The sequence below is a fragment of the Tinamus guttatus genome, unplaced genomic scaffold (genome assembly GCF_059628265.1).
Source record: "Tinamus guttatus ecotype Peru unplaced genomic scaffold, ASM5962826v1 Tinamus_guttatus_pri_ptg000364l, whole genome shotgun sequence".
NCBI classification, from domain to species: Eukaryota; Metazoa; Chordata; class Aves; order Tinamiformes; family Tinamidae; genus Tinamus; species Tinamus guttatus.
The window spans coordinates 3,806,794-3,928,858 of record NW_028288898.1 but is presented as its reverse complement, the minus strand read 5'-3'; the positions used below and the strand labels follow the sequence as shown (position 1 = coordinate 3,928,858).

Genomic DNA, 122,065 nt, shown 5'->3' with positions numbered 1-122,065 from the left:
CCATGTGGTGATGCTGCTGGTACTCTGCTGCCTTCTCATGGGTAACTACACAGCGAATGCATCGTCTCCAGTTTGTGCCTGCAAACAGCAGAGCAAGATGGAGTTGCAGGGAGGATACACTTTGAGGAGGGGGGAATGTGCTTCTCTGCTGACAGAGATGCATTCCTATAAGGAATGGGCCTTGCCTATTGTGGCCTCTGGCTACATCTTGCCTTTGAGCCGTGTTTTATGCCCTGGGGTGGAAAGGGCAATAGCATTAGTTCTCCCTCCTCTTCCCAAGGCACCAGCTGCTTTCCGAGCTGCAGAAGCAGGACAGTGTGGCTCAGTGCCTCTAGGCCTAAGCTCCCACTGTGCTGTGCTCTACTGTAACTCTGCAGATAACACATCCATTTTCAGCGTTGCATGAAAGGGACTGACATGTCAGCTTTAGGAAGAGTTTGGAGGAAAAAAATAATCCACTGAGAAACCAAGAAACATGCAGAGTTTAACAGAATACATACCTGGCTGTATTTTGCATTCAGCTGTCTGCTCTGAGCATTCCTAGGGCAGGAGAGGCTGGATGTATCAAATAACCCAGTCTCCTCCCCTCCTGTTCTCCTACTCCTCCTGTCTCTTCTTCAACCCGGGTATCTCCTCTGTGCTCAGCTTCCACTTTGCTTCCACTTTGCTCAAACAAGCTGCAATTCCATTTTGTTTTTAGCTCTTCAGCTTGCTGTGGATCTCCTCTCCAGGCCTGTTCAGTTGCCTCCTGTGCCATTATCCCCTGAGCTCATGGCTTGCCAAAGGTGAGAAACTGCAGGCTCCAAGAATTCTTCCTGTGTTTTCTGTTCACGTGGAGCCAAAAGACTTTGCATGCACTTAGAAATGCTGGTGTTGCCTGCAAGTGACCTCCATATCCTGAAACTCAAACTTCTTGCTGAGATAAGAATAGTCTTGCTGAAACCGTAATTTGTAAGAGGTGCCCCTGTGTGGTGCAGTTCATTTCATCCTACAAGGGGTCAGAAAAGGTGTATCTATTTCTTCCTCTTGGCCATAAAAAGTAGTTTAGATGTGCAGGTCTGTGGTTAGGTCATGCCTAATTAGTTTTAGGCTGTTCCCCCACTTGTAAAATGGAGATCAGGCAGCTGCCTTCATTATCAGGTTTTTGAGATCTGCTGATGTAAAGCACTAGATGAGGCTGGATGTGTGTATGCGTGAACAACTGCTCACACTCTTAGGGTGTTTCCATGGGTGCTAATCAGGTCCCTCTAGTAGCCATCCTGTGGACTGCCTACACTGAGAATCCCCCAAAGTGATTTCCTTGATGAAATTCCCATTGGAAGCTCTGTACTATTTGGCACACCAGATCCTGAGAAATCATACCTTTTGGCTGTTGAGAAGATGCAAGAAGGTCTCCATCCTCAGATACCATCTTCATCTTTTGCTCCCTGCTGTGAAGGCCCCTTTGCACTTCTCTGGCCCCTTGGGATACCACAAGCTCAGTTTGGTGGATCAGAAACACTGAAAGATGCAGCTTGCATGAGAGGCCTGAAGCTGAGTCCTATAGCTCACAGATCATCTCATGTAGCTGATCAAGAGCTTCCAAAAATTACTCAAGTTACTCAAATGCTTTTTTAAGCAAGTTCTATGCAGGTCCTGGACTTGCTCAGCAAACACTGATAGTTCTCCAAGGTCGAGGTATAGGGGTTAAGCACAGTGACTGAAGTATTGTTGTGATGCTTCATCCTCTCGAGTAGGCTCAGAAAAGGTTATAGAAGCCAAAGATCCAGATATTGACTATGCTCTTGTGAGCCTTGGTGAAAGCAAGCAGGAATCTCTCTTGAACTACTTGGGAGGAATTTCTATTTGTTATACCCCTAGAGTAGGCTTGTAACATGGGAACTCATTAGCTCAGCTCTGAGAGTCATGTCATAGCGTGTATGAGCTTAAAGTATAGCTGTTCCAAAAACACATGCATTACTGTTAATTAAAAGCTGTATAGAGCCCAGTGTTAATGAGCTGACGGAGGTGAGCAACCAGTTGGCTGGAGGATCTGGCTGAGAGAGCCTAGATATGGTCTGAAACGGAGAAGCACAAGGGCAGGCACTTTCTCCAGCAAGAAAAGGCTCAGCTTGAGGGGACCAACAGAAGAGAGTGGCAGCACGTGGTTGTGAAGGGAAGCCCAAGCATGTCAGTTGGGCATAGAAGTAAATGAAGGCAAGAAGCTTCTCTTGTAGCTAAAGCCAAAGCAAGCAGGAGCTGCCGGGGAGGTGAGTGACCCACGTGCAGCAGTCCTACAGCTTGGTCTGTAGAGAAGCAGACTGTCCTACACAGATGGCCACCTGCTAAATCAAAACACAGCTGAGCTGGTGACATCTGAAATGAAACTGTCTTCCAGGTTCTCTTTCTCAGCTAAGGGCTGGGACAAACCAACAGTAGGGGATATTCTGGATGATTCATCCTCCAGGAGGAAAAAAAAAAGTCTTTGTCCTCAACACGAAAGATAAGACAGAAGCTGGCAAGGCTTCCCTAGGGAATGCTGGAGAGCAGTCTGAATAAATAGTGTTTGATTTTTTTCAACATTGCTTGAAAGATCAAGGAAATGAACTGACTAAACATGTTTTTACATGGGCATTCGGAGTCTCAGGAGTAGGCTTGGAATAGGGGAGATAGCAAGTCTGGCTTTAAATGAAAATATTGATTTTAATTGCCCATAACAGGAACTGGCGGGAGACTTCAATTCCTCCTTTCTTTGTTGGATGAATGTCATGTCAGAGCAGTTTTGAGCCTCCAGTTTTTGTGTTAGGGTGCTTTAAGGGTGCCAGAGTCCTGGGTCCATTGACTCTTTGTGGAGGCAGGACTGCTTTTCCCAGGAGGAGAATGCAACACAGCCCTGGTGAACAGCCTTTTTTCCCCACTTTTGTAAAGCTTATTCTAGTTGTGCGGCTCATTGTGCTCGCAGTGCTGCGGTTTGCTTTCAGCCAGGTTAAGTTGTGTCCTTTTTGCTTGTGTTAAAACTCCACTTCACTTTGAAGAGGAGGATTTTGGTTAGGAGCTGACAGCTGTGCGATTCCCCATGTTGCAATATCCAAAGAAAGCCCCAGTTGGGAAGACAAAGGTTGGGGTATAAAATAAGTGTGTAGACCAGATAGTTCACCTTTTTCTGAATGCTGTTTTGCCTAGGAAAAAAAGGAACATGGCTGTGAGGCTACAAATATGAAGGATTTATAGGAGCAGGAAGAAGTGGGATAGCAAGGCCTTCTGTAGTGGAAGGCCAAAGTAAGTTATAACGCAGAAGAGCACTACCTTAACAAGAGTATCAGCAATGAAACGTAACCCCCTCTTGCCCTACTCGGCGAGGGGAAGAGCTGAAACCCCTAGGCCTGCTATGTGCAAAGGGCAGGAGGAGAAAGGAGCTGACCTATGTGATTCAGAGACCTTGCTGCAATTCCTGCTGTGCTCCCCCCGTTCTGGTGATGGTTGCAGGGTGCCATCTCAGATTAACCGTGAAGATTTTGATCTGAGCGTGTCCTCCGTTTAGAGGGTGATGCTGGCAGCTGACTTGAATAACAGACTCGATCAGAAAATGCTGTGTGTGGTGTGTGTGATTGTGGCAATGTTTGCGTCAAGGTAGGTTCCCCATCACAAAGGCAACTTTGGCGGCAATACGTCAGGCGGAAATCTTAACTGCTTGTAGTTGTTAATCTTGAGCAACAAGATAAACAAAAACTTGAGGCTACTTCAGGTCAGTCACCTTTTCTTCCTTCTCAGATGTTATTTAAAAAATAGGATATATCATTAATATCTGTGGAGGCTGTTACTGGCTTTGTTTTGGCAGAGTGGATGTTGGGAGCCCAACAAAGCTTGTGGACTCTTGGAAAAAGGCATAAATTCCAATTCTGCTTAAGAGTTGGAGAAAACAGTGTTACTTCAGAGCCAGTTTGGGGTTTCTGTAGAGAATTCTTGTGCCTCAGGGAATCTTTAGTGATGTGTGCTGGACTTCTCAAGATTTCTGTACTGATTCAGCCTGGGATAATTTTGGCTATTGTCCCATCTCTTTATATGGTGCCAACTTTGTAGAGCATCTGACCATGCTCACAATTAGGAGTTTGGCTCTTCAGACTTAGCCAGAAATGACTTTTGGGAGTACTAGGAAGCCCCTTGAAAACTGCTTCCTACAACCAGGAGGACTTCCTTGGGTCAGAATAAACTGCCATTGCATTTATTGTCATAGATATCTAGAAGATTGATATTTGCTTAGGCTGGGATCGTCTATGTAGCTAACTCTTCCATCTAGTTACATTACTCGCCTCCTAGTGCATTTTATGTATTTTCAGAAAAAAAAAAAGATGATGCTTGGTGAGTGCCTTCTAAAAGGATTTCAAGTGCAACGGCATTGGTGGGGCTGCATGTTTTCTATTCTTGCTGTGGTATCCCCCCTTCTCGGATACTTGGACTTTCTGTAGAATGTCATCTTTTCATGGTTTGGCTTCTACACTGCAGCTCAGGCTGGGGGTCAGTGAGCTAAAGAGCAGCTTTGCAGAGGAGGACCTAGGTGTTCTGGTGGACGTGGGCTACCATGTCCACAGCTTGGTTGAATGTGACCCAGAAAGGCACCTTCATGGCAAAGGCCAGCAGTGTCCTTGGATGTAGTAGGAAGACTGTTGTCAGTAGGTCAAGGAGATGATTCTTCCCCTCTACTTGTCACTGCTGAGGCTGCTCCTGGAGTACTCTATGCAGTTCTAGGCTCCACTGTACAAGACAGCCATGGGTTTACTGGAGCAAGTCCAGCAAAGGTCCAGAAAGCTAATTGGAGCACTCCTCATCAGAGGAAAGGCTGACAAACCTGGAACTGTTGAGCCTGGAGAAGAAAAACTCGAGGTGGAGAGAGATCTTATCAACATTCATAAATAATCTAATGAGAGGATGTAAAGAGGATGGGGTCAGATACTTTTCACTGGTGCCCAGTGACAGGATGAGAGACAATGGGCACAAAATGAAACACAGGAAATTCCACTTGAACACAAGAAAAAACCTCTTTCCTGTGAGGGTAGTGGAACAGGTTGACCTGAGAGGCTGTGGAACCTCTAGCCTTGAAGAAATTCAAAACCCAACTGGATGTAGTTCTGGGCAGTCTGGTCTAGGAGACCTTGCCTGAAAAGGGGAATTGGCCCAGATGATATCCAGAGGTCCCTTCCAATCCTGGCTATCCTACTGCCCTGTCATTCTGTCAGATTAGTAAACAAGTTGTACAATCCTACCAAAAATAGGTGATGAATCTTACAGAAAATTGAGCTAATTTTTCTGGGAAAATGCCATGGTGAAAATGATCTTTCTGCTGTCATCTGTTACCCTCTTGTTGTCTTAGTCAGACTAATTTTGAAGTTAAAGCTTTTTTTCTGCTGTTTTTATTAAGCTTAATTTACTTAATGCAACCCCACTCCCTTGTTCATTAATACATACCAACCAAACTGAAGATTCCAGAGTGGACATACTGGGTCAGGTGAAGAGTCCTATCTCTATCTTATAGAAGGTATATAGAGAGGAAGAATAGGGCAGACCTGTGCAATGCATCATCTCAAGTACTATCTCAGCTGTTTCCAGCTTGGATGACTTTGCCAAGCCTCGTCATACTTCTAAGACATGGATTTGTCTTCCACACGCTTGTCCAGCCTTCCCTTGAAAATATGTTGGTATTTGGCATCTCCCACAGCCTGCCGCGAGGAGCTTTGCCACCTAACTGTTGAGTGAAGACCCATCCTCCTTTATGTTTTCTTCTAAATCTGGGTTTTCCTCGTGTTGCTTGATGCCCTTGGCCCTTTGATTCAGAGGCAGCTGCGGATGCTCAATCCCCTCTTGATGTTGTAGATTCTGTATATCCTTCTGCAAATTGATCTTTTTCAGGGGCCTTGGAGTACAGAAGTGAATATACAGTTCCAGAGGTAGGTAAATCATAAGTTTATCTTGGATATAACCGTATATAAATATAATGATCTTTTTAAATTTGTTTTTCTGATCCTTTCCACATTTCACAGAACATGTCTGGCTAAGCAGTGATATGAAGTTTTCGTGGAGCATTTTAAGTACATGAAATCCATACCACTTCAGTGGTGAATTAAAATGCTGTCTCTTAATAGCTTGATGCATACTTGCATTAGTATTTCTCTTTCTTTTTCATGTGTAACATCCTTGTAATGAGGAGTAAATCATTGCAGGTTTCATCAGAAACATTTACCTATACTGGAAGCTTAAGTATGACTCCCAAACTCTAGTAAAAAGCTTCTTAATAAGAGAAAAGCATAATGACTTTAGCTGAGCATACAACGTTGTTTCCCTACAAGAAAGGACATGTGGATTTTGAGTCTTTATAGAAATCCATAGCTCTTTCAAAGCGTCTTTGTTTCTTTGGATAGTAAGAGGCATTCTGGGTGTGTTTCTCTAATCATAAAATCTGGGAGCTTCATTAAAAAAAAAAAGTTAATGGAAACTTCTTTTTGCATGCATGAAAGTACCAATGAAGTACTTTCTAATATAATACTAGATTACTTTGCTGGCTACAAAATAGGGAAATTTTAATCAAACACTGCTGTCACCAATACTTCAGCAGAAATCTTTTCGTATTTTCCCAGCTTTAAATCTCTTTTTGAATTGGACTGCAGCAGCCTGAACCCTGGCATTAAGCTTTGAGTAGATAATATCCTATTTCTCAGCTTCTTTGCTCAATGGTGTAGATGTGCAAAATCCCAGGGGAGAAATTTGGAGCCATAGGAAGGAGAGATGGGTGGGGAGAAGCCATTAAACTGTCTTCCCTCCCACAAATATATTTCCTCTTTGCAAGTCGTTGATGAGATTGTGCTGTTGCAGGAAGGTTGTCAGCTGCCACTTCTTTTCTTCCTGCTCCCGTGCCTTGGCAAAGCTCATCCAGCGGTAACTGGTCGGAGGCTTGTTTGCCTCCAGCTCCTTGAAGCACAAACCATTTCCCCGCTTACTTTCCCCAAGTCTATGAATGCTTGTGGCCGTGTGCCTGGTGCCCCCGCTGACCTCCCGGGTAGGACAGGAGCTTCTGTGGTGAGTTTCTCCCACGCTTAGTGGAGATGTGGAGAGCCTCCCTTGGTTGACCTGAGCCCACTGTAGGCCCTAGTCTCCCCTGCTGTGGTGGCATTGGTGTCTGGCAGGCCTCCCTGGCCCAGAAACGTGTTTCCTGGCTATCCTGTCCTGTTCCTGGGTTTTTGTGTGGTCAGGTAACTCCAGGAGTGAGGCTGTGAGACTAACCCAAATCTGTCAAATAAGCATTGCTGCCAGACTGGGGCAAGGGTTGCAAAAGAGGGTCAAGGTGAGAAGGTGAGTGTCAACTCAATGCTTTTTAGCTGTGTGTGTGTATATATGTGTGTGTGTGTATATATATATATATATATATAAAATATATATATATTATATAAAAATTATTCCTCAACCCTGCTTTCTTAAAAAGCCTGAGGTCTGGGTTCTTGTGTTTACATCAAAACCTCATCAAGAAGAAATTAAAGTGAGTTTCTAGCCCTGGAGAACCGAAAAGTAGGAAGCACCGAAGGAGGTGAAAGGTGTGTGGTGAGGGGGACACCTCCCCTCTCCAGGTGGAGCCGAGCGCGCCTTGAGGTCCCGCCAAGGCGATGGGATCCCTTCCACCAGCAGGAACCACACGTGAACCTGGGGAAGGGGCATCCTGCAGGGCCTCCCTGGAGAAAACCAGGCCTTGGCAGCCCCTGTCATAGAGCATGGCCCAGGCTTGCTTGGTATCGGGGCACCCACGAGCTTCTGCCTCTTCCAGCACCTGGCAAATTCCCGAGCAGACGCCATGGGGAATGCGAGCACTGGGAAGGAAGACTTCTCTAATTTTCATGCTGGCATAGAAAGCCTTGAATTCATTTTCTCTGTGTGGGAAAAGAAAAGGGATTTTCAGGCAGAGAGCAAATACCGGTAATGCGCAAATCCCTCAGCAGTGCCCAAATCGCTTAGACAACATCAGCACAGGAAATCAGGAAATGGCTACTGCTTGGTGTTCAACTGAAAAAATACTGCAATCTTTGCAAACCATTTGGTGGAGGAAGCGGGTTGAAGTGTTGATTAATTGCTTGGACTTCATTTTTGTCTTGGACAATTTAATTTCCCAACCTCAGTTTTTTTTTTTTTCTTTCTCTATCTGCCTGCTGCCCCAAACAAGAAACTTGCTTGGGCCACTTGCTTCAGTCAGCTGGTCCGTGCTGGCCCTTCACTCGTTGCGGTGACCTTCAGCTTCTTGAGGCCTGGTAGCCCCAGTCCTTGAGCCCCAGAAGGAGCATCTATGTAAATGTGTCTGTGTCTTCTTGTGCAGGTGTTGTTCTGGGCATTGCTTCTCCTGGGACTCGCTGCTCGTAGGGTTTGTAAGCCCTGCCCCCTCCAAATGAGGGGTTAATAGGTTGGAGGGGGCTCTCCTCTCTGTGAGAGCACATCACCTAGCGAGGAGCACAGAAGAAGTTGACATGAAGCAAACATGATTCCAGGTGGTGCAAAATGATGTCTTTATTCCCTGGCCCTGTAAATCCCATCCAGGAGCCTTTTGGGCTGCGTCCAGCCCTGGGCACCACAACCTGGGCTTTGCTTCATCAGGGATCTTCATGGGGAGTTGCCTTGCAGCAGAGCCAGGCAAAGCTGACAACTGAGATGTAAATGCTTTTTGCTGATGTGTGGGGACTTGTGCTTTGTTTTGTTTTGCTTTTGGAGAGTGCAACAGTTTTCAAGTTGTAAATCAACCCCTTGGCTGCGCTTCGGGAAAGGAGGCCGGGGAGGGTCACAGGCTGAGCAGAGTTTGCTGATACCTACTGTCCTTGGCCGCCTTGTAGCATCTGGGGACGCAGACTGTTTCTTGGCCCAGGAGTCTGTGCTTCCCCCTGGCCCCTTTCCTTCCCCTCTCAGGAAAGCAGGAGCCTCCCTGCAGAACCTCAGATGATGGGTTGACTGGCTGCTGGTTTTGTCTTTGCGCAAGTTCCCACCCACCTTGTGCAACACCGGGCTGCGCAGGGCACTTCTGAGGCTCCCAACGCAACGCAGCTTCTACTGGGATGTGCTCTGGTCCCGCTGCCGAGAGGTTAGTGCCCACAAAAGGAATGCGATCTAGCCTGAGGTCTTTGAAACGTGGAGTTTTCCCTCGCCGGGTTTATTTGGCGCCGGGGGAAATGCCAAGCGGCTGTTCCTTTGGGTGGCACACGCTGGCCTGCTGCAGCCCAGCGGGCTACAGCCTCGGGGAGATGCGTGGTGCCTTGTTACACTGCTTGTTTAAACAATAGCAGATGGCTCGTGGTTGCTAAAGGAAGCATTAGCAAAACGCAGAAGTCAGCCTAAAGAAAATAAATGAACAAGAGCCATAACGTTTACGGTAAGGCATCCAGAAAGAAAACAACTTGCTTGCGAATCTAAAACATGGGCAGGTCCTGGAGAGAGGCTGAAGCAGCTGGCATGTGTCCAGTGACCCACAGGCACAATTTCCCTGCATCCTGAGCTGTTTCTGTGAAAACGATGCTACATGTCCTGACCAAGTACGGCAAAAACTACTTGGCAGCATCTGAAATAATAACCAGCCAGAGCAAAATGTTGGGATAAGAAGAGTTAGAGGTTGAAGGCACCTAGTTCCTATGTTCAGAGTGGTGTTGCAGCCGAGTAGAGCAGTTTGTTTCAGACTGGGCCCTCTCTGCTTTTTTCCAGCATAAATATTAGCTAGAGACTCCAGCCTTCCCCAGGGATGAGCAGCGTGGCCTGGGATGCCCAGATTTGCTCCCTTCGTATCCCACAGGTTTCTAGCCTAGCATCAGGTAGATCATCATATCTGCAATCACCACAGCAGAGCTGGCATCAGGCTTAGAGTGGCAAAGACATGGCAGCCTCTGCATTTGATCCTCTGGATGGAGGTTCTTGGACAATCTTGTAAGTCTCAGGCTCCGATGGACAGTAGAGCACTGGGCGCTGGCCACTACCCTACAAACGAAGCTGGAAAAACCCTGTCATCCTTTGCAAGAGAAAAAGGGAGCTTGCAGGTGGGAAGTACTCACAGGGACAACGCGGCAATTCCACTGGGTGTCTTCGGAGTTGACAAGATCTCTGCTCTGTGATGAGTGGGGAAAACACTCTTCAGAGGCCTGTAAGCATCCGTTCTGTCTATAAGGCTTCCTTGCAGTAGAGGGATCCCTCCATCCCTCATAGGAGGGAAAAGGAAGGTCAGATATGGGCTTGCAATCACTAGCAGATGTCAGCCACATTGCAAACATAGGATGAGGTGACCTCTCCAGCACGTCAGAGCAGCACAATCCTTTAGAGCTATGTAGCAATGTGAGACAGAAAGTCTACATCCAGTACCTGAACGTCATGTTCTTGTGGTTTCCTTGCGTGAATGCTGCTGGAGATGGAGCTCACGTCAACAGGATGGTTTCAATCTGTGTTCAAAGATAAGGCTGAGTGACAGAAAATCCTCACAATTAGATTGTTTGGTGAGTATTTATTTATTTGCTGACTGAGATAAGACTCGTGTGAGCTCACCAGCATTGACCCTTTACTGTGTATGTGAGGTTTTTACAGTGGTGCAGAGGACACTGGTCTGTTTCACAACTGCTGCTTGAATTAAAACAAACTGCATTCCTTCCTTTTCCTCTCTGTTTCCCTTAGTCAGGTATGTCTTACTTGCCTGCACCATAGAGTTGAAATGCTGATTTTTCTTTTAGCCAAAGATCTGTAGTAACAGTGAGCTTGCCCAAGCCTTTTCTTTGGAAGCTGTGCCCTTGCTTGTAGAGGAAGGGTTAAGAAGGGTTAAGCTTGCTGATGCCTCAGATGCAGTGGCTGACACTGTTCAAATAGCTCCATTTCCTGGACCCTGCAGGAAAACTTCCGCCTAAAAGATGGAGAAAAATTAAAGTGAGCGCAAAACATCTGTAGATCAACTTATAAGAGGCATGAGGGTAACAAACCCTGGGGAGAACAGACAAGAGAAGCCCAGAGTCAGAACTGGAAGAAATGAGGTACATCCAAGTGGCACAGAGCGTTGCATGTGGTGACGGTCTCTTGAGCTAACGGGCCCTCTACAGCCCACTGCTGCCTGTTGGTCTCTTTTTTGTTTTTCTTTTCTGTTGCTTAGGGCTTGTTGTGGCCTTACGGACTTACAGGACGTGGAGGTGTAGGACTGTGGCTTCAGTTCTAACCCCACCTATGAAAGGGCATCAGTCAGCTATGAACCTTCTTCACACTGTTGTTGAGGGAGCTTGTGCTGGACAATTATGAGCATCTTTCTCTCCGGGCCTGCTGCTGAGACCCAGCTCGAAGGGCTGCAAAGGAGTGTCCTGAGTTTATCAGGTAACAGGGCAAAGTTAGCTTTTCACATGACAAATAGCCTGATGGCGCTGGGCTTTTGGTGACAGTCTGCCATCTGTGCACACCCCGCCCCTGGAGCCAGTGGCACGGATACGGAGCCGTATGTTTACCAAAGCGTGGGACAAGGTTTCAGTATCAAGACAGGTTATCTAATCCCTCCCTGTAACCCCACTGTGCAGGGAGGAATCTCTGCTCAGGAACTGCATGGGATAAGACCTCTCAGGCTGCACTGTCAGTCTTGGCATCAACTATAGAACATGGCCTCCCAAGTGCTGGAGGATGTTGTGAGGACCTGAAGCCCAGACAGAAAGGCAGACCTTGGCACTGGATGGGGAGCCTGTGAGGTGCTGCTTGCAGCTGTGCCCTGATGATACATTTGCATGTGCCCTATCTCCTTCTCCTGCACCATGAGTCTCTACAACCTGCTCCTCGTTCCTGTGCTCATGGATGGCAGGAGGCCTGCAGCTCCTAAGCGCTTGTTCGAGATGCCTGCTGAGCTTTGCTCCTTCAAAAATCTAGCCCTGGGATTGTAACGGCAGCTGTGTTTCTTCCCTGCACCAGATATGCCATGACCTTCGGACCTGGATGCTCCATATCTCTGGTGCCAGTGCATATCTGTCACCAGAATCCTAACTGTGGTCCCTTTGAGCTTTTGCCATATCTGATAGCAAATTCCAGCAGCTGCTCGTCTTGCCATGCCACAGTCAGTGGTGTTCTTGTTGTGTTTCTCACTGGCTCACAGATGCCCCACATGATTTCTGGAACCAGGCAGGAAAGAGACAGGACTCAGCACTGCTTCATTTCATGGTTGTAAGGGCTATGCCATGGTTGTGCCCCGACATGCTGTGCTTATATGAGCTGAGGATCTTGTCCCCAGCCCATGATGATTTTCTCTTCTGGTTGAGTTAGATGATGTTCTCATGTGTCTGGTGACACGCAACTTGTCAGTAGGTCCACTGGAGCAGAAATGGGCACATCTCCTATGCCGCAGAGATACTAAACAAAGATCTTTCTAGTATGTAGGGCACAAATCCAGCAGGATTTGCATTTATCTTGGAACTGTCAAATCCATGTATATCTTTGTGTTGTAGATTGTATCTCTTCTCTAGCCTCAGGTGCCCTCCTGGGTTTGCTTTACTTGTTTAGGGTTTAAGAGCTGTGAGAAAACATTAGTGTTCTGCTCTCTAGTTTGGGTTCAGCTTCCTTTATTGGGTTATTCCTGCCCCTAGGAAGAGCAAAAAGACCAAATGGCATCCCCTCTGTCCCAGCAATGGAGGATTTCCAGATGTTTGCCACCTCCTCTCATGGATAGCAATGGTTTGTCACAGCTCAGGCCAAGCACAGCCAGGGAGCTGGTTGCTCAAAGCTGCCTCTGCTCCATGTTATGGTGAGAAGTCTGTGTGGCTTGTGCTCTTACCTCTGTTTGTGGTCTCTCTTCCTTTGCTTTGAGAAAAGATGGGTGTGCAGGAGCTCTGACAGCCTGTAGAGCACTGAGTGGCAAGGAGCACAGAGGTAGGACAGTACCTGCAAGGGACAGAAGATGACATGAGGTAGGACCATGAGATGGTCAAGGACTGGGACCAAGTTCCTGCTTTGTCCCATCCCACCTCTAAGGCTCCATGTGCTCCACGAGCTAATGCCATGCCAGCCTGGCCCTTGCCCATGCTTTCCCTGCTCCTCAAGCTCTTGCTGCTGCTGACTGGGACTCCGTGTCCTGTAGACTTCTCCTGCCATGTTTAAACTCTGCTGCAAAAGCCCTGGTTCAGATTCTAGGGGATGAACCTATTGAAAGCTGGGTGGAGCGAGGCCTTTGCTTGGGCCGAGCCATACCTCTGCAAGAGGTAGCATGTCATTGTGTTGTGTCCCTGTGCTGGGCAGAACAGGGAGGGATCGTGCCCCAGGCCTGTTCCTGGCATTGTACATCTTTTGGCATGTGGACCCAGCTTTACACGAGCCCAAGGCATGAACAACTAGATCCAGAGATCTGCCTCTCCTCCTTCCATGCTTCTGGGCAAGAAGAGATATTCCTGCCCAGCATGGCTCTGCTTGTCCCACCTGGAGGGGGAGTGCATGGAAGGGGACCTTGAATCCCTTTTGGCTGCCTGGGCATGACTTGGCCTCTGCAGAGGATCAGGTTAGGTCTTGTGTCCAGGTGCACGCAGCCGGGTTGATGCAATGTGTCTGTTCCTGCTTGGTGGGGAATGTTGCTCACCTGCCTGGGGAGGCACGCGCGCTCGCATGGCTTTGTGCCGCCTGCCAAGCCTTAATCTCCATTGTTTGACAGCTGGTGCTCTGCTGACGTCAATCCCATGGCTCAGGGGGCTTTTCGGGGAGGAATGGGCAAGTCTGCGCGTACACGTGCTTGCAGGCTTACCAGAAAAACACAGCACTGAAACCACAGAGGGAGCGGGGCGGGGAGCAGAAGAAAGGAGGAGTGGAGCGCCGCACGGAACGCGAGCTCGCCCGGAGCCCAGGAGCTGTTCCAGGGGCTGGTGCTCCCTCGCAGCGAGGCCTGGCCTCGGGAGCTGCTGGCTGATTCACGGCCCAGCCTACCTTGTCAGGCAGCATCTGTGACATGAAGGAAAACACCATGTGACACCACCAGCTTGACGGTGAGGTCTGCTCTGTGCCCCTCTCTTGCCCTAACAGAAGTGGACCACCACTCTCACTATAGCGCGCTAGCTGGGAGGGTCCATAAGCATCTTAACTGCCTTTCTGGTCTCCTCAGAGCTGGTCAGATCACCAACATGTTGAGGAGGAACATTGTCCCCTCATGCTCATCGCAAGTCTTGCCTAGGTGTTGCCTCAAGACAAGGTGTTATTGTCCCTTTATTATATTTCATTAAAGAAGCTGTTCAGTCCTGTCTGGATTGTGACAGCTTTGAATATCATTGTCCTCTTTCAAGATTGCTTATAGTGTTAGCCAACATATGCCCAGCTACAATTTTTTTTTCTAAATTACATTCTAACCTGTTAGACTCATAGGCTCCTCCACCCATTAAAGGATGTGAACAGTGATCCACATTGTGTTTGCTGCTCCGTTCAAAGCTCAGTATTCCTGGCTGCTGCGTACACTTCTATAGGTGTGGTCCAGCTCCTATGGACCCATCTTGCAAACTATCCCTCTTTGGACTTGGAGTCTGGGAAGGGCTCTCCTAAAGAGACCTGGCATGGAGATCACTGCTTCCCAGTTTGACCTTCTGCTTGCATATGTGACCTTTGAAGCACATCCTGGTGGCAATTGTTCTCTGGGGCTGGAAATACTGCCTGCCTTTTTCCCGTAGGGCTTACCCTCCCAAGTGACTTGAAATCGTTGGACAATCCAGTTAACCTTTCCCGCAAGAGAAATGACTCTCACCTTTCTGTCTGCTGCAGCCAGGTAGGATTTGTTCCTACCACTGTCTGAAAGAACCACCTCTCTGACATGATCCGCTTCACTCTCTGGGCTTTTCTTCTAAGCATAAGTAGCATTAAGGCCTCACAATATTTTTAGTTTAAAAATAAAAAAAAAAAAGAGTGAGGAAACAAAGGAGGAGGAAGCCAAGAATGTGCTTGTGATGTGCCCTTTATTATAAGTAGCTCTGAAAAGCTAGAAACTCCCCTTAAACCTAGAAACTTTGCAACTGTCCTGAAGCTCGGTCTGGATCATAACTGTGGAGTGAATGACCTGTGAAGACCCTTTCAGGTCTATGCATAGACAAAGTCCAAGGACAGAAGCCTCAAAGGGCTCTGAGATCAAAGTAGCAGACTTGAGCCTCATTTTTTTTCTTCTTTTCTTTTACCCTTTCTGCTTCTAGAGAGTAAACTCAGATCAGTGTGGAAGAACATAAGTAGCTGTTGGAGCAAATTACTTAATATCCTGATTTAGGTTGCTTTTTCATTATGTTTGAACCTCTGGCATTTGTCTATGTTCCTTCCTGACTGCATATTTTTTGAGACCTTTGAAACTGAAAGTTGGATGGTAGCCACTAGGCAAGACTTTCAGCAAAGTATTTGGATTGTCAGATCTCTGGGGAAATACATTGATTAATTTTTGCTTTAGAGGAGGGAAATATCAGAGGTTGTGCCTGAGTGAGCCTTGCTGGAGAAAGCTGGATTCCTCAGTGTGATTAATCAAATGCGATGATTCAACCCTCCCACAACAAATGATGTTTTCAGGAGTGTGCCTTGAACTTTTGTTGCTTGAAGTTCTAATCTGCAGGGTACATTTGGGCCATGTAACTCATTTCCTTCGTGGACATGAAGGCTGCACTGGATCACCACAAAAAAAAAAAAAGTCATTTATACACTTAAGGAATAAGGAAGATGACATAAGGCCACAGTGTCTTGTGTGTTGCCTTGTCCTCTGCTTTCCTGCAGCACTTCTCACCTGCGTGGGTTCTCCCCTTTCATGTTCTCTGTCCACAAACAAGCAGCAGGGTGGATGCATGAGGTGGTTTGGCCTAGTGAAGGGCCAAGTGTTGGAAGTCCTGGGCATGTGGTAAATTTAGTAGTTCTGCTTAGAAGACAGGGCCAGCCTCAAGACAGAGGAGTGAAGTGTGAGAATGTGATCAGAGATGGAGGTTCAAAAACACACAAGCAAGGGACAATTCAGTGATCGGTTGGTCATTTTTAAGCAGTTCTTTCTGGATTTTGGGATCATCCTCGTGGTATTTGCATGCTTGCCCATAGCAAGGCACCTGCTTTCTCTTTTTCTGTCTGTAGCCTTGTGGGAGAATCCAGTTACTCATGGGAAAATTGTCAGATCAGCACAGGCCCGCCTGCCTGTCGCACCTTGTCTCACCCTCCTTTCTGAGGGGTTCCTCTTCACAGCCAGGGGCTGCAGTGCTCTATCTCAGTGCCTCCCTAGCTCTAACTCTGCTCACCTTCTCTGGGTTTAAGTGATTGCATTCAGATTTGTTCCCTCTACTGTGAACTGTCCCCCTCAAACCCCTGTAATGCCCACGAGGTTTTTAGCCCAGGTACTTGCATGTTCAGGAGCCTGGGATGATGAGCAAGGTGCTTTTGGGAGAGAAACTGAAGGTTGTCTTACAGCAGTGCTCGTCGGTGATGCTTTGGGGGAGTCTGTTTCTAAAACTAGAGCAGTTTGTTTGTCCTCCTGTCCTGAGGATAAATGAGAGATGAGATTTGGATGTTCTTCTTGACTTGCTATTTTTGTTCTTGAACATTAACAGGGGCTGAATTCTATCTGTTTGAGCCAGGTTTGCAGTAGCTGAGGGGATTCTTCTCCAAAACGCCCCCCAGCCTGGGCTGACTCTGCATCTCTGCCAGGAGGGCTGCCAATCTCGGTTTGAAGAGAATCCACCCTCTCTTTGGTAGTTTTGATGGTTAATTGCCTTCATCATTAAATGCTGGGTCTTAGTGGAGTTTGGCTTTCTCTTCCATTAGTGATGGCAGATGCTGTCTGTCTGGCGGGCCATGGACCGGTGATGCTGAGCTCTTCAAAGCCCTCTTTGAAATGATGACTATCAAAATCTCTTCTAGATGCCAGCAGCTTCGCTCATGAAGGAACTTCCATTGCTTTGCTTGCCCCAGGAGCTAGGGAGAGTCTGATGGAGAGTGGGTGGGTGGCTGGGATTCAGGGAGCTGCTGTGGGGGGTGCTTGCTAGTGTAGACAGGCAGCTCAGTTCTTCAGTGCCTAGTGACTGGCCAAGCCCTTCCTGACTTGGAAGAGGCTTCCTTGGTTAGAATTCAGGTCACTGATTTGCAACGCAGTTGGTGAGGGAAGATGATGGAGGAGGATCTGCAAGTGAGGTTCCAATTTTGGAGAAATTTGCTGTGCTGGGCATGCAGGGGGCAGTTCTGTGGTGTTGATAGAGTCAGTCCCTTTTAAAAAACTTGTTTCTCTGTGTCATAAGAGCCGAGGTTTGCTAGGGTATGGGATGCAGGATGTTCTGCTTCCCCGCCAGCTGCCGGCTTTTGGGTGCTGAGCACGAGTAAAGGGTACAGAGCAGTGTCCCAGGCACGCTGGACTGCAGCCTCCCTTTCCTGCCTTGAAGCCACATGTTCCCTGGCCTGCTGACCACCTTGAACCATTTGTGGTCTCCCTTTCCTTCAGATAAAAGCCACGTTTGGATGAAAAACGTGCTTGCCCAGTCTCAGCAGTGAGGCAGCTGGCCTCTATCACCAGCAAGGACGGTCCTGGCACCTCAGCGTAGCCTGAGGCTGGCTGTTTCCTCCATGATTTCTGCACTCTGGCAGTGATGTGATTTAGGTTCTAGGGCATGAGATGTCTCTGAGGGCACCCAACTCCCCTGCATTCCTGCCTGGTTCCTGGCCTTCTATTGCAGGAGGAGGCCATGCCATCCATCAGATGTACAGGTTATTTCTGACACAGGGAAACTGGAGGCAGAATTGAAGCTTTGTAATAATTCAAACCTGAGTGTGTGGTCATAAGCCAACACTGAGATCTTGCTGAAGCTCACCTAGCAGTTGATAACCACAAATACCAACAAGTCAGGCAGCTGAAATACCTGGGAGCTGTAATTAAGGAGAGCAATCCAAGAAAGAAGGGAACGTGCAGAGCTGGAATGTCTCCTCCTTTCCTCTGCAGACAAGTTTTTCTTTCTTGCTCCAAGCAACAGTTGAGAAAGACAAGGCTCTAAATGTGCATGGCTCTCATAAAGCCTCAGGCTTTTGTGTGAGAGCTGGGAACTGAGAGGGGGAGCAACAAAGCAGCTGAAGCTTTTGGCTGGTCTTTATAGCCAAGTAAGGATGAATTGTGTCTGGGATGTGATGGGACAGGGATGAGGAGGGATTGGCTATGAGGACAGTGAGACAGGGGCCATCTGGAGAATTCATGTAGTCGGATGCTTCTGGAGAAGCTCTTGGAGGAGAGCTATCTGGTAACTGCTCCGCAGGTGAGTGCTGGTGCTGGTCATCCTGCTGGAGCACGGGAAGAGGGACTGAACCATCCCATGGGCTCTCTTCCAGGCCTTTTTCCTGTGACACCATGACCCTACCTTGCCACCTTTAGTTTGTACCTAGGAAACCTGCCCTGATTCAGCAGCACCCACTCAGGAGAAATTGTTCTGTAAATAACTTGCTGTTGGCACCTTCTGATGAAAACTAGCCCAGGACTTATCATTCCAAAGACTTGTCACTCCTCGACATTGCATGGAAACAGGGTAGACATGAGCTGGAGACTTGCATGTGATTTGATGTGATTTGCTCCATATTTATACACAACATGTCAAGCAGTTTCTCATTCCCAAGGCCATCCTGTTGTTGACCAAGGAGGGCCAAGTCAACACCGCACAATGGTGCACCCTGGTGAATCCACCCCTCTCCTGCCCTTGTCATGCTTGCCAGGAACACCGTGCAGGCACAAAGTACTTCTGATGGGCTCTGGTGTGTCCCCATGCTGACACACCAACGTAGTGCCAAGACTCCGTTGTCTCTTGCCATCTTCCAGGGTCTCAGTTAGCCATATGTGTGCTGCTGGCATCTTGTAGGCTGCACTAGCCTTCCTTGCTAGGGAAAGCTGTATACTGCCAGATGGGGTAACATCTGTACACGTGTGTCCGGGTAGTTTTTTTTTTTTCTCCAGTACATGAATCCAGTGAACACTTGTGAGCACAGTGCTCTTTGGTAATGATTCAACACTTTAGGATGAAAGTAATTGCAGAGGAGAGACTTGAAACCAAGCATAGACGCTAGGTAAAAGCAGGTCTGAAGACTCATAGCTCTTCCACTCAACTTAATTTCCCACTTAAATGGGAATGTGCTAGGTTCCAATATGGAAAATTACAGAAAAGACAGATTTTAAGGAAACTAACAGGATCCCTGGTAATTTAGAAACAAATGGCATAGAGGCAAAAGAGAGGGCAGGAGATAGAAACCCAAGACCAGAGCAAGCGAGGACCCAGGATCTACAAACTGCTGTGTGTGTACTGCATAATGCAGATACCAGAGGCTAAATCTGCTTTACCTCGCAGTGGGGACTCGAGCTGAGGGATGTCCTGGTGTTTTTGATTCAACTTCCCATGCAGGGCAACAATACCCTGCTGCTAAACAGTCATTTTATTCCATTTATGGTTCAAACTCCACTGAATCTCAGCTGCTCGGAACAGCTTTGCCTGCTGGAACCAAAAACATGTTAATTTGCAGCTGTTCTCTTTGCGCTGACACTTGCATTCCTCAGATCACCTCCAATTTTTCTTAATGAGCAGGTAGGGCCCGGAAGATGTACAGAGAGGTGATAAGAAAGGCTCTGTGCCTCTAGTGAGGGAGGAGCACAGAGAGACTGGAAGCAATCCCAGCATTTTTGGAAGCTCAAGCTAGTGAAAACAAAAAATTGAGAGTATTTTAAGCTTATTCCGGCCTGTCTTGCCAAGGTTAGAAAGTCACGGCAGATCCCAGGGAGTCTGGTGGTCCTTTTCTTTTCCGTACAGGATGGAAACGAGCATGATGTGACTAGGATATTTGCCCTGCTTTATTGTTTCCAAGCCCTCTCAGAAGCTAAATGAGTTTCCATGTAGCTCATAAAGCGGTAGGTTGGCAAACCTTTAACAAAATCTAATTAAATATAATTTGCCATGCTCAAAATATTTGTGCTCCACGAGGAACACCCTGTGACAGATACTGAAAGACTGGAAAGAAAGTGCTTTTAACTGAAACAGCTTTTATGTTTGTTACTTTGGTGCTAGAGGTTGTCATCCAGGATTTCTTATGGACTGTCCGTTTGCAAAGATCAGGTTGGCAAATGACGCTCCATTTTACCAAGCCAATTTTGGATGCAGCCTCTCATGGAGCAACAGCTCGCCCCAGGACGTCACCGTGGGCTTGCTGAGGTGTTACAGTTCCTGACATACGAGCATGAGGGGACAGGGGGGAGGTCAGCGCAAAGCAAAGGAAGTTATTTGGTTCTGGTAGGAAACGCTTCCATGGGAATGGATCCTTCTTAAACAAATACAAGAAAATGTGCTAGATCAAGGTGCAGTGTCTTCTCACCGTTCTTGCTCCTCCACTGACTGTTTTTCCTGAAAGCTGCTGCATTTGGGGACAAGGGGATGTTCAGAAAAATAAGTTCTTTCTTCCCAAAAGACTTCTTTCTTATTATTTTTCTTTTTTTCTTTTCTTTTTCTTATGTAACAGTTCCAAAGCCATACATGATGCACAAACAACAAACTGGGCTGCAGTCACTTTAGACCAAATTAGTAAATTTTATCAGACGATCTCAGTTTACAGGGAAGACCATTTCTCAGAAATAAACTTGCTGGAGAGCTACGGGAATCAAGGACTTCCCTTTCTCCATAATTGCAAGGAGTGTAACGAATGAGAGCCAGGCGCCTGCATGCTGGAAAGAAGGACCATTATGGGCAGTTACTTTGCCACAATCCTCCATGGGTGTAGAGATAAATATTTAAGGCAAATCTAATCCAAAATTTAAAACAAACCTTAATGAGAACCGAATGGGTAAAAAGTTGAATCTTGAACATAAAGATCTATGAGAAGGGTATGCAATTTGCTATGATAGAGAGTACATTGGTCATTATATATATATATATATATATTTTTTTTTCTCTTTCTCTCTCAAAGCGTTAACACATGGCAGCCAGGACATGGGATTGCCCTGTGACCATAGGAGAACTCAGCTCTGGACCCCAGGTTCTTTGGTATTGCAGAAGGCATTATGTCCTATGTTAAGAACATATCATTTATGCCCATTGCAGTTACTCTGTGGTCTGTGTTTGCAGCCATTCTATCTATCTATCAAATTCTATGTATCAAAGGCTATCAAATTCCCCTTATTTCTTCCAAGTGTAAGGGACAGGAGTTAAGGCCCCTTCTGGTCTCTACCTAGGCTCAGTTTTGGTCTGAGCCCTCTGTGACTTGTTAACAAGGCAAGTGAATAACTAGCCTGATCAGTGTGGCAGTCCTTGGGTCTTCCCTCCCCCTGCCTTCAGTCTTCAAGGGGTAGCAGATGTGCTGGATTAGAGTGTTGAAACCATGCCAGAGAAGACCTCCCAGCATGGTTGAGGGCTTGAATGATTCTCCTTTAATGTCCTGAGGCTCTTCATAGAGCGGTAGCTCCACCTCCCTCTCCTTTGGGTCTGCCCCAGGCCTGAAGGCTGTTACTCTTCTGATAGACAGGATGCTGGTCTCATGCTGGCACTGGAAGCCAAGGAGGAGGCAGGGATGGGCTTGAACATGGCTTTGGAATGTTCACAGAACGAGGAAAGTGCCTTGCGTATCAGCTGGGGCTGTGTGTGGCCACGCTCAGCGGCGCACACGGAGCGTCGCAGCGCTGGAGGCCGCCACGGAAGGCCAGATGTGAGTTTGTGTGAAAGGCGTGGGGTTTCACAGCAGGCCAGGAGTGAGTCAGGGTGAGTGCTGATAGTTTGGCTCCTTTGCTAGTCTGAAATACCATAGGCAGTGTCTGAGAAGAACAGTTCTGCTCTTTTCTCTTCCTGAGAAGAAGAAAGAAGCAGGTGCTCAAGACCAGTCTTAAGCTAAAGATGTGCAGGTGGGCTAGGACGCGCACGCGACAGCCGGCTGACCCGCTGCTGCTCAGCAGGACATGAAACAACAGGCGCTCTCCCCTTCTCTTTCAGCAGGGTCATTAATCTGGGTTTGCTTTCCCCAGCCAGCAATTGGTTCCAACATCTGTAGGAATTAATAGTTCTTGAAGCACTGAGTGAGTTAGGAACTGGCTTCCCACAGCTTGGATGAACCAAGTGAGATGGGTGCTGCCACTCATTGAGGGAGAAGGGGACAGGGCTCTAATTCTTCATGGCATCTTCCCTTCCACTCACCATCGCCCCATTTGTGCCCAAACTGAGCCTGAGCCCAGCGTTGCTCGCCTGAAAGAAAATCTCATGGTGGGATTGGTTGCATCTTGGGAAAAGAAGGCTTTCAAAGTGCCTTTGTTAGCAACCTGTTGCTAGCAACTGGAGGTGTCAAATAGGATGGCTTGGGACTCTGGAAGACCCCACATGCACAGACCTCTGGGAATGGGAGGAGATATTGCCTTGCACTCTGAGTCATGCAAGAGAGGAATTGTTACTGGACTCCACCTACTCTAGCTATGTTACAACTGCTGCGCTGTTTGGTCTAGCAGGGGAGATGGTTCAAGATGAGACATTCTGCCTATAAGCTATGAGTCTGCCAAGAAAATCTCCAAGGGATAGACTTCATGATATCTTCTTTCCCTGACCATCTTCTCAGCAACTGCATCCTACAGCTATCCTGGCTTCTTCGTGTCCTGTTTTGTTTGTTGCCTCCTGGCCATAGAGTGCTGTCTCTGAAAGGGGAAGTGTTCATGGTGCCTTTCAGTCTATCCTACCCAACTTTAAACTGCTATTTTTGTCTTGGCAGTTCCATTGTGTCTCTTAAATTATAAATAGTCCAAAAGTCACATGAGGAAAGCTATTGTCAACTGTTCAGTGCCATGGGGAGACAAGTTGCTGCCATCGTATGATCGAGATGTCATGCCAGAAAAGTCCCATCCCACAGCAGATGTGCTCTCAGAGGGACATATTTTTATTTCTTAGCAATAAGAGCAGGAAGGAGGCACGACCAGAAGTAAGATAACCTACTTCTGTTTCCATTTAGCTGTGGAGACCCTGCTTTGAGTGTTTCCAGTCAAGACGCCCTTCTCGAAAAAGTGTCAGCACACAGATAACGCAGGCAGACACATTTCAGGAAGCAGTTCCCAGAACTGGCTTAAAACTTCCTATTGGTGTGACTTGAACTAAAGTCTGTCCTTGCAAAAGAAAGAAAAGCCAGGGGTCAAACAACAGGAACAGGCATTGAGGAAATGATCCCAAATTGATATCAGCGCGTTTGCAAGGATAGCATGTGCTGTTCAGAGTGAGTCACACAGCTTTTGCTCTCCTGGTGATTAGGGGAGCAAAAGAGCATGGGTATTTTGTTGCCTTTTTAGTGTCATGGAGGAGAGGATCTGTGCCCAATGGGATGAAGTCTTCCATGGTTCCTCACCAAAAGGAGCCTGGCACTCTGGAAGGGATGGCTTTGCATACCCCATTGACCTAGTGTGGAAGGCTGTTCAAAAAGGATTCAACAGCTGGCCACAAAAAGCACATAGGTGCTTGTGCAGATTTCCACTATCCTAACCTGAGATGTCCTTGGCATTGACCAACCTTGCCAAGCAGCTATTCCTGTTCCACAAGGAGATCTAAAGAAAGAAAAAAACACAGAAGGACTGTGCAATGCTGAAGACTGACCAAGGACTGTGCAATGCTGAAGACTGACCAAGGACTGCACAAGTAGTCCTTGTCCTTTATCCACAGCCATCCCACAGACACAGTGAACTCAGCAAGGAGTTGAAGAGAGTTTCTTTTCTAAAGAACAAAAGCAACTCCTGAACCTTCCCTCTTTCCAGGGCTCAGCGAAACTATTTACAGCACTGTTTCCAAGGTAAAACTGGATAGCTTGCTCCCTGAGCCATCAACTCGCTCTTGAAAGAATTGCCCTTGTGTGATGTTCGGTGATGGGTCATCAGCCTGTACACCACATATTTCTTCACTTTGGAGAACTCCTCCTCTTACAATTCCTCAAACTTCTGGCTCAGAGTTGGGATGCAAAAGGAAGCTGGAAGGAGGTCTCTCTGCAGCTCATCAGGATTCCTCCTAACTGTCAGCAGGATCTCAGATATCCCTTTTATTCTGAATCCAAAACCTTATGCTAGGTCATTGATTCCAGCCACAATTGTCAGATGCAAACCAGGAACGCAATATCTCTGAGCTAAAATAACGATTTTTTAAGGTAAGAGAATTCACCCCCAATGAGAACACAACACCTGTCTTGGCTAAGTGGCTCCTTTTAGGCAGCAGTCTTCTATCATAGCCGTCAGAGCAATTTACTGATTTCTCTGTAAAGAAAAATAACACATGCTTCCTTTTTAGGGTGAAGCTGGAAACTGAGGTTAACCAGCCTCATGTGTACTTGGTTGCAAAGTCAGTCACCTTGCAGGATGGTTCTGAAGCAAATACCAGTGTGTAGTTCAGGTCTGCTATGAATCTTCTCTAATCAGAGGCAGCAGTTCTTCACAAGATAAATGTTTTTCTTGACACTCTGCGTCCTTGTTTATGCTTCAATCAATGATCATCACTCTTCTTGGAACAACTATAAATAGGTCAGATTTCTTCACTCATGCTAAATCCAAGCTGGCCTGATGGTGCTGAAATCCATGAGATACAGAACTGTGTTTGCTGAGTTCGGTCCCAAGATGTGGTGCGTGAGTCACTCCCTCAGGCCCACCGCAGCAAAGGCAGTGGTCTGCAGCACGCGTGGCAGCCCCGGAGCAGGCAGGCTGTAGCTGGCAGGCGGTTCTCGGAGAGACGTCAGTGTGAGACGGCGCTCACAACACCGCGATTTCCAGAGAAGGCTTCAGGGCAGCCTGTGCTCAGGGATACCAGGAACTTCGAATGCTGACAGATTCGTGTAGTTAGAAAAACAAAAGGGAAAAAGGAACTTTGGAGACGGCAGTGCAAAGATTTCACAAGTAGCACCCACCACTCCAGCCAACGCGACCTCTTCTCCCGCGAGGTCACACCACATTCAAAGGGTCAGCTGTTCATCTCAAAAGCAAGAGAAGTGCTCACTACAGGGAGAAAAGTTCTGGCTGTGCGAATGGGCTGATCCTGAATCATTAGCAAACAGGCCCATGAATCCTTCCAGCTCATGGCCTTTGGGAATGCTTCAATTTAAGCCCACAAAATGAAGCAACACAAAAAAGAAAGGATCCTGTCTCCAACCCAATTGACTGTGAAAACTTTTGTTTTTATCATCAAAAATGTCATATTTTGTTTCAAGACTTCCAGGTCCCTTTAGAAAAGTTTCTGAATCATCAACCTATTTTTGAAGGAAAAATGCATCTGCTTATGTTTTTCTAGAATAATGATTTTGGAAAGTCAGCTAATTCCATAGTGCTGAAAAAGCTATGATCAAATGCAAATGAATTGAAGCTGTGGAAGGAAATTATTCCAGCCAATCTGAACCAGAAACTACTCAGTTAATGACTCTTTCAAGAATAAGGCTTTCCTGTCTGGATTTGGGGTGCGAGTGGTTTGAAATCACTCAAACTCTGCAGGGATGAGACATCTGAGGTAGGAACTTGTTCCCATGCTTCTCTTCCTCTCGCTCTCTTTGCATTTCCATAGAGGAGATGCAAAGAATCAGCGAGATCCAGTAAGGTAGAAATCATGACCTTTAAAGTCTATTCCAAGGACTACTGCTTACTCATTTTGTGAACCGAGAGATCTTTTCACCTAGTTATTTTTGCTCATAGTCCATTTAGAGTATCGACTGGGTAGCTTATTCGTTCCCTTGGCTCTAACAAGCCTTGACCCCTAAAGTCTCATGACTCTTTTTGTGATTTGTTCACAGAGACTAAAACAGATCCCGCTGAAATTTCTCGCATCTGTGCTTTCCCTGTTAAGAAATAGGATGGTTTCAGCAGCTGCACCTGTGGTGCCTGGTAGGATTCCTCCCTGTCCCATTGGACATAACAGTTTTATGGATCTCTGTCAGTCTCACCCCTTGCTCTGCTTGTGTTCAGTAGTTCCCCAGGTCCCTTATGCTGAAATGGAAGCAGCTGCAGGAGGATGGAATTTGTGACGAAAAGCCATCAAGTTGTGCATCAGCAGAAACAAAATGCCATTTCCATTGGAAAGTATTTCAAGCTGCTTTAGACTTTCAAGATGAAACAAAATCTTTTCCTTGCAAAAACATCCATTCCAACCATTGTTCCAGTCTGAACAGTGATTTCCAAGGAAAAGAAATATATTTTGACTTTAAAAGGGCTAGCGTTGATCAAAATGAACGAGTCTCACCGCACATACATAGTCAGGAAGAGATTTTGCTGTGATCAAAATTTTATTTTTGCCATTTTTGTTTCAGCTTCTCCAAAGAGAATTTTTCCAACACTTTTTTGCACTACAGATGCTGCAGCTTTTCTTCCCACTGAATCGTGATGGAGCCAACATACAAGGCCGTATCTCAGGCAAATAAAAGAGGAAGGAAGAAGAGAGGGAATAAAAAGTGAAGATAAAGAGGCAGTTTCTGTCCTTGGTGCAATTGCTGCAGCAGCCAGACCAAGCGGCTTGGCCAGAGGAATTGCTTCAAGGCACCTTCAGAAGAGCAGGAACAACAACCAAGCCCATAAGGCCTCCTAGCTGCAGAAGTGATGCTGTTGTGACATGGAAAAGGAGAAAAGGAGAAGTGATGGATATCTCTGGAGCAGGAGGGAAATGAAGAGACGTGAGCGGTTTTGCTAAGGCAAACATGGATGTGTCAAAACCAATTTGTAGCAAAGCTCTGCAGAACATATGTCAGCAGGGACTAGTGAGTGCCAAATCTCAGCGTCTTACTCACGGCTGCCTCAGCACTGCCTTTGCTCATGCCCACTGCCAGGAGAACAGGTTTTATTGGTTTGTTTTGGTTCACTCCTTGTTGAAACTGGACATGTTTTATTCAATGATTTGACCCTGAAACAATAACAACAAAAATCACGAAGGCCCACGCGCTCTCAGTGCTCTTGTATGACACAGGGAAATTTGGAAGATTTCATACAAAACATGGAACCTTTTTTCCTGAAATTTCCAAGTACTTAAAAGCAAGAGTTATGGGATTATGCAACTTTGCTGGAGCTCTTATTGCCACCATCATTAAAATTAATACACAGTTCTGAAAAATATTTTGCTGAGATTCTGAACTGTTTCCATTATGAAGTGCACATCCAACACAGAACTATCACTGTTTAGCAGTGCCCAGAACTTCAAGGCTTGCAATGAAGTGAATGCAATCTTGAGGCCAAATCCCAGGCATAAGATGTGCAGAATCCGTTCTCTTTTATCCTCTTTTTATTGAATTTTAAATAATTCTTATTGAATTTGACCTTTTCCAAAAAGAAGCTAGCAAGCAGCCCAGCATTGTGGTTGAACTGTCCTTGCCGCAATTTCAGAAGGGAACAAATCAGGACTGCTTCATTAAATCTTTTTGTGTACTTAAACTGAATTGCTTTATGAAGCATTTCAGCCACCTCCAGTCTCACTCCCATCTGGCCCTTGCCTCTGGCACTGTGTGAATTCCTGGACCAGGCGTTTCACTGCAATCCTCAGTCTCACTCTGCTGTAGAAAGAAAATAATGGGGAAGAAAATAGGGGGAAAAGAAAGATTTCCTCTGCTTCAGGAAGAAAAACATGCTGATGGCAGGTACCTGGGATTTCTCTGGTGATAACAACCCAAGTAATAGGACGAGTCGCTAATAGCCAGAGCTATAGGGGCTCTTTCCATGCAGATCTCGTCAGGGATTGCTGCAGCATGTCTGCCTGGGCAATAACACCTAATTTCACCATCTGAGCAAAAAATTTGGGACTGGACAGAGAAGGACGCCAACCCCAGCAAGCACAGTTTGGCTGCTGGAGTGCTAATGGGAATACTCTAAAAGCATCTCCTCTTGATGGCTTGTCTGAAAGTAGTGGTGGTGACTCCTAAGCTCAGCAGCAGACAGGATGTCATTTCTGATGTTCCCCTTCAGGACAAATCTCTGCTCCTCAATGAAGAGAGGTTGATAAATCTCAGAAATGTGTGACAGACCTCCACAACAGAAAGAGGAGGAAACTGAGCCCTCAGCAGCTTTTCTGGAGTATGGTCTATCCCATATGGGATCCCTATATGGGAGCCTTCTTGAACTACTGAAGATCTTTCGCACACACTTCTCACCCTCACCCCTTAGTGAGCATCTTGGGCTGCACTAGCATCTTTGTAAACCTACTGCCAGGGAGTTATCATTCCTATGAGCACCAGGGGGTTTTGGTAGACAGTTCTGTAATTGAATGCAGCCCTTTGGTTGTGAAATAACAGAACTGCCCTGCAACCAATTTCTAAGAGACAGCTGCGCTCACACACAGGAAAGGCTCAAAAAGTAAATGGGATCCTTCAGTCTTTCCTGGGCATGCAGGTTTGGAGGTAAAAGGTGTAGGTCCATCATTCCACAGCCTTTTTGAGCAGTAACCCTGAGAATTCCTAGCATCTATATTGTATTGAGTGATGTCCGTTGCCTTTTCATCCCTGAATTTGCCCTTCTTTATGGAGAGCCAGCATTATATGTGTTTTCTTGGCCACAGCCATGCAAATGACAGAAGCTGGATGGGGAAAAAGATCTTAAGTTCTCTCTCTCACCCATCAAAATAATCCTTTCAAATCCTCTTCCGATTAACTCGAGTCATTGCTATATTATGGCAGAGAATAATTTGACCGTGAAAGTCAAGTGGCCTAATTATAAACCAGATTTATTTAAAACAGAAAAGGCAGAAGAAAATAAAGTGTTTTTTATAAGAGATCAGACATAAACCACCATGAGAGTTCATTTAAAAAGCCCCCTTGTCCTGTCCATCTTCAACACTTGTAAAACTAGAGGAACCTCAGCCTGCCAAAACCACGTCTTTCTGGTTTCCAGGCTCTTAAATCATCCTGCAGTGCAATTGCACCTCGTAATGCTTCTCTTCCCGTTTTTTTCCTCCAGATTTTGTTTTGCTTCTATCGCTGCTTGCGAGAGGTTCATCTGGTTGAGCAGGTTAGTGTAAAGGATGGAGAACAGGGCAGAGCTGCCTGACGTGTAGTCATCAGTGCAGATGGATTATGCTTCGCTTCAGGCTGGTTGGCTGTGGGCAGCAGCCACGGGGTGGACGGTGCCGTGCTGGCCCACACCTCAGCCGAGGTCACTTGGTATAAATGAACTGCTCGCTCATCCTAACCTTGACCTTGCTCCTAATCTCTGGGTTGGGCTGGCATCCTTTTGGGGCTGGCCGAGGCCTCCACGGGAGGGCAAACTGTCACATCCCGCAGAGCCATGACCCCTTTCCCCAGAGGCTCTCCTGCCATTGGAGGCAACTTCACCACTCAACCACCTTTTGCTCATTCACCATCCTGAAAGGCCAGTTGGGTTGTGAGTCAGCAGAGCCTGTTCTTCAGGTTATCGCCGTTTACCTTCCTCTCACCAGTGTTTCTACTCTTGATCAAATACAAATTGTTGGTAAATTTAAACCAACCTGTTACGGGTTGTGATTTTCATCACAGCCGCAACGGTTGACAAAACTCCCAGTGCGTGCGGTGCGCCCGGCCCTGGCTGCAAGGCAAGCAGAAGATTTCCGTGTGTCTCCCATGCTTGCCCCTGGGCTCCTAGGCCTGTCCTCTTTGGAGAAGTTGTTTCCCACTACAGAGCTCTGGGGAATAAACTCTTTTCCTGTGGGTTTATATGATGTGCTGGTCACAGCCCCAGGAAGTTTGTTTTAAGGCTATGTAGGCTCCAAAGTAGATACAGGTATAACCTTTAGCTCTGCTCCTATGCCTTTTGCAACAGCACCAGCCACTAAGCTCAAGACCTAGCACATCTCAAATGATCACCTCTAGGATTCAGCTCACTGGGCATGCTTTTAAGGAAGGCTCTTATCCACCTCATTTTAGGGTAGGGTTAAAATCCTGCTTTTGTCCTTCCTTCCTCCCTCTGGCAGAGCATCTCATGGTCTTTGCATGAAAATACATCTTCCCAAGGACCAATCGTCCTTGTGACTCCTTCCGTAGCTGATCTCTGTAGTAGGATCTTCCTCACTGTTATATCCTGAGAGGCCAATAACTCACTTGGATTGCTTCTTAACTCCCTTCTTAAGTAGATGGAGCTTCTTGGTCTTTCAAAAGTTGCCAGATCAATCAATGCTTTGAGGATTAACTGTCATTGATTGAGCTGCTCATTATTAAGGCCATCTTTTTCAATTGGATAACTTAATTAGTGATAGACACAAACTCACACAGTTGCCATTTAGTAGCAGTGAGGACTGTCAAAAAACCTCTGGATGGGTCACACCAGAGCACCTTTGAACCCAAGCTTGTCCTGCATCCCAACTTTGATTACCTCTTTTACAGCATGACTAACCATGCCATAAACAATGATAAAACAAGAATAAACAAACGTCAGCGTTTGGAGGTGTTGCTGTTGTTGGTTGAGGCTGATGAGCTGCACAGCTAGAGCATCAGCTGTTGCTTCAGACAAGAAGGGATGGGTTTTGTGGCTAGACCTGAGCTACAGTGAGTGTGTAGGACTAAGCGATTAGGAAGTGGACCCAAGCTGGGTCCTGAGTTCCAGTCCCTGATGCAGCTTCTAGTAATGGATTTTATCCAATAACTGAGGATTTCACAGGCTGGTGCCTGGATACAGGTATGCTGCTTTTTTTCTGTCATTGCTGGATGACAGGAAGCCTATCAAAAATTTGGAGTGGAGTTTTCTGGATCCACAGCATTGTATCTGAGGAAGTAATTTTCAAATTACTAGGTTCTTCAGGACATTTAACAACACAGGCCATATTTTACCATCTTGAAAATGGGAAAATAAATTCCTTTGTCCATAGTTCCCTTGGGGAACTTGCTCCTTACCTTGAATGATGCCTCTTTTTATTTTTCTAGTCATAACAATGCCATGAACTTAAGAGACATCCCTTAATGTAAGAAGACATGGCCTGCATCACAGCTTCAGGATCCAAAGCCCAAGGATTTCTGCTTGAACCTCCTATAGCTTGGAAATTTGCCCCTGTATCCTTCACAGAGTGGTTTTTATAAATATGAAATTGTCCTGCATGCTGAGATGAAGACTGTTCCCTCCCAGAGAATAAACAGCAATATCTCCTCCCTGAGTAACAAGCCATTTTAGTCTATCCAGGGGCCGGAATGATCTTCCCTGCTGATTTCAGTGTTTACAGATATGCATGGGCCGGGTGTGTGCGTGAGTGCACTGCTGCCTTTGGAAACCCAACAGGCAAATGATTGTCAAGACGATTATGTTGGGGAGATTGCGGAGGAAAACTGAGATGTGTAGTTCAGTGCCTGACAGATTGAAACCAGATGGAAAAGCAGAGCCAGCCTGGGCCTCACCCCTTAAAAGCATCAACACAGTGCTCAATAGGAAGAAAAAATGAGGAAGAGGCAGGGAAGAACTGTGCTTATTATGAAAGCCGCTTTGGGAAGGACAGGAGGGTCTCATCAAATCTACTTCCTAGCAGAAGGAACATAGTTTTTGAGAGTGCTGAAGTTGTGCAAGATCCAAGATGACCCTTCCCTGCTTTGGATGCAACTCAGTTTAATTACATTAGGCTGACATTAGCAAAGAGGGACTTACCCCAGCTTCCATAGAGCTATGCTGATGTAAAATTGGTCTACCAGTGGAAAACATGCCCCATGGGTGTGTTTCAGTCAGTAGCTTATTTTGGTTGAGGCGGCATGGGACTTGTGGGGCTTGGGCTGGTGAGGTGTATGGAGAACCATGGGCCTGATTCGGCATCATCTTGTGCAGTTTACATCGGTTCGCTGGTCCGGGTAGATACAGAGCTGGTGGGTCCCCTTGGTTGAGCATATCCTCTTGACAGAGGGTACCGTAAATCATTAGAAAAAGCTGTGAGGCTGCATTGTGGCTGCTGCAAAAGGAGATCTCCCAGGTTGCAGAACTGCTGTGCAGTCCAGAATGGACAAAGTTCCTCCAGAGATTTCTGCGGAGCTCAGAGCTGGGACCAGCATTAAAGTCCTCTGTAGACACTTCCAAAAACTACTTAGGCTTTCCAGTCCCCTAGGTAGGGAATGTTTTCTGTCTACCTATCTTATGGTTTGCTGCTGCTGCAGCCTGTCATCACCTTCTGCAGAGCTGGTGATGAAAAGCAACCCTGCAGCAGCACGGGGCAGCCTCTGCTCCAGCTGGTTCCTATTCAGTTAACGGCAGCAAATTCTGCTCCTTCTTGATGACGTCTTGGCCAAGGCTCCGCTATCGTCTGGCATGGCCAAGTGTGACGGGTGTAGGAGGAACATTCTTCAAAGCCTGAGAAAGAAATGCAGCCCCAGGAGCCATGTAAAATGAACCAAAGCCCATCGATGTATGATTTTCCTGCCAGGCACTTAGCTTCCACTGCATCACCTAACAAAGCATAATGAGAAGAATCTGAAACCAAACTCCTCTTGCCTTCTCAGCACTGTAAATCACTTCCCTCCCATGCACTCAGCCTGCAGGAGCTACCGTTCCTTGCCAGGGCTATAACAGAGGAAGGATTAAAATGGCAGAGAAGAATCCTTAAAATTAGACAAAAGCCACATTTCCTTGTATGCATCTCATTTGATTTCCTCTACTTCATAGTGTGTTGTCTACAGTCTGTAATATTAAAGTGAGGAACTAAATTTATGCCCAAGGATTGGACTTTCCCTTCCACCAGGATGAAAATTGAGGGGTGCTGCTCTCTGGTAGTCTCATCCAGACCGGGGAAAGATTCCGTATCCCCCACGGGTCGGGAGAAGCCAGGAGGTGGCATCACACAGACGAGGCCAGCGAGGGGACGGAGCACAAGGCTGAAGCAGAGCCAGGTCATGGGCACTCAGAGTCAGCTCAGTGAGTCAATTCCAGCAACGGGGTGTCTGCTCGTTGCACAAATCTGTGCTTGGAACAGGGCTACTGGTTAGTCCCCACGAAGCACACGCTGCAAGGCTGATTAAGCTCAAGCCTTTGCACAAGGGCAGTAGGGCATAAGTAACCCTGATCTCACCTCTTGAACCCTTGACAAGCCCTCAGAAAACCAAATGAGTGAAACATTTAGCAATGAATTTCATGCTGAGCTGTGCAGGACACCGTGTGCCTTCCATACCCCTGACCTGTAAAATACCCTGGGCCAGGCCTCAGCATTCAAGCTTTTAGTAATTGAAACCACAACAACTTTGCTTTTACATCTAGATTTGCCAGCACTTATTATATTATCTGCTAAAACCAGATAAGCAGCCATGGCTGGGGCAACACTCTGTGCTTGGGAAAAGCGTTCATTGGAGCATTGCAAGCTTATTTGTGTGAAAATAGACACAGCTACTGCACAGAGCAGGTGGGTACAGGGCACAGCACTGCCAGGGCTGCAGCGAGGTCTGGGACATCCTTGAGCCGTGTTATTAAGTGGGTGCAACACGTAGCCATCGCTACTACTTTTGGGGTGGAAGATATCCGGGTGGGCCATGGCGGGTGCCCCTCGTGCTGTGCCCACCCCAGTGCAAGGCCGGCATGCAGCCAAGTGCCGGCAGCCCAGGAGGAATCGCCGCTGGCCTCAGGCCTCCCCATGGTGGCTGGCATGCAGACGGGCTCCTGGGCTTGAGGGGATGAGTGCCAGATGCCAAGAACGTCCCAGGAGCGTTTTGAGACTTGCCTCTTCCCCAGGGAGGGAAAGTTCTCCCCATGGAGAAGGGTGAGCAATAGAGAGCCAGAGGGGGACAGCAAGTATCAGGGAGCACTTGTCCCTTTGACTCACTGTGGTCTTTAGCTTCCTCTCATAGGTTTATTAACCCCTGCAGTAGAAGCGTGCTGACCCCGTGCTTTAGGTGCCTCAGGAGCATCCGTCTCCTCTCTGTGCGGAGAGGAGACAAATTGGCAAGTGAGCGCTGAAGACGCTGGTGGCCGAAGCAGCTGCTGCGGGGAGGGGTTTGTTCTAACGCAGCGAACGTCACACATTTCTGCAGGATAAACTGGAGCACGGAGCCATTAGGGACAGCATGGGATGTTCCCTGAGCTGTGAGATCAGCAGTGTCTCTGGTTCGCCTGGAGCACGGAAGAGTTGGAGGAGGCTCCTGCTTTCCTGGAATGAGCCGGGCGAAGCCTTGTCGCTCCTGACTGCGAAGTGGGTGCAAGGGCACCTGCCTCGACTAGCAAACAAGTCACCTCCCTCTCTCCTCACAAGAGGAATACCCTGGCCCCAGATAGAGCAAATGTGGGGATGGGAATGGTGAGGGAGGGCGGGAAAAGAGCAGGATGGGGAAGATGGATGCTTCTCTTGCCACCCACAGGCCACTAGAGCTCATCTGTGCCCTTCACACTTGCGGGAGCTAATGAGGAAATCAGGAAGCTGACGTCCCAGAGAAGCTCTTTCCACCGAGTCCCCCACACCACTTCCAAGGGAGACCAAGCCGTGGCCATGCTCATGGAGAGGGGACAGCAGCGGCACCTGCGCGCGCCCCGGGCAAGGCTCAGTCCCCAGCGCGGGGCTCTCCCGTGGGCACTGCACACCCTCTCGTGGTGACGTGCTCGGGCAGGAGCACGGGGCGCCCGTGGGACGCTCCGGGGCTCAGCATCCCCGAGTGACGCAAGCCCTGCAGGGAGGCACCCCTGGCTACGGCATGTGCTTCCTCTATGATTTCTACAAAATGTTTTCACCGTCTCCCCATCAACTGAGAATAACCTGCCCTCTCCCTCTGTCATCACTTTTCTCTCCCTGCCAGGAGCCTGCAAGATAAATCAGTTCTTTGCATAAACAAAAATGTGGTGAGATCTCGATGAAAAGCACGCCCGGAACCTTCTCACAATTGGAGTTTTTCCACGAGAGGCAAGAAGCAGAAAAGCAGAAGTTTGCAAGGAAGCGATTTCGCCTGCTTGCTGTCCCGTTTCCCTCCCTCTCCTGCTCCCTACGCTTGCTCAGACCTCCCACTTCTCTTGCACTTGCCGAGCCTTGCGGATGATGGGAGCCGCTGTGGAGGGCCAGCAGCACCCGGGGGGCTGCAGATCCCCCCTGCCGCTCGCAGGCGGGCGCCCCGGTGGTGGGGCGGGCGGAAAGACAGCAAAACAGCTCAGGAATGGGAGAGGTTCGATGGATCTTTACTCACACCTGCCCGGAGGCTCGGCACACGCTCACTTACGTTTCCTGCGGCTTTAAAGTTCCCTCTCGGCACAAAGGAAAAGAGGGAGGAGAAACATGGTTTCATCATCGCTCCGGAGCCCAGACTTATAAAAACTTTGCGCTCATGCTCCCTCGCTCGCAGACTTGGACAGTTTTCAGTTCTGACTGTACGAGATCCCGGTGGAGCGAAAGGAAAGAGAGGGAAGGCTTCGGAGAGCACCGGTCTTCTCGGGAGCCTGCAGCGACCCAGCAACTTGGGGCACCTCGGATCTGCCGGGAAGCTTGCTGCCCGTGCCCTCGCCTCCTGCGCTGGCCACCCACGCACGATGGGACTTCAGCCAGAAGCCAGCAAGTCCGCAGCCAACGGCAGTGGCTCCAAAAGCACTGGCCCCTGTTACCGAAACATCTTCTGCAATATTAAGGTAAGGATCGGGGAGCCGAGGTCCATCCGGCTGGCTTGCCCACGAGCTTCAGAAGGTGCCGAGTGCTCGGTGGGTTTTGGCAGGGCTCTATCCATGGTGGAGCCTCTGCTCCTCACTCAGCACGTGTGTCCATGCGTGCGCGCGTTCCGCCTCTTGGAAGAGGAGCACACGCAACGGGCTCCTCGATGCCAGCGGTTCCGCAGCTCCACGCTAGCCCTGGAGCTTGCCCGCGGTGTCCGGTACATAGTGTGCTGCTGCTGCTTAGGGAATGATTAACCACATCCTGGTACAAAGAGAAAGCACTGCTTTAAAATAATATTGATTGGCTTTAAAACATCTCGGCGGGGAGAAGCGCGCTTTCGGACACTGCCAGCGACAACGTCTGAGATGGGGCTCAGCCAGCGGGAACTCGCTTCCTTGCGGTCGTAGCCAAGTTATTCACCTGCCCCTGCTCAGCAAGCCCGGAGCAGGCGCTGGGAAGCCTGTCCCCAGCCCGAGCTCCAGGCAGGTGGACTCTGAGCTCGCTGCCGGCATGATAAATTGCCAGCCATCCTGCCCACCTCCTGCTGACATGCAGGATCTAAACCCTCCTCAACACACAAACACACTGCTTTTTCTTTCCTTTCTTTTTTTTTTTTTTTTCCTCCTCTGCAGCACTGTTTGGTCTGTTCCTGGACAGGCATAAATATTGCTGCACGTGCTGGTTTCCATCCGCTGGAAGGCTGGTTGTGCTCATCCAGCTTAGCAGAGCTTTCCTGGAGAGACTTCCATGCTTCACCTGGCAGCATCTCCTCCAGCTGACACCCCCAACTCGGGCTGGAGGGGAGCAAGACCTCCCTGCAGCACCTCTGTCCTGGGTGCCACCAGGAGCAGAGAGCTGGCCAGGGTGCCCTCTGCTCAGAGGGCCTGAGCAGAGCAGGACACTGCAGTTGCTACCTCATGAGCTGCTGCAGTGTGAGGAGCAAGGCAGGGGAGCAGCCAGCAGGTCCAGCCTTCCTTCGCTCCGTGTGTGATTTCCCTCTAGTGCTGCTCTGACCAGGCAAGTCCCGAGCTCCTCCAGGAGCGTGCGGTGAGATGTAGTGACCAACAGTGCTTGGGGTTCACTGGGGCCAGCGAGCGACAATCTGGGGGCTCCCGGGGCTGATTTTGTACCTGGTGCTGATCATAGAATCATGGAATCATTATGGTTGGAAAAGACCCTCGTGAGCACCAGGTCCCACTGAGGACCTTATGGACTTGATGGCTCAGATGCCCCTGCAGTTCCACATTGCTGGGGTTGAGTTGTCCTAGCAGTGCAATGTGATGACTCTTTTCGGCTGCAAATTCTGGGAGCAAAACTTGGAAGCCGCGGGTAATCACGAGCCTCCTCTGGAACACGCTGGCAAACCTTCGTGGGGTGGGTGGGCTCTTAGACCTGACTCCCACCTCCAGCTGAGGGTCACATAATGGCACAAATGGCCTTCGCCCTGCTTCTGGAACTGCTGTGGATCGAGGTGCGTAGGGTTACCCAAAAACAGGATCCTCTTCCCAGTAAATATGCTTTCCTGGGAATTCATACAGCTCTTTTTAGCAGAGTGCTCGGAGCGGCCTGAGCTGCAGGGAGGCCTGGGTGTCACCTCCCAGCTGCCTCTGCCTTGTCTCACTGCAGGCAGCGCAAAGAAGATGCAGGAGCTTTTGCTGTGCCTTAAGGTGCCTGGTCAGCTATCTGCATGGTCAGGTTGTTTTGAGCCCATAGCTTAAATCCTCCACGATTTATCCCTCTGTGTCGCTAGAGGATTTTATGTTTGTGCCAAGGGACACATTCAGGCTGCAACCTTCTGCGTAGGGAGAGGGATGTAGGAGATTCCCGTGTCCTGCTCCTCCTTTCTCCTGCTCCAGGCAGCGTGGGTACAGCTGTATGCAGCCACGGGGCTGTCAGGGGTGAAAAAAGAGCAAGCTGAAAGGAGCACTTTTGGCTTAGCTGTGTCACTTCATCTCTGCAGGTTCATGTGTGACCACAGTTAGATCGTCCCAGCTGATGGAAGAGAATAAGAGTAAAGAAAGGCAGCAGATTTAGCATTTGTAGAGAGGGTAGGAGCAAAAACTGACCCCTCCATGTGCCGTGGACCCCTGTCCTGAGGTGATCTTTGGTGATGTCTTTGCTTAGCCCCAGCGATGCAGTGGTGGCCAAGTGCCACATGCTCCAGAGGGATGGGGAGCCACCAGCTGCCTCTTTTCGACCTGCCTGAGCACATTTACCCAGGCAGAGCAGGTGGAGGGGTTGCCCAGGGTGGTCTGTCCGTACTACTGGGAACAGCCCTCGGTTTAGCTCACTGTCAGCAGCTGCTAGTGCTCGCAGGAGCATGATTGTCCCAGGGAATGTCCTGGCCAGGTCTCACCCACTGCTCCCCCCCCACATTATGATCCACGTTATCTGCAATACGTGCCCATCTGCAGGTGTTTGAGGAGCAGGATAGGGCTGGGAACCCTTGCAGGGTCTGGAAGGACAGCTGGAGATGCAGAAGGATGAGTGCAGAGACAAGTGCTCCAGGAGGTATTGATGCTTTGGATGTGACAGCTGCCGGATCCCTGCTGGCTCTAACACAAACAGGCATTTGCAGCTGATCTCTGTACTCTCAGCCACTCACGTGGCTGGCGGCAACTCCTTTCTGCTGCTGTAGAAATTGCTGCAGGTCATATATCGATATTAATGACTATGGCTACCATAATGCAGTTAAACTGAAGAACACTAAAATACTATCAAATTGTTATTTGCGAGAGTCAGGAGATCAGCTCCACCTGGCTCAGCTTATGGCATGTTTCCCGGCTGCACCGTATCTCAGCACTTCCATAAACCTGGTTGTTTGTGTTTATTTTGTGAGTGCACTCTCAGATACGCCAGAGCTACCTGAACTCTTCCAGGAATTGCCCACTCATCCCTAATCAGCTTGCAGAGAGGAAGCAGAGTGCAGTGAACAGACGTCTGGGAAGTTGCACTGAGTGCTGTCTTATAGGAGAAACCTACAGTATCTTAGTAACTCTACAGTCACTAAAAAAAAAAATAATTTGAATGGCATTCTCTATTTCTAATGTCTAAGCCCCATGTTTAATATTTTGACTTCTTTGCATTTATTGTTTCTCTTGTGGTTTTGTGCTGTTTTAATTGATAGCTAATGGCTTGATCTGCATTCCCAGGAACATGACAAGGGAGAGAGATTTGTAAATGACATGTTGCTTAGCTTAGCGGGACAGTTGTCACCTGGAAGCCAGTGAGCTCAGGAGTGCAGGGGAGCAGAGGGAAGTGGCTGGGAGAGCAGACAGGAGGAGACTTTTACCCTGTTTCTGCAGCCCATGATGCAGTAACCTGCAGAAACCTAATGTGTATAAGAAGGAAGGAGAATAAGAGAGGGGAAAAATGTGAGGTATGTCAGCTGGAATAAGTCCAGGTGGAGATGCAAAAGCTGGGGGGCACATTTAAATTGGATGCTATAAGGAAGCTTAAGACAGCAAGTAGCCTCAGCACGGGGCTGCCAATGTCCCTTTTTTCTGACCTGCCCAAGGGATTCAGCTCGGCTGTGCCTATGCAGTGAATAAAACTGCTAGATCAGCAAGCAGGGGAGCAATAGGGGAGTGCAGAGGAGTGGGAACGGGCAGATCAGGAGGAGATTGCGGGCTCTCAGATGTGTGGTAGAGATCTAAAACATCTGAGATCTTCAGGTGTTTTTAGAGCATGGAGGGGAGAGTGGAAGCAGGGCTGCCCTTTGCCTGGTGGCCCGAATGGAGTCTAAGTGGAAGGGCTTGCATGGGCCAGGCAGCAGCTGCTCTCAGTCTCCCCCGTGCAGCCTTGTAGAATTTCTTTTGCGAGAATGTCTGGACCTCTCAAATGAGGGCTGTTCGTTGAAGCCCACCTGCAAATGACGGGTCCTGGATGATGCTGCACAGCTTGTGCCACATCCCACCGTTCTTGTCCATGCTCAGCACTTTCTGGTACCAAAAGCAACACCACTGCTGGGAAGTCAGAGACCTCCTCTTCTCCTCTGCTTTCCTGTCTCTGTGGAGGGATGGCGAGTAGTGTCATACAGTGTTGGCTAGGGGGATTCACAGGAAGGTGGGAAGCTGAACACTGAACTCCAGGAATGGTCTCACACCTCTCTCCACGCTCTTCAGGTCTTTAAATCCAGATACTGCAAGCTGAGATTTGCATTATCTGGACTGCAGCAACACAGCCAGCATCAACTGTGTGTTTGCTGTCTTCTCCTTGGGAATACAGCATGCAGCAAGATGTCTTCAGTGGGAGAAATGGGAAACTTGCCTTGAAGTTTCCAATAGCATCGGAGCAAGTTTTGTCCTTTAATAAAATAAATTTGCCAAGAGGAGAGTATTTCAAAAGCTTGGGGTCTCATATCCCATTGAAAAGATCTTGAACTTCAATTGTACTGCTTTTATTTAGCCGTTGAAATTTTAGCAAAAATAGGAGATCCCCAGAATTGCTGACTTCTGGTCAGAAGAGAGTTTTGGAGAGGGAAGCACTTGGAGAAGGCAGTCATTGTGGTTTAGGGTCATCAGGTTAAATAAGAACCAAGGATATATCCAGTACCTGCTTGAAAAAGGCAAGGAGTAATGGTGAGCTGGATGAGGACCTGGGTGCAACAGAGCAGGCAGGATTCTTAGAATGAGGGACAAGTTGGTACTGAAAGAAATACCCATTGGGACTGGACTCTTCTAGCGTCCATGGCCTAGCAGTGTGGGCTTTAGAAAGCACAGACTGGGTTTTGATGGCTCTGACACTGGTGTGAACACAGCAAAGGGCATTTAGATCTGTTTTTGGTTGTAAAAGGGAAGAATTGCCTGGCCTTCATCCTTAATACCTACGGCAGGATGAGGAAGAAAATGGGGAAGATCCAGAGAGTAAAACAGGATGGAAAGTTTAGTGGGATCAAGGTCTAGGAGAAATGAAGCAAGTTAATTTTATGAGGGGTGAGGTGGTTCAGTGCCCAAACACAACCAAGGAGTGGTCAGCGCAGATAAGATTATCAGCAGCAAAATGGGAGAGGAGTGTCACTGATAGGGAGCACAAAGTATGGCCAGGGCTGTGGGTGTGTGAGAGGAGTGTTTACATTCATCTGTGGGTCAAGAGAGATGGAGGGAACCTGAAGCTACCTTCAAAGAAATCATGATCGGGTCCTGACACACCACAAAGGGAAGAAACCTTAGGAGAAACCCTGAAAGAGCAAAGACCCCATGACACAACCCACCTGCTCCACTCTCTCTGCTTGTAAGCATATTTTTCACAGCAAGGCCTGTGGGAAGCTGCAGAGTCACCTCCTCATACAACGAAGGTCGGGTCTCAGGAATCCCCCACAACCAAATGCCTCCTTTCGTTGTGAAATTTGCACCTAAGGCAGGGACACATAAAAATGGGCCGTGGAGGCCTCCGTTGAGGGCAAATGAGCAAGGCAACGCTCACATGGACTCTGCAAAGGCACTGGGGTACGTGTATACATTGGATGAGGAAAGAACAAACATTGTCTTTGCACTTGACAATGGGTGATTGTAAAGTCTAGGTTATTTGGCAGGAGACAGTCATTATCACAGCCCATAAATTAGACAGCAGAACACTTGAGAAAGCTCTAACCTTTTTTATTTGATCATTTGTTTATTTTTTTGACAATATAAATGCAGTTTAGGGCTCAGCTTCAGTCATTGGACTGTATACCTGGCTCCAAGGTGTCACGCTAAGGGACACTGTATGTGACAGGTTATTTGGTTCCCTTTGTGGAAGCACTGTATTTTTTTTTTTATCTTTCCTGGTGCTTTTTGATGGAAAACCAGGCAGCTAGTTCTTCCTGAGTATTTATCCTGTGGGAATGTTCTCTTTTCCTTGGAAATTTAGGAATATAAAATGACAGTGTTCTGAATTTATGGAGGATTCTTTAGAGGATTAAGCTTATCCTCAAAACTCATGTAGTTGTGAGGCTTGAATGCCAGTGTGGTCCCTACTCAATCCCAAGTAACTTTTGAATCTACTGACTAATCTCAAATAAACCGGGAAACAAAAAAATAGTCAAAATAAAGGTTCTTACAGATTCAGTTCTGACATCAGGGTCTGAGACTGGAGAAAAATGAATGCAGATGTGCTGAAGGTGGACAGAAGCAGGGGAGACATCATGGTTTTGCAAGGACCAACATGGTTTCTCTGGAAACAGTGGGACCTAAGCAGCATTTGACCCCCACGAGAATAGACATATGAGCTTGAGAAGTGCAGACTGCTCGGTCCGAGTGCTGGGCTGAGCACCATGTGCTCTGCTTAACTGCAGATGTGCTGGTCTGTTTGAGCTGACTTGAGGTTGTTGCATAGTAGTGCCTTAGGTAGAGAAGGATGTGGGGCCCTCAGCAAGTACCTCAAAAACACTGCTGACTTGGTCTTTGCCTAGCTTCAGCTCAGAGAATAAAATTCCTAGTGGCATGAGAAAGGGGACTGCTTTCCATTGCATTACTTCCTGGAGAGTGGCTCTAAGATTCCCTTCAAAAAGCAAATCTAGGGCAGCCAGTTTCCCTGAGACCTTGCTTAGCCCACACTTATGTTCTCCTCAATGAAATTACATTTCTGACTCACTCTACCTCCCTGCACAAGGAGTTGTCCAAATCTAACTCAAAGGCCTTCACTCAGTGTAAGTGGAAGAAGCCTCCTGAGATGTGCACATCAATGGTGTCCTGCTTCGGACCAAGATTCTTGGAACTCTTCCAACCCAGATATAGACATGGGATACTTCAGATGGGAGAAGGGAGGAGATTTCCGTTAAATGAGGACAAAATCATGATCCAACTTCCCCAAAACTTACCTGCAGTCTTTTGGTCTGAGCTGTCCAGTATATATGTGGGTCTGGGCCAAAGTCATTAAGGAGACTTTCCACTGAATTCAAAAGGTTTTGATTTCATAGAATCATAGAATCATAGAATGCTTAGGGTTGGAAGGGACCTCTAGAGATCATCTAGTCCAACCCCCCTGCACACACAGAGTCACCTAGAGCACGTGGCACAGGACTGCGTCCAAGCGGGTTTGAAGATCTCCAGAGAAGGAGACTCCACAACCTCTCTGGGCAGCCTGTTCCAGTGCTCTGGCACCCTCACTGTTAAGAAATTTTTCCTTAAGTTCCTGTGGAACTTTCGGTGCTTCAGTTTCCGGCCATTTCCTCTAGTCCTATCAGTGGCCACCACTGAAAAGAGACCAGCACCATCCTGGGCACTCCCTCCCTTGAGGTACTTGTATACACTGATTAGATCCCCTCTCAACCTTCTCTTCTCCAGGCTGAACAGGCCCAGCTCCCTCAGAATTGGCACCCTGGAGTCCAAAACACAACTCTAATAGCATTGTATGGGCAGAAAAACCTAACAGAGTGTCCTTACTCCTAGTCCTTTCCAAATATTTGCTCCTGCCAGATTCATTGTGTGTCTTCCTGAAACAATTATTCTTGGCCACATCATAACTCAGTGCCATCAATTAGCTGAGAACAGTTTGATAGGTTCTGTAAGGATCTTCACTTCTTTTTACTGCTCCCCAGACAGCTCTTGTGTCAATCAGATGAATTAAGCCCTGGCTCTTTCCATCTGTCTAGTTAGAGTGCTACCATGGAAAAGTTTCTGGTGCATATATTAGCACCAATGTACTCACATAAGAAACAGAGTAAGGTAGAGGGGATAATACATGCTGGAGCCCATAGGACTGGTCACTCTGGAGGACTATAGGGAGTCCACGGTCTTCTGTGAAGCTCCTTAGTTTCCATGGGCATCTTAGTTATTTTAAAAGCAGTAAAACATAACTCAGTGTTTCTTCACACTCATTTTCCCACATGCTGCTTTACCATTTTTTCCAGTGTGCTCCCCTGTTGGCTTGTTCTGTTTGTCTCTGGGCTGTGTTTGTGCCCCTGCATTTTTTAAATGAGTGCTTGGGTGAAGAGGAGAGTATGGGCTTCATTCCTGCTCTGCTATAGACCAGTCCATTTTCCTCTCCATGGCTACATTTCCCCAGCACCACTTGTGGGGTTTAGACCCCAAGATCTGTGGGGTGAGGGTGTGTTGAGAATGCACTAGGAGGTTTCCACATCCTCTGTCTTGGGGGAGGGCTTTCAAGATGTGGATAATGAAATATGGTGTGAGAGAGGACTTCAGACATGACTGCTGTACCCACAGCATGAGGCTGAGGTAGAAGAGTGACAAATAGCCACTTACTTTTCCAGGGAGTAGATAGGATAGGGCAATGGCCATGCCAATTCCTGTAGCTGCACGTAGCAATACTCTTCATAAACCCTAGGTCCCTACAGACTAGAACCATGCTCCCAGCTAAAGACCTTTGAACTTTTATTGGTTTCTGGAATCACACGGAAGCAGTTATTCCTTCTAAATAAAAAGAAGCTTGCACGCTGTTAACTTGCTATGACCTCACCTCTGACCCGCTTCTAGCAGATGTTTGCCGCGATTATCAAGCACCCCACTTTTTTTCTCATTTAGACAGACTTCCCAAGAATGTTATTGACTTCTTTGGTAACCAGAGACATTTCCCTCAAAATTCTCTTACGAAACAGCCTTTCACAAAAGGCCTCTCTAAAGTGTTCTCAGAGTATCTTTATTTAGCAATTGTTTGTTAAGGCCATTGACTGCGGTTGACAGTGTGTTATCTTACATAAGCAATAATAGAAAGGGAGAGCCATGAGATAAGAGAATACAGCCTAAGTGACCCAGCATGTGTTGTGGGGTAGTGCAGGTGCATGCCAGAGACTGCTACTGCATTCAGAACCGGCTGCTCCTAGGGCCCTGCTGAGAAAGCCCATGACTGTAAGGGTTCAAGATCATGGAGGCAGAGCTGCGCTGGGGCTTCCCGTCTGACTGTCCTCATGCCAGGTGGGGATGCCAAGGATGCTGCTTTGTCAAGCAGAGCCTACCTGTCAGACAACACGCAGCCAGGGCAGTCAATCATGGCATTGGTGGTCAGTAGTCAAGTGGATCCTGCCACTAAGCCCACCTTGGCCTAAGTCCAGCCCCAGGAGCAGCAGCCACCTCAAAGACAGTTTTGATCTCTGTCTCTGGTCTCTTTACACTTGTCTGCCTCTCAGGTAGTGGAATGGTTTCAAGTGGAGGTTGGGAGACTCCTCTCTCCTCCCAGAGCCTTGATTTTATTGCCTACGAGCTAGGATAGACCTCAGGGAAGAGGAAGGAGTGACCAGGAGTCTTCTGGAGCTGGCAGAAGTGGCTGAACCAAGACCTCATGCATCCTCCAACAGAGTGCAGGCTATTGTGGGCATACCTGGCTTTGCCTGGGGAATGCTAGGTCCCTAGTGTAGGTGAGTTGGATCTCAGTCTTGCTGAGAGGCTGTGCTTTACTTGTGCTTGGAATCTGGCTGCAAGCAAGCCTGACTCCCTGCTGAGCTGCACCAGCACTGCTGGACAAGCATTTATTGAGTTCATCTCCTCTCAGCGAGATCTCGGGCTAGACTGACTGAATATGTAGCAGCTCTCTCCATTTTGAACCCGAGGTGAGGAAGCAGGGAAGTGTTGTTGAGATCACGGAGAGGTCAAACCCCTCTGCTCCATTTTTCAGGGTGGATTTTCTTCCTCATGAAAAACATTGCCCTGGAAGCTGCTCGTCTCTGAGAGTTGGCGGGGAGCAGCGTACATGTGAGGAACCTCTCCCCAGGCATTTGCTTCCATTTTAAATAAAGTGTATCTTGGAAAGGAGTCAAGTGTCTTGTATAAACAGCCTGGAGTCAGGATCGCTCAAGCGTTCTGAAGGAAATGTCAGGATGATTAAGAGGGGATTTGGTACAAGTGTGTGTATGTGTGTGCATGCGCATGTTGATGTGCACGTGGGTGCTGCCTTCAGCCTTTCTGCACTGCATCCCGGGTGTCTGTAGTTGCACCATTAGCTGGAACTCACCTGCAACTCTGAAAATACTCCGGGATCTGATCGGAGCATCTGCTCACAAAGGTTAGAAATGGCTAAGAGCAGCACTTCATATGTGTAGGAATGTCCCCAACTCCTTAACCTCTAGCCACGCCTTCGTCTTCGGTGCCATTGCGCCTGCTTTCTGTCAGCAAAACATCCCTTCAAATGGGTTCATTTACTCTTCTTTAAGCCTTTTTTGTTAAGTGTTAAGAAAGATGGATGATAGTAGCTCTGTCCTGTCATGGGGGTGCTCAGCGCCTGTGCAGAGTTAATGCTGCACATCTGGTGCTCTCTGACAGCTGGAAGGGACCAGGTCAGTGCTGGGGCAGTGACTGCTGCTGTGCTGGTTTCCAGGAACCAGAAACCTCTCAGGGAGAGATGAGCAAAATAGGTGCCCAGTTTGAGGCTAGCCTACCAGAAAAGACTGAAGAACATGTCTACTGGGCAAATGTTGTTCTATTTCTGTCCTCCCCCTCCATCTACCCTGCATACCTGGGCAGGGAGTGCACCATGCATGGGTGCATGCCCCGCTCACAGCAAGTGTCACATCTCAGCTGGGGCTGTTTGCTCTGCTATAAGGCAGAGTGTAAAAATGAAGGACAAACGGCAAAACATCCGAAAGACATTTCAGAGAGAACTAAGGATTGTGGTCAAGGAAGCTGGAGGGAAAACAAGGAGGTCACAGCAGTGTGTGGAAGGCCACAGGAGCATGGACAGTGCGTGGGGAGGAGTGAGATGGGAGAGGCCCAAGGCTGGGGGACATGAGGTGCCAGGGGCAGAGTTGTGTCGCTGCATCTCCTCTAGCTTTGGAAGCCTGTGCTTCATGGCCAGAGCATCTTGTTCTGTGCTGAGGTTGGGCAGGGCAGAGGCTCCCCTTGAGCAGCACTGCAGCCAGCCAAGTAGGCCCCTTTCCCAGCTCTCTGCAGGGCCTTCAAAGCTCAGACAGTCATTATTTTAAACAAAAATGAGCCTCCTGGACGTAGGGGAAGTCTTAAATCAGGCATGTCTCTCACCTTGGGACAGTTAAAGCATGTCTGGAAGAGCCAAATTCCAGCCGCAGAAGTCCTGGCTGTTTCGCTTTGCTTTGCTTTGAGTATTTGGTGTGGGATTCCAACCTCAGCTTCTTTCCATGCAAAAACACTCTTCTTCCCTTCCTCTTCCATCCTCCAGCTCCCTGCAACCAAGAACTGAGGCTGCTGACTGTGCTGTGTCATCACAGTGCCAGTGATGGGTGGGATCAACCCCCCTGAGCCATCCTCCTGCCTGTCTTTCTTACCAGCTCTGCTCACAGAAGCCACGTAATGGAAGTAGGTGATTCAGTCACTAGTGAGCACCGGTCTACCAGGCCGTTCCAGCCGGGCTGCTCCAGGCTCTGCTGGCACGCCTGCCCCCATCCCTGTCACCCTGTCCTGGGGCTCAGCAGGCTTGCCAAGCTTGTCAGATTGAGCCATCACCTGGCCTCAGGCTGTTGTCACTCTGCAGGATGAGGTTCACGGGCAGAGGGGAAGCAGTCATGCCCCAAACTCTTCCTCCTCCCCTTTCGTTTGGTCTCCAGCTGTATTTCTCATGGGTGGCCTTCCCTCACCCAGGCAAGTTTTCAAGACCAACCTCCCTGCTTTGGCAGGGTATTGCTAATACGTAAGCCCGTTTCAGGCAATCTCTCCATCTCTTCCTGCACATCCTCTCTGACCTCTGTTTGTCCCTCTGGTCTCCTGCTCCATATTCTCTCATGAAGTGCAGTCTCTTTAGTGATGATTCGCCACTGCCCTTCGTCCTTGTCTTCTCCCCATCTCCAGTTCATCCCACCATTTCTGCTGGACACTTCTCATCTTCCCATTTGTCCTAGGATTAGGCTGACATGCCCTGCACTAAATTAAGCCTCCATGGTCCACCCTATTCTCTCCCCATATGTAGCTAATGCCTTGCAGCAAGAGAATGCTCCCTTCAGCTGTTCTGCATCCTGTGTGCTCCTGGCACTTCTCTCTTTCCCTAACGCTGCCTCATTATAATGACTTCAATAGGATCTAGCCAGTATTGCAGAAACAAGGTTAATGTTATCTGGCAGCAAGATTCCCTGTCTATTTCTCATCTCCACAGGAGTCACCTCTCTGCTCCAGGACAGCCCTGGTTGGATTAATTATTCATGATGCCAGGACAGGAATTGGGAAAGTGAAGGTGGATCTAGATATCATCCACATGACCACGTGTTTCAGTGTGTTTATAAATATAGGAGCTGATAGCTGGAAAGTTTAAAGTTCCTTCAGCTTCGGAATTTTATTTTCAAGTATTTCATTTCTGCTTTATCTCCTTTCTGGGAGCGATTTCCATGTTACACTGCATATTGTGTCTCTGTAGCTTTTTATCATATAGCAAAATGCTAGCTATCCCCTTTTTCTTGTATTTTTAGATACCCAGTTCTGTGCTCCTCCCCCTCAGCTTCCCAGAATCTCCACCAAAAAGCCATTGCTGTCCACATCCAAATCCTCTTGTAATTGCTGGAGCAAACCCAGACAGATCCCCCGGTCTCTGTGACCTCCAATGCTCCCCAGAAGTCCATTTTAGCTACCTGTGGCATCTGCATCCTATGCATTGGATATATGATTTTGCTCTTTCTGCTGAACTTCACACAATGGAGTCTTCTTTCGGCCCTTGACTTCTGGATGCTACCATCATTTCAAATAAATAATAATAACAATTATTGCTATTCCCCTACCCAAGGACATAAGGAATTTGTCAGCAGTGCAGTACCTTTGATCCCCCATCCATCATCTTGGGCTTCCTGTCGTTATCTTTGTGGGACATGCTTCCGGTGTTCAGCAAATATTTGATTTCCTGTGAATTTTAAATAAAAAGTTCTTTTTCCTTTTTTAAATGATTTTAAAATACTTCTGGCACCATGTGGACACATTCCATTCCAAAGAGAATAAAGGAAATCTGTTCTGGCTAAATATAGATCAAAAGACACTTTTGAGCTGTCTCTTCTATCCCCGACTGAGAAGACTTTCCTTTCCCTGGCTACCCTGGCTCTTTCGACCATGCTTATGCACTGCTCCATATAGTCTCTGTATTCCTGCTTCTGCTCATGTTCTGTGCTCATTTGGTTTGGTTTCTTGCTTGACTTGGTGATTTAGATGGCTCAAGGAAGCAATGCTCTTTCTACAATACAGGAATTCTCAATACAGAATACAGGAAGAGGTCTTCCAGTATTGAGAATCCACTACAAATATTTCAGCCTCTCCCACTGGAGCTTTAAAAGCCCTTTACCAACACAAGCTTTGTCTGGCAAAACCCACTGGAGAAAACACTGTTAACTTGCTTTACAGCTTGAGTGAATCTAGGGGACCAAGTGGAAATAGTGGATCTCAGCTAGCCTGAACACACATAGCTCCCTTTTAGCCGCAGGACAGCAGCTTTATCATTGAATCCTGGTGCATCAGGTCTTCCTTCCACCAAGTGCTATCACAGTGCAAGTAATAATGAATATTAGTAACAGCAAAAGCAGAGGAAAGTCAGTAACAGTGATCCTTGGCCTTTCTTCTAAACACTGTATTGCTCATTTTGCAAAGCTAACTCTTAGTAGAAGAGAAGAGTTCGCTTGCTTGCTCACAGCAATCAATAAACTTGGGGCTTGAGAAGCAACAAAAGCACCTTGCATCACAGAAGGATGTTCACAGCATAGATATGTGTGTCCTGCATTCGGAAATGATATCCTCGGGCATGTGCAGGACAGTGAACAAATGGGAGGGAAGGGAAAGAAAGGGAAAGGTGGTGCTGGATGGTAGTAGTGCATGGTGAGGGCAGCTCTTTGTTAGATTTGGTACGCAGCAGGCATACAGATGTATTGGCCTATTTGAGTCTGTGTATGTATATGACTTTTAAATCACTTACATGGGTCATGGTTGCCAGCAGGGCATCAACTGGGCAGCTATCAGGTACTAACTGGGATGGCACTGTTTTGTCTGCAGGTGTTTGTGGTGTGCCATGGCCTTCTGCAGCTCTCCCAGCTCCTCTACAGCGCCAACTTCAAGAGCAGCCTCACCACTATTGAGAAGCGCTTTGGACTCTCAAGTCTCTCCTCAGGTTTCATCTCCAGCTTGCACGAGGTAATTGGATGAGAAACTTCTGTGGGGGCCGTGAGGGTTGGCCAGAAAGGAGAGACTGTAGCCATGACTACAGTCCCATCGGTGGTTTCCACTAGAACTCTCTATTTTGGTAGGTTTCAGCTTTGGTCTGAGTCATTCCAAGCTTTCTCATGACTGCTAAAAGGAGACATTGGCCAGCAACTTCTCCAATGTCTGTCCCTTTCCATGTATTCCCCACTCTGATGACCCTGTGGTGAAGGACTAACTCTCACCAGCATCCTCTTACGAGGCTGGTCTCCATATAAACTGCGTTCAGGCTGCAGCTGTGCTGTTCTATGTGAAAAGAACTTCAATTTAAACCTGGTACTTGATGAACAGCTGTGTTTTATGACAAGTTCTTGAAGCAGCTCTGTACATCTCAGGAGAAATGCAACCCCCTGAGGCATATGCTGCAAGAACATATACCTTGTCTTCAGCAGAACTGCTAACTCTCTGCTCTTTCAAGATGCTGAGACAATCAGGGCCAGACTTGTACCCACCAAGGGTTTGGGCGCTTTAGGCTGCAGTCCTCTGTGACCTCTGAGAAGTAGGTGCCCAGGTCTTACCCCTACCAGCACATTTACCAGAGGTTAGAAGGACTGAACCAAAGTCCACTCACACCAGTGAGGGACCTCCCACTGACTTCCATCAGTCCCAAACCACACGAAGAAGGAGATCCAGTACTGATGATCATTACTGATGATCATTACTGATAGTCCTGTTGTACAGTTAGGTATCCTGTCACTCACAGCAGTGATGCATTAATACCTCAATAACTCGTGTGCTTTTATGCACTAGAGAAATTGCTTTTACTTGGCAACTTAATGTTTGGAGAAATGTTAGCAAAATAAAACGCATGTAGAGCAGTCTCTTACTGCAAGAGGATAAAGGGAAAAGGAAGGTACTATAACATATACCATGCTGTTAAATACTCTCTGCTTTCAGGTGACAGAGACATCTTTATTCCTCTGCTTTGAAGAATATCTTTCTGTGCTTCTTTCTAGTTCTGTGTAAGCTCTCCTGCCTGTCTAGAATGGTAGTCTTTTAATTAATTGCTACATCAATTTTAAGAACAAAAACCACAAGAGACAAAACAAGGGAGCTCAATCTAAACACATATTAAAAGGATACTTAGGCATAAATACCAAAGTTAAAATAATATTTAGCTTGTCTCAAGCAGAAAAAAATGCATATAATTATAATTTTATGGTTTTCGTCCCTGTGCCTAAGAGCTATGGCTCGTATTCTGTGTTGAGTAAGCTGCACATTTTCTTTTTATCTTTTTAGCAAAATGAGGATAAATGGACTGTGATCATATCTGCAGTTCCAAGTGCCCAGAGCTACAAACATTTGCAGTGAGCTGGATTTTGTGGCTGGGCTCATGTCTGCTTAGAACCGTGGGAACAGAGGCAGTAACAGAGTGCAGAAGTTTTTGCTGGATTTGGGGGAGTAATTAGTTTGGGGAGTCATTAGTTTACGCCATGTCCTACTGGGTGGAGAGCATGTGGGAGCTGAAGAAAGCCCTAGCTCAATCACCAGGAGGTGTGAAGCAGTCCACGATAAGAAAGGAGGCACACAGGTTACGGGATCCAAGGAGTTGGCCCGCTAGCCTTCGATAAGAAGGAAGCACTGAATCATTGTGAATATGCAGGGTGTAGCTGAGGGCTGCCCTGTTCTTGCTCTTCAGGGGCCAAGCACCACCTGACCAAGACACTTCTCCACCCAGCTGTACACAGACCTGAGGGAGCAGTTTTTGGGCACGGCCTGACTTCCGCCGTGACGTCTTCTAATGTTCCTCCCGTTTCACTCTGCTCTTTCCAGATTGGCAATGTCGTCCTCATCATCTTTGTCAGCTACTTTGGCAGCCGAGTCCACCGCCCTCGGGTGATAGGAGTGGGAGGCCTGCTACTGGCACTTGGAGCTTTCCTGGTGACCCTTCCTCACTTCCTCTCGGGCCCGTATGAATACACCACGCTGAGTGCTGGTAAGTGCCTCCATGCATCCCTAGAGAGAAGGGGTGTCTGTAATACAAGCAGCACAACACAAAAGATGTTCCTTCTCAGATTTGATCTAGGTAGCATGGGTAACATGGGAGAAATGATAAGTTGAGAGGGCATTTTCTTATGCAGGTGGTTATTCTGGAGCAAGATTAGATGGTTCAACCAAAGGCTTACATGACGTCTGCGTCTTGGCATAGAGATGTACAACCTGACCATCATCCTCTAGAGGCACTTTGAGGGCTGTGCTCTGCCAGTTTTCAGTTTACCCAAGCAGAAGCCCTACCCCTCTGATCCTTGTTTTCTCATCAATTTTGGTGGATGTGTAGGACATTTGAAGGAGCACACTTACCTGTTTAAGGACCAAGGACCTCACAGTTGAGTAAGAAGTATGAATAAGAAGTACATACATTGGGATATCAGCTCTTGCATAACAAGATGTAGCAACCAGTTAGACCATTCCCAGTGCCTTACGCTAGTTTCCATCTGCATCTTAACTGCTCTCTTCTTGCCTGCATGTGTCAGAGCAAGAAGTGATTTCCAACTAAAAGGTAACCATTAGTGCAAATAAAGATGTCCACCTCATCTCTTATCTCGTTGCTGTCCACAACGATGTACAGCCATTGAGTCTTCTTATTTTCATCACCTTCCCCATCATAAATTTGGCCACAGTTGCTTTGGACTTGGTTCTCCATGCCTCCTTGAAAATGAGAATGGCTGTATTTGTTGTATGCTGAATATAAGCAGGGTGTTTGAATGGAATGATGTAGGGCAAATATTTTCTATTTTAAGTCTGATTTCAACACAGTTTTGCAACGCCTTTTGAATGCAACAGTTACATGTGGGATCCTTTCTGCCTTCCTTGGGCATGTTATCTGAGCCACAACTTTAGGTGACAAGTTTAATTGCTACTGTGAAGGACCAAATTTCCACACAGATGCTCCTAAAGGCCTCCAGAGGGAGCATATCTCCACCTACATCTGTTTTTTCAAGCTAAGCAGGACAGGATCTCTTTAGAGGTTATGAAGACACCACTTCCTCTCACAACTGCACAAAGAGCTTGCCATAGGGCTAATAACCTCAGCTGCAGTATGTGAGGTGGACAGCATCCCGCATGGATCTGTCACCTTCTGGAATATTTGTAAAAGGGCTCCATGATATGTGAAAGAAATATATCTTCCAACATGGAAATCATGAAATAATTATAATACATGTTTGCTTTGAAAGTTAGTCATGATAATGGTGTAACTGTTAGTTCTGATTTCTTTCTCTCCTGCCTAAGCCCTACTCTCTTTGGACTGCTAAGCATTCTGTGTCTCTGCTTTCTGGATGGGCCGTGTATGTCCTTCCAACCTGTTCCTGATCATCCTGGAAACAGTCTTGCTTTCCATAGCATCAGACGTATCCCTGCTGCAGATCTGAACCTTCATGACTTGCTGTTGCTGACAGCATCATTAATAATGATGAAATACCATCCAGCTATGCAAAAAAAGACAGCTGAAGAGAGAATGTGAAGCACAATGCAGAGTTGGCTCTGGGAGAGAAGCCCTGGGGTGCAAGAGATGCTGATTCTGCTCTTGTTGTCCCGCGTGACTGTGAACAAGTCACTTCACTCTGCACCTCTCTGGGGCAATGGTGCAATTCCTGGGGGGCTGCAAGATCTCTGCTTTCCCCCAGTGCCCATGTGGCAGGCTGCAGGCTCTGCGGCGCCTTGCCCACTGAGGCCTTGTGCTAGCTGAATGCTGAGCTGGATTTGTACCGGAACAGTCCTGGCCATATCGGTCCTGTTGGGATGGCCTTTATCTGCTCGAGAAATTAATAGCTCTGGGCTGTGCGTCAGTGCTCATGTGCTCTCAGGCCAAAGAGATTAATGTGGCAGATCCAAAATTCTGGTGCTGATGAGTGTGCATGCCTTCTTCACATCAGCAATGGACTCCCTTCTCCTTTCTCCTGGTTACCATGTGATGGCAGATGTTGCTCTTATTGTTCTCAGTGCAGATGGATGAGAGCAATGGTGGTACCACAAATTCCTTCCCCAGGAGTGAGGTGGCCAAGTGGCCTTGCTGACCGCCCAAGCTGAAGGCCAGTGCAGTTGATGTTTCACCTATAGATCAAAACCTTTTTGAAAAGGATAAGAAAGTATTGTAATCTTCAGCTGAGTCACAGAGAAATTAAAACATGACAAATAAGGTCATAATAAAGCAGAATTTAGCTTGCCTGTCGCTGATGCCTCTCCTACAGTAGTCAGTAGGTCATACAGGCTATCCTAAGAAGGGCTACTGATTTGAGGCAGGCTTTGGGAACAGGCTGGCAGGCGTGATGACAACTCAGTTTCCATGCAGAGTGCAATACTTAGAAGTGTCTGCACTGCATACAAGGCTGACATCAGGTTTCCAAAGTAACTTCAGTGTCTTAATCCTTGGGATGCCAATGAGCTTCAGCCTCCTCAAGACCTGACACTTCTGAAAGCAGGACTTAGGCTCCTAAGTCACTTCATCTCTTTGCCAACTTCCCTCGTACTGCTTGTACCACAGAGAGGAATGGCAGAGGTGTTGGCAGTGCCAGCCAGATAAAATCTTGCACTTATAGTGAGAAGATTAATTCTGGAAAGGTTTTGGGTCACATGCATTAAATATTAGCCTGCTGCTTTGAGGAAGGGAGCCTTGGCTTTGCTATGGAGCTGCTGGGTAGCTCCTAGATAGGGAGCAAGACACACCTAAGAGAAATATCCTCATATTTATATGAAGATTTCTGTTCCTACCAAAGCATTAGAAGCCCTCTTGCTTTATTATCCCACATCAACTCTGCTCTGGGAAAGCTGGCACCACCAGCGCTGATCTGCAGCCCAGACTCTATGGAACACTTATAAACGATGGCTCAGTGTGGGGCTGACAGCGTTCCAGAGTTCACTCAGAAATACAAAAACCAGCTCTCTGCTGGCTTGCAATTGATGCCTTTCCATCAAAACCCAAATGTATGATTTTTGGGGAGGAGGGGGTGCGTTTGAGAAGTGGAACAAGCACTGAATACCAGGTTTTCCAAAAGCTGAAGAGAAGGAGGCTTTAAAATCATTAGCCAGACTATGAACTGATCAGCATTTGGGACAAGGGCTACTCTTTATCATTAAGGAAACAAGTCAAAGTGACGCTCCTCATCCTGCCTCCCTGCCTAGAGCCATACGTGTTTATACGCAACCCCACGCCGGTCCCAGTGTGGTGCTGGCACGGCTGCTGACCTTCTTCCTCTGGGCTGGGCTCTGCTGTTAGCCTGGGCATTTGCATAGACTGATTTGGGCTGAAGTATGCACCTCACCCTGTCTTCGTGGCCGCTGTGACTAATGCTGTCCTGCAGGAAACTGGTCTGAGCTCCAGGCATACCAGTGCCGCGTGAAACTGCGTTTAGTCATGGTGTTGTTCACACCAGTGATACTATGACTTGTGAAATGGAACGGTATCAGGGCTCTCTTTCCTAACCGCAAGTAGTGGGAATCAAAGGAGCCTCAGGACACCCACATGAAGACCTTGGAGAGTGGTGTTTAATGGAGATCCTCAGCTACCAGGCTGCAAGCACACAGTGTGGATTGGCCTGCCACAGCACTGGTAACGTCCTGAATCCATTAATGCCCTTAGCTCTCACTGTCGGGCTGGTGAGACCCACATCCCTCTTGGTAGGGACGCTGTGGTAGGTGCACCAGATGGATGAGGTGCTGGCACAGCCTGTGAAGCTCTTACAGTCTGGGTCAAGTGAGTATTGCAGCAAGAGACCTTGAACAGGATGAAAACCTCTTAATGTCCCAACCACAGGATGATGTGAGGAATTACGGTCCTTGCTTTCAAAGCACCTGAGCTGCTCCTGAGCTCTGAGGGCAACAGCAACGTGGCAGCTTGGCCATCCTTGGGTTGCGTTCCTCCACGTTTCTGCCCAGGTGCCACGCGGAAATAAAGACTGTTGGCAGGGAAAACAAGCCATGCCTTTGGTTTTGAATGTCTCATTGAGAGCAGCCTCGTTCCACTATGTGCAATTTGGCACGAGAGGGCTCCGGTGGCACTCACTTTTTGTTACAGTAAAATCTTTATTAGCAAAGGAGACTCATTCTTTCAGAAAAGACCCTTCAGTCAAGCACTGCCTCAAATAAACTTGCATAACAATTTCTGTGGTGACCCGCTCTTAGGAATGTGCTGCCACATTATGCCAATGAAAACCCTTAATCACCTAACAAATATTTGTTTTTGCTTTGCTTCTATTTGCTCAGAAGCATAGAAAAATCCACAAAGCTATTTCTTTAACTAGAAAGACGTGATAGGAATGTTGAAACAACTACAAATAACAATAATAAAAAGCCAGAATGAAAATGGCTAAATTAAAAGACCAGGATTGCTCTATTTGCTCTGTAACTCTTTTATTTTGCCTGAGGAATGGGTTTTTCCATCTGAAAATATTTATACTTTTCCACTGATTTTGACACAGTCCATCCAAAGGCTTATGTCAACTGGCTGAGCCCAGCTTTCCATCAAGTTTTATGGAGAACTTTTTATCCTCTGCTGACAGCTGAAATGTGACTTGTTGGAGTTGGACTTCGGGTGGACCTTTCACCTGCACAGTCACAGCATGCAGGAGAAATTGTTTTGCTTCCTTCTACTCTAATCAGTCTGTCGTAAAAAAAAAAAAAAAGATAAAAAGACACACTGTTCCTTTGCTATACTGACCTCAATATAATGCTGCAAAGGATTGGAAAATGCGATGATAACTACTGATTACAATGAGCCAGTTCAGCTGAACTCCAGTCATGTGTGACTCTCCAGGAAATTTGGGAGATTTCCTGGTACCTAGAAATTTAGGTATTTGGTACAGTCTTCAAATCTTACTTTTTTCATTCCAGGTAACAAGAGCCAGATCCAGGCTGAACTCTGTTACTCTGAGAATAAGTTTATGTGTCCAAACACAACTCAGGATCCCCAGAAGGAGGCCAGCAGTATATGGGCAATGATGGTCATCGCCCAACTGTTGGCTGGAATTGGGACAGTTCCCATCCAGCCCTTCGGGATTTCCTACGTAGACGACTTTGCAGAAGCAAACAACTCCCCTCTGTATGTTGGTAAGTGGAAAGATTCCTCTGCTTATGAAGCAGTGCAGTTGTTTCTTGCTATTTCATTACAAATTCCACATCCTTCAGACCTTAGAGATGAAATGGAAAGATGCTTATTTGGAGATGAATCTGCTGCCCACCACAAGATAGGCTAGAGCTGCAGTGCAGGAGCAAGGAATATTATTGCTCTGGGAAGAGTAAGTGTGTGGACAGCAGTTCTTTGCAGGGAATGAACGTTAGAACAAGATTAGGGCTGGTGAGAATTTGCCTGCTAGAGCTTAGCTGGGAAATACAGACTTTTCAGCTAGTAAAATTCTCCACAAAAAAAGAGAGAGATTGATTCTTGGAGATTATTTCAGTAAATCAACAGATACGCAAATCTGCAAGTAAGCAGATAAGGAAACCAGAAAAGCCCAGTTTCAATCTTGTTATCACTCGTTGGAGGTGTGATTTGGCAGCCATAAGCTCCAATTTTCCTTTAACACTTTGTGATCCAAGGTGATCCATGACTGGATATAGTCTGGACAAAATTCGCTGCCCAGAGAAGGCAATGGATGTGGAAGGAGCTTGGATAACATCTCTCCCAAGGTCCACTACTGCCCCAGGCCACAGAACTGAAAGGCAGGAGATGAAGGACTAGAGAACCTTAGAGAGCTGTTGAGTCTGGAGAAGGAGGAGGATCAAGGGTAGATCATATTAATGTTTATAATTTTTGATGGAACAGAGCCTCCATCCTTGGAGATACTCAAAACCCAACTGACGTGATCCTGGGCAACTTGCTCTAACCAATCTGCTTGAGCAGAAAGGTGGGACCAGATGATCTCCAGAGCTGCCTTCCAACCTCAACTGTTCTGTTATTCTGTGATTCTGTGATCTCATCCAGGTTTGATTCCCACAATGTCCTAGCACTGGGTAGTTGAGGCTCGGCCCTTTTGAAAAGATGAGAAATTCTGGGTAGAGGAAAGTGCAGCGAGGACCTTCTCAGTCCCGTCTCCCTAAAGAACCAGAAAAGTCATAGCAGACACAGCTCTAACCAGAGTGGCAGCTCCAACAAAGGTTTGCTGCCACATGATGACAATTCCTCATGGTGTGTCTTCCCACTGAGCATCTGGTGGGACTCAGGTGAGGTTCTCTGCATCAAAATGCTGGGTTGCTTCTCCTGCTTAGTGCCCTTGGTCTCTACAGGGTTATATTTATGGTGAGGGCATTAGGAAGCCCAGGAAGGAGTATAAGTGAATAGATAAAGTGTAGCTGGTTCAGACCAAGTGGGTATCCAGAACAGCTGAATGAGCTGGAACATCCCCCTTGCTTTACTGTCTGTGAAAACATGGTGCCATTCATGGGGAGGAAAGCAGTAAGAAAACTTTCTCAGAGGCTCTTATTTAGCATCTGTTTATTATGCTTTGGCCAGGGGCAGACAGGCTAGAGGAACCACACGTTGTACAATTAATGCAGGTGTTGCAGAAAGGCTTTGAAGTAGATGTTGTTGCTATGGGATCAGCCTTCAGCCCCTCCAAGAGACAGGTTCCCAAGCTCAGGGGGATTTCTGATTCCACAGAAGTAGGTATTGGCTTACATGTTAAACTGTGAATCTTTTCCCTGGGAACAGTAGAGCCTGGCTGGGCCTGGAGCCCCGGCATGATCTTCCCATTCAGTCTGTAAACTATTTAAAAACCTAATTCCTCTTGGTGCTGAACAATGTCTTTGGAGCAGCCAAAGGCATCAGAGTGATTTAGGAGTCAAAACCGGATATTCCAAAATAAGGTAAGCATTTAAAGAGAAGGGAAAGCCTTTGGGATTAGACTCTCAAGGACAGGCTTTGTACAGCACTTGGCAGGGCCTCCAGACTCACCCAGGCATATTTCGCTCCAGACTCCTGCTAAAAAGGGCTGTCACACCATGTAAAAGCTCCAGAGAAAGGTTGGAAACACCCTTTCCAGCAAGACTCCCTTGTTCCTCTCAGCTCGAATAGTTTTGACTGGCAAAATGAGGGCAAGAAGCTGTTTTTTTGTTTGTTTTTGTTTGAGTTTTGTTTGTTTATTTGTTTGTTTTTCCAATACCTGTTTTCCTTTCTTTTTTTCTCCATAAGAGGTTTAGAAGAAGCCTTGGAAGGGACCAATGACAGTAGGAGTTCTCAGCAATAGGCATTGTTTCGCTGCTGGGAACTGCAGGAAACCCGTTTATCATCTCAGCTGCTCAGCACCCATTAGCAAGGTCACATTTTCATTAAGGATCTGGCACTTGTGGTGCCCCTCTCTTGCACGCTGAGCTCACCAGAGGCTCCAATTGGCAGCCAGGCTTCCTAGGCAAAACTGGAGCTCTTTGGAAAATCTGGCCACCACTGCTTCCCTTGGAAAGCAGCTAAGGATGTGACACTTGGCTCCCAAGATATTGTAAAACAAACTGATCTTCTCTCATGGTGAAGAATCAGTGGCCCCAGGACAATTCAGTGCCTGTTGGATTCTCAAACCTGCCCATCCTGAAGATGAAGGAACATGGGGTTGGTTTGTTCTTTGTGGGGTTGCTTTGCTCTATGTAATAACAGTTGTTTAGATATTGATGGATAGCTATACCCTGCTGGAGGGTATAGAATCATAGAGTCATAGAATGCTTAAGGTTGGAAGGGACCTCTAGGGATCATCTAGTCCAACCCCTGCACACGCAGGGTCACCTAGAGCACATGGCACAGGACTGCGTCCAAGCGGGTTTGAAGATCTCCAGAGAAGGAGACTCCACAACCTCTCTGGGCAGCCTGTTCCAGTGCTCTGGCACCCTCACTGTCAATAAATTTTTCCTTAAGTTCCTGTGGAACTTTTGATGCTTCGGTTTTCGGCTGTTTCCTCTAGTTCTGTCAGTGGCCACCAGTGAAAAGAGACCAGCACCATCCTCCTCACTGCCTCCCTTGAGGTACTTGTAGACACTGCTCAGGTTCCCTCTCAGCCTTCTCTTCTCCAGGCTGAACAGGCCCAGCTCCCTCAGTCTTTCCTCATAGGACAGATGTTGGCTACTGCAAGTCTAGATGACCTCAATACAACATAAATACCACTGCCTTTTGAATCTCATTATATTCTAGGTCTTACTATCTTCTTACGACAAGGAACGCTACTGTCTAACTATCTATGAAATTAAATGCTGTTTTTTTAATGAAATCCCTGTGTTTAAATACTTAGTTCTATATTTTAGAAACAAAGGCATCACCTTGCCCACTTGAGAAGAGCACTTTTAAAATAGGAACACAGCCGAGGCATAGCAATGAGCTCAGATATCTTCATACCTAATATGCACGTAAGCAAAAGGCACCCATATTATATGAATCCCATTGGCTTCAGTTGGACTTGGCTACTTGCTTGAAGTTAAGATGCTGCATGATTATTTGGGTGAATTGGGGGTGGGATTGTGTGGTTTTGTAGGGGGGGAAATGCAAGAGTTTATTTCTCATGAGCACAGAGATTTCCTGGAATTTGCAAGTGCCGGGCTGTGGTTGCAGAGCCAGTGATTCAATCCGGGGGAGGAGAGGGAGCAACTTGGATAGGGGTGAGCACGGCTCTCTGCTCAGCAGCAGCCCAGCATGGCAGCTTGAGCAGGCCTTTTCCTTCTGATCATTTTTAAAGGGTCATGCAAAGAGTTTCTTTCAGGAAGGAAACTTGGATCATTTAAATTCCAAAGAAGTAAAAAGGAAGTCTCTTGACGCTTTGTGCTAGTTCTTGCATTTGCTTTTTTTGAAAAACGGATGGTTCAGGAGAACTGAGGCTAATTTACGAATTTTTGCTGTCCCTGCTTTAGCATCTCTCCCCTCCTTCCCCAAAGGGTTGACCAAATACTTTCACTCAGCTCTTAGGACTGAGACTGCTGCGGCAGGTGGGGGCCTCCATCCCTTGCAGAAGCCCAGGAGTCACCTCCCTGCTCCTGTCTGTGCTTCCCACTTTGTTATGGTGAATCACGGATATTGAAAGCGCAGCTGCAAGCGTTGAGCACATCAGGAAAGCTTTGATCTCAGCAGAGCACAGAGGAGTTTTTTAAAGGCAGATACCTGTCTACCTTCTAACACTGTTGGATAAACAGCGCATTCAGTATATGATCAGCGGGGAGCTGTTCATCAACTGTCACTCCATAAAAAATGATTCCTGTGTTCTACATGTTGTGATATCTTCCCTTATTCATGTAGGAAGACAAATGCAATATCTGGTGGCCTCTCAGTGACAGCTTACTCATGCTGATTCTTTCTCCTTTTAGCTATCCTCTTCTCCATCGCAGTGTTTGGCCCTGCTTTTGGGTATTTGCTGGGATCGGTGGTGCTGCGGCTCTTTGTGGATATCGGGAGAGTTGACATTGGTGAGTATTTCCCAGGTAGTGCTAAACTTTCTAGTAGCCTTCAGTGAATTAGAAGGTCATTTTGAAATGACCAGGAATGGTCTCACATCTTCCTCATGGACTTTGCCAAACTGAAATACCACCTGTGGCTGCTGGAATGTGCCTGTTGCCACCATGCTGGGAAGGTGTCACATTATTCTAGCACAGTGGAGAGGAGCAGAGATGGTAGTGAAGTGTGCTGGCAGGGAGAAGACCACCATGGGCAGCTGTTGCCCTAAGTGTGCAGCTTGAATCTTCTTGGCACGCTCTCCTCTACCCTCCAAGAAGCCATAGTCTCTATAGACAGAGGGACCAGGTCAGCGCCCTACCGCAGGGCTTATTTTCCTTAAATGCGGTACGTGCATATGATTTCTGGTAACTTAATCACCAAAGAATTCTCCCCAGCTTCATCATTAATGTGGCTTTTCCTGTGTTTCCATAAAGAGATCAGAGCCCGCGTGACATTTTTGTCGGCTGCCTGATAAGAATAATAAATGAATCCAAAGCAGGAAATGGCAAAAAAGCCTTGGCCTGGTCCTTGTGGCGACAGACAGATTTAGCAGTCTCCGTGTGGTCGCTCCGTGATGACGTTTGCACCCGGAGTGGATTGGTCCTGTTTGGGGAAGTCGGGCGATTGTTTTGGCGGGGTGTGGGCTCCTCTCGCGCCGCACCCCGGGTTATTCCTGCCTGGCAGGAAGCCTGCGCGGAGCAGCAAAGGCCCGAGACTCCTGTTTGTTCCTTTTCCACTCATAAAATCCTAACAATGGGGAGATGTGCTCTCCATGCCAAGCCAAGCAATCGCTCGACCTCCCATGAGTAACGATGGCCCATCCGAAGGATGTCTGTGCTGGGGATGGAATGGCTCTCCTCTCTCCTCCTTTTTCCGGAGAAGGGTGTGAGTGTCAGGAGCTTTACCCACTCGGAAATTGCTCTCATTAAAAGCGCTCTTCCACCAACACGGGTCCTTCCCTTGATGTCTGCAAGCAGGCAGCTATCAAGGCTGGAACAATGGGAGAGGAATTATTTCCAAGAAAGTGGCTGTGCAATTTTCCCAGTCCCCATCTTCTCCAGGCAATCTCTGTAGCCAGCCACATTCTAAACAAACCGTGTGCCCCAGGCAAAGAGGAATAGAGTTAGGACCCTGTAATCACTGCATTGCTGACCAGCTCAACAGGGAATACTTGAATCCATGCCACACACATATTTTGGATAACTAAATATGTACTACAAGCACTTGTGAAGCTCAGGGTGGTTCAGATAAGCAGTGGCAGGATAGGTTCCTTGCTAGAAGAAAGGAAGTAAAAACACAACCACAGGTAGCCGAGTGAAGGGACCCACAGGTATGCAGCACCCATGGTTGACTTTGCACCTGTTATGAACCCTGGTGGGAGCTCCACTTCTATCCATTTGCACAGAAGGCATCTGATGTAGAAGGGGCTGTGCTACACACAGGTCCAATGAACCCTTTGTGCTGTGCTGGTCCATATTTGAATGGACAGTTTGCCCCTTGTGCTCCCAGAACATGCAGGGACAGAGCTCTCAGGACGGGCCCTTGTGTCTTGCAGCCACCGTGAGTCTGACACCAAAGGACCAGCGGTGGATCGGAGCCTGGTGGCTAGGACTGCTGATCTCCTCAGGCTGCTTGGTGGTCACCTCCATTCCTTATTTCTTCTTCCCTCGGTACATGCTCAAAGGACAGGTAAGACCCAAGCTCTGGAGGGCCCAATATCTTCTTGCCAGAGCTGTGCTCTGGATGGGAACACTTGCCCCTAGAAGGAAATGGATGCAGGGGAGGAAAAGAGTACAAGAATCTTTCTGAGATGAGTTTATAATCCCTCACAAGCAAAAAACCTTTAAAAAAAAGCTCCATGCCTGTAGCAGATGAAGGGCAGGGCCCTGCATTCTCTCACCATAAGTGGGAAAGCCAGAACTGCCCCAGTTCTGCAGACAAAAAGCAGAGCTCATGTCCTCCCACTAGCTGCATCTATTCTTGTGCCTCCTCTCCCGTTTGCCTTGTCCTCCTTGTAATTCCTGCAGGCTCTTCTGGTCCTATCATGGACCTTACACTGCAGAATGAGTCCATCCACGCCAGTGCTGCCATCCCCCAGCAGAGCAGGGGCAGCCGGTGCTGGTTCAGATCACCGTGCTGACGGAGGGCTCTGGACCACTTACAGCCTAGCAGGGAAACTGCTCAGGCAAAAAGCAGATGGGATGAGCTTCCACTGCATGAATGGAAAACTCTGAAAGACTCCTGTTCGAGCAAGTGGGAGTCTGCCTTACAGGCAGGCCAGCTGAGCACTGGTGTGATTGCCTCTAGTAGAACAAAGCCGTATGAGCTCCAGCATCACAGCACCAAAATTAGACAGCATCTGTTGAGAACGTTTTTGGGAGACCTGAGAGAGGGTGGCTAGATGGCTTCTTGGGGTCTGTGCATCGCCGCTTGACCCTTCTGGTGTCCCCTAACTGGTTGTGCTCCTCTATGCTGGCAAAGGTTGCATATTAACACCCCACGGCCAGTCCTCTGCAAGATTACACATTAGCAAGGACATCAACATAGAGAGTGTCTGCTCAAAACAGTGTCCCCAAGTGTAGGACATAGGGGAAGAGTGCTAGAATTAAGTTAGGCCGAGGTGTCTGAAAAATGTGCTTTTCCTTTGGAAAAAAAGTGTTAAAGAAGAGAGGCAAGATTCCTATTAAAGCAGAAAGATCCAGATTTATTAAAATGCTCCATTTCAGCATTTTTAAACCCAAGACTTACAGTTTAGTTTCAAAAATGTCTTGTTGTTTGAAGTAGTTCAATTATCATCTTTAAGGTCAAAATCAAAGCCAAAATATTTCATAATTGCAATTAGAGTATCCAATAGACTTCAGGTGACCCACCTCCAAGTTTCATTTTCAGACTTTTTGCAGAATTAAAAAAGTGATGCCTGTACTTCTGTCAGGTTCTGGAGAGGAAAACTCCCCAAGCTCTTTAAAGCTGTCAGCATGGGACAAGCTTTTTGTCTTTCAGCTCTCCTCAATAGCTGCAGTGATTCTTTGAGTAAACTCGAGGAAATTGTCAGGCTTGGCAGGAGGAGAATATTTCTGACAAATAGCGGTATCACCCTCCCGTAACCCAGCTCCTTACCTGGACTGTACTAACCACACACAAGTGCTGCCCTCTCACCTCAGACTGGTCTTCTCTCCCTCCCCAGGACCCCAGTTCAGAGGCCGGCATGCTGAGGAAGATGGAGAAGGGAGAGGCTGAAGAAATCTCCTTGCTGGAATTCATAAAAAGTAAAGAACGGTCACCTAACAGCGAGGGGGAATAGTGCACATGGAGACGTTGTGCCCCACACTGCTGCCCCCAGCCACACTAGGGCAGGTGGAGGCCACCATGCGCCCATTTTCCAGCTGAAAGTGCTTGTCAGGAGCCTTTAAGTGTCTCCACTGCCTTGTATGGAGCTGCTGGAGCCAGCTTGGGGACATCTAGGGTCTAACCATGCTCATCACCTATGTTCCTAAGTGCTCAGCACAGGGCAGACACAGTCATTCGCTAAGAACTAATGGAAGACAGATCATCACACAATGGGTCTGTGGGACCTGAGTCATTTCTGAAAACAAGTCTGAGATGCTTAAATGACATGAGCACCCTGGAAAACACTCCTCAGTGTGTTTAGCCCACTGTTGCACGGGAACATTAGAGACTGCAGGCGCCAGTGGCCATTGCTTAAAGAAGATCACTACATTGCAATTTGTTTATGTAGGGATTGTTTGAGTAGGGATGTCGCTGAGGAGAGGGACTGGGTTCGTGATTTCTTTTAGTTGAGTGATGCCTTCTTACCAGATAAAGGCATTCCCTCCCTCCCCATCCGCTGCAGTCACATCTGGCCGTCAGCTCCCTTTTCTCCTTCCCACTGGGCTTTGATGAATGATGCAAGGTCTCCACAGCACTCTGTGCAAGGAAAGGAAAGCTAATGTGACAGCAAACAAACAGAGCAGCTCCTGAGTAGCTTGGCGTCACTCTGACTGCGCTGAAGAGCCAAGCCGTCCTGGCTGGGGCACAGGAAATGGATTATCCCGTAAGGAAAATACATTATGATCAACAGTGTTGGGCATCAGACCTTCCCCATGCTCAGTCAACGTAGCTCCACTGAAATCCATGCTCTTTTGCTCATTTGTGCTGTCTAAGAATAAGGCAAAGTTTTGTTCAAAATATTATTCAAAAAATAAATGCCCCTCTGGCTGGTAAAATGGGTTGTGGATTTGGAATCATGGACAGTGTGGGATGGAGCGGGGTGGGCAGAACTGGAGCTCTCCACCTTGCCTCTCAGGGCAGTTTCGTCACCATCCTGCCAGCTGCCGGGCCGAGCCAGAGGCCCCTCTCTCCATTTTTCCCATGTTCTTAGATGCCTTCTGTCTTAGCCCACTGGGAATAGTCTAAGGGGTTGGTTTGTTTGTTTGTTTTCATGGTATGGATTGCTGATGTGAGGAACACATGGCTGAATTATATTTTTCCTGCTGTTTTCTTGTAGGATTCCCAAAGATCTTCCTCAGACTTCTCCTCAACCCCCTCTTCATCCTCCTAGTGCTGGCTCAGTGCAGCTTCTCCTCAGTCATTGCAGGTCTTGCCACCTTCCTCAACAAGTTTCTGGAGAAGCAGTATGGTGCCACATCCTCCTATGCCAACTTTCTCATCGGTGAGCAATGCCTGATGAAGGCACATGCACTTCAACTCTAACAGGTGCAGCCATAGGGTGGAAAATACGTTTATCAACAGGGAACCACCTGCCCATATTTCCTTTTTTTTTTTTTTTTTAATCATGCTAGAGGAAATTGCTGGAAACTCCTTTCCTAGGGCAGCATGTGGGAAGGGTGTGGGTGAGACCCTGAGCCAGTTGATGAGTTTTTCTCTTTCCTGCCTGGAGATGCCAGCAGGGGTGAGGCCGGGCTGATGCCTGCCATGCAGCTTCTTGGTGACTAACTGCATTTGCTTGAAGATAGGCAGCTCTCACTGGAAACGCACAGTGCTGCCTGGCTGAAGTAGATGTGGATCTCAAAGATCCTTAAAAGAAGCTGGCAAAAGCAAACCCAAGGGATAAAGATTATGCACCAAGCTGGAACTTGTGTCTCTAGTCAGACTTCTGAGGCTGAGAACTCTTGTAGGAGTCAGCTACCTTTGTCTTTGGTCCGTCTTCAGTAATTGTGTGGTCTGTGGGTTCTTCCAGCCACCACACAAAACCACTGGCTCCACACCCTGATGGCAGATAGGTGTTGGCAGGAAGGACCTCAGGCTAACACCTCTGTTCTTCTGCAGGAGCTGTGAACCTGCCAGCAGCAGCCCTCGGGATGCTCCTAGGAGGAATAGTCATGAAACGCTTTGCCTTCTCCCTCCGGGCTATCCCACGGTTTGCTGTGGTGGTGCTTGTCTTCTCCATCCTCATCTGCCTGCCTATCTTCTTCATGGGCTGCTCCACAGGGCGCATTGATGGGATCTACCCCTCCAGGTAACAACACAGACACTTTTTTTTTTTCTATCTTTTAATTCCTTCTTTCTCCAGAGCCTGGAGGCACCTCAGCTTTTACAGGAGGACATGCCAGGAATGCTTCAGAATATGAGTGCTCTGCTCTGTACTGACAGTCTCTTCAGACACCTTACCTCAGCCCCTGCACTCTGTAGACATTTTGAGACAGTGAGGGTCCAGCAGAGCCTCTGGCCTGTCCTGCACAGAAGATCTAATGACCATTTCTGAATATCTGTAGGGTTGGAATATAGGCACATGGAGCAGAAAGGGAGGAGATGGGGCCACTTTCCTGTTCGCTTCTGAATCCCACTCCTGGGAGGAGACCTAATGATGAGGGTATTTATCCATGATTGTCTGTATTAAGCAAACAGGGTATATTTTTCACCTCAGCTCTGGGTTTTTAAGGGGTAAAGGGTCATGTGGTATCACTGCCCATGTTCAAATCATTCCCACATATGGGCAGGCTGCCTGCTCTCTTCATCCCTTCTGGGAGTCACATTGGTGCTTGCCTGGGTGGAAACTTCTGGTTCTTATCACATCTTTCTACTTTTTTTTTAAGACAAAACCACACTTAGACTCCACCCCAACCTTGTTGTCAAGTGCCTCATACCCGAGCCATTTCCCTGCACCCTGCCAACATTTCAGCAAGGGGCTTTCAGACAAATATTTTCCTTCACCAGCGATAAGCCTCTTGTCCCAGGGGCATGGCAGAGGGGTGAGGGACAGGGCAGTCAATGTACTTCTCCCCTTGCCCACTTAAAAACCACTTAAATAACCATAGCAAAGGAAAGCAACAGCTCTGCAAACAAACTCATAGTTGGTGGATGATGTGTTTATAGTTTGCAATGAGATCTGCACAGAATGTGCTCTGAAAGTCAGGAGCCTGTGAAGGCATAGGAACAAGGACATTCCCAGGTGCTTTCTTTCCCCTTCCTTTTGTTAATTGCTGTAATGAAGCAGCTTGCTAGTGTCCAGGTAGCTGAATTGAGGGCAGAAGCAGAACAGGAGACGTGTGAGATCCCTAGCAGCACTGCGCCATCCCTTCTCTCCCTGCATCCCTGCATCGCAGGGAAGTAAAAGGCCTCAGTGGGCAGCCCTGTTGGATGCAGTCCTGGCCAGAAGCACTTTCTGAGAGAAAGGCCTCAGCTCTGAAGATGCCCTGTGAAGTACTGACCTCCCTGCTTGTTAGGTGAGAGCAAGACTTCACATGCAAGGATATGCCTCATCTCAAGACTTGGTTGTGCCTCAGCTAAATTTTAGAAGGCATCTTGGCATCCCTTTTGCAAAACTTCTGCATCTGAAAGCTGGGAGCTGCCACTTGGCCTTCACACCATGTTTGCCTCCTGCCACGACTGTCAGATTGACTGTCTTAGCCTCTCTAAGATACACCAGTCTTGATGGGCTTTGCTGACCTAGCTGGGAGCTGGCAGAGGGCTGTCCATGAAAGAAGAGGCTGGGGGAGGGCAGTGATTCCTTTTATATCATATCCTTCCATATCTACTGCCAGAGTCCGTAGCTTGCAGACGTAGCTCATCTCTTTCCTTTTCTGCAAACTTAGGTGATCCATGGGGTGGAACTGTGAGAGCTCTGGGCTTCTGAGAACTTAGGGTGGCTCCTCTGGCAGCTTCAGGGCTTGCAGAGCTGCTGGTGTCTACCTGGTAAGAGTCAGTCCACAAGTGGCACAGGGCCGCTTGAGAAAGACTAGTGAATAAGTTGCCCATGCTCTTTCTTGCAACATCTTGCAGCAACTGCCAGGAGGAGGAGGTGTACTAAGGGTGCTGGCACCTTCCCTGATTTGCACTAGGAAAAGGAAACCAAGAACACGAAAGCACTGCCTAACAAACCCAAAGAGGTTGTCTTATCGGAGATCACACCCAAGTAGGCCCTTCCATCTCATCAGGGGCTTCGTCAGGGGCTCAGTAAATCTCACTGCCCAAGCAGTAATTGGGCCAGCTCTCCTCAACTTCTTATAATCACAGCTTTTGGATCTTCTCCCCCCTCTATCTTCTCAAGCATTCTTACTCAAAACCTACAAGCTCTGTGAGGCGAGTTTGTTACTCAGACAGCCCTGACAAGCTCCAAGTGTTACCCTATAGTACACAGAAAACCTCTCCCCTTGCAATGACAGAGAGGTTAAATTAAATTAGAACACCTTTCATGCAGACATCTTGGTAGCCGTTGACTACACAAGCGCGTGAACCTGGGCTCTACACCTTGCCCATCATGCCCAAGGATGGGGCCCTGATGTTGGATTCTCATAGGATACGGACTGCGCTATTCCAGCAAACAAATTCCCTTCGGCAGTAAGGCGAGACAAAACAAATCAATTAATTTCTCCTCTTGACTTGCACTCTGCCATCAGGTTGGTTTGGAAACTAGCCTGCTTCCAGTTTCCAAGTGAACGGGGTTTCCAGACATCGCTTTTTGCACATCTGTTCATGCCGTTTTGGATGGGGCCCAGACACATTTCTCCAGGCATTTGCTGATTAGTTTTCAGCCGGAGAAAAAAAAAACTAAAAAAAAAAAAAAAAAAAACACTGTGTGAGTGCTCATGTGCAGACATAATATAATTACTGCTAAGTTCACTGTAAATTGCAGGTACCTGTAGGGGATTGGGATCTGGCAGAAGGCCACACTGCTACTGGCAGTGACCCAGCAGAAATAGGAATGGGGAAACTGGTTAACTACTAACAGGTCTGGGAAGGATTTTTTTTTCCTCCTATCCTTTTTATTATCATTTTTTTTTATTCTCTCACTTTTGGCAGTACATCAAGTTCCCCACAGCAGGTTAAGTCCCCCAGTGGGTGCCACTGCTCTGAGCACATCTTCCACCCGGTATGTGGAGATAACAACGTGGAGTACATCTCTCCTTGTTTCGCTGGCTGCACCAACAGCACTTTTAATTCTTCCACACCCAGACACGCGGTGAGTAGCAGGGCCAGGAAGCAGCCACACGGCTGAGCTATCTTGTCCATGCAGTTGCTTTGAAGAGCCAGAGTTCAAAGTGTTTCCTAAAGATCTACTGCATCTGAAGTTCACGCAGATGCCTGTTGCACTGCCAAAACCAGGGGTCTATGTGGGCATAAAGGATGGAGATTTAGGTGGCACCTGACAAGCATGGGATATTGGGTGGTAGAATCCATGCTGTGTGAATGCATTTCAAAGGCTGGAGCTGGGAGCTGGGCAGCTGGGATGCAGATCTTCCAGAAATTTAATATACTGAACAAGTCTATCATAAAGCACTAGGAGATGATTCGTAGTTCTTCCAAGCGAAGCAAGAACTCTGATGCTTCTGCTCATCTGAGGTCTGCAGCCACCAGACTGCCACTCTGTGCTTAGATGACGGCAGACCTGCCTGGGTGCAGCGCAAAACCACAGCAATGCCAAAGAATTTCTACAAAGCCCTGGGAGTTTGCTCGGCAAAAGGAAAAACAGCCGCACACGACTGTTGCAGGACGCCGGGTCACCCAGCGGGAAGTCGGGCTGTTCCATTGACATTGGAATTGATGTTCTTACCATGCTTGCACAAAGTCAGGGCCCAGAGCAATGATTTTGACTTGTCTCTATCGTTACGGTTGCCAAATTCTTGCATGCAGCAAACATTCATAGAATCACAGAATGCTGAAGGTTGGAAGGGACCTCTAGAGATCATCTAGTCCAACCTCCCTGCACACGCAGGGTCACCTAGAGCATGTGGCACAGGGCTGCGTCCAAGCGGGTTTTGAAGATCTCCAGAGAAGGAGACTCCACAACCTCTCTGGGCAACCTGTTCCAGTGCATTCATTGACAGATTTCCTTGAGACATTGTCCCTGTCCTTCTCTCAGTCCTGCTGCAGGTTCAAGAGGTAATTTTCCTCCAGCTAGCTCTGTAGACTCTCATTTTGCTGAAAATCCCACTCAGACCTTCAGGAGGTTTACCATTTTTCCAAATGTTGCCAACAGATTTACAAGAACTGTTCCCAGATCCCTGCTGTGAACGGGCTGTCCTCTGCAAGGACCGGGTCCTGTCCCCTCAGCTGTTCCCACATGCTCCTTCCTGCCATATTCCTCATCTCGTTTGCAGCACTGGTAGCATGCCTGTCTCACAATCCCCTCTACATGATGGTTTTACGGTGAGTAACAGGCTCAGCCCAAAGTCATTTCTCCTTCATTTCCAATCCACTATTCACCCCCTTCTTCCAGGCCAGAGAGGACATCTGCCCAGGGAACAGTGAAATGTGACTGCACATCGCCACAAGAGCCAGGCGATATGTCAGGGCCATAAATAGCTGATGAGAAGATGGGCTTCTTCACTAAATGAACAGATTTTGAAGGTTTCCCTTTTGTGCGAAACTTGCTGGGGGGCTCTGTAGAATTTGGGAATTCCTCTTGTTTGCGCATTTTGAATGTCCCCCACCACTCCTAGTTGGAAATCTGGCTACTTAAGATGACATTTTTCTAAGAAATGGAATGTTTCCAGCTTTCATTAACGCTAACCTTTAGATTTCTGGGAAAACCAAGCAAGACATTTCTTAAAAACTAAAATCCCCATTTTCCATTGCCTTCATGACTTTTCCCTGAAAATCTCTCTGGGTTTCCAAGTAGAGCTCCCTAGCGAAGGCCTCTGATCTCATCGCACTCTCCTAAGACTCATTTGGTTTCTTCCCCCCTGCTTCCCAGCTTTTTTCTATTCTCAGTCACTGGGGAGAAATGTGGTTTGAAGCAGCTAAGCCTGATGACTTCTGTTAGACTCAGTGAACCCAGAAACCTGAACGCAGTGCTGCAAACCATGCATGGCAGCCGTCAGCTCTTGGTGACAAATGTGGCTTTCTGCTAGCTCTCAACTCCTGTGACTTCTCTCCTGCAGGGTGGTGAATCAAGATGAGAAGTCATTTGCTATTGGAGTCCAGTTCTTGCTAATGAGAGTGTTAGGTGAGTATCTATCTCTTTACAGCTCCCACACAACCTTTCAGCAACGTAAAGGGGGCCAGCAGGGCTCTCAGGGTTTCCCGTCCCTTTCTGTATGATTAACTTGGGCCATTTGACGGGTCCCTGCAGGGTGCAGCCTGGTTTGGGTTTGGCCCTTAAGTTCCCCCATGCCAGTAAAAACCCTCATTTACAGCCACCCTCCACAATGAGGCAGTGAGGGCCAGGTCCTAATCTGCCATGGCTCCAGCAACCGACTGAGATCTCTCCCTCACGGTGTTGAAGGGTCTCCAAGAAACAAGAGGTAGTGGTGGATGACTCTCTAAAGCATTCGCTCAGGCCACAAGTGATGTTGAACCTTCTTAGGGAGGTAAAGGGGCAGCAGGCAAAGGGAAGCTGATGAACTGAATGCCATTCAGGCTTGCTTTGAGGGCTGCTGGGTTTGACCGCAGAGACATGTGATGCTGCAGGACAGGAAGGAGAATCGGCAGCCACGTGTGGCCTGACCCACCTCTCCCCCTCTCTCCAAAGCCTGGTTGCCAGCTCCAGCCATGTTCGGTGCCCTCATTGACTCTTCCTGCATCTACTGGCAGAAACAGTGCACCCAGCGCAGGTTCTGTGCCTACTACAACAATGACTTCCTCCGCAACAGGTACCCACGCGCGCGCGCTCTGCTGCGTCACCACCACACACATGTGCAATTGCACACATCCAGTGTTTCTGCAGAAACCCCAAAAACATTCTTCTAGGACAAAAAATATCCCCAGGAAGGTGAATGCACCATGCTCATGCCCCACACACCTTCTCAACGTTGCTGGACTTGCTAAGAGGCAGTTGCTGGAGCCTAGCCTTGGGCGCTTGGGGCTCCATCCTGCATAGACGTGTGTGCCCTTGTCAGGTTCACTAGCTGTCTTGCCTCACCAAGAAAATTCACTTCCCATGGGATCATTTTCAAGGCAGAAATTGGAGGACAACAAATCAGGTCCCTCGGTTCCCATGGCCCCAGCATACATCTAGGTCTGGCTCCAGACACTGAAGCACAGGCCATGTCCTGATGTTGTGGGGGGAATCCTGCCCCAGTGCGTCCCACCACAGCAGCAGCTGAAGCTGGAATGGGAACAGGCCACAACTCAACCCAGTGGCCAGCAGCATGGAACAAGCTGGGCTCCACTGCCTGCACAGCAGCAATGCCATCCTTGCGCAGGACAAGGCCCCGTGTTGCTCCCGACAGGAACGATGACTCTTCTCTTTTCTCTTGGCAGGTACATAGGCCTGCAGGTTGGATACAAAGTGATAGGCACCATGCTTCTCGCGCTCATCAGCTGGAAAGTGAAGAAGAGCAAGGAATACAACGTGCAAGAGAAGGCAGCAGGGCTGGTGTAGCCTGCCCACGGACTGGCTCTGAAGGCACCTGCCCAGCCTGCCCGCACCCACTCCCAGTACTTTGCCAATGTCTTTATTTTCATTTATTTTTTTTTTGTAAGGGGGCAACTTCATATTAGCAGCCGAGCTCCTCTACTGCGATTTGCACTGCAACCCGCCTAGGCAGCCCGCAGCAAAACGTCCCCGTTTCGGCTCCCGAGATGGCACTTGCCAGACAGACTCTTCGGGAGGGCTGTGGACACCCACCGATGGCCCGTGTTACAGGACAACCCCATCGGGAAGCCACCAGGCCGGCCATGGGCGAGCTCACGGGTGCCAGGAGGACGAGGCTGCCAGAGGCTGGTCCATGGCGTTGGGAAGGGGGCAGCCCCCAGCCGCCACGTCTGGAGAGGCCGGCAGGAACCCTTGGGCTGTTGCCGTTCTCCGGGAAGGGTCCGGCCTCATCCCTTCTCCACGGAGCTGAGTGTTTGGAGCGAGTCCACGTCCCCCCGGGGCGGGACAGGAGGCGTCGGAGAAGCACTGGGGACCTGTCCCTTTCTCTCCGCGCACCTCGCTCGCAGGTCCCTGGGCACAGGGGACAGGACGTTGGTCATTACAGAGTGTCTGTTTGCGCGCGCGTGTTCGGTTGTTGTTTTATTATTATTATTATTATTAAACGCCACTTTTCCAAGCGCGGCGCCTCACGGCTCCCTCCCCCCCCCCCCCGCCATGGCCGGGCTGCGGCAGCGGCGGCGGCGCCGCGCACGCGCAGTGGCGGCCGCGCCCGCCCGCGGGGCCGCGCCGCAGGGCCGGGGGCGGCGGGGGCGGCGGGAGCCCGGCCCGCACCATGTCGGCCGGAGCGGAGCTGGGCAACCCGCTGCGCAAGTTCAAGCTGGTCTTCCTGGGGGAGCAGAGCGGTGAGCGGGGCTGCGGGGCGGCTGCAGCCGCGCTGGGGGGCTGCCCTGGGCCGGGGGGCTGCCCTGGGCCGGGGCAGCTTGGGGGCTGCGGCGAGGATGGGGGCTGCAAGGGGGTTGGGGGATTGAGCTGCACTGCGGGGCTGCAGTGAGACTAGGGGGCTGCAATGGGGGCTGCAGTGAGACTGGGGGCTGCAAGGGGGAAGAGAGACACTGTGGGGGCTGCAGTGAGACTGGGGGGTGCAATGGGGGCTGCAGTGAGACTGGGGGCTGCAATGGAGAAGAGAGACACTGTGGGGGCTGCAGTGAGACTAGGGGGTGCAATGGGGGCTGCAGTGAGACTAGGGGGTGCAATGGAGAAGAGAGACACTGTGGGGGCTGCAGTGAGACTAGGGGGCTGCAATGGGGGCTGCAGTGAGACTAGGGGGCTGCAAGGGGGAAGAGAGACACTGTGGGGGCTGCAGTGAGACTAGGGGGTGCAAGGGGGAAGAGAGACACTGGGGGCTGCAGTGAGACTAGAGGGCTGCCATGGGGCAAGGGAATAGGGAAAATGCAGTGGGGATGGGGGGCTGCAGTTGAGGTAGGGAGATTAAGCCAAGCTGGGGGGACTGCAGGAGGACTAGGGGGGCTGCAGGAGGGCAGGGGGACTGAGCTGCAGTGGGGCAGGGCGTTGCAATGAGGTAGTGGGGATGAGCTAGGCAGGAGGGAGCTACGGGGCTGGTGGGGCTGCAGTGGGGCAGGGAGGACCAAGCAGGGCTCACGGGGGCTGCAGAAGGGCAGAAACCTGGTGGGGCTGGAGAAGGGGAGTCTCTGGAGCCCCAGGGCTGGCTTGTGTTTGCCCCAAGCGGTGGCCACAGAAGATATGTGTGTGGGGGGATGTTGCTGCAGCCCCCGAGGCATGAGCAGGGGTGGGGGGCTTTGACTGGCAGCTCCATGCGCTGGTGGGATGAGGGATGCCAGGATAATGGATGTCCGGGAGAAGGTGGAGGGTCTGCAGCAGCTGGGTGCGGATCCCGGGTTCAGTCCGAGCATCCTGGTCACAGGCAGCAGCGCTGCAGCTGAGCCGAGCGACTCCGCGCTCAGCCGATGGCACAGGAGGCTGCCTGACTGCCCGCGGTGCCCGCCTTGCCCTGCCTTCTCCTTCACGGTACATCCCACGGAGCATCTCCAGGTGACTGTACTGCTGTACAGGTACTTTGAAACACCTGGGAGCTTGGCTTCCGCTGGTGAAAATCCCTGCGGAGAAACCCCAGAAGCCCCCGCCGTGCCTTGTAAAGGATGCAAAGGGCTGAATCCGTTTGCAGCACTGCGTATACCCGCTGCTGTCTTCTGCTGCACCTTGTATTGCTCAGAGCAAAGGAGCTTGCACCAGCAAGGAGGTTAACGCTGCATTTCGCTACTTCCCACTTCTTATTTATAGTGGCATTTTATATCCCACCGCGCTCTCAGGTCAGTGGCCGTTGTGGAAGGGGAAGCAGGAGCCCGGTTTGGGCCCCAGTGCTGCCGGGCATCCTCTCTCCTTGCTTTTTGGTGCAATTGCAGGCAGGTTTAGACGTTTGTGCTTGCACTGCTGGAGGAATCTGGTGAACAGCAGCATCTTGCTGGTAAGCCCACTGCTGAAGAGTGAACCATACTTCTTTCCCTATTTATTTTTTCCAAAAAAAGTAGATTCAGCTTGTGGCAAATGCATGGGTTTCAGCTGAGAAAAGGCTTTACGTGTTAGTTGAAGCTCGAAGAAGAAAACTCTTCTTTGCTGGTTGAAGGGTATTTTCTGCACTGTTCTCTTGATTGAGCAGATGCTGCATGCTGTTTTGGGGGAGATCACCACCAGCTTGCAAATATGTATGGTGGTTTGGAGACCTATGAAGACGTAGCCAAGGAGGGGGACTTGGTACCCACCTATGTGTCCCTCTCTTGCCACATTAAACCAAAGAGGAGAAAATAGCATTCCCATGTTCAAATAAAACTCAAAAGAGCATTTCTAGCATCTCTCTGAGCTCGGGAGTCCTCAGATGCTTGTCCCGGGCTCTCTGCTTTGGGAGAGCTGGTTGCGGAGGGGATGGGGAGTGCAATGGCTTGCTGATCCCAGGAAATCCAGCTTCCTCCACCCCCTGGCGAGGGAGCTGGGCTGAAGGCACCAAGGACCCTGCTCTTCCCCTCGCACTCGCTCTGCCCATCATGCTTAACAGCACCTGCTGGCCTAGGAGCGGGTCCCAGCGGTGCATTTGGCAGCACCTCATCTGCCCCTCTCCTGCCCCTGCCTCGCGTTGGTGGCTCCCACCACCTGAGCAAGGCTGGTTTGGCAGCGCGCGCAGGAGCGGGGCTGTCTCTGCTCAGCAGGGAGGCCAACAGTGTTTTTAATTATATATCAGGATAGCTCTGGTTTGCGCTGGCCGGCTCTGCTCCTTTTCATCCCAGCCGTCCTCCTCCCATCTTTCATTCTCGTCGCATCTCATCTGCGCTTTCCTAGTTCTGCCCATCCCAGCTCGCCTGTCCTGTCACCTCCTTAGAATCGCAGAATCATTATGGTTGGAAAAGACCTTTGAGATCATTGAGTCGAACCGCAAGCCCATCGCCACCCTGCCTGCGAAACCATGTCCCTAAGTGCCTCATTTGCACGTTTCTTGAACGCTCTGGGGGACGGTGGCTCCACCACTTCCCTGGGCAGGCTGTTCCAATGCTTGACTGCTATTTCCGTGTAGAAATTTTTCCTCATATCTAACCTGAGCCTCCCTTGTCTCAACTTGAGGCCGTTTCTCCTTGTCCTAAACCCCATGAGAACTCCCTTTGCTTCCCCTCTGCATCCCAGGCTCCAGAAGCAAATCCCATCCATTTCCAGCTGTCAGCTTAAGCATCTTGAACATGTGCTGGTTTGTAGGGTGGGGAGGAGCAGCAGCTGCAGACAAGGTGGGACCAGCCCAAAGGACCCACAGCGTGAAGCGTAAATCACCCGCAGTGCTCAGTGGAATGTCTGCCTCAAACCTTCGCTTTCTTAGAAACGTGTTCCCCATCCAAGATGGGCCGCTACTGTGTACAGCAAAGGGGCACCTGAAAATTGGGGGTTTTCTGCTTCCCCCTCCCTAGTTAAAGCATTGGAGCATTGACCTTCACCAGGAGTAGAAAGTAGGACATTGAGGAGCATCATGGCATAACATGAACTTGCAAGGTCAAAATCAGATGCTAAGGGGTATAGTGAATCATGAACTAGGGGTGCAGCTGGCAAAAAAAAAAAATCTGATCGATAAACGCCAAATAATAGTGCAGGTCCCTTGCTTAACAGTGGAGGTGAGCAAATAGGACATAACAGAGAAGACTGGAGGTTTTGGGTTCTGTTTTCATTTACAATACTTAAAGTGGGGAGGCAGTGCTACTTCTGAATTGATGCTTTGGAGAACTGTGGGTTTAAGAAGAAGAGAGGAGAGCAGGCCAGGTGGGAAGGGTAGATAAATGTACCTGCTGTGTGCATGTGCTCCTAAAACATGGGGCTGCATGAAACATAACTTAAGGCAGCTGTCCAAATGGTCTGTGCATCGTTAGCAGTGTGTGGGGATTGCACAGGTCTCAAACGCTGAGGACACTGCTAGGCTTGAGTCAGTTTAAAAGCTGGGGCATGAGGGACGTCAGCCTGGACAAGATTATACACCGAGGAGAAACATAGAATCACAGAATGCTTAAGGTTGGAAGGGACCTCTAGAGATCATCTAGTCCAACCCCCTGCACATGCAGGGTCACCTAGAGCACGTGGCACAGGACTGCGTCCAAGCGGGTTTTGAAGATCTCCAGAGAAGGAGACCCCACAACCTCTCTGGGCAGCCTGTTCCAGGGCTCTGTCACCCTCACTGTTAAAAAATTTTTCCTTAAGTTCCTGTGGAACTTTCGGTGTTTCAGTTTCTGGCCGTTTCCTCTAGTTCTGTTGGTGGCCATCAGTGAAAAGAGGCCGGCCCCATCCTCCTCACTGCCTCCCTTGAGGTACTTATAGACACTGCTCAGGTCCCCTCTCAGCCTTCTCTTCTCCAGCTGAACAGGCCCAGCTCCCTCAGTCTCTCCTCATAGGGCAGATGTTCCAGGCCCCTGATCATCCTTGTGGCCCTGCACTGGACTCTCTCCAGCAGCTCCACATCCCTCTTGTCCTGTGGAGCCCAGAAGTGGACACAATACTCCAGATGCGGCCTCATCAGGGCTGAGTAGAGGGGCAGGATCACCTCCCTCGACCTGCTGGAAACGCTCCTCTTAACGCACCCCAGGATTCCATTGGCCTTCTTGGCCACGAGGGCACACTGCTGCCTCATGGTCACCTTGTCATCCACCATGACACCCAGGTCCCTCTCTGCAGAGCTGCTGAGAAATTATTGGCCTGTAAGCACCTGGAGAAACTATCTGATGAGCAGCTAGTGCCCAGTCCATCTTCTGTGCATCTTTGCAGATGATTTCAGCTCTTGCTGACAGCTCCTCATGGAGCCATGCCATAAAGCCTCGTTGTCCTTCAGTGCTTCAGAAGGAAACCCAGCTCCAGATGTGTAAAAGTAAAGTAGCTCCCTTTCTAGCAGGGCCAATTTTTCCCACCCAAAGCAAGAAGTGTGCCTAGATGCTGAGTGAGGGAAAACATTAACTCTGTTGTTACTGTTACTCCTGTGTTAATGCTTTTGGGTAGAAAGACTTGAGCTCCGTTGCTGGAGAGCTGCATCGAGGCCCAGTGCGCCTTTGACGCGGAGCAGGGAAGGTGGAGGATCAAGGAACGAAGACCCAAGTTAATGTCACTTTTGTCTGTCTCCATGATTTCCCTTCACAAAGAAGGCACTGCACAAGCAACGTCCTGGATCAGGCTCTGAGTCCTCCTCAGGCAAAGGTGTCACAAGGGCAGCAGAGAGCAGCTCCAAGATGAGGGCAAACGGAGGGGCTGCTCCCGGCTGCTCACCAAGGGCCAGGTAGGAGCTCAGTGACGGGTGGCCGGTTCCCCGTGTGGGGGACATGTGGAGGTCAAGACGGTGATGAGGAGTAGTCAGCATGGATTCACCAAGGGGAAGTCATGCTTAGCCAATGTGATGCATTCTGCGATGGGATGACTGGCCAGATGGATGAGGGGAGAGCAGTGGGTGTTATCTGCCTTGGCTTCAGCGAGGTTTTGATGCTGTCTCCCATGACATCCTCATTGGCAAGCTCAGGAAGCGTGGGTTAGATGAGTGCACAGTGAGGAGGGTTGAGAACTGGCTGAAAGGCAGAGTTCAAAGGCTTCTGATCAGGGGCGCGGAGGCTAGTTGGAGGCCTGCAGCTCGTGGTGTGCCCCAGGGTCAGTATTGGGTCCAGTCTTGTTCAATTTAGTCATAAATGACCTGGGTGAAGTGACAGAGCGCACCCTCCGCAAGTTGGATGACGATACAAAACTGGGAGGACTGGCTGAGACCCCGGACTGCTGTGCAGCCATTCAGAGGGACATGGACAGGCTGGAGCGATGATCAGAGAGGAACCTCATGAAGTTCCAGAAAGGCCAGTGCAGGTTCCTGCATCTAGGGAGGAGTAACCCCATGCACCAGGGGAGGTTGGGGGATGGCTTGCTGGAGAGCAGCTCTGCGAAGAAGGACCTAACAAGTGAACCATGACCAGCAATGTGCCCTTGTGCCCAAGAGGCCCATTGGCATCTTGGGGTGCATTTGGAAGAGTGTTGCCAACAGGGGCAAGGGAGGGGATCCTGCCCCTCTGCTCAGCCCTGGTGAGGCCACATCTGGACTCCCATGCCCAGTGCTGGGCTCCTCAGCATGAGAGGGACTTGGAGCTACTGGAGAGAGTCCAGTGTAGGGTCTTAGAGATGATCAAGGTACTAGAGTATCTCTTACACAAGGAGAGGCTGAGGGAGCTGTGCCTCTTTAGCCTGGAGAAGAGAAGGCTGAGAGGGGACCTGATCAGTGTGTACAAATATCTGAAGGGAGAGTGTCAAGAAGAGTGGGGCAGAGTCTTTTCAGTGGTAGCCATTGGTAGGATAGGAGGCAGTTATCACAGATTGAAACACAGGACGTCCCATCTGAATTTAAGAAAAAACCTCTGAGGGTGACAGAGCACTGCAAGAGGCTGACCAGGGGTATTGTGGAGTCTCCTTCTCTGGAGGTCGTCAAAACCCTCCTGGACATGATGCTGCGTGCTTTGCATTGGGTGACCCTGCTTGTGCAGGGAGGGTTGACCAGATGATCTCCAAAGGTCCCTTCCAAAATCAGTGATTCAGTGATTCCCTGCTCATCCAGGACAGGCTTTAATGCCCACCCGTGCCAGCCCTGCCACCAGACTCCACCAGGCACCCTTGGGTGCAGGTCTGTACCCTGTGGCCATGTACTTAGAGCAGAGCAGGCCCTCCTGGTCTCAGAGCTGAGAGCTTCCTGTAGGTGTAAGCTAAACCCAAAGAGTTTTTGTAGCAGTGACGTTATCCTTGAAGTGAATTCGGTAATGGACTGGGCCTCACAAGGCAGCCTGGAGGCCCTTAGGCTCTTCTCCTGTCTCTGCATGGGCTTTGCTCTTGTTCTGCAGGAGCAGTGGAGGTAGCAATAGCATTTCTGCAGATGCTTTTTATTTTTTGCAGTGTGACCCTGCCAACCAATTCACAGATTGATTATAAATCTTAGGCTGTAGCCTGGACATATGGTTATAAAATTTTGGCTTTAACTGCCAAGTCTCCACATTCATCCACAGCCTCCTCGTTTTCAACCTGTATCGTATTTCTTCAGTGGAACAAAAAAAGAAACTTCTTTTTTCACACAGGACAAAAAATTACCAATTGGAGCTTAAATGCCCAAGATTCACGATCATTAAGGACTTCGATAAGAGTAGCTCCAGATTTTCAGGTTTTTGTGTTGACCAATTCCTAATCCTAATTCTGAGACCCTTGAGGAAGAGAAAATAATATAACTGTCAAATTCCTATGGCCCTGAGTGAAATCCATTCTGCTGTGCAGGGAGTGCAGAGGTGGAGAGGCGTGGGGAGGTCTCTGGCCCCTTGCACGGTAGCTGTAGGCCTGCTGCTGGGAATAGCAAAGCTGTCCCTGATGAGTATGAGTGAAATAACAACGCATAAACCTTACATAAATAAGGAAATAAATAATAAATCTTTTTCTGTAAAGGTCTGTTTGGTTGCACGTTTTCACTTGCTTTCTCCCTAAGTAGGGGCGAAAAAGAGCTCACGAAAGGCCCAGAGTGACAGAAGAGGATTTGGAGGTCAAGGAGGACCCAGGTCAAATAGCAGTGCAGTCTCTTGAGGCCCAGATGCTCAGAGCTCAGGTGACAAACTGCTGGAAACCAGAGTATTCCTGAACCAAAAAAACCCTCAGAATATTCTAAAATGAATAGTTGTTGAGGTGGAAGGATTTGTCACCTGTTTCTGATGGTTTTGCCCTCTCTAATGCTTCTGAAGAGCAACTTTGGGATGGTTGGTGTGCTCTACCCGATATGTACCATTGCCTCCAGCCTGAAAGAGCTGTCCTGGCTGTGACTTTGTGCGAGCTGTTTTATGGAGAGATGCCCGAGTGTTGCATCCTGCTTGTGGGCTTGCAGAGGATGGTAGAACATGCTCAGTTCTGCTCTGCTTTCATCCCTGACCTGCTCAGTTGGCTTCACATGGTGGGGAAGAAGTGAGCATAGGGACTGCAGATCAGGTAAAGGTCTCCTGAAGGGCAGGCAGGGCAGATCAGCAAAGATCCTCCTTGGTGCTGATGCGCCAGCACGTGTGTGACATGGCCACACCGAGCCAGGAGGATTGTGGCCTTGCTTTAGCCGTGTCACCCGTTCATACATCCATGTGTGCACTGTTTTTCTTCGGTCTGTGTTTTGGTTTGAGGCTTTTTTCTTTGCCGCTCAAATCCTAGGCGTTTTCACCTGTTTGACTAATAAAATATTGCAAGGGAATACTGGAAAAATATTGACAGTGGGTTGGGTGGGAATGTGGGATGAGCAGGGACATCCTCTTGCAAGGAGGAGCTTGGGGGAGTTTGTCCATGCCGTAGCCCTGAGCTACTTGTTGCCCAGAGCAGGACGCTGGTGAGCCCTTGCCTGCCTTTACTTAGGTTTTGCTGCACATCCTTCCTTTGTCCTTGCACCAGGGAGCTCTTTTTTACAGTCAAAATTATATCAAGCTCCAACCAGGTGTGCAGGGGGGTGAGGTGCAGGCAGGCGTTTCTGTCCCTGGAGTGGGATGGGAGCTGGTGCGGAGCGCTCTGAGGAAGGGCTCTGCCTTGGTGCCTCATGACGGGCACCAGAAATTGAGTCAAACCCCCGTGTGGGCCTCTGTCCTTCCAACAACTGCGAGGAAATTAGCATGTTTATTGAAGATGTCTGGATGCCCCAGATCCGTAATTAACAGCTAGATCCTCAGGAGCCGGGTCCCTGCGTGTGCAGCACTGCTGACTCAGCAACTGCTGCCCAGGGCACGAGACGTCCTCCTGCCACCCGGGTAGACGGTGCCACTGCCGTGGGACTGCAAAGGGCAAATCCAGCACAAGGTGGAGGTTTCTAAACCCGGACAAGATGTAGTAACACTGCACCGGGGAGAGGGAAGGCCTCGTACCCAGGGAGGCTTACTGAGACAGATGTGCAAACTTTGTGGGCAAGGAAATGACTTTCATTTTGCGGGTTTGATTAATTGTGTCCCCTCAGGCTTTGAAAAGGCTGATGGTTGAGCGAGATGCATCTGTTGTTCATGGAAACAAAGTGAGCGTGGACTTTGGCTCATGTCCTGTTGCTGTGAAGTCTAGCCATGCGAGGGGTCAGCAGACATGCTGAGTGCTTTTAGTCCTTTCTGGGTAGCAATCCAGCTCTCCCCACCTTCTTCCTTTTCACCCCTTGGCTAGTAGCCTCCATGGCTTTCTCTGAGCTAGCTGTGCACGCCTGTGTGCACGTATGTTCCTACGCCTGTGCTGGCCTGGAGGAAGCGTGGAAGGAGAAGGCAGTCACCCCTTGCATAGTGTCTTTGGGGACTAGATTGGGTAGCCATCAACCAGGACATCCGCCAGCAGGATGGATGCAAGGCACAGCCCTTCTGGAGCTGGAACGGGGTTGTTCGCACACCTGCACGGCCCCCTGCGATGCTGCCTGTGTCTCCCACCTGGAGTAATGTCTCTTACATACCTGGATGGTGGCCATCAGTGAGCCTGTCAGCTTGTGGATACACTTCCCCAGCTCCTGGCCTACCCACCTTATCCCTTCTTCTTCTCTTGCAGTTGGGAAGACATCCCTGATCACGAGGTTCATGTATGACAGCTTCGACAACACGTATCAGGTGAGTGTTTCACTGCTCCCAGTAGTGCTCAAACCCAAGCTGCTTCATACCCATGAGCTCCTCGGGTATCTCCCCTTCCCAAAAGACTGGGAATGTCACTGCCTCAGAACCCTTTGATAAAATATCTCCATCTGAAGGTCCACTTTCCACCACACCTCAGGCGGGCCACGGTTTGGAGGAGATGGGATTGGACCCAGTGTAGCCTCCTCTCCAAAAACGGATGGAAACCTGTGCTGAGCTGTCAGGGCAGGCTGAAACCCCTTACCATGCATGAGTGCAGCACCTCTTCAGGACCTCCCTGCGCCCGTATGGCACCTGTGCAAGCAGATCTCCCCTGCAGTGCGCTACAGGCCACGTCAGTGTTCAGCCAGCCCCAAAACCGCAGGGACCATTGGCCTTTCCGTGGTTTCCTTGCATCCTTGTACCTGGGAACAGCGCGGTTAGCAGTAGGGAGGATACAGCCATACTGTTTGGGAAGCCGCTTTCCCCCAGCTCAGCTAGGTGGCCAGCAGAAAGGATGTCACCCAAGGGACAGCCCTCTAAGGGCAGAGGTAGGAGGACAGCAAGAAGCTCCAGGCAATGCCCCTGCTCAAGGCAGCTTCAGCCCTGCTTGACCCCTTCTGGACAACCTGTTATCTCACCATAACCTAAAGTAAAGATAATGGGGAAGTCGCAACCTCCCTGGACACCCTGCTCCAGTATTCCCACTGCCCCTTCAAACCCTCCCTTCAAAACCTCCCCTTGCCATTGGGTGAGCCCCACAGCTCTTTTTTTTTCCAAAGGAGCCAGTGCTCCTTTCCCTTGCTTTCCTCTTCCCCAGCACCCTTGCAAGGTCCCTGCAGACTCCATCATCTCTAAGCACAACTGCCCCAATTTTGATGCCTTTTAGCTGTGAGACCCCTATTTCTGTGGCTCCAGGTGCAGTGTAGAGGGAATGCAGAGCCCCTGCTGAGGTTGACCTGATTTTTCCCTTTAGATCCTTGTTGGATCATTTCCAGGTGCTTGTCACCCCTTGGTCCCATGAAAGCTTTTTGCTGAGCTCACCACTCTCCTGCCCTGATGTTTTTTTTTTTCTTTACAGAACTAGATTATGCTCAGTCTTCAAAGGCCTCCATTAAGTAGAGGCGAACATTTCCCTGCGGTGCCTCCCGTTTCCTCCCTGCCTGCTGATGGGAACCACTGCTAATGGCCTCTCTCTGCAGGCAAAGGAGGTGCAATTAAGAGGATGTTCTGGCCGACACCACTGCTTTCCAGCCACCTAATGAGCCCCTGAGACTTGGCCACATGGCCTGTTTCCCCCCACGTAGGAGACCCCAAGTCCCCTTCCTTCTGCTGCAGCATGATCTCATCTTCCATCCCACTCCCTCCTGCACCAGCTCCACTTAAGTGACCTTCATCCGAGTGCCAGCAAGCGCCTGAGCACAGAAACGAGGTTATTTACCTCGCCGAGACCGGGCGCCAGATACTGAGCTCATTTCCCAAGCCCCATCGCTTTTCTCTCTCCAATTCCCCTTTGCCAGACAGGAGCCGCAGGGCCCGGGGATGTCTCGGAGCTGCGGGAGCAACATGGAGCAAGGTGCTCTCACAGCTGCCCTGTACTCTGCAAGCAGCAGCAGAGCTCTAGGTTTCCCCCTTGACAACTCTTCCTGCTCTTCATTTCTCCTCTTCTCTTACAGGCCACAATTGGCATCGACTTCTTATCAAAAACCATGTACCTGGAGGACCGGACGGTGGGTAGCAGGAGATGTGATTGCCACCTTTGCCCACTGTGAACTTTCCACAAGAGCAAACCCTCTCTGGGCTCCTCTATTTGTGGCCTCCTGGGGGCGAGCTGTGTCCATGCTGCCCCTAAAAAGCATGTGTGAAGAGAAGGAGAGCTTGGTTATCCCCCATCTGCTCGCAGGCGTTATAGAAGATGGTAGTGACAGGCAGGGCTGCCACTTAAAGCTTCCTGAAATGTTGATTTTGAGGGGGAGGGAATTTGGGAAATGCTAGTGGGAATGGGAACAGATGACAGGGAGAGGAGAGCTGCGGCGCCAGCACAGAAATGCAGCCTATGCTGGTTCTATTACCCACCACCATCCTAACAAAACCCGCTGACAACCCGTGGATGGAGTAGCCGGCAGCAGGATCTCATGTCACGGGCAGCGTGGCATCTAGCTTCCTTTGGTGAGCCTCAGCATGGAATCTGGCTTCCTTGTGGTTCCTTTGGTGAGCCTCAGCGTGGATTAACAAATTCACCCAGAAGTACCACAGATGTAAGTGACCACAGAGGACACACTGCAAGTTGGGGTGGTGTTCTGGGGGGACATCTGGAGCTGCATCTCCCTGAGCTCCTGGAGAGCATTCGGCCTCCATCACTGTCTCTCACGTGTCCATTCTGCATTTCGAGACCTCTCCCGCTGCTCTGTTGCCGACAGTCTCTCCTTCCCTCTTGCCTTCCACCGTCAGGTCCGGTTGCAGCTCTGGGACACCGCGGGCCAGGAGCGCTTCCGAAGCCTCATCCCCAGCTACATCCGAGACTCCACCGTGGCCGTGGTCGTCTACGATATCACGAGTGAGTTGGACCTTTTCCATGGCACCTGGTGCTGCTGTGCCTGTGTCTGCTGCCTGTGTGGGCACTAGAAATGCTCTCTGGAGAGGCTGGAAGCTGCCCAGCTGACACCCAGACACCATCGTGTCTGCTCTGGCAGCTCTGGGCTCGGGCAGCAGCTCTAAACCTGGCCTGGGAGCATCCCTTGGGGCTCAGCTCTGCTCTGCCTCCTCTCCCACAGATCTCAACTCCTTCCAGCAGACAGCCAAGTGGATCGACGACGTCCGGACGGAAAGGGGAAGCGATGTCATCATCATGCTCGTGGGCAACAAGACGGACCTCGCGGACAAGAGGTGAGGTGGGCATCCGCCTGCAAGGGTTCTTCCTGGGAGATCGCAGTGGGGCTGGCAGGTCATTGGGGGTGGCAAGGGGCTTTTGTGCTAGTGGGTGGCCCCTCGAGGCAGGTGCCTGTCATGCCACCACACATGATGCTGCTCTGGAGCAAGCTGGATTTTCCTGGTAGAAATGGGGCCAAGCTGAGGCTAAGGGGTTAGGGGACAACTTTGGGGGCGGTTTATGGTGTGCCAGTAGTGGGAGGTTGCCTGGGACTGATAGGGGCTTTCTTATTCCTCATTTGTGATTGAAATCCCCTCTTGGAGACGGTAGCAAAGACTTAAGCCTTGGAGAGACATGCAGGAAACATGGATGGAGACAACCAAGCAGATGTGTCAGGCTGGCCCCGGGGACATGTGATGAAGTGGGGAGAGCTTGGGTCACGTAGAAGGTACCATGGCTGCCAAATCCGGCTTTTTTTTCCCACTAGTCAATTGGAAAAATGGCTGGGAAAAAAATAAGGCAGAGCCTGGGGAGGGTGGCAGCACATTTTGCCCTGCTCCTGTGTAGCAAAACCTTTTTGTCCACATTAATGCCAGTGGGCTTAGCTGCCTGTCCCCCTCCTCTGTGTCCTCAGGCAGATAACGATTGAGGAAGGGGAACAGCGAGCCAAAGAACTGAAGGTCATGTTCATCGAGACCAGTGCAAAAACAGGCTACAACGTAAAGCAGGTGAGAGCCTCCCCCAGGGGAGTCCGTGCGTTGATCTGTGCAGTATTTGCATTCCCTGCAAGGCACCTGAGCAAGCCGTGCGTTTAGGCACTGCTGCGAGCCTCCAGAGCCAGCCAGGCCCTCAACAAAGCAGGGTGCCAGGCGTTTCCTTAGGCTTTGGATTGCTCAGAGTGCTGACGGATCCTTTTCCCTGTGTTCCCGCAGCTCTTCCGGCGTGTGGCCTCAGCTCTGCCAGGCATGGAGAGTTCCCAAGAGAAGGGCAAAGAAGGAAGTATCCTTTCTAAAATAACCCTCCGGCTTGTTCCATGGCCAGATCCCGGTGGGCTTTGCAAAGAGAGTTGTGGGGTTTGTCACCTTCCATCACACATGTGAGCAAGCTGGAGGCCAAGGGCTTTCCCTGAGGCTGTGCAGCCCCAGGCCAGGGTGCAGATTCCAGCCGCTGCTCTGCTTGCTGGGTCTCACCAACTGCTTGGCAGGAAGAGCTGGCACAAGGTGGGTAGCAGTGGGGGAATGTCTCATTCCTGATGCAATGGCTGAGGTCAGGGTGGGAAGAAGCCACAAGAGCTTGAAGCCCTGGGCGCTGCATAGCAGTGGGAGCTGGAGGGAATGTGGGGAAGGAGGACACACAACGCAGAAACACAGACCCTTGATCCAGTGCTCCCATGTTTTGGCACAAGTGCTCTGTGGTGTGCTGGGTACCCGCATCTGCACTGTGGCATCCTCCACGGCTGTGCTGAGGGCTGCTGTGCTTCTGCCCGCAGTTAGGCCCCTGTGCTGAGGCCTACAGCCCTCCCTGTGTTGCCAGCTCTGGCCCCACACTGTCCTTCCAACCCGTTCATCTGGCTCTGGAGCTTCAGGATAGCTGCAGGAGATGCTATCAAAAGGCCTGGTAACATCAATGTGTCACATCAAAGAGGTGGGTTTCTCTTGGCCCCGTAAATCCATGCCTCTTCTTCCTGCTGTCTCTTCTGCCCTTAACAGTTTTGGAAGTGTCCTCCAAGAGGAGATGCTTGGGCATTTTTTTCTGCTTGTAGGTACTAAGGGGACACTAACCAACCCGTGGTTCCTCTGGGATCCCCAAAACCAGGTAATTGCCAAATGATACCCCAGCCTGCTAGTGCCATAAGGTATGGAACAGGTTGAGGAATCAGGAAGCGTGTGGTAGAAACCACCAGCAGGAGCTTTTCCTCCTTTCCCAACAAGCCATGTTAGACCAGGTCCCTCAGCCCCATTGACCAAGTAGCACATGGCTGAGAAGAGCAAGTATTTGGAGCCCGGAATGCCCCAGCAAACAGCGTGGCCAGAATCTGATCAGAAATTCTTGTGATAATTTTTTTTTTCCATTTGTTTCCCTTTCGAGAGCGCCCTGATGCTTTGCTTTCGCTCTAACATCTACGTGACCTTAACTCTATTTCCTCTGCCTTCGTCCCACCAGTGGTTGACATCAAGTTGGACAAGCCCCAGGAGGCCCCAGCAAGAGAAAGCGGCTGCTCGTGCTAGCCCAGGGCAGGCGGAAGCCCCAGGACTGGCAGCCGGGAACTGTCTCTCTCGCTCTCTCCGGGGCAGGAAGATGGGGGGACATGGGGAGAACACGGCTCTTGGCTGCAGTTACAGAAAAGTTTCTTTTTCTTTGTTGTAAGATATTGGGGAGGGGGGTGAAAAATACACATAAAATAGGTAGCACAACTACCAAAAGAAAACATTGAGGAAAGAAACGGGGCTGTCATTCAGGCCACGGAGATGTTTGCCAGCTGAACCGCTATAAGATGCTGTGGGAGGGAAAGAGGGGAAAGTTCTTGTACCTCCTTATTCACTTGTGCTTCTTTTTGGAAGGAAGTGTTGGATTGGGGTCATCTGCAAACTGCTCTCCGAGCACAGAGCAGGGTCATCTCTCCTGGGAGGTACCTGGCCCAGCTGCCCCTGCAGTGGACCCAACGTCCTGTCTACTGCTAGCAACTCTTAATAAAACACAGCAGGGCAACGAGGTGCACTGCAACTGAGCCCACCCAGGGCTGCGTGTGTGTTTTGCTCTCCGTGGTGGCCCACTCGTTGCTATATGGTCCTAGTCGAGGTCAAAGCTACACTGTGTAGCACAGAGCAGTTGGCGAGTACCTTAGCTTTCCTATACGTGTGTTCTTGCTAAAAAACGAAGGTAAGTGAATTGCCCAACTTGCACCAGGAGAATCTCAAAACACCCCAAAAACCCTCTGTGTGGAGGCACAGACCAACACAGACCTGCACACCAAGCAGATAGGTTATTCTCCAACACATTTCAGTAGAAGCTGTCTCAGCCCACATGGATTTGAGACATCAGGGAAGAGACAAGGCAGGAGGACTGGCAGAATGAGCTGAGAGCACACAATCAGTTTAGCCAAATAATTTTATTTAGGGAATAACTTTAATTAAGAATAACTTAAGAAACAGGCATGGCCTTGTTCGGCATTTCCCTACCAAAGGCGTCTGCTTTTCGAGGGAGGTCTTTGCAATTAGAGTAACGCCCCAGACACACAGCAGTGTTCTCCCTTCAGCATTATGGATTCAAAGGAGAAGACCCAGGAAGAGCCTCCTGCTAAACTGAGTTCAAAGCCTGATAAAACATGTTCCAACAATTCCCAGGCTGCAGGGAACGAGCACAGAGCATTTGTCATAAATAGCACCACCTCCTCTGCCTCCAGCCTCCTGTAAGGATAAGGTGTCTTTGGGCTTTGAGCTGCTCCTGCTCATCAGTCAGCCTCCAGCCTTGCCCAGGGCTCCTCTCAAGCACCCCCAAACCCAAATTCTCAGCTGCTGAGCAAGGGGCCAGTCGCACCCCAAGAAGAGCTGTGGGGTTCACATGCCTTCCCCATCACAAGTAACACTTGGCAATGCAAAAGGAAGATTGAGGATGTCCAGAAAGAAAGGAAAAAAACAAAATATATCAGCTTGGAGCAATGAGGCATCAAGCCAGACAGGAAATGGAGGAATAGCTTTATAGAAGGACTTTGAAATTCCCAGCTTCACACACCAAGGAGGAATCATCCTCACAGAGGTGCTGCATGGAGATGACCCTCCCTCAGGGCACAAGCTCCTGGGCAGGGTGGCTCCGAACATCTGCTTTGAGGCTGCTTGGGAAGGGGAGGCTGAGCTCTCAGCCCAGCTCTGGGGGCAGCTCCTGACACCACCTGACCCACAAATACCAACGGGGCAGCAAGAAACAAGCAGTGGGCAGAGGCTGAGCAGCCAGGCTGCTTTTGGCATAAAATAACTGCACAAGTTTAGAGGGACAGAGAGGGGGAGATGCAGGGAGAACCAGCTGCTTTTCTCCCCTGCTCCATGCCTGCCTGGCAGAAAGTTGCTCTGTGCACCCTGCCAGGGCAGTGCTGACCATGTGTTACAGTGCTCTCAACCTGCACAAGGCCGGGGAAAGAGGACAGAACCAGGTAGGAATCAGCAGCCCCAGGAGGTAACAGGGTTGCAAGGATAAGTGGAGGCAGAGGAGAACACACAGAGTTCAATTCAAAGATTGCCCTGGGCAGTGCAATCCTTCCTAATTTGCCTTTGCAGCTGTCGAGCTAAAAGCACAAGTATTTCCAGGAATCCAACTGGTCGAGAGGGCCCAATCCTGGAGAAAAAGGAGAGGGAAATAAAGGCAGCAGTGTAGCACAGCCAGCAAGAGGAAGTCACAGCAGCAATTATGCTACACTGCTCACTGCAGCACTGGTTTCCAGCTTATGTTTCCTCTTTGGGAAGAGACTGGAGTACTTCAAACCCTCCCCGCTCCTTTCAGACCCCCAGTGTCCCCCCCCGCCAGGTCGCTATCCCTCTCCGTGTGTCCCAGCCTTCCTGCCCTCAGGCAATCTTGGCCAGCCACTTCTCCAGGGCCTCCAAGTCGGCGTCTCCATCCTCTCCCTTGCTGCCCCGGGCGCTGCACTCCACAAACTCCACCTTCATGGGCAGCTGGGAGAAGTCAAAATCTTTGCCCTTCTTGCCCAGCTGAGCGGGGCCCCCAGCAGCGGGGCCATCCAAACTGGTGGGAGCTGCAGAGCGGGTCACTCGTAAGGTGTTTCTGTGGAGACAGAAAGGGAAGCAAGACCATGAACGAGGGATCCACTGGGATCCTCCAGTGGATGAGAGGAAGCAAAAGGCACCAATCAAGCTGGCACGATGTGACTCACTCCTGGGAGACAACAGCTCTCCCTCTGGTTCTGCTCCCCTGCACGGAATGGAAGCAGTGCTGCTGGTGAGGTGCAAAAGGCTGGGTCAAAGTCAAGCTCTTCCAAGCCAGATGCAGTTTTTTCCTCCACCCCTGAGCCAGTCCAGCCTCCCAAAGTCTCCTACTCCTGAAGGAAGCAGCAGCCTCTAGTGTTCAAGGTCTGCACTAGTTAACATCTGCCTAAAGGGAGGCAGAATATGTAACTCATAAAAACCCTACTTCTAAAGCAAAACAACTGGCAAATGTCCAACATCAGAACCAAGGAAAATTTATCTTCCTGGAGAGATTGATTATGTGGCAACTAACTCCTCCCTTGTGAAGGGGGAGGATCGGCTCTTCGTGTCTGCAGGAGTCGCAGATGCAAGGGATCCTGCTGCCGTCTGCTGGCCAAAGGGACCACCAGCAACACGGCTGTTCGGATATCAAATATCTGCACTCCTCCTCCTGACCCCAAGAGCTCCTGGCCTCTACTTTCTCCTCCTCCTCCTCGCTTGCTTTTAAAATCTAAAGTGATCACACAGCACCCATCTTTCTAAGGAAATGTTCCTCCTGGGTGGGATGAAACAGTGGCACAGGGGCCCCAACCAGGTCCCTGAAATGCCTGTACCCAAATCTCCTCTGCCAGTGCCTTGTGAAGAACTACCTGGTCTTCGTGCCACTCACAGAAAGCCTGACAGACATTTGGGAAGGCAGCCACGCCAGTACTCAAAGCACGCAGAGCCCCAGGGTACAAGAGCCATCCTTTACCCTGGGGATGGTTTGGAGAGTGATGTTTCCCCAAACCACAGTTCCTGGGAGGCTGTCCAGAGACACGAACGTTACTGGATCTTACTGCTTTAGCAGAGAGTCAGTGCTCTCTCACCCTGGGTACTACACACCAAACAGACTGCTCTTTTTCTGCTATGGAAGAACACTTAGTAGGAAGAGACAGAAAGCAGAAAGAAAAGAGTAGAGGGAAAGAGATGTTCAGAGGTTTGAAGACCCCTTCTCCCACTTACAGCTCCTTCTCCAGCTGCTGTTGGATCAGTTTGGCTGATTTTGCCATCGTAACATCTAGAAAGAGAAAAGAAAAAGGAGGAATTGGCTTTTAGAAGTGAAAATTCAGAACCTGTTTCCCTCTTGAGACTTGGCAAAGAAAACCCTGCCCAGAACAAGACCAGGTGATAAAAGATTGTGGAACTTAACATCACCCTGGCTCCCAAACCAGCCCAGCAGGTACCACAAGGCCCCCTCACACTGTTGCCATAGAGGTTCTGGGGACAAAGTCAGCAGTTTCTGCATGAGGATAAGTGACACTGGAGCACTAGGTTTACAGCACGATGCTTCGTAAACCCCACTGTGCTCCTCAAGTGCCTACAGGAAATAATTATGAAAAATAAAAATAAAAAGCCTGCTTCCAACAGAAAGCTTCAGATTGCTCTACAGGGAACCATCCCAACATGGAAGAAGTGGCCAATATTTGAAAGTTTGGCCCTTTTCAAGAGCTGGATCTTCCTGCTCACTGCTCCATACAATCATGGAGGATAAACAGCCACCTGATTTTAAGGCTACTAAGTGTGCAGAGGGGGCTCAAATGGATCCCATTTTCTGCTTCCTAGAGATTCAGGAGAACAGTTTTGCGTGGGCTCTTCCCTTCCGGAAAGCTTTCTGCCTTAGGTCTACCTAGACACCCACAGCTCTTCCAGTGCTGTCTCTCTGCATATGTGTTTGAAATACTTGACCCAGGATTTCTTCCAATAGCTGCTAGAAGCGTCTCTGCTGATCGCTCTCCGAATCTGCCCTTCCCTCACAGCCTTCCTTTGGCTATGGAATTTGGCAGCCAGGCTGGAACTCCCCTATTACCTGATGTTTGAGTGGCTATTTTACCCCTCAGAGCAGCAACCACCAAATACCTTGTTTATTGCACGCGATGAGCAGCGCGGGCGCGTTCTTGAGCACGGTGCTATCGACCAGCACCTGGTAGAGGAACTCGGCCACGTCCTTCACCTCCCGCTGGAAGGCCACGCTGTCCACCACGAACACGAGTGCTCTGGAGAGAGGAGGAGGAAAGTGCCTGGGCCACAAGCGCCGTAACCACCAGATAACACCAGCACCTTCCTTTCCACCCCTCATCTCACTCAGTAACCCGCTCCCACCGCTGCAGGGCACAGCACATCACACCCTCACCTGCTTTGTCACCACCTGCCAACCCCCTCCAAGTTACCTGGCAGCAGCCTTGAACCTCTCCAAGAACTGAAGCCGTAAACTCTCGTGGCCCGGGAGGTCTATCAAGGTCACGTTTGCCCCCTGGAAGCACAAGGAAAGCAGATATTAGCAGAGATCAAAGCAGATATTAGCAGAGGTCTAGCAATAACTATGCACAAGGCCAGAAACACCTGATTCTCACCAAAGTGCAGTCTCTCCCCCAGCCCAAATGATTCTCATGGGCAAAACAAGCGCTGCAAAGTGACATTGGCAGCCAAACCCAGCAACCCAGAGCTGCAAGAATGGAGCAAAGCTGGAGAGAAAACCAAAAGCAGGTCGTCCTTCTCAGCACCTGTCCCTTCTAAATTGAGCTGCAAAACCCACTTTCCACAGGCTGCAAAGCAGTGGCATTAAAGCGAATTTCACACACACAGTCTTGGTCACGACGGGGCCACACAGGGCCACGTCATCGCTCTCGATGCCGCCCCAGGTGCTCTCGAGGAACCACAAAAGCAGCAGTCTCCTTCACCACATTCTCCCACTGCTCCCTCTTTGAGTATTTCCTGTCTGCTCAATCTTAAAGAAGCACCAGTAAAAAAAAAAAAAAGAAAAGAAAAAAAATGTGCTGCTCACTCCCTATTATTTCTATTGTCACCGAGAGTGCTCGGCTGCAATGTCCCTCTACCCTGCAGCTCCCTCTGAGCATTCACAGGCACTTGATGTGCCCCCAGCTTGCTGGTCTCCCCTGCTGCAACGGCAAAAGAAAGGCTTCTTAGTCCAACTGGAAACTGAAAATAACCAGAAATTGGAAATAACTAGGCTGGTGACATAGGTCAGAAACAGAAAACAACCCAATGTATTTCTGGGGTCATCTGAGGTTCAGCTGGAGAGTCTTTTCAAGCCTGTTTAAGCTTTTAAACACAAGTTTTCTTGGGAGCGACAGAAACAACTGCCAAGCCAATGAAGAGAACGCGAGGATGGAGCCACCCCCTCATGTTATCTCCCTCCTGCTCCAAACCCTTGTCCCCACAGAGCTTCTTCACTCTGCTAAGAAAAACATGAGCAGTCAGCAATCTTTAACACCTCCTTTTTTTTCCCCCCTAGCCTTTCCAGTGTGCGCTGAATCTTTCCCTCCAAACCAGGCCCTGTCTCCAAGCTGGCAAGACCAAAACGCAGAGAGAGCCGGGCCAGGCTCCACGAGCGAGGCCAGCCTGGCCTTGCACGGGGAGCTGAGCGCCGCTCACCTTGTCGCTGCTCACGCGGTACGCGGCGGAGCTGTCCGTGATGGAGGTCTGCGTATCCCGGTACCTGCCCGCCAGCAGCTGCGGGGGAAAAGTTAAACATTTGGGAGGATGAAGGAGCGCTGGAGCCGGCAGTTAGTCTGCTCAAAGCGAGCAGCGACAGGCTTCAAATATTTACTTAAAACATGAGACTATAAAAATGCGGATAAAAGGATTTTTTGCGCCAAATATTTTGACATGGACGGTAAGGCAAACAAAACGCGCTTAGACACGGGCTTCTGTGTGTCCGCAGGGCTCCAGGGAAGGGCCCCGCAGCGCTCACCCTGGCGAAGAGCAGCGTCTTGCCCGCGTCGCAGAGGCCCAGCAGCAGCACCGCCCTCCGGCCGCCCTTCCTGCCCTGCAGCAGCCGCCAGAGCACTGCGGGGAGAGGAGAACCCCGTGAGGCCGCCGCTGCCGGCGGCCCCGCCGAGCGGCGCGACGGGCAGCGGGGCCTGCGCGCGCCTCCCTCCCCCGCCCCGACTCACGCAGCGTGAGGGCCACGGCGAGCAGCGCCAGCAGCACCGAGAGGGCGGCGGGGCCCGGGCTGCGCAGCTCCTGCCGCAGCGAGTCCAGGTACCGCTCCGGACCGCCCGCCGCCATGGCCGCCCGCACGCGTGGCGTGGCGTTGCCGCGCCGCTTCCGCTTCCGGCGGCGCGCGCCTCACGGGAGCGGCGGGCCCGCGCGGAGCCCCATGGGAGGTGTATTTCCACGGGGTGGGGGTGTGTGGGGGGGGGGAGGTGTTATCGCGCACAGCCCCATGGGAGTTGTAGTTCCTGGGAGCGTCGCCGCGCGGAGCCCCATGGGAGGTGTAGTTCCGCAGGGGAGAATGGGGGCGTCAGCGCGCACAGCCCCATGGGAGTTGTGGTTCCTGGGGTGTCACCGCGCACAGCCCCATGGGAGTTGTAGTTCCTGGGGGGGGTGGTGGTCACCGCGCACAGCCCCATGGGAGTTGTAGTTCGGGGGGGGTGGTCACCGTGCACAGCCCCATGGGAGTTGTAGTTTCACGAGGGCGACGGGGGTGTCATCGCGCAGAGCCCCATGGGAGTTGTAGTTCCGCGGGCATTCCCCCATGGAGCCCCGTGGGAGTTGTCATTCCTGGGGTGCCTCCACGCTCAATCATGGCCACTAGGCCAGGCTTCAGCCTGGGTCTGGGCCTGATTCCCTTTTTTTTTTTGCTTTGTTTTAAATAAACTCAGGAATCTCGTTTAGACTTTAAGATCTTATTTATTTTTTCTGTGCTGGCAGCAGAGACGGGAGGTTGCGAGCAGCCACCGCTGGACAAGTTGGGAGGGCTGAGGAAAGCGGCCGCGGCTCTGGGGCGCAGGGGTCCTGGCGGCTCCGCGCTGCCCTCCCGCGTGCAGCAGGGCCCGTGGCTGCGCCCTGCTACGAGTCCTGGAGGAAGGTGCACACCTGGAGGAGATCTGGAAAACGGGGCAGAAAGGAGGAATTCAGGGCTGGCCCGGGGCTCCGCTGAGCTGGGCACAACCCTGTCCCACCGGGAGATGCGCACGGGCCACCACCATGGGGACACATCGGGCGCTTGGCCGCTGTCCAAGCCGCGAGGCCAAGAGCTGCGTTTCATCGACACCTTCCTGGGGCGTCGCGCTCACCTGAGGGGTTGCACGTGTTGAGGCTGGCGACCGACGCGTAGTACTGGTCTCCCAGGAATTCCTTGTACGTTATTCCTTCACGGAGGTCAACCAGGCACTTGGTCAAGTCTTTGAACAGAAGATCCTTGGTCTGAGACTTAAACATCTTGAATCGGTCTTTGTCGCTTCCCCTTTCTCCGAATAATTTCTGAAATAAAGGCATAGAGGAAAAGCAGAGAGGAGCTCAGAATTAGCCTGGTACAAGCCTCAGTCGTGGTGCTTCACCACGAAGCCCTTCGTCAAGCTCCAGAAAGAGATGGAAGCAAGAGGCACCAAATTCCCAAGGACCTCCCAGTCCTGGGAGCTCATCTCGTCTTTATCTATGGGCATTTGCTAAGGCAGCAATGGAGGAAGAACAGATCTGAAAGGATGGCAGGAGGAGGCAGCCAGGGGATACAGAGGTGCAGAGCTGTGACTCTGCATTCATAAATCAAAATCTTTCATGTTTCACCGACTCAGTGGAACTCAGGGCATCGCTCCTGTAAAAAACTGCCACCATGCAGTACAAAAGCAAACCCAGGACATTTATCCTGCAGCCAGTACTAACCTCCTGTCTCTTCAGTAGATCACGTATTTCATTTGCTTTCTCAGGACGTGAGATCACACCATGGGTAGGAACTTTTGCCAGGTGGCAGGTTCTGTAATCCATGACATTTGCCCTTCTCCCATCCAGGCACAGCAACTCGAATTGGTCCATTGTCAGATCTTTGGCCCAATCCTCTTTATTTTTGCCTTCAAAGAGAATTGGAGATTCAGGTATCTTCCCTAGCAGAAACATCAGCCTCACAGCACCCAATCCAGGCATTTTCTAATTGCATATATACACACTGACCCTTGGATACCCCACATGTACAGAAGAGCTCTAAGTAAAATTCAGAAAAAAATCAGTGGGATAAGTGGGACTCCCAGAGCAGCTGCAAGATTTATTCACGCATCCTTTCTTAATATTCAGTGTATTAAAAGGCTTATGTCTTCCTTTCTCACACTGCTTTGAAAACATCAGTCACAGCTTTTAGAAAAATAAACTGAGCCTCCGAGCTCCAGACAGGCAGATCATGCAGGAGCTCGCAGAGGTGTCAGGGCAGGAGTCTGTGCCTGCCTCCACCACAAAAAAACGCAGAGCTGGGGCTGGTTTGGCTGCCACTCACCATTAGTGTTTTCCTCGACGATCGAATGCTTGATAAAGGCCACATCCCCCTCCTCGACGAGGCACCTGCAAAGTACAAAGCAAATCAAGCTGGGCAGCTGCTTGAATCCATGCAGCAGGGATCTCTTTCCTACTAGGTGCACATGAAACAAGAGTTATTCTCCTTTTAAATACATGCCCAGTATGAATTACTTATACTTGGCGTTGTTACGTGAAGGATACACAGGAGATGGAATTGGGCTTGACCTCTCACTGTCCCTTCACTTCCCTCTTTAAATTTTACAGGAGGGTTTATTGAAGGTGAGACCAGTTTTAATTAACGGGCAGTGCCTGGTGGAGGCGCTTTTTGATGGTACTCAAGCGCGGCCCGACTATTTCCACCACCTACCGGAAAGCTCCAGTGTAGCCGTAGTATTTCTCGTGGCTGCTGGCGACACACTTCTCCGGCGGGATCCCCCCGGAGCCCTTGCAGAGCCTGCAAAGCCGGGAGCCGGGAGGAGACCCCGGCGCGCAGCTCTCGCTGAAATATTCCTCTGAAGGGAAGAACGGGAGAAATTCAGCGCACGTTTTGTCCACCTGAAAAGCACCCGCTTTTCTCTGAGCCTCTGTGACCCTCAAACACGACTCTGTGAAGCTTTAGGAGTGTAGCCACTGCAACAGTCACTATCTTGAGACATTAAAAAAACGTATTTTTTTTTCCCTGGGGGACATATTCAGCTCACGCAGAGCCAACCCAATCCTCCCCAGCCATTAGGGAGAGGCAAAACTGCATTTGGCAGCAACACCAGTGATCTGGGGGAGAAAAAGAAACAGCGGGGGAAAAAAAGTAGGTAGGATTTCAGAGGAGGATGTAGGGACTGAGTCTAAAACTTACTTATTCACTAACGCTGTATGTTCTTGAAGACAGGCATTTCCTTATAATAACCAAATGTTTGATTTCTCTTGGACCATAATATTTGCACATCATTTATTTATTTATTTAGTTATTTAGATGGGCGGCAACTCTCACCGAAACGGAGACAGTCTTCCAAACGGAAAGCCTTAAAAGATTGCCCAAAGGATGGACTTCTACATCCAGCTTTCCGTTTGGAAGACTGTTCCCGTTCCAGTGACACTGAGGCAGCCTGTGCCACATCTTGTCACTGTCAGTCTGAAACTTTGCCTGCCAAAGCCTCGCTTCTTCCTTTCCTATCTCCAAGCTGGAATCACCGCGGTACGAGGAGCCTTGAGGATCAGATGAGGGTGGCGGGAGGATATTTTTGTTCTTAAGCCTGGTGGTAGCCGCGTCCTTGGGCTAAGGATGCCAAACTCGACTCACCGAAATTACAGTTCCCGGTTTTGTTGTGAATCAAGCCCATGGGGATGTTCCAGCCTGCAGTTCTCCCAACGGCAGTGTGGCACGATTTCTTGCCCTTCAGGTTGTTCCACGTAATTCCCGGGTTGGATTTCTTCACAACGGCCACCGCGAAGTAAGAAGCTTTCAGGGGGAAGACGGGAGAGAATGAAACGGGAGGTTGGCAGCTGAACTGGGGCTGATGCTGGAGATCCCTTAGGGGAGCACTGGTTCCACTTAGCACCATCTGGGAACAGTGTCACTTTGTGCTTATAAATAATTTGCCACCCATTATCCCCTCCTTAACAAATGCCAAAACCTTCCCTCCTCCCCATGTTTCCATATTTATGAAAACAGCTTCCAAGTGCTATAACCCAGGCCCTCTGTCCCTGCTTGCAGGCCCACCAACATCATGGCATGACCATGCTCCAGACAGCCTCAGCTAAGTGAGAGCAGCATAAATCACTTCTGCCACTACCACGTGCTTTGCCTTGATATCAGCTTGCAGATCCAGACCTGGTGTTTGACTAGTAAATTTGCCTCCCAGGTTTTTAACGACTCCTTTGGATACTGTGGTTCTTACTAGACTGCTTGTGTGTCGACTGACTGCTTATTCTTGACTCCTGGCTACATGTATACATATATATTTTCGACTTAAGTCAATCAGGGCTATTTTCTGTGGCTTTGTTGGCAGTAATTACCTGGTTCTCCTGCTTTGCTGCATTGATCATCTGAGAGAGGGAAAAAGAAAAAGATTTTAGGGAAAAAAATACACAGCAAATACAAAACTGAATCAAGCTCAGTAATTTATAAGAAACTTCATCTAGAAGTGGCTATTGAAGGTAGTATCTAGCGTGTCAAGAGAACGAAGCAAAGCCTCCATCCACTCCTCCGAGCTACTACAACTGTATGTAGACTACAACTATATAGACACTGGCACTGAAGGAAAGGGGCATCACGATTAAAATGAAGGAGCTGCAGTGCCTGCAGTGCCTGATTTTAGCTGCTGATCTGATTTTTCTCGGGGGGCTCGGGGCTGTTTCCCTGCCTGGGAGGCAGGGCACATGGCAAGCAGAGCTGCCCTAGGGCACCGTGCACTTCCAAGGCTGCTTCCCAGGTTCCAGAACAAAACCAGTGCCTTTGCACCAGTCCAGTCACCATCGCCGGGAGCCACAGGGCCAGCCTGGGCTTTACCTTCATAGTTTTCTCCCATCACTGGCACCAAGCCACATTCTCCGCCTGTGTAGACAAAACCTCCGTCGACGCTGATGGCATCTGCTTCACCTTTCTGCAATGAAAACCACCCACTGATGAGACGATGCTCTGTTCACCCATAGCAGCTCTTCTCAGAAACTGGATCATAAAGGAAACCACCTGCTTGCAGATAAGGGTCCTTGGGTTTGAGATGGCCATTCCTTAGCATATGAACAGAAGATGCAAAAGGAAGGACCTAGGAAATGATCACTCCTGTGTGTTTGTAGCCACCATCATCAGAGCAGTTCTCCTCCCCAGGCACTCGTGGTATCACACTGTGTGCCTCTCCCAGCCTGTTTCATGACGAGAGCTTATCTGACCTCACCTTTGGAGTTTGCATTTTGGGCTATATAAATACCAAGGGGCTGACCCGATTACCACCAGCACTCTCAGATGCACTCTGGAACTATTCCTCCTCCAGAAGGGCCACGGTCCCTCTCTGACTGACAATACCCGTAGCCTCCAAGATAAGACCCTTTGCACTGCCAGCTGGATCAGCAGGCATTATATCAGAAAATTATTTTTATTTTGAAAGCATCAAAACAGAGAATTCTAACTCTATTTGTCCAAAATGTTAATAGTTGAGAAACTAATCCGAAAGCATCTTCCCGACGGCGAAGTTGGTTTCTACCTACAGGTGTTTCTAGCAATTCCCCTTTCCCCCACCATTTCATTTTAATATTCCCCATCAAATCTCTTTCCAGGATGAAAGAAGCAACACTGCTGCGAATGAAGGGGCTGTATGAAAGGGTCACAGGGAGACAAAAATGGATAAAAAAGCCTTACCATGATCTTAACAATGCAGTCCTTTGTGGTTTCCCCCACAGCACACTCCACCTCTCCGTTGCTCACCACACTCCAGCGGTCACACTTGATCTTCTCATCCTTACCCACTGCACACCACTGAATCTTGCTTTTCTTGGAGCTAGAAGACATCAGATCTGTAAAAAAACGGCAGAGAAAGGAGGAATAAGCCTGATGCTCTGCTAAACAAGAAAGTTACCAACCAATGTGCGGGACTCACTCCTCAACTGTCTGCATACACAAACCTACCATTGCCCAGCGCAAACGGATCTCGTTTACTTTCCGGACTACCCTGAGCAGAAGGTCTGTGTAAAGACGATTCACTAGCAAAAACCCAGAATCTTTAGCAGAATCTTAACCCAGAATCTTTAGCAGAATCTTAAGCTGAAAAATGCTCAAAAAACAACTCCGACCTACTGGTTGGAAAGGACTTCAGCGTGATCTTTTGCTCAGATTTGTGTCAGCCAAGACATCACCATCACTAAGCCCTGGTAGTACTTTGTATTGATAGTTATACTATATTCAGCTTTCCTATAGACCTCATAGCCCAGACAGCTATGCAACCTAAGAACAGTCTGGAAAAACACATTTCAGTTATGTTTCTGTAAAGCTGCATTTGAAGAATTTGCTTGGATTCCACATGAAGTCTATGTGTCTCCTTCTATGAACGCCGTAGCGGTTGAGTCTACCACAGAGATATCTGCCAAACTGAACCTTTTGAATATACAAAAAAGTGACAGTTTTATAGGATATTTGCTTCTTAGAGTGACAGCTAGGATATCAGTAAATATTTTATGAGTCTAGATGGAAATAAAGGACACTGCTTCTTTCAAATAGCAAGAACTATTTCCTGATGCCCTGTGATGTTCCTTCAGTCCTGTAGGCCTTTATCCCAGAAATGCCTTTTCTGAGCAGCAGTTCCGACTATATCAGTTTTGACCTTACTAACCACACAAGCAAGTACATTTCACAGGAAATACAGAATATTGAATACTGACTGCCAAGAATATTCAATGCTGACTACATTTGAGAAAATCGCATTCTTTGCCCTTGGCATGTTAATTCTCCATATATCTTCTGCAAACACTTCTTTGCCAACTGACCGCATCCAGGCAGTCTGTAAAGGGAAACAGGCAGCTTCCCAAAGCTTTTTCAGGACCACTGGCTGTGGCCCATGTCCTGCCTACCTTTCCTGAGGTTCTGAGTGGCACTGTAGTACTCATAGCCTAGATAGAGCTGGGTATCCATCAGCGCTGGGATTTTCTTCAACGATATTGCAGAATCTTTAAAAAGCAAGTCTTTGTGGTAGGGGTCGGTCTTATCACGTGTCCCAAAGAGGTGAAAGTCACTGGTTGTGCCAATGCCAAATTTTTCCTGTCACAGGGGAAAAATAATCAGTAAATGATGACCCAAAATACTTGGAAAGCCAGAGAGACTGATCCAAACAGGGGACAGAATAGGGATTCTTAGAGTAAGAAAATGAAATCTCTGTGCTACCTGTGCTTTTGAGAGAAAAGCCCAGATTTCTTCAGCCTTGCCATCATCTCGAGCCACGACAGCATGACCAGGGACCCTGGCCCAGTGGCAGGTTTTATAGTTGTCCACGGGCTGCCGGGTGCCATCCAAACACAGCAGTTCATATTTATCCTTTTCGCCTGCAGCGTTTTCTAAAGAGAGGAAGCACAAGTTGCAATACCACAAAAACTCAATCTCAGGCAGCTTTATAATTATTATTTTTTCCTGATGAAGCCTAGGGGAATGGCAAATTCTTCTCACTTGACAACTCCCACGCCTCCTTTGCAATGGTAGCGTGTGGATGCTAGGAGAGATGGATCATCATAGCCATATGATGGTAACGTAGACAGAATAATCTCAGCTAAGGACACAGCTAGCCCAAGCAACCTGTCCCACTGCTTGACTCATGGAAAAAAAATCTCTTTGTATCTGGTCTGAACCTCTCTTTTTTCAATTTATGACTGTTGTTTCTCATCTTCTCTTTGTAAAGATCTTGGCTCCCTCTTCTTGGAAGCCTTCTTGTAGGTACTGATAGGCTACTATGAAGCCCCCCGCCAAGTCATCTCTTGTCCAAAATGATCAATCCCATCTCCCTCAGCCTCTTCATGCAGGGCAAGTGTTCCTGTTCCTTGACCATCTTGAAGGCCTCCACTGAACTCACTGAAGGTCTCCTGAGTGCCAGGAAGTGCTCTAAGTATACCCACCTTCCCTCCATGAAAGGTACCAAGCTAGTGAATAACTTCTGTAGGCCAAATTACCTCCAAACCTGTCTCCCAGAGGACTGGATGGGCCTGGGAAGAGTGGATAATCATCTATGCAATTGCTCACCCTGCCATTACAGTGAAAACGCTACAGCTGGCTCTGTAATATGCCACAAATTACATCGCTGAGCTTAAACCAAGCAGGTAACTGCCAGGTTTTCATTCTTCAAAGAAGGGCCATCTGAGTGACACCCACCACAGTCATATTATTCAAGAACAATGATGAGCTAGTTAACTAATGGATCTGGTGCTTCCAGAAATGAATGGAGAAGAGGTTTGGGGGAAATACGGAGGGGAATGAAGGTGGCCACAGCGCAGACTAAATTATAGGATGGAGTAGCAGCAAGAGGTTGGACTAGGAAGGAAAAACAAGAGTGATTGAACAAGCCTACCTTCAACAGTTGTGTGTTTCACAAAAGCTACTTCTCCGTTTCCGTCTTTCAGGCAACTGCAGGTGGGAGGAAGCAGAGAGACATTAAACAAAGCAGATATTGTGGTTCCCTATCTCCTGTTTCAGCAAGTTACTTCGGCACAGTCTCCAACCATAGAGCAGTCATCATCCCCCAGATCTATTCTAGCAGGGGAGAAAATGCAAAGGCAGAGAAGTAGTTCATAAGACGCCCAGGTAGACTTAGCAAAATGCTATGTATTCTTAACAGTCCAAATGAAATCATACAACCCAGCTCCTGCGTTGATCTCACAACTGCCTACTGGAACTCCAAGCCTCCATTTATCATAAACTCAAAAAAATTGAATCTTCCATTACCAAAAGTCCCAGTTCCTGTGTAAATTCAGTCTCATCAGGGCTAGGGGCACAGCACAGCAGTCCTCAGGATAATGAAAACTTGTATGTGTAAAGGCAAGCATATTTCCACAAAGAAAAATAACTTTCACTCACAGAAAAGCTCCAGAATATCCCGAATAAAGTGATGAGCGGCCACATTTGGTTTTCGAATCCCCCTTGCACTGACGGCACAGGTTTTTTTCGGTGGCACCAGGCACGCAGCTGGCCGAGAAAAATTTGGCCACCTCTGTGGAAGAGAAACACATGATAGTTACTTGAAAAATCAGTTTTGCAGGAAGCTGGGAGGGTCTGTGACGGGGAGGCATGCCTTAGGGGAAGGGTCTCAACTCCGTAATCAGGCTGACTCTTTTAATGATTTGATCTTCCCCCTCCTGTGGTATGTGGCCGAGTGGAGCATTACCTGCTTAACAAACTTAACCATGTGCAGTACAGTGAGCTCCTGTGCTTGGGGATATGATGAGATTCCTAAATGAAGGTGCTCCTGGTATATTTGGGATAGAGGAAGCAGAGGAGAAAGAGCAAGATAGGGAATGTCAATGCTCTGTGCATCTCTCCTGAATCTCTGCAGATGATGAGGCAACATCACTCTCACCTCCCGACTACCACTGGTTTTAACCTCATCCTCTTTCTTTAACATCATCTCATGCTTTCCCATCTCACCTTGCTCGATGGAGCCAGAGTCTATGCCATCCCATGGGATGTCTCCTCGGCGAACAAGCGTCCCGATGGGAATAAGCCAGCCGGCGGACTTGCCCAAGCCTGTGTGGCAGGAAGTCTTGCCTTTCAAGTCGTTTATTGTGAAGCCTGTTCCTTTCTTCACGACAGCCACGGCGTAGTAGTAGGTTGTGGGTCCTGTAATACAAGAAGGAAGAAAGCCCTGAAAAGGCAGGAATGCTGAGCATTTGAAAGCCTGATTTTAAAACTCACCAAACCCTCAGTCTCAGGAAATAAAATGCTGCACTACCAAAAACCTCTTGAACACTTGTGGACTTGAGATTTTGTTAGGGCTGTGTCACACTGCAGTACGGAACCAGTAACACATCATTACAATTTGCAGTGGTAAGGCACCTGAAAATACTATCACATGCAAAACACTCACGCAAAATACTGGACAGGCATTAGACATTCCTGTCTGCAGGTCTCTTGGCAAATCTGCTTTCCAAGCCACTGCCCACTGAAGCACAGATACAAGCCTTGCAATCCTGGAGTTCCACATTTAGTCTTTAAAATTTTATCAAATCCATTGAATATTGTGTATGGATAAAGCAACTGAGTTTTAGGGGAGCTAGAGACAGCCCGGAATATTTGTATTTCCTAAGTATCACATTGGGAATAACCTTGTTGTGTTCCTTTGATCCTGAACAATGTACACACACAGGACAACCTCCAGGGCAGAGGGTTCTTCCCAAAGAAGTTGGGAGCTTGGATGTGGTGGGACTGTATGAGGCAATAATGACAAAAATGGAGAAACAGTGTCCACTGAGGCGACAGGAGAAGCGTAGGAGTGAGGTGCTGCAGTACAGAGGCTCAGGAGGGATGAAGCATCAGAGATCATTCATAACAAATGGGGTTGTTCCATAATTACATTTACCTTTTTTTCTGAGGCTGCTCTTCATTTCTCCATACATTGCCTGATCCTTTTGCCTTAGTCAGCTCAACTAGATATTCCTCCACAGCCAGTAATGCTGTTATCATTTTTTAATCTCTTTTATCTTGAGGGCTATTTGGAGTTTCCCTACCTACCTCAGTTTATTATCAGCATTGCTCAAGATCCCTGAGAGCAAAAGATCTCTGGGTTCTCTTCGACACAGCTTTTATGCCGTATTTTCTGTTTGTGGCTCTCCTTCCATGGCCGTGGTACCACTATGTGACTCATGACTTTCAACACAGCCACTTTCCGCTGCAGTGGCCCTGTGGCCATGAGCGGTAGCAGAGCATTCACAATTTTGGTGTGATCAGCCTCCTCGCTTTTCCTCTGGGGTTTGAAAGTGGGGGGCACTATCTCAGACACCCAGAAGAAACATCACCGTGCGGGAAGGAAGGGCTCTCCGCTCGCTACCACCGCTTGGCACATACCTACTGCATGAAAACATACCTTTATGTCCTTCATAGACCTCAGCAGCAATGGGCTTCAGTTTGTAGGGACTCAGGCCTGCATCATAAATGTGACCACCATCCAAGCTCATGGCATCTGTTTCATTTCTCTAAACAAACAAACAAAAAGATTTAAATTGATAAGGAAAGAGCAGGCACGCGTAAGGGAAAACACCAGCCTCTCCTGGATCCTTGTGGGTGACTCCTTCTCTACAGTGGGGTCACAGGTAACAACCAGTGACGCAGGGGAACAGCCACCAAGCGGAACGGGCTGCTGAGCAGCCCCCAGTGCCCGTGGCAGGTATTTTGCTGACCGCTCACCGCAGTGGCCGTGATGCAGTCGAAGTAGGTCGTTTTCTGCACACAAGCCAAGCCGGGGCTCTCCTGTTGCATGCGCTCCTTTAGCTCATTGCATTTCTTCTGTTCCGGTGAGGATATTGTGCACCATCTGACGGTGGCCTTGGAAGGTGCAGCCAAACACAGAGCTATACAACAAACCAGAAATAGGTAGTCTTAGAGGGGGAAGAAGGCAGCAAATGGAGAAAAACAGCATCTCTGTGAACACAAGATCTCCGGTTCCCTACAGTCATTGCCCTCAAGCGAGCAGACGACAGGACGTGGTCCCTTGCACATCTCCTAAAGCACACAGGAAGGTAGTACCCCAGGTACCCCAAGAGGAACACCCAGAAGGATCATTCCTGGCCCTGGGAAAGGTTCACAATAGCTTTTTCAGTGCGGGCATCTTCCAAGGCATCGTGATTCAGTCAGTCTGAATCATGAGCAGAAGTACAAATCCACGTGCTCCAACAGAAATTGAATGGTTTTCCAAAAGTCAGAAGAGTTTGCAAAAAAGAAGAGCAAAGACTCTCCTTCGCAACAGTCTCTTTGCAAATAAGCTGGAGGGCCAGTATCTGTGATCCAGCCAGACCGTATTCAGTATGTTGCCACACACAACCTCTTTAGCAGCTGGATGACCTGAAATATTAAACTCTATATTTCCCACCTCCTTTCCCTCACCTGACAATGGAGATACCATACAGGCTCCACAATACCCACAGCCCTCTCCCCTACGGCTTCTTTTATAGTAGCTAATAAATGCTGCTGACTAGCTGCTCTGGGAGACCAGAGCAAAGCAAAGACTAGGTGGATACTGACCATGGACTAGGACTTCAGCAACCTAAACACAGATACTTTGGAAACTTGCAGTTCAAGAATGTGACCGGTTTCATACCACCTTGCTTGCTGGCCCACACTATATGCGTCACCTTAACTCTGCCCCTTCCTGTCAGGATTGTATGGACCAAGAAGATACACGCATGGCTTTCTCCATGGTGGCAGCATATTATTTAAACATCTTCAGATTAACCTGGGCTATTTCCATTTTCTCTTCCACCTTTGAAATTTTACCTCTTGTTTTCTCTTTGAACCATACCTCTACCAGAAGACACTTCCCCTCTTCTCAGTGGGGGTGCTAAGCTTGGCCATGTAGTGAAATTTTAGCCCTACTTCCCCCTGCCTTAATCTAAACGTTTAGGCTTGGCTGGACAAAGCCACAGCCACCCTGATAGAGCCGGGTGCTGGCAAAGGTCCTGCTCTGGGCAGAGCTGGCCTGGGGACCTCCCAAGGGCACTCCCACCAGCACTCACGTGCCTCCACAGATAGACACGGCATGAGCACCTCCATCCAGAGCACCAGCCATGGCCTGCGGGAAGCTGCTGGCAAGGATATGCTGAGTGCAGGTGTTTGCTTTTTGTCACGGCCACTAGTTGGTCGAGCTGCCCTGGTGAAAGCTGGGAAGGCCAACGGAGCCCAAGCACCATGGCCTCTGCCCCCGAGCTTTTGGACAACCGCTTATCTCCTTCCATGTAGAGAATGAAGAGGACTATTCATGGCTAGCAACATATCACTGCATGCTATTATTCAGCTAATACTGTACAACTCCAGTGACATAAAGAGCACCTATTATGGGAGGACATTAAAGATCATCACATTTTATGAGGGATCAGAAGAGACTGCCACCTCCTTTCTGCTGGAGAAGCCCCTACCTCTTGACTTCCCAGGCAGGGAAGACAGCAGCAACGTTTAACGTGGCTACCTGACCATTACCTCACAAAATCATGAACACAGAAGAGTGAAATACCTGCTTCAAACAGACGCAACTCTGCAGTGGCACAATTTAGGCATAAAAACGGAGGGACCAAGTGAAGTGCAGTGACAGCAGCAGGCCAGAGCTCCACTTATTAAAGGTGGTCTGGAAGCTTGCAAAGACTCACAGGAGCACAGAATCGTTAAGGTTGGAAGGGACCTCTAGAGATCTAGTCCAACCCCCCTGCACACGCAGGGTCACCTAGAGCACGTGGCACAGGACTGTGTCCAAGCGGGTTTTGAAGATCTCCAGAGAAGGAGACCCCAAAACCTCTCTGGGCAGCCTGTTCCAGTGCTCTGGCACCCTCACTGTTAAGAAATCTTTCCTTAAGTTCCTGTGGAACTTCTGGTGTTTCAGTTTGTGGGCATTATCTCAAGTTCTGTTGGTGGCCACTACTGAAAAGACTGGTGAAAGAGACAGTGGAACAGGATTGGAAGCATGACAAGCCACTGGTGAAAGGTGGGACCTGAGTTTCCCATCTTAGAGTGGTCGATGTCTCACGAGAGCCAAGAGTGCACCAGCAGGAGGTGGCGAGAAGAAGCAGCACCCCGGGAACCAGCAGAGATGTAAGAACATTGCAGCAGCCATGCTACCTTCTGCAGAAGTTAGCAGAGCATGCAGAGGTGCCCCTCAGTGGCCTTTATCTGAGCATTTTTAAGCTCCTGTACTGCCTTCAAGTCTAACCCAACATGCATGCAGGCTCAACACAGAGGTCTCCTAGTTTCTCTCCCGCTTGCTAAGAACAGCAGCAGACCTTCCTCTAGCCACGGGTTGTGCCCGAAGCCCTGGCAAGAACACTGCTGCCTTTAAGGATAAAAACACCATCTTCGCTGAGAGAGCCCCTGCCATATCTGCCAAAGCAAGAGTCTGGCAGATTTCCTTTGCCTGCTTGTTCTGCTTTTGCTGCCATTCCGCAGTTTCCTCTATAAAACACCCTGGTCTAGGGGGTAAAGCCTGGAGTCCTGGTAGCTTTTGCTTCCTCTGATCCTCCAAGCTGCCTTCAGCAGACACTTACCCACTATCCCGAAGGACAGCACGGTGGAGAGGACAAGTCTCATACTTGACCAGGGAGTCGGATGCACAGGAGGGGAGTGCGGCAGCCTTGGTCACAGACCGTCCCCTCCAGGTCTGTGATGGCTCTGAAACCGCTTTCTTCCCCTTTTATAGAGAAAGAGCTCTGGCTGTGTTTGCAAAAGCAATGACCTAACACTGTTTGTCCTTCCTTGTTACTCAACTGCTCCTAGATCGCCCCCCTTCCTGGATCAGCCCATTTTTTTTAAGAAGCTTTTCACTTTGGCACCGAATCCCATCGCAGGTGGGAGTTGGAGCAAAGCAAAGTGCGTTTTGTTTCTCCAAGGGGCTTCAAATGGAAAATTCCCAGTTTGTGACATTTGAATCCCCCCCGCAGGCTAAAATGCCATGGGAGGGGCTGCTTGCTTTGTTCCAGCTACCCCCTGCCTTGCACAGCCTGGTCTCCAAAAGTCCCTACTGAGACATGACCCAGCCCTGAATTTTGTGCCTTTGCCAGTAATTATTGTGCTCATCCCCTGCTGGCTTGCAGCGCTCTGAGCACAGGCTTTTTCCCCCTTGCACTGCCCTGGCGATGGAGACGCAGTGCAAAGGCAGTAAACATGCTTTACTGGCAGCCTGGCAAGCAGCTTGCAGCATGCCAGGAGAAGACAGCAACAGCTATCAGGTCATTAGCTGTCGCCCTGCAGCCAGAAGGAATCAACACGTTGCTAAACTGTTGTCACTGCTTGTGGTGAAATACTGGAATTAGTGGTTCCCCCTTTCTCTCCCCATAGGTACTGCTCTTTCTCTTACCCTGAAAATCTTCTCGGTGATGTTTACAGTCACACCTGGTTTCTCTCTGTGCATCCAGAAACAGAGGGTCATGGCTAGGCTTTTCTGAGACCTGTCTCAATGATGTTGCTGCAGGCCTGATGCCCCAACCTGCAGTGCAGGCTGCAAAACAAACTGCAGAGAGACTGTCACACACAAGAAATGGGGGTTCCTGGACCACAACAGCTAGTCCACAAGACCCCAGCAGCATCCCTGACCATCACCTGCCCGAGTTGGCACCCTTGGCCCATACCCCCAACACGGTTACGGGGCAGTGCTGTCCTGGAAAGCAGCTATGCACTAGCACCAATAGCTCTCACTAGTGGGGTCATTCACCAGGATGACCAACAAGCAGCCACCAATTTCAGGATGCCACTGTGAAGGACTCACAGGGTTGCTGGTTTTCCTGCCCTACTACAGTTGGAGGCTGTGCTCAGCCTGGGATCCTTGAGTCAGGAGATGGCTTTTGCTACCCGTTTTCCAGCCAAATCCATGCCTTGGCCTCCTCTGCAGCAAAGCAGCTGCCAGGCATCAGGAATGCCTAGAGAGCCCTTGTCCATGGTGTGTGACTGTCTCTAAACACACAGGCCAGGTTGACTCAGGAGCCACAGAGCCATGCACAGCCAGCATAGCTGGAGTAGCTGGTGGCACAACTGCTTTGAAGGTCCCGTGAGTCACCAGGGGCAGCAGACACCATGCTGCATACTCACCCTCTGTTCAACTGAGGGAAGGCCAGTGGCAACACCCAGCTCCTAGGCTTGATCACCAGCCTGTCCTTGTGATGTTCTGGATCTCCTGCACAGGCGCTTTTCTCTCCCACTGCTTGCAACCTCTAGAGTTATTTACTTATCCACCGCTCCTCAGCTGGTGCTGGCTGGGAGCATCCTGGGTTAGCTCTCCTCCCTCCTCCTGCCTGGCTCAGGGCACAGAAACCTGCCTGTGGTTGGTGGTGGCCAGGTGCTGTTCCATGCCAGAGCACTGAACCTTCAGCATTAGCCTCCTGTCGGCGTGGGTTGCTCCAGTTTGTCACTCCTTCACACCCTGCTCTCCTAGGAAATCAGCACTTCTTGTGTTTTGAGTGTCTCCAAATACACTGTACTCAACACAGGGACTGTCTTCTCCCACCACTAGGCAATGTCACTCTCCCATATGTATTTATTGAGGGAAGAGCAGTTTCAGGCCAGCCTTTGGAGAGATGTAGCCTTCTGAGTCTTCCTCGAAATCCCACCCAGCTTCCTGAAGATCTCATAGTTCCCAACTTCCCGGAGATCTCACCAATCCTTGCACAATTCAGGGCCTTAACAACACCTCCATTCATGGAAACAAGCGATACGAGGACTGACGGGAAGCCATCCTACAAGTTTCTTCCACAGTTCTTTGTTGGTTTGTTCTAAGATGCCTCTTCTAACAGGAATCCCAAGGGAGCCTGGGAGATTTTGACTCCATAAAATATGTGGTTACAACACTACCCACAGCAGAAAAGTTATTTGCCACCTGAAAGATGAAATGGAAGGACACATAAAGAAGCACGGGGGTATGGCAGTGCTGTGATGGGTGGTTTCGCATGTTTTTCTTTTAACTCTTCTTTCTTACTGAAGACGGAAATTCTCGTTGTCTTGGAATTTAACAAGTCAAAACTCTGGCTTGTGGAAGCAGGAACAGCATTATCAAAAAGAAAAGAGCTAGGCCAGTGCGTCTTAAGGACTTTGGTCTTGTTATTTAGGTTGTCTTAAGTTTTCTCCAGCACATCTTCATGAAGCAACTTGCAGTGTTACTAAACATTACAAATCCGTTGTGTTGCAGCATTACAGATCCTGGCTGCTCCGTTTTCAGAAAGTGGATGCTGCTAAAAATTACATGAATGATGAAGAAATACAAATTAACACACCCATGGACCACAGGCCAATGGTGAGACATAAACACATCTGACCCCTAAGAAAAAAAACAGGGCTCCACCTCGTGTTATATAAAATTGAAGGTGAAGTAATATGACTTATTCCTACTTTTCCCAGTGGAAAGCTTACTACCATGAATCCACATGTTTCTCTGTGGTTTTGTGGTTGAAATGAGGCTGGATTTATTTGGCTTTCGCTGGTTTTAGTTACAGTCTGAGGAAGGAACATAATTGTGGTTAGGCTAGGATGAAGTTAGAGCCAGCACAACCCTCTGAGAGATGGCTCAGTGCTGGCTCTTCTCCATGGCAGATCTCAGCCTGGAGCCGAAGGCTGGCACTAAGCCTATGGAGCAGCTTTCTGCTTAACCTTAGCCAGAGAGAAGAAAAGCTGTGATCAAGACCCCATACAAACACAGGCATCTCACCTGACTCTCTGGAGCAGTTAGTTCATTGTAGACGGGCCCACCCAACAACGAAGGCATTTGGAGATGGTGCTGCTGTTCCCAGGGGCCACCAGGCTGGTGCTTGCACAGACACCCTGCTCACCTCAAGATATTAAGGAAATAACACTTTAAAAATGGGAGGAAGGGGAAGAAACAAACCAAAAAAACCCACTGAATTGGCAGAGGGCAATACACACCCACCAGGACACTTGCCATATCCATACATCTTGCTTCCCCTCAGAAATGGGAATTTCTAGGTTGTGACTCAGAGAAGACTGGAGTCTGCTGGTAGCAAAAATATACTAACTTGGTCAACCATGAAAATGGGCTTATGACTTCAATTTTTGTTCGTGTTCTGTCCACAGAGGTCATGTCACAGCAAGCTGGGGTCCGGTGGAGTAGACTATCCAGAGCCCCAAGGGAACCTGTTTTTCTAGAATTTCTTCCCTGGCTCCTCTGTCTATAGCCAAGATGGGAAGCAGCACCAAAATTGGCTCTTATCTGGCAAAAGTGTCCCTGTCAACATATTGGAGAAGATGATGGTGCGTGCTAGGAAGGGTAGAGAGAAGTCAGGGGGCTTCTGCAGAACTGACTTACCTATTTAATGTAAGCATCTGCGGAAAAAAAGCTCCTCCCTGATCCCTGGGATCTCCTGGAAGAGGGACTACTTCACTTCCTCTCCAGAGCCCCAGTAGAGATGCATCTTCCAGAAGCTGTAGAGCTGTATCATGCGAAAGCCAGATCAACAAGCATGTCCATGACCAATGGTGGACTGGAACCAACTGTACATTCCTCATGGTGCCCAAAACCCAAATACCTGCTCCAATACCTGAAGAGCAGTGGTACTCTTTCCAGAAGCCTGGTTTTATCCCTTGCTTGAGCACTTAGACCAATTTTGAGCAATTTTGAGGCTGTGCTTCAACTCCGGAGTCACCGTGTTTAGTTTATTCCCAGGCAATGCCACAAACCCATTTTGCTGTTGGCTAGGGGAAATACTCGGTGTCAGGTTATGACTGTGTTGCAATATGCTGTTTTCTACCTGGGATGAGCTGAACTGGCCAGAGGAGAGAGGGAGCTGGTGATCTCTGAATCAATATTTGCTCCTCAATCTTGCTTAACTTCCAAACAACACACAGCAAACACAGAGCACTCTGTCAGTTTTAAGTAGCTCTTTCCGGCTCAGAGCTCAAAGCTTCTCGACAGACTGTAGTCTCTTTTCTGAAGCTGCTTGCCATGTCATACCATCACAGGCTTTTCTTTGGGGCTCTAACTAATGAACGGGACAGCCAGGTGCCAGAAACCAAAAGCTTTCTACCTCACACAGCTGTTTTACAGCAAGGTGTCACTGCTCATGGGCCATTGCTGCACGTTCCCCATGTGGCAAGTTCCAACCAACCCAACTTTGATGGAGAGGGAAGGGTTTTCTTGGCTAAGAAGCAGTCATGCTGCCAACTCTCCACAAAAATGACCAGCCCCATTCCTGAAGTAGGTGGAGATTTGTGCTCTGTCAGCCGGAGGTCAAAAACTCCCATCAGATATTAAATAGTGACATATCTCAAATATTGTGTTCAGTTTTGGGTCCTCACTACAAGAAAGACATTGAGGAGTTGGAGTATGTCCACAGGAGGGCAACGAAGCTGGTGAAGGGGCTGCAGCACAGACCTTAGGAGGATTGGCCAGGGGAGCTGGGGTTATGTATTCTGGAGAAGAGGAGGCCCAGGGGAGACCTTATCACTCTCTACAACCACCTGAAAGGAGGCTGTAGTGAGGCGGGGGTTGAGCTCTTCTCCAGAATAACTACGGATAGAACAAGAGGAAACGGCCTCCAGTTGCACCAGGGGAGGTTCAGGCCAGGCATTAGGAAGAATTTCTACATGGAAAGAGCGGTCAAGCATTGGAACAGGCTGCCCAGGGAAGTGGTGGAGTCACCGTCCCTCGCAGTGTTCAAGAAACGCGTAGATGAGACACTTTAAGGACATGATTTAGCAGGTACAGTGGTGAAGGGTTTACGGTTGGACTTGATGATCTTGAAGGTCTTTTCCAATCACAATGATTCAATGATTTTGATTCTAATGAAGCATTCTTGTTTGCTTAATTAACCCAAAGGTTAATGGGATTACCAGTGACTCCATGCAACTTTAGGAACTGTGATATTCTGAAGGGCTTTGGGAAGGGAACCGAGGAAAAAGGCAGTAGGTTAATCATTGCTACTGAAGACACTTGTAAATACTGTTGCTTGAGCCAGATAATATTTGTGCCTGTTTCCAAGGGTTTTTCCAAACATGTTCCCTGTATGCAAAGACTTATGGGAACAAACCAGTAAATACCAATAGTCTGGAAGTTGCAGGAGTGCCAGTTTTCCTGGGTGGCCACAGCACGCTCAGCTCTGCTGCCGTCTGCATGCCCAGGTCTCACTCTGGTGCAAGGGCCAAAGAGTTGCACAACTACTTTGTCGATAAAATGGCTGTGTCAAGCCCTGTAGGATGGGCTGGCCTGTCTCTGCAGAGGTCTATCCCCAAGAAGAGCCCCAGAACCAAACCATGGTCAATGCTATGGGACACCCGGCCAGGCCCTACATTGCAGGAGCTTTGGGTGCTACCTGCCTTCAGCAGTCAGATGTCATTGAATCAGGAACAGAAAAGGCCTCCAGCATATGCAGGCAGCCTTGCAGGGGGAATAACCCAGAGAGAGCTGGAGGGGCAGGCAGAGGGTCTATGTGGACCGAGAGTAATTTTGCCCAAGCAGTGTGCCCAGAGTTCCCCCTGAGGACACACAGAAAGACAGGGAGCCAAAAGCAAACAACAGGAAAAAGCAAGGGTAAATGCTGCAAAAGGAAAACATGTGAATTCATGGCTTCAAAACTTTTCCCAGGAGAAAAATGAAGGGAAATCCAAGGTATTTAAGAGAAAGGAGCTGGATGCTGGCCAGAAGGACCAGGGGGTCCTGTTTCTCGCAACAGAACAAACTTCTATAGTAATGTAAAAGATTCCTGTGCCCTAGAGCGACTGGGCTGGGCTGCAGAAATCTCGCTCAGGCAAACAAAATGCCTCTCCACGAAGGTTATTGGCTTCAGCCGACACGAGCCCCGGGCCAGTAGCAGTCGGTGCTGGAGTTGACCCAAGGAGGAGGAGGCTGAACCTCTTGTCATCCTCCCAAGTCCACGAGCAGCTTGGCCAAGCCTTGTACTCAACTGTTTGACAGACTCTCTGGCAAAAATAAATAAATAAATAAAATAAAGAGAGATTTGGCCATTAAATGAACAGGAAAAGGGTCAGCTCACCTATGGGTCAAGCTGAACTTTACCTCTTGCTGTTCAGCCCCTTTCCAGTTAGTTGATTCATGGTAATCATTAATACTGAGGCCCTGGCGTGTAGAGAATCTCACAATAAGTCATTTTTAAACAGTTGTGGCAACTACATGTAGCTGTGAGACCTGTTTGCAGCCATCTTCCCTGGTAGTATATTAACACTGTTCTGTGACTGCTCACTTTCCTTGTGGACTAAAATTTTGTGAAAGTACCCCAAAACTATGTTTATGGAAATCTCTCCTTCCTGCAACATTTTCATTGCCATTTTTTTTGTAAATATTTTGAAGCTACATTACAATAAATCAGTAGAAATGAGATTTCAGAATAACAGAAAGGCTTAATCTGTATTGGAGGCCCTTGAACTCTTTCCTCTGTGTTTGAACTTTTCAGAGGAGACCTGGCAGGTCAAGAGTCATGAGTCTTGCAAACATCTCACTCTTTTGTACTAAACAACTAATTAAAATATGACACCAGTGACTAAATACAAGCCCATGAAAACCGAGCAGCAGTGTTTTCTTCTGGAAAAAAAAATGATGCAATGGGGTAGGCAAAGCATGATTTCTTCATTAACTCATTGACTGCTGGGAATTAATTTACAGGGGCTGTTAGACTGCAAATAAGGAGAATTCATAGAAAGCATTAATTTGATTTAAAGTGAAATAAGAGGTAATCAAAGAATTTTTGTTTTAAATGTCCAGACACTATAAAGTCGAGACCAAGCCCTAAAAGGCATTCAGTAATGTTTTTAGAAGGGGCATAGAATCCCTGAAGAAGTGGGACATCGTTAACCTTTGCTTTGAGGAACATCTGCTTTTGTTGCTTAGACCTACATACTAATAGCATGTGCTGGCAATTTTCCCTTGGTATGAAGTGTCTTGTCGCCCCAGCCATGCAGGACACAGTTTGCTCCCCCAGCTCCTAGCAGGCACCTTGCCAAGACCCCAGGGTGCCACCTAAGATGCCCAGAAAGCCCCAGGGAGCTCAGCTCTTCACAGCTCTACAATTAATAGTAAAATGGGCTTTGCAAACAGGCGAGGACACTCATGGATCTCAGTGCCTGGTTTAACAGCTAACAAACACAAAACACAGGTCGTTACAGACCGGAGATTAGACAGCCCAAGTGACCTTTGAAAACTACCTGTGATTCCACCTACGGTTCTTGAACTGAACCCCTAGAGCTATCCAAACTGTCCATCAGGCTTTCTGCTTGCCCAAGAACCTAAAATTGTACTCTGTTTCCAGGCCCTGATGCAGATCACAGCCTCATGCTGCGCTTTGCAATGAAGAAGGGGAAGAACGATCCAGTGCAAGTCAGTGAGCCAGGCTGTGGTGGTATGTGCCAATGTGAGGATGCATCTTGCTTTTTCTTAGTCCAGCGTAGTGCCACAAAGATGATTAACGGACCGTAGCATCTATCGTATCAGGAAAGACTAAGCGAGCTAGGCCTGTTTAGTCTGGAGAAGAGAAGACTGAGAGAGGCTGATTGATCAACATGTTGAACATAGGGAGGACCCACCTGGATGCGACCCTGTGCCACATGCTCTAGGTGTTCCTGCTTGAGCAGAAGGGTTGGACTAAATGATCTCTAGAGGTCCCTTCCAACCTCAACCATTCTGTGATTCTGTGTGATTCTACCATGCCCTGGTTGCTTTCAGGTGTGGGCAGACCAAACTTTGTTCCTGTTGTGCCCTCACCTACCTTCGTCCCTCTGCAAGGGATAGGAGCCTGCCACAGCTGGGACTGTGCCTACAAGACACATTATTCCCAACAGCCCAGCAGTTCTTGCATGGCAAGCAGAGAGGAGCCAGGAGGATCCTCTTCCCTGTCCACACTGGCAACCACCATATCATTAGTGAAAGACCTCACCTCGGTGCAGGATCTCTAATAAGGCCAAAGGCAGACTTGACTTTCCAGTCTCCACCTCCCTCCCAAGAAGCCCAGAAATTAATTTGCTGGCCTGTCAGTCAGGATGTTCTCACCAAGATAAAATTCTGGCATGAGTGGCCCAAGGCAACAGCTCCTCCTGTTCTGGCCACTCTTATCCCTGGCCACCCTGGCTTGGCACAGCTTTATGGGCACTGCTGGGCTGTGGCTCTCCAGCTTCCTTGTACCCTTCAGTAATTGCTGTTTTGCAATATGGAAAATAATAAAAGTCTCAGGGATATTAGGAAACCGGGGAGGAGCAAAGAAGGGGAGACAAAAGGCCAAGCTAAGAAGGTTTCAACCCCCCTCCTGAAGGCTTTCAGGCCCCCTTGGCTTTTTAATCCTCTCAGTATTTCCAACTGTGAAGACAAGTACCAGAAGTCCTAGACAGAGGTGGAGGGACCTGGGTAGGTTCCAGGGCATATGTCTGGCCCCTAGGAGTGAGGTCTGGAATGGGGTAGTAAGGAAGATAAGGGAAAGTTTGGAGTATGACCACAGAACAGGGAGAGCTGGGGTTGGTGTTGGACACCTACCTGCCTGCCTTCACCTGAATCCTTTGCCAGAAGCAAGACAAGATTTTCCCTTCTTTTTCTCCCTTGTCTTTGTTTTCTCCTTCCTCCCTATGTCCCCCCTCCCTGCTTTTAGGAAGGGTGTCAAATCAAAACCAATTTGTTGTTTATTTTGGTTCAGATCAAGCCTAAAGGAGACATTGCTCAGACAGAAGAAAACTGGCAAATGATTTTGTCATGTAAGGAACGCGTCTCACTCTCCCAATAATTTGGACAGGACTTGGTGATCTTCCAGAGCTCCTGCAGTTCGCTAGCCCCTGGAGTGGCCAGGCCACCCTGTGCCTCGCACATGAGCGCCTCAGCGTTGGGGAAAGCCCAGTTAGTGCAAGGAGGTCCTAACAGCTCCCGAAAACTGTTAGAAGAATAAGGAAGGAACTAAAAGAGTGTCTTGCTTCAGATGTTTTACTCACAGTTGCATAAGGTGAGGAGGGAACGTGGTTTTGCTCTGGAGGCCTGATGGTTGGTCACGTTACACACAGAGGATACTGGATGCTCAGGGGGAGAAATGGCTTCATGCCACAGATCTAATCACCCAGGAAAATTAACTCCTGCTGGGGTTTCTAGCACCAACCAGGAGCATTTGACTGCTGGCAGTGAATGCGGATCTCAGCACGGCCATGCCCATGTCTGCAACACTAGAGCCCAGATCTGCTGTTTGGGCCCCATCCTTTCTTTTGTCCCTCTACCAGCAGTTTGGTCCTTTACCACGTGCTTTGTTGAACACTAAGCCCTTTTTCACATCTCATTCATCAGAGGGGAGAAAAAGACAGCAAGCCTTAGAAAAACAGATAGGCATAAGGTTCACCATGCAGTGCTACAAGGAAGGTCCTTCACTGAAACTCATCAGCACCTATTACAACCCCCTGCTCTCTCTCTCTTTTTTTTTTTTTAAGCCACACACACCAAAGCCAAAAATGCTGCAATATCAGGACCCTGAGGGCACTAAGAGGCCTTAATGGCCCAAAACAGCCTCACCTGAGACCTCTCTCCAACACATTTCAGCCTATTGCAGGTCAACCCAGGGCCTTCACTCCGTGCCTGAGCTGTGGGGTGAAGGTCTGTGCCTAGCCATGGGATCTTTTGATGCTGACCTGGACCCAGACTTACTGGCTTCATCTTGGTCCCGCCTCAACACTGTAGACGTGCCTGGTGGTTGCTGGACCTGGTCCTGACTTGGACCTGCAGGCCCACTTCCCGGTTTCAACTCAGTCTTTCCTCATCACTGCAGACCTGCCCAATGATCACTGAAGCAGATTTGGACCCTGACCCACAAGCCTGGTCTGGCTTCATTCCCATAGAGATGCCTGGGGCTGGAGGCTGCTCCACATCCTGCTCTGATCCCTTGTGGGACAGTGGGACAATCTCAATGGGCTCTGGTTGCGAGGTCCTGCCCTGCTACCACAGGAAGCCCCACTGCCACCAGCCCCCAGGAAGCCACCATCCGTACAGTGTCCTGATACATGGAAGAGAGCAATACAAAGATATCTCATGGCTAAACAAGGCAATGAAAAACAAAACATCAATTGTCTTGTAGGACAGTGAGCTAATGCAGCAATCACTTACAGCCCACGCTATTCTAGGCATTTTTTTTATATATGTGACAATAAATAAATCCCATTGAAATGGTACCAACCTTATCTGCTGAGTGCTGCTCTTGAAGGCATGCCATGTGGCTCCACAGCGTTGAGCTGACATTGTCACTGTCTTCTCTAAACAAGCCATATAGTAATAACATGAAGAAAGAGCAGGATAGGCTTTATGAGGATCCTATTGCAAACAAAATATTTGTTCTAGCACATTCCACTCGAAGCGGGAAATCCCCAGGAGAAGACAAGGTTGGCCTTTAATCAAGGACATCAGACTTGTGTAATGACAGAGGACTTCAGGGTAGCTGCAATATTCGTCCAGTAAATGCCATAATGCCGTCCTTCACCAGCCAATGCCTCCTTTCCTGCCTCCCAAAGGATGCTAGTATAAATGTGAGGATTGCACAAAACAAAAAAAAAGACCAGCTTTCACTTACTAACTTCTATCATAGTGGCACTTCCAGGCTCCCTATGTAACAGAAGAATTAATAAATTATTAGGAACACTTGCCAAATGCGTTTTGGAGAAACCAGAAGAAGGAATCATCTCACCCTACTTTGCTTCTCTGAAAGTTAGAACTAGGCTTCCTCTCATTCCAAGCATGTAGACAACTTCGGAGGGTGATCTACACCAGCACAGCAGGGATGGCATGAAGTACCCTAAGGATGTGACACAGAGGGCACGCATGACAGCTCAGACTGGGCAAACACCTCCATGGAGGCTTGTTGAGGTGATTCCCATCCTTAGCAATCATCGCTGACTTAAAGGATTAAGTGCTTTTCAAGTCAAGCTGTCCTGCTTTTAAACGAGAGTCACAGCTTCGACCCAGCAGTGGCTGTCTTATCACTGTATGAATTGGGGTTAAATCCGCTGTACTCCAAATGCCAAAGTACTGGTTGCTCATTTATTCAGCATCCACAGTGCAATATTTTCTGGTCACAGGTGAATAGTTAAAAATAAAAGGAAGGGAGGTGGAAAGATAGGGGAAGAAAAAGGGGAGTATGTACCCCTACGTGGACTCTTACGCAGGGACACACTCCTTAGAAGTTTTTGCACCTCGACAGAGGGGTCAAGGCCAAGGCCAGTCACTGTCTCAGCTTGTGCACACATTAGTGCTCAGGGTATTGGCTTGAGAGGACAATGTAGTGGAGAGTTGAGTTGGAGTCCCAACTCAAACCTCAAACACAGCAGTCACCTGCAATTTTCAGCAAGGTGCAGAGTCTATCAAGCCAAGGGAATGTTTGCTTGACTTGACTTTGCTCCATCCACAATTTGAGGGGGCTGAGCCAAGAAGAAAACTCCAACATTTGGGGCTCAAGCTCTTCTCCAAGAACAAGGACACAGGGAAAGTTCTGCTGTTGAGCTGGCATGATGTGATGAGCTCTGTCTTCTCCATGGATGTTTGGAGAATCCATATTTGGAGTAATACTGGATACTGGGGTAGAGTGATACTGGCAGTAATAGTGTAGTACCACAGCACTACAGGTCTGCTGCAGACAACTTGGGAGGCCCCAGAGATACAGTTCCCACACCATATACTTGGATGATATGAAATTGGCCACCTGGTTTGACCTGAATGGTCCATCCCTCAAAAACCACAGTCTGTTCATGACATGGCATGGTGAGGACTGACTTGGAAGGCACAGTGCTGCTTTTTGCCTGCTTTGACTATGGCTTTGACTTTCTGATGTTTGACTTAGTGTTGGTCTGTTTGAAGAAAAAGTAACACTCCTGGACTGGCCAACGATGATCTAGAAAGAGGCACATCCTGCACTGGCAGAAGGGCAATGCTCCAAAGACCTCTAGAGTGCTAGTATTCATTCCCTAGGGCACATGGCATGTTCACCTTACTCCTTTAAGTCACATCCCATCTACACTTACTGAACACTACTTGCTGATCTCCAGCAGAAGCCAACAGCTCTTTAGCTTCCCAAACACCACCAGGAAAGGAATGTCAGCCAGAGCACTTTCTAAGCATGAGTGGATAGTGTATTTCAAGAACACAGAAAACACTTAAATATATATATAAATATATATATATATATATATATATATATATCAGCAGCTTTGGTCTGAGCATTTCTTCTCACTCCATCTCTTTTCATATTTCTCCTTCCTGTTTCAAGTTCCAGACCACCTTACCTACCACGTTACTCTCTGGATAGGTGGCTGTCTCAGGAAGTCAGTCAGAATAAGTTGTCTGAGAGTCTCACCCCAGCATGAGGCAGATGCACCAAAGAATGTATTGATTCTTCCCAGCTGTGTTTTGAAACTCCAAGAGAAGACTATAAGTCAGAGGAGGAGAGCCCTGCATCCCAAAGCACCTACAGAATATAACCAGACCCCGGTGCAACAGGACCTCTCCAAATTGTCCTGCAAGCTGCTTGAGGGCAACAGATGCAAAGGAAAAGTTCAGACTCAGCATGAGAAGGAACCACTCGAGCAGCAAGGGGAGAAGGGGAAAAGTAAGCAGCCCGGAGGAAGACCCTCCTTAGTGCTTGGCCTGGAACAGAGAAGAGGATTCAAAGCCAAGGCAGGGGAGGAGCGAGGGAAGAAGTGCAGTGAACGTAACCCTGAGCAAAGCTCAACCGAGCGGCAGCCCGGTGAATCCCCCCTGGGCAAACAGCGGCTGCTCGCTGACCAAACACACCCTCCGCGGCTCCCGCTGCCTCCGACGCAGAGCGGCTCTTTTAAAACACACCCTGCCGGAGAAGGGGATATTTCATCAGCTGCAAAGAGCCAGTGTTTGGACACAACTGGGGCTTTGGGAGTGCTTTCACCTGCAGCCACAGTTTAGCCTATTCCCCACAAGAAACCATCATCATCAATCTTCAGAGATGCCCTTGCTCTGCTGGAGCAAGCATGGAGGCAGGAGAGTCCACCAGCAGGACTAGGGAAAACATCCTTGTCCAAGCCC

At 49.0% G+C, this 122,065-nt stretch overlaps 4 protein-coding genes across 4 annotated transcripts; 2 read left to right on the top strand and 2 right to left on the bottom strand.

Moving 5' to 3' along the window:
• Positions 1 to 35,317: 35,317 nt before the first annotated feature.
• Positions 35,318 to 72,686, top strand: SLCO2A1 (solute carrier organic anion transporter family member 2A1). The gene is made up of 14 exons (XM_010223808.2): positions 35,318 to 35,413; positions 49,298 to 49,435; positions 51,275 to 51,437; positions 56,330 to 56,545; positions 60,770 to 60,868; positions 62,452 to 62,585; positions 64,081 to 64,162; positions 65,401 to 65,565; positions 66,183 to 66,372; positions 69,156 to 69,315; positions 70,333 to 70,502; positions 71,237 to 71,301; positions 71,827 to 71,947; positions 72,558 to 72,686. The coding sequence occupies exons 1-14, from the start codon at positions 35,318 to 35,320 to the stop codon at positions 72,676 to 72,678; spliced, it is 1,920 nt and encodes a 639-aa protein (XP_010222110.2). The 3' UTR covers positions 72,679 to 72,686.
• A 791-nt stretch (positions 72,687 to 73,477) lies between these two features.
• On the top strand, positions 73,478 to 87,924 carry RAB6B (RAB6B, member RAS oncogene family). The gene is made up of 8 exons (XM_088530204.1): positions 73,478 to 73,574; positions 82,765 to 82,823; positions 84,500 to 84,553; positions 85,275 to 85,380; positions 85,598 to 85,709; positions 86,327 to 86,420; positions 86,625 to 86,691; positions 87,856 to 87,924. The coding sequence occupies exons 1-8, from the start codon at positions 73,505 to 73,507 to the stop codon at positions 87,918 to 87,920; spliced, it is 627 nt and encodes a 208-aa protein (XP_088386330.1). The 5' UTR covers positions 73,478 to 73,504; the 3' UTR covers positions 87,921 to 87,924.
• Positions 87,925 to 90,204: 2,280 nt separating this feature from the next.
• On the bottom strand, positions 90,205 to 94,684 carry SRPRB (SRP receptor subunit beta). Its single transcript, XM_088530277.1, has 7 exons — positions 94,562 to 94,684; positions 94,360 to 94,454; positions 94,041 to 94,118; positions 92,816 to 92,898; positions 92,505 to 92,641; positions 91,611 to 91,665; positions 90,205 to 90,465 (listed from the first exon to the last, which is right to left on the bottom strand). Exons 1-7 carry the CDS (start codon positions 94,674 to 94,676, stop codon positions 90,249 to 90,251), a joined length of 780 nt encoding a protein of 259 aa, XP_088386403.1. The 5' UTR covers positions 94,677 to 94,684; the 3' UTR covers positions 90,205 to 90,248.
• Positions 94,685 to 95,457: 773 nt separating this feature from the next.
• TF (transferrin) lies at positions 95,458 to 108,720 on the bottom strand. The gene is made up of 17 exons (XM_010223815.2): positions 108,600 to 108,720; positions 105,760 to 105,923; positions 105,440 to 105,548; positions 104,005 to 104,196; positions 103,438 to 103,570; positions 102,932 to 102,987; positions 101,761 to 101,930; positions 101,451 to 101,637; positions 100,246 to 100,400; positions 99,400 to 99,493; positions 98,907 to 98,936; positions 98,191 to 98,349; positions 97,261 to 97,405; positions 96,874 to 96,938; positions 96,273 to 96,457; positions 95,687 to 95,873; positions 95,458 to 95,497 (listed from the first exon to the last, which is right to left on the bottom strand). Exons 1-17 carry the CDS (start codon positions 108,640 to 108,642, stop codon positions 95,460 to 95,462), a joined length of 2,112 nt encoding a protein of 703 aa, XP_010222117.2. The 5' UTR covers positions 108,643 to 108,720; the 3' UTR covers positions 95,458 to 95,459.
• Positions 108,721 to 122,065: the final 13,345 nt, after the last annotated feature.

What these genes read in the sequence shown, in the direction of transcription:
- SLCO2A1 (XM_010223808.2), top strand. Translation starts at nt 35,318, where the DNA reads ATGGGACTTCAGCCAGAAGCCAGCAAGTCCGCAGCCAACGGCAGTGGC. An exon ending in CTCTACATGATGGTTTTACG is followed by an intron (nt 70,503 to 71,236) that starts GTGAGTAACAGG and finishes TCTCTCCTGCAG; the next exon opens with GGTGGTGAATCAAGATGAGA. An exon ending in AATGACTTCCTCCGCAACAG is followed by an intron (nt 71,948 to 72,557) that starts GTACCCACGCGC and finishes TTCTCTTGGCAG; the next exon opens with GTACATAGGCCTGCAGGTTG.
- RAB6B (XM_088530204.1), top strand. Translation starts at nt 73,505, where the DNA reads ATGTCGGCCGGAGCGGAGCTGGGCAACCCGCTGCGCAAGTTCAAGCTG. An exon ending in CTTCCTGGGGGAGCAGAGCG is followed by an intron (nt 73,575 to 82,764) that starts GTGAGCGGGGCT and finishes CTTCTCTTGCAG; the next exon opens with TTGGGAAGACATCCCTGATC. An exon ending in TGTACCTGGAGGACCGGACG is followed by an intron (nt 84,554 to 85,274) that starts GTGGGTAGCAGG and finishes TTCCACCGTCAG; the next exon opens with GTCCGGTTGCAGCTCTGGGA.
- SRPRB (XM_088530277.1), bottom strand. Translation starts at nt 94,676, where the DNA reads ATGGCGGCGGGCGGTCCGGAGCGGTACCTGGACTCGCTGCGGCAGGAG. An exon ending in AGACGCTGCTCTTCGCCAGG is followed by an intron (nt 94,119 to 94,359) that starts GTGAGCGCTGCG and finishes TTTCCCCCGCAG; the next exon opens with CTGCTGGCGGGCAGGTACCG. An exon ending in CATCGCGTGCAATAAACAAG is followed by an intron (nt 91,666 to 92,504) that starts GTATTTGGTGGT and finishes TTCTCTTTCTAG; the next exon opens with ATGTTACGATGGCAAAATCA.
- TF (XM_010223815.2), bottom strand. Translation starts at nt 108,642, where the DNA reads ATGAGACTTGTCCTCTCCACCGTGCTGTCCTTCGGGATAGTGG. An exon ending in GATGGGAGAAAACTATGAAG is followed by an intron (nt 98,937 to 99,399) that starts GTAAAGCCCAGG and finishes TCCCTCTCTCAG; the next exon opens with ATGATCAATGCAGCAAAGCA. An exon ending in CGTCGAGGAAAACACTAATG is followed by an intron (nt 96,458 to 96,873) that starts GTGAGTGGCAGC and finishes TTCTCTTTGAAG; the next exon opens with GCAAAAATAAAGAGGATTGG.